Source organism: Dicentrarchus labrax, unplaced genomic scaffold (genome assembly GCF_905237075.1).
Source record: "Dicentrarchus labrax unplaced genomic scaffold, dlabrax2021, whole genome shotgun sequence".
NCBI lineage: Eukaryota > Metazoa > Chordata > Actinopteri > Moronidae > Dicentrarchus > Dicentrarchus labrax.
Window position 1 is genome coordinate 29,544,057 of NW_026136714.1, and position 144,179 is coordinate 29,688,235.

The 144,179-nt window shown below is 40.6% G+C and overlaps 1 protein-coding gene across 2 annotated transcripts; it reads right to left on the minus strand.

The window, feature by feature from the left end:
* Nucleotides 1-13,331: 13,331 nt before the first annotated feature.
* On the minus strand, nucleotides 13,332-110,800 carry arid3c (AT rich interactive domain 3C (BRIGHT-like)). 2 transcript variants are annotated; one of them, XM_051422318.1, is made up of 8 exons: nucleotides 110,418-110,798; nucleotides 109,456-110,085; nucleotides 40,899-40,971; nucleotides 28,233-28,416; nucleotides 26,675-26,919; nucleotides 23,825-24,115; nucleotides 21,862-21,951; nucleotides 13,332-19,809 (listed from the first exon to the last, which is right to left on the minus strand). In XM_051422318.1, the coding sequence occupies exons 1-8, from the start codon at nucleotides 110,454-110,456 to the stop codon at nucleotides 19,640-19,642; spliced, it is 1,722 nt and encodes a 573-aa protein (XP_051278278.1). In that variant the 5' UTR covers nucleotides 110,457-110,798; the 3' UTR covers nucleotides 13,332-19,639. The 2 variants fall into 2 exon arrangements, with proteins under 2 accessions (XP_051278278.1, XP_051278279.1); XM_051422319.1 differs by lacking the exon at nucleotides 21,862-21,951 and having other exon boundaries at nucleotides 110,418-110,800.
* Between the last annotated feature and the right edge of the window lie 33,379 nt (nucleotides 110,801-144,179).

Here is a 144,179-nt window from a genome sequence, read left to right on the forward strand (position 1 = left end):
AGAATCCATATCCCTGTTAGTCTGGATAATTCACAGACTAGAGATAGTCTTGATCATTGTACTGGGGTGGAGGCAGAACTCTCAGACAGATATCTCAAAAGTAAAAACATGCAAGATCAACAACATTAAATTCTTTCCACACCTTTATAGCACCTTTCCTCAAATAGGAAAAACATATTAGTGTGGAGTGTTTGCATATCACTGTTTTGTGAAATTACCGATTAGACTTAGATCTCTATCTGTATTCACCTGCAGGCAGATGTTGGATCTGTGGAATCCAAATCCAAAAAATCATGTTTTTTTGTACTTTATTTTAAACTTTAACAGACTCAGAGAAACATTTTTTTTTTTTGGTTTTCTTTGCTTCAAAATCATGAGCTTTATTACAGGATGGTTTACAAAATTGTCTATGTTTTCCTGTATCTGTAAACTTGCAGCATTTTTAATTGTGGTACCATGTGAGGGTGTTTTTTATTAAAAGTTTTCTTTTTTTATTTAGTTAAAATCTGTTGCTCTTGGAAATAATCCCTTCAGTGGGCCAGTGGATTGAATGTGCTGCAATCAAACATCTGGGCCCTGCTCAAACAGACTTCTCAGAATTTCACTTAAAGGGTTACTTTAGGTCCAGCTGGTCCAGTATTGAGCGAGAGGTCTGCAGCCGTTGTGGCTGCAAAGCAATCCTTATAGGCAACTGTGCACTTTCAATGTTCAGTATGTACACTAAAAGTGCTTGTTTTTTCTACTGGCTCAGATTGTTTTTTGAGTGTCTGACAACAGTATGGAAAGGACCCTACAGAGACCGTAAGAGTAAGATCCATTTTATTTAACCAGAAACAGCACTTATATTGTGTTCAAAGCCACCAGACTGCATTGACAAAAACTGTAATTTTACTGTGTAACATTATACCCTGCTGTTAATGGACGATCCACTCTACCATATCAGAAGAACAAATATAAGGAGAATTTAATAACAAAAACTAAAGATTTAAGTGGAAAAAGTTGTGTAACGTTGTGTTCAAATGTGTGTTTGAAGGTATGTTTCAAGAAAAGAAAATGGCTCATCTCCTCTTCCACAGGAGGGCACTACAACCTCAATCAGAGACAAACCACAGCTTACCTACACTTTTGAAACAGGTCAAATATGAGCAAGATGCTCTCAAAATGTTGTTTTGTGGTATGATATGATCTAGAAATTCAGTGTATTATCATATTAAAATATCAAATATTTTCTATTTTTGTGAATATCCTTCTGAGGAAACTAAAAACAGATTTTTGTTGTGTGTGTGTGTGTGTGTGTGTGTGTGTGTGTGTGTGTGTGTGTGTGTGAGTGTGAGTGTGTGTGAGAGAGAGGTCAAATTCCTCTTGAGACACCAAGATGGCTGTGGCTGTTAACCACCCAAAAAATAACCCATTTGAAGTAAATAACCAGCAACTTAGACGTTTTGAACAAACTTGATTCTCAGATCTATGACTTATCATGAATTCAGCAAGGCCTTGGATCTGAGAGAAATGTAACACTGTAATGTCCCCACAACGACCCCCTGTCAACTGTGGGGAAATGCTGTTTTTAATCTTTGTGAAATGGTTAGGGGCCACAAGGCCAAATTAATCTAATGTACACTCAACATGGCAGGTCATATGACAACCAGAGAGCAGGTGTAGGACAACAGGGGAGGAAATATGGGGGAAATAGAAGTAAAATGGGGGGAAAAGTCAACTTGGGAAATCAGATTCGACTATCAGATATGGACTCGGTGACAGGTGAGGTTAGGTTAAGGTCAGTGCCATCCTCAGGTGTATGTTTGCTGGCTGCCAAATTGCAGGCAATACCAAAAAGACTCAGGTATTAATACATGTAGTTCTAATATGTAGATGATGATTACTATTATGGCCAGCTTAAACTGCTTGTGGTCCTAGGCAGACATTTGTTGTGGGGGTTGCACCAGTAGCTCACCTGGTAGAGCGTCTGTCTTATGTACTAAGGCTGAGTCCTTACCACAGCCCCTTGCTGCATGTCAAAGGCCCCCCAAAAAATGAAAAAAAGAAATTGTGGGCTCCAATTAAAAAAGTCCAGTGCCAAATCATAACAGAAGTTATCTCAGGACACTTTTCAAATAGAGCAGGTCTCGACTGCACTGTTTATGAAATTATTTACAGAGACCAAACAATTTCCACATTCTTTAACAATTCTCATACATTAATTTATTTGTGCTTGCCAGAATGTCAATATTAACGGCCATTGATTTTTGATTAATTGATTGGGTTAGGGTTGGGTTAGGGTTAGGGTTAGGGTTTTTTTTAATGGGCAAATCTTATCTATCTATCTATCTATCTATCTATCTATCTATCTATCTATCTATCTATCTATCTATCTATCTATCTATCTATCTATCTATAGAGCTGCTCCTTGCCTTGTTCTAGCTCTCTCTGTGGCAAACTATTTTAACATTTAATCAGTTGCAGTAATAGCAGTTTTAGATATCAACAGTTGTAATTATGACTAGTAGCAATCTGAAATAAATATATCTGCAGTTCACAATGAATTGTGGAAATGTCTGTTGTTTATATATGTAAATTAATTACAACTAGTCAACTTTGCCATTGATTTCTATTTACGCTCAGTTACAGGTATGTGTGATTCAGTTTTGACTCATCCATAATGTAGTTTTGACCAGTTGCAATTCTAAAAATTGATATCTACAACTCAGTTCTCACTAGTCAAAATGTTCATTATTATCAACAAATCAATTCTCGTTATTGGAAATGTCAGTTATTAAACTCAGCCTCATCCCAATTTTAACAATAATCCTTTAGTCAAGCCCAAATTCTAAAACAGCCCTGTGAAGAAGGGTGAATGCTTATTTTAAATGACAACAATAACAACAACAAAGGGTCTCTCCACAACTGTAATAGGTTCTCAAGAAGACAGAAGTACAGGACATTACACGCATACACAGGCCAGTACAGCAAGCATTTGTTAAGCGTGGTTCTGACTGGCATTAGATGGCAGACAGAGCCAAAATCCCAATTATTGGTGCAATGAAGCTGCAGTTGTTGTTCTGGGAGGTGGCTGGAAGGCTTGTTAAGTGTTCAGCTACTGAAGGGTCTCCTCCTCTGGGAGCTTTCCTCTCACATCTGTCTTGGAGTGTTGTTACCCCATCGGGCTCTGTCCTCAACAAAGCCCCGCTAAATCAACAATTATGATTAAAACCAGTTAGTCAAGTATAGCTTTACTCTCTGTATGTGTTTTTTAATTTCAGGTTTACTGAGGTATGTGCTTACTGGTGTTCTTTACTGTGCTGTAATGAGAATCACAATTGGCTTTATTGCCAAGTAAGTTTTCACAGACACCGAATTTGTTTTGGTACAAACACTCACAATGCGAGATGAACAGTGCCCCGCAAATTACAAAATCAAAGTGGGTGTCAGTGTTCAGTGAGAGGATGAAACAGAACTATCCGTCTGGTCACGAACAGAGACACACCATGACAGTAAATTGTGGGAACAGTGATCAGGTAAACTTGTGTTCTCTCCTCTCCAAGTTTGATCTCAGCAAATAACAGTCAAGTTAAGTTGATGTCCTAGCTTGCAATGAATTTCTCTTGTCATTTTCTATATTTTAATAGTCAGTTGACATGACTTCAACTCAGCACTTGGGGTGGAATCCCTGCTACCATTATAAGCATTGTTCAAGTTGTCTGAATCAATATATTTATTTATTTCCACAAATTGAGAGCACACTTTTCTTATATGTTAATTTCTATATGTTAATACTCAAGTATCTTAAGATTCTATGGAAGATCTTCTATTCAAATGTTTATTTGTACCTCATTCTAGTCTGTATAGGTCTACTTATCACAGATGGAGCAAAATGTTTGATGGGAAGGAGGATTGTAGTTGGAGTATTAGGTGTGAGTGTGTGGTAATGGCAATTGTTTTACCTCTCTCACAGGCCAGGTAGGAGGACCTCACTAGCAGAATTTAGACAATAAAGTCCAAGGTATCTGCAAAAGGTCACAATATACTTGTAATGTACAAAGGAATAATCCAGAAGATGTGCATAAGTGTGGGTTAACACATGTACACATACATATATATACACATGCACACTACTATAGGAACCACGAGCAGCCCTGCAGTCTGGGAGCACAGTGTTCTACCTCATAGGGTACTATGAGCTCTTTAAGATATGTGAAGAGGTTTGTGGATGAGGAGGAGGAGGATTTTAAATTCTATTGTGAATTTAACAAGGAGCCAGTGCAAAGAAGTCAGTTAAATAGTAGTATTTTGAAATCATGTGTTTGAAGACGCCTCAGCCAATCTCATGTTTTAGACTAGGTTTCCATTATCTTTTGGTGTAGCTGCCCTGGGTGAAGTGTTAAACATAAGTCCAAAATCAGATTTATTAGCATGATCCAAAAAGCCAAAAGCAAAGAATCATTTCAAAGGCAACCTGAACATTCATTATCCTCTTGCACTAAAGAGAGTCTTCCAGAAATGTCTGCCTGTCAATTATGATGGCCTCAAATGCAAATGAAATGTATGCTGACTTTGATTAGATAGAAGTCACTTGTTTTTTTACTAGTCTCTGCAGTTTTTAATGGCTCGTGACTATTACAGGCATAGAAGAAATTAGAAATTGCTCTTGAGAAACCATCCTAATGAACAATATTAAAACATAGAATACAACACAGTTTTGTAACAGGTTTAAATGTCTTAAAATTCGAAACTTTCATTAAATCTGCACTGATATAGATTTTTTATATTTACAATATATAATTGAACACATTGTAAATAATCAATAGTCAGTATTCCTTGTAGTCTGTGCAGTGACACCATTGATTACAAGATACACATCCATTAGCACTATGACTTAACACAAGTCCTGAAATACAATATAGGTCTGTGACTCATAACATGTACAGTCTAAGAAAACCTGACAATAATTTTTTGAGCACATATCAGCACTGTATTTAACTTTATTATGTCCTACTTTGCATTACAAATCTTTTGAGGAGCTCTCACCACAACACCTCAACACCAATAAAGAGCTCAGTTCTGTCTGCACCTGCCAGTGTGTCAAACTGGAGTGCAGGATATGGAACATTTGATATGCAAATATGCTAAAAACACACAAAGAGCCTTGATACTGATGACTGTCTCTGCAATGACACTGCTGACAGCCTAACAAACACAGCTGTGGGTCTGCTTTGCCTGACAAATAAATGGAGAAAGAGCTTTGTCATGGTTGCTGCTACTCCACAACACAAGAGACACAATAAGAGCGGACACACAGTCATCTTAATCATTTCTCTGTCTCTCTGTGTGTCCACAGTCTCTTTGCTGGATCTGTCGCTCATTGTAGTGGCCAGAGACCAAACCACATCTAAAACAAACAGGCAGGATAATTTTTCACAACTGTATACACACAAATTTCTTAATCTTTGGCTCATTTTCTCAAAACCCTAAACACAAAACCACTTACACAAAATGCAAAACTCTACAATTCTATATCAAAAGCAAATACTGCATTCAACTAACTGATCTTGTGTTCTCCATAATGACACGTGCCCTCATATGAATAAATTACCCAACCTACCAACACACTGACTACCTTATCAGTAGGTTTATACTTTTTGCATTCTCAAAGTTACACAATACAGTAAAAAAAAAAAAATTATTTTATTAAAATATAAAACTGACCCTTTTTTTCAAAGCTCTAAACACAAAAATACAATGCAAAATGTCAGAAAAAAGAAATCAGTCTGCATCCTGGGTTTTTGGTCTGTCTGCAATACCACATCTAAATCACAAGTGATGTGCTCCCTGACATGTGGGGAAAGGTCTCCTGGAGTGAGGGATCCAGCTGTTGAAAGCCCACACATCCTGATTTCAGCAACTCTGCCTCTGAGCCACAGCCGCCCCTGAGCCGCCACATGTCGAAGTATCCTTGCGCAAGATACTGAACCCCAAATTGCTCCCGATGCTGGGCATCGGTGTGTGAATGTGTATGAATGCGTTAGTTTCTGTTCGATGGGCTTTGCCATCACTGAGTGAATGTGTGTGAAAGGGTGAACGTAGCGCTTTGAGTGGTTGGAAGACTAGAAAGGCGCTAAACAAGTACAGGTCCATTTACCATTTACCATCAACTCCACTGCATGAAGAAGAAGCATGCATGCGAGGGGATGGCAGTCATACACCTTCCATCACCATTCTCTTCAACTGGGTTTGAGAATGTGGAATATGGTTGGATAACAAATAATCAATTGTGGGTGCTTGATGAAGAAGCTGCAGGCAAGACTCATGTTATCCTACAGACAGTATACCGAGGTAAAGTATGTATGTATTGTATGTGAAAACCTACTTGGCAATAAAACGATCCAGGAATGAGAAGGGCAGTGTTGTAGGGACCAAGGTTGGCATGGTGATGGAGGACACCTTGCTTACTAATGATTGCACACATGGTGATATTCCCTCTACACTGTCCAGGGAGGAACTTCACAATGGAACAGTGGCCAATAATGTGCAGTCCCCTTCTTTTGACAGCCTCAGAGCCTCCAGAGGCCAGCAGTGTAAGCTGGACAGCTCTGGAGGTGATTTAGGTGGGTCCCTTCTAGATCTGATTCTAGATCAAGGAAAGGTATGGGACAAGTATCCCAGTCGAGTGCCCAGCAGGACTCCAGCAACAGGGCTGCAAGGCAGGGAGCCACATTTTGGGCTGAAGGACAGGGAGCTGATGACACCCCCCGATGTTTTGGGGCTATCGGTGTAGCCAGCAGGCACGGGTCATTATTTAAAGTTTGATTAGCAAGTTGAGACACAAGAGTCTATGACCTGATTGTTTTACAAGTATAAATGCAGATCAATTTATGAAATGTTAATTTAAAACGAAATAGGTGACAATAGTCAATGCCTCTTTTGCTCTCCACACAGACTCATACATGGGAGGACTGTGAGAGAAGCTGGACAGCTAGTGCACTCCTACTCAAACCGTTACAAGGTTGCATCCATTGTCAGTATTTTCAGAAGGGAAAATGAAAGGGAAAAGATTATTTGTCTTGTTGTTACAGATATACATGTAGTGTTGTATAGACTGAACCCCCACTTTCTTCATACTGTAGCTTTTACTGTGCTAGTGGTTTGAAAGAATGATTTGATATTAAGTTGGGTTTGCCATGTTTTGATAGAGTTGATGAATATAGGGAACGTTTTTTTGCATCTTGAAATGTAGAGATGGTATTTAGTATGAATTGCTGTTGATGTTGAATCATATCTGGATTCTATTCTTGTCAATTGGTTTACAGTTTTTCTCCTTTGCTTTAACATCTTTGTCCATTTAGAAGTCACACTTTCAAAACAGTTCACACACAGGACTGAAACTGAAAGACATTTGCCAAAATGACATATTTTGTTTGCAAAATGCTCTAACACTCACAAAATAGTAAACACTGGGATTATTCAAGTATTTCTGATTCTGATTCTGAACACATTCAATAAAAACAAATATTTTCATCAAAAACCTGGTCAAATGATTAATAATTTCAATCAATCATTACACAGTGGACAACAAAATACAAAATACAGCCATCAATATAAACCAGTTAATTTGCTTTGCCTTAATTTGTACTATATGCCTCTGCCATTTGTTCATGTGTTGAAAAAGTCAAGCAAGCATATCACAGGTTGAATTGTATTCTTTTCTCCAAAGATAATTTTAATAGAGACAACAAACCCTGTTGTACTTTTCACCTGCACTTTTTCACACATTGACATTTTCTAAGAACATTTTCTTCATTCATTTTATGCTTGTGTGGAGGTATTTCTGGGCCAGTGAACTGTTGCTGACAAGACCTACAAGTCCTTAGACTTATATATAGAAATATTTCTAAGCATGGATCAAATAGGCCAAGGCAGTCAGTAACAAACTTTTATGTTTACAGGTCTGGCCCAGCTGTGGTTTAGCCAAAAAGAATGACATGGAAAAATCTGATGCAGTACAATGAAAATCTTTTGTTTCTGAGTATTTCTGCAAAATTATTGGAAAAAATACAGTGCAAAAAGTTGTAGTATGGGTATACTACAACCTTGGGCCCCTGCCATGTGTGCCTTGGCCTATTTGATCAATGCTTAAAAATATTTGATTGATTGAAGTTTCACACAGGTGCATTAGTGGTTCAAGCATTAGCAAGTAATATATACCAACTGTGAATAAATGTTTTCCATTTGTTCAACACAGTTAATCCAACTAAGTTTTGGGTCTTTCTATGAGATCTGTGTTACTTGTATTGTTGATGTTGTTCTTTGTGACAGCTCCATACTTCTGCTTGACCACATCCAGAACATTTTAAAAGGGCTTTGTTAGCCTAGAAAGCAGGAGAATGTTCTCAGTCCACAAGAGGAGCATGTATATCAAGGTCCACTATTACTTTTACTGGACTTCAATAGCATCTCACAGCTGAACTGAAACACACTCTAAACTTTAAATAAAGACTGTGAGATGCAGTTTAAAGCACAAGAATGAGCTAGTAAGTGGATCTTCAGTGAAAGGGTAATATAGCTATAGATATTTGCAATATCAATGTTTTTGCTTTAGAGTTTCCCCCAGCCTCCAGTTATTGTGCTAAGCTCGGATAAGATATCTTTCAGGAGCTGTACATCTGCAGGTGTGTGCAGTAGTTGCTAATTGGTATTGACGGAGCAGCATCCAGTCGTTCAGATCACCAGTGCAAATCCCTCCCTGACAGACAAGGTGATTTTATTCAGCGAGTATTCCACCAGCCAGGTCAAAGGTCACCATCAGAATCAATGGCCACTGAGAGAGCAGACAGGAGAGGCTGCACCTTTGTGTTTCTGATATTGATGGGTTATTACTCAAAAAACGAGAAGCAGTTTATGCCTGACAAAGATGTTCACATATGAGAATGATCTGCATGGTGGAATTAACTGAAGCTGGATGCACAACAAGTTACTACAACAGGAATATTTGTATATAGAGAGACCAAAAATACATTCAGTAAAATTGTTATTGCACTGTTTAGGCTTGACTTTAAATGACTGATTTGATGTCCTGGTACCAAAACAAATTAACACTGATGCATGTTCGTCAGTGTCCATGGCAGTTACAGCCTTCACTGGTTAATTAGGGACCGAGCCAGTGACCGCTGGAGGTCCCTATTGTATTTGCTATGTTTCTTATTAGGGCCCGAGAACAAATCGTGCGAAGGCCCTATTGTATCTGTAAAGGCTATTCTTCTTATTATTTTTCTTTTAGTAACTTTTGAATCGCATATTTGGAGGCTTTCCCATGCTCAAAAGCTCATGAAACGCGGCGCACATGTCAGTAGTGGTGAAATATTTAATATTCTATGCGTCGATTTTGGGTCAGCCACTAGGTGGCGCTACTATGAAGAAAAGTGCGTTTAGGCTAATAACTTATGCAAAGTTTGTTGCACATTCATTCTTGTATTTGAACAAATGTAATCGTTGATTGATTGATCTATTTCAAAATTGGTCAGTACAGTCAAAAAACATTGCTGATTAAAAGTTGTGCTATTTGTGACTGTATGTTGAACGGCGTGTCCGTGGTGTGCCATCAAATTTGGCCACGTTGAATTTTGCAGCCATTTTCGGCGATTTTTTGCGTTGTATTTGAACAAACTCCTCCTAGGGAATTCATCGGATCTACTTCAAAATTGGTCAGTACAGATAGAAAATGTTGCTGATTAAAAGTTGTGCTATTTGTGCATGTACATTAAAGGGCGGGACCGTGGCCGTGGCCGTGGCGTGGCATCAAAATCAGCCATTTAGATTTTTTTTGTCATTTTCTGTGATATTTCGTGTTGTATTTGAATGAACTCCTCCTAGGGAATTCATCGGATCTGCTTCAAAATTGGTCAGTACAGTCAAAGTATGTTGCTGATTAAAAGTTGTGCTATTTGTGCACGTATGTTGAAGGGCGTGTCCGTGGCGTGCCGTCAAAGTTGGCCAGGTTGAATCGAATGTGAAACTGTGATGCCATTTCCGGCATTTGGCAGACTTTCAGCATTTTTTTGTGTTGTATTTCAGTACAGTTAAAAAACATGATCAAAAGTCGTGCTATTTGTGACTATACGTCGAAGCGTGCCTGTGAAGACGTGTCAAATTCCGCCGATTGGCCATAAAACAGATAGTACTCACAACTTCAGTGTACATGGTTCAATCTCAATGAAACTTCACACGTTTGATAAGAGTCCCGCCCTGAACACGTCTACATGACAATATTCAGATATAGTGAGAGCGCCACCTATTGGCAACAGGAAGTAAGCAGTGCGAAATTTTCATGTTGTGGTCCGCACGTGTTACCACGGCACGTGACGCGGCCGCAGCACACCCTGAGTTTCGTGGAGTGCGGTGGCCCGTTCATCACTGCTTGCAGCTTTAATTTATTTTATCTTACAAAAACAAATTCCCTAAAGAAAAAATCCCTTATGAAACACATGTACTGCTAAAGACACTGCATTTTGTAGCCTCAGTCTGTTCACAGTCTTGTTTAGTGTCACAAGAGAAAATGTTTGCCCTCATATGTATATGCATGTAGAGCCAAATAAACTTAGCATCCTTTGTGCATGAATCCCTTTTGGCCAGCCTCACTTGGGGAGATCAGGTAGTATAATACATCATCATATTACATTTCAGTAAGCTCCAACTACATGTCCTCCTGTGTTCTTTCCACATCAAGAGAGAAAGGCTTTGAGAATAGGTTCACGTCCTTTTAATTGTGGTTAAATATTGAAAGTGCTGGTTAAATTCTGATATTGGCAATGTGAACACAACCACATTTTTCAGTTTTTTTCACGGAAATGTCTGTGTTTGAGAATCAAAGGATTTCTTGTGTGTATGAATTTGCAACACATCTTTTCCTTGCATGCTTTTGTCCAATTTGTTCAGATCGCAGAGGTGGGAAGTAAGTACTTCATTAATGTACTTAAGTAGCTTTTTCAGGTATCCAATTCAATTCAGTGTAATTTGTATAGTGCCAATTCATAACAAAGGTTATCTCAGGACACTTTTCAGATAGAGCAGGACCGTACTCCTTATATAAATTATTTACAGAGACCCAACAGTTCCCATCATAAGCAAGCGCTTGGCGACAGTGGCAAGGAAAAACTTCCTTTTAAAAGGCAGAAACCTCGAGCAGACCCTAGCTCTAGGTGGGTGGCTGTGTGCCTTGACTGGTTGGGGTTATTCAGGTGTCTTGAGTATTTATTTTTCTCTAAATATCTGTACTTCCTACTTGCACTTTATAAACAGGCTTACTTAAGTTTTAATGCATTTGCATGACAAAACAAAAATAAAAAAATAAAATGCAGGACAAAACAGACAATAGACAAAGACCCTGTTTAAAGTTTCAATTAGTTATCACAGAAACAGCAAGTAGAAATGTCTTTCAGAGAAGCCAAGAGAATAATTTTTACTTTTATATTTTGAGTACATTTCAGAGCCTATACTTTTTCCCTTTGCTTGAGTAAAGAAGTTGAATCAATCCTCTGGTGCAGAGTGCTTCTCCTGTTACGGATATTCCCATATGGTAATAGTGACAACTAGCATTCACAGTAAGAACTGCATCTACCAGTAGTCAGCAAGACTAATATAATTTTAATTTAAAAAAACTTACAGGCCATATACATTAAGCTGTTGGGCCACACATGGCCCATGGGCTATATTTGGTCACCCCATATAGTGTATGTAATGGGACTGTTAGAAAATAATCTGATTACTTTCTGACACACCAGGATGATCTCACAGAGCAGCCAAAAAGCAGCAGCTCACAGTCAGCTCTCACTGCTGCCTTCCTGCTGAGTCAGTCTTTCTAGATGTAACATGCTGTGCACAGGCTTCATTATGGATGGAGCAACGTTATTCTTTCTATCTGCTCACATCTCCATCCAGCACCTTCACTGCAGATTGATGCTTCACCTTATTTTATAGTAGTGTTATTGATTAGCACTGTGCTTGTCAGTGGTGCATAAAATTAACACTGTGTTATAGGGGCATGGATTTCTGTCAGCCCCTGACAAGATAACCCATTATTGGACGACTGCTCCTAATTTGTTTTTGTTTATTCAGAAGTATAAAGTAACATTCAGCCAGCGCCAATAATAAGTCTTACCTGCAAATCCTTTTCATGCCATCGGTGGCCACTAATCTTTGCTGCTCCTAATTACATCAAGATTCTCAGCCTTAATTAACCAATCTTTACCCAATTTTACCTGCTTAATGCTGCAACTCAACCAAACAGCATTAGTTCAACTGCCTGCGTTTGCTGAATATGAGTTTCCAATTCTCCACTTGTCAGAAAGCAAATGTCTTTAAATCATATGATTTGTGTTTAAGAAATGGAGATCGCTTTATTTTTTTTTACTATCATTTTATTGTCTTTGGCACTGGAATGAGAAAAGAAAAACTTTGCAGCTCTGTGTGCTCAGCCTAAATGAAAAAACAAACAAAAAAAAAACATAAAACAAACAAACAGAAAAATTACACACTATAATATAGCAATACAAATTTGTCTTCTTGTCAAACCATTCTGTCAAAAGGAAATATTCTAAATGCCTTAATTTAGACACATTTCCTCCAAATTCCGCCTTACAGATCTTTATTTTTGAAATGAGAAAAACTTGCAAATAGTTTGAGTTTTATTAGTCCAGGTTTTGAGATATTAGTCCCAATAAAATGGAGGTTAACAAATGTTGGGGATACTTTCTTTTTAAAAGACTGCAGATTTTTCTGATAATTTTAATTGTTTTCTATGTTAATAACATTGACCTTCACAGTATTTGGGTGGAGGCAAAACTCTCAGAGACAGATATCTCCAAACCTGGACAAATAAAACCAAAACTATCTGTTTAAAGAACAGCAATTTGGATATCCTTGTCTCTAATGGACTAAATGTTCATTAGGCCTAAACCCTTTTTTTGTAATTGTCTAAATTTAATCATAGAGGAATTGTACTTTAAATCTTTAACATTTACAGAAAAAGTATAATGTTTTTTGTTTTGGTTATAGGCATGAGGGCTGAGATGGTTAGGGTAAAAACAGTCAGGTTCAGAGCCATCAGAGACAGAGTAGGGGCAGAATATGGGAAGTAACGCTTGCGTAAAACGGTGTCCCTGTGTAAACTCATAGTTAGCTTAATGCTGCCAAAGTCTAACAAAACACCAAAAGAATTAGGATTAGGAGTATGTTGTGAGTAGGGTTGTGCTAAATTGGTGTACTAGCACCTTTTTGGTCCAATTCAGGTACTGACACAGTATTATAATAAAGAGGACAAGAATGGCGCAGAAGCGTTTCACTGAAGTAAAAGCATGATTTTATTTCTAAATACGCTACATGTCAAATGGCAAAACAGGAAAATCTCTTTCACCTTCTTTTTTGTACATTTTTAACCCCTGAGCATCATAATCCAGGATTCCCATAATGCACTGGATCATCTAAGATGAACGAAAGGGAAATAAAACAAACATTTAAAGCTTCAAACACAGCTAATAAAGCGTTTTGTTTTTAAAAACTACCAGCATATCCAAGCTCAAACAGCATAGCATAGCTAAAATACAAAGTAAACAACATGTTATTTGATTATACAAGTCAATTCATTGTTTTTCTGCATGCAGAGCTGTCGCTTTCTCTTTGCCTGTCTGCTCTGCTGTTGGTTATGACCTAAAAATCAGTGTGGTCACATCTTGAAAAAGTCTTTGGTGAAAATAATGCCAGTGATTCCATGCAGGGGTTTCAAAGTCATCTGAAATGTTCAATGACTGGTATTATTCAGCAGTATGTACAGGAGGAGTGGCTGAGGAAGAGGCATTCATGAGGAATAGACTAGAGAGGAGCCAGGTGTTCCTGTCTTATCAGGACAATAAAAAAAGTACACTGTCCTGACTGAGTCCTGATCCAGGGGCATCATACTCCGCTTCACAATCCTGAATTTCCATCTCATGGACATTTCAGAGCATTTTCAGCTCAGATTTGTAAAATGTATTATTGGGAGAATCTTGTTGGCAAAACAATCTCAACAATCTCCTTAGCAACTTTTAAGGTGGAATAATGGAACCATTTATAAATAATAATTAAAAAAAAAACATATTTTACCCTGACAAAGAGATGTTTCTACCATTAAAGCCAATACATATGATAATACATAAAAAAAAAAGCTTTCTTCCTTAATCACTGAAATTTTGTTTGTACTGAATAATGGATTACTTTTTGTTGCTTTACACATGCCCGACATAGTCCTTTTTCCACCATAACAGACTCCTACCACCCAATGAGTTTGTAATTTCAGTGTTTAGAGCCTCTGTTCCAGATCTATGACTGTGATACTCTGATGGTCTTGGATTTTAGTTATTCTTGAATATAGTTCATGATCAAAAATGGTAACTTGGTGACTGGACTCAAGACAGAATCACCCATGGGACACTTCTTATGAGAGTATACTATAGAGTTGTGAAGTGGGAGAGGGAGCTACTTATAGAAGTGTTTACCTGCTCTATTTGGTTTTAATAGTCTGTGTTTTTGTGTTGAGAAACATTGAGTCCTGGACAATTGAATGATTGGTCAGGTTTATGTGATGGCCATCAGTTTCAATTAAATCAACTTTCTTTGTTGACGTTTGGTACCCTGGGTGGGGAGAAGAAGCCAGTCAGAGGTACAAATTCCACAAGGTCTTTTTCCAACTAAACTACTTTGTCATTGTCTGCCAAATTACCCATATAAATATTTCCCCTAATGTCCCTATTTGTGGGGTGCATATATGTCAATGTCTTCCAAAACAAAATTACAAAAAGTCTACGTTTTATGGAACAATAATGGTCATGGTTAAAATAGAACTACTTGATAAAGGTCAGAGTTAGGAAACAATTGATTGTCTGAGAAATACATATTAGCTGCATGACCATGAGGTGTCTGTTTTGGGTCCATGTAAAACAATTATGTGGTTTTAGGCAATTGACAAATGATGATGTTGATAGTTTCCAAAATTAACTTACAAAAGGTTGCTTAAAAGTGTAAATTTGAGTCTTAGATTCATTGCATGTGTAGCTAACATGCACTATCATTGGATGTTTCTTACCGAAAAGTACCTTGGAAGTTGAGTAGTTGACATCTCTTTTTTATGTACAACAAAAAGAGTGTAATGTCCTTAGACTTCTCATCAGAAAAATTATATTTGCACAAACACAATTGATTTTTTTGTACTGTTTACTCAACCAGGAGACTTAAATAGTTCCAACTGAGACTTGGCTAACAAAGTGAAATTAAACTGGACTTTTACTTTTAGAACCCTGGATCCCTAACATTACTTCTCCCACTTTGCAACTCTATTAAGGTCTGTGGAGACACGAGTTCAAGACAACATGAGTAACACCATGTCTGAAACAACGCTCCAGATTTTCCAGATTAGAGAGCTCTGTCTAGTCCATCTCCCTTGAGGAAGTGATTAGTTTCTTGGACCTTTGCTGTATCTACGTGCAGAATTGATGATTGCTAAATAACACATTTCAAGTAATCACGAGAACCACCTTGTGGTTGTGGTTGTCCTCTGCTGCACGATTGTGTTTGTACAATTTCAATATGACCATCTATACATATAGTAACACAATATATTATTAGCTTTATCACCAGTAATCAGCCTGGAGCACTACATTGTCATCAGTCATAGCATTTAAAATCGAGAACTGTGAACAATCTGCATGAAAATTTCCTCACAGTGAAGAAGAAGACGACAACTCCAAAAAACAAACAACAAGTCGGTTCTTAGAGATTTATCAGTAGTGAAGCTCTAAATGTTCATCCACTGGGGAACATGATTGTGCTCAGTAAATAATGTTAACCTGCCTGTTGAAGTGATTGGGTTGCCAGAATAAAGACTGGGAGGAGTTTTTGGTTAAAATGACATTGATAGAACTCTGGCCAGTAGTTGTATGTATTGTAAGTAGTGTAAATATTGACCACACAGATTGACAGACCAAATAGTTGAATACTGGAAATTGCAAACCTATTTTTTTTTCCAGGAATTCTCCCCAAAATCTATTCTCTTTCCTGGAAACAAATACCTGCAGGATGCCAGTATTTTTTGGAATGGGTTCTCATGTTTCTATGTGCATCTTCACTTACTGAAGGCTGGCTTATTTCCTGAAACAAAACCTCCTTCACATGGCCTGCACACACCTGTTGTAGCTAAATACTTTTTTAGCTTTCATTTACGTTTCCAAAATGGCAGATTGGAGCTTAGCTGCGCGGTGAAAGCGCACTGCAAAATTGGTAACAGAGGAGATTCAACAGGAAGAGTTGAGCAGGGAAGTTCATTCTTGACTATAGCCTGCCCGATACTGGATCTTTTTAGGTTAATACTGATATCTATGTTTGAGAAAAATCCAATATAATTGCCTATATTGTTTTTTTTTTTTTAAACACACAACTAAATGTGGTTCTCAAAGTGTGATTAACATATGTAGTGAGTGGGCCACATTGCTGACAGGACAAATTTAAAATCAGTCATTGGCATCTGTTGTTACGAGGTGCTGTCTTCCTCTTTATGTTCATGTTTTCTTGCAGATTGGATTTGTTTTGATAAGCATCCCTACTGTGTCTCACATAAGGCTGTTTTGTTGTGCCGGCACAACACCTAACATAAAAAGCACTTGTTGCTTAATTCTCTAGCATAATCTATTATTTATTCTTTGACTGAAAAGCATTTTGTGTTCACACAAATACATGGATATGAAACACCATTAATATACTGGCAATTGAGATTGTGGACATGCTTTTTGGCACATTTTATAACAAATGAGGTAGATGTGTATCAATAAAATATTCCCTTTGGTATAACCATACAAAATATGAAAAAAGAAAAAAAATCCAGTGATCTGTTGAAGTAAAACATTGATTTTCAAGTGGGTGTACAATACAAATAAATGAAATTTATGAGGTATATCTTGTATTCATGCTTTACTATGACTATATACAAGTAGACTGGTGAGGTATCTGCATTTAAGAAAACTTTAATAAAGGGTTTACAAATAAAATGGTGGCGCTGAATGCACGGTTTGCAGGATCGAATATAAAACATAATAAATAAAATCTGCAATTAAATGCTTTAACAGACTTAATAAAAATCCATAAATCGTCCAATTGGTTACAATTTCCCCTAACAATAAAGAAAATAGTTAATATCTTCATGAAAGCAGAGGGAAAAAAAGAGAAAAATTAAAGAAGCTCTCTGATGTTAGACACAAGTGCATTAAAAAAACAACAACACTATTCACAACATAAACCTACAGTGTGATTTCCTATAGGCTTCATGTCTTTGTATGTCCTGCTGTCATCTCCTGTATTTTTTTTCACCTGCTGCCTATACGCTGAAGTGCTCTATTCTTCCCTTTCACAGTAATTTCTCTAACAATTCAATGCCATGTGAGGACTCTCTTGATTAATTTTTTCCCCAGCCAATATCAAATCAGCTTTTTGCTACTGTTTTATTATGTTAACTACCGCCACTGGTTTCTACATGGTGGTGGTCCTGGCTTTAGTCAATTTCTTTAAAGAACAATGCAATCGCATGTGATGCAGCTCTGACATACTTTTGTAAGTATGTCTGACCGCAACCAGTGGAGCAATGATGTTGATTGCAATATTTACGATCATGAATGAGGAAAGCACTGGACTGGAACAATGCTTATCATTACGTCAGTTGAACCTGTCATTGTCTTTGTACACTCTGGAAGGCAGAGAGAACAAGATTCTTGTCAAGGAAGATATTCTGTGGTCTTGACTAACAAGCTTGTTTATGATAATAATTTATTCTATGATGAAAACAACGTGTTCATGTGATCTCGTATTGCCAGACCCTTCTCCACACTGTGTTTTAGCGCTGCACCACATCTAGAGAAAAGTCTGGCCAAAGCCATTATCATTTTGTTGCAGGAGATAATAATTGTGTCCCAAATTCATATTATAAACTAATCCTTACTGTGTCAAAAAAATGTTTGAATGCTTTTTTTTATGTCCCAAAATGCAATACACAACGTAATTTTGGGGCAAGAAGCCTTGCTGCCATTACATCCCTGTGGCCAACATCATTACTGCATTTAAAAAGTCTCCAGTGGCCCAAAATTCTTCCTCATATACCACCAATATCTGTATACTGTATATATATATATATATATGTAATATTTGTTTTAACAAATATAACATTTCATGTATTTCCTTACCTGAGCCTGGAAAACCTTTTTTTTTTGTTTATTTATGTGTGACATTATCTAAATGTAAAGTTTATGAATTAATGGGTGCAATCTTGGTGTCTGCCAGTTCGTGTCTGGGATAATGTAAAAAAAAACACACACACACACACACACACACACACACACACACACACACACACACACACACACACACAAAAAAAAACCATGGTTCTCTGAAGTGTAAGTAATATATCTATGATGTCTAATTTCCAATGGTGTTCTGAGCTCAGCTTAGTTGACTGTGCACATGTGCATTTCCACATGTTCTTCAATTTCTTTTATACTGTGTGCTATCAACGTTCATTTATAGTTTATAACATTTAGGTTATTAATTGTACAGCTATTTTGGAGTAATTTGATACATTATCATTTTTGGTACTTGACCACTAAAGCACAATAAAAAAATCCCATCTTGCAGAGGGAAACTGCATCCAAAGTTTTAAATGATTACAAACTAATGACACACAGCAAACCTGGGCCAGGGTCTGGGACTCTGGGCTGAATGGGTTGGAGTGATGTGTGGTTAATGTGATCTTGATAACTTACATATATACAGTATTACTATACAATATGGGACTGAGACACACTGTTTGTTACAAGTGAATAGAGCTATGTGTTAACTTTAACCTTGTTTGCTTGGCTCCATTGCTTGTCACTTGTCACAAGTCTCTGATGAGACCATACTGACTCAGCAGTCTGACAGCTTCTATACAATACATGATGATTTCCATCGGATGTGCTTTGTCTGTTTGTATTCCTGCTATAATCTTTAGGTTTGATCATTGGCGCTTAAGATCAGTGTAAATGCTGGATGTGATAAATCAGCATAGATTTGTTTTCTTCTTTGGTATCTGCTGTAAACAGTGAGTTTCTGAGGTCTGTCAGTAATCCTTCAAACATCATCAACAACTGTAATTTCTTGTTTAAGGTTAATTGTTCATGTTTTGATTGATGCACAAGAGGAAGTCTTCATTTGGGTTCATCCAGGTTGCACCTTATGGTGGACAACCACGCTTTTCAAGTGTTCCACACTGAACTGACGCCTTTGAATACATGAAAAACAATGGTAACACACAAAGATTAAATGTCCTCGAAACACATTGCTAATTCAGAGCAGAAGGACCAGGGATAAGGGGGTGGGTAGATCTCTTTGGTAAAGTATTCTGTTTGTAAATACAAATTTGCTGCTTCTCAATCTGTTGTTAGCTGACCAACAATGAATCTGATCAAGTGGATGGAGAGAGAAACCACCTTCAAAAACAACTGCAGTTTATCTGATGATGATGTCTCCAACTGCTTTGTGGTTTTGAGAAGAAAATAGATCCTCTGCCTGATGAGGTGAAAAGAGGAAGTGAGGGTGAAACTCAGGGGGAGGAGTTTCTGTGCCCGTGGACTGAGGAAGAGGAGGAGGATGAGGAGGAACAGGAGGGCTGGAACTGTGTGGGACTCGTCCTTCCTTGAGTCTGACAGTTACTGTGTCTCCCATGGTGTCCTGTCATTGCTGCTATGGCTGACTGACGAGCAAACAGGACTCCTGTGAAACAAGCATCAAGTCAGCCTTAAACTCCACACTGTCCTGGCATCAGTTCTTAAAGGACCATGCCATTGCTTTTTTATGTAATTTACTCTACACTACTGTCCACCATTGTCTTTTTTATACCTTCCATGCAGCCATTATTTTCCACTAAATACAGTGTAATAAGAAAACCTAATGTGTTACCATTGCATGGTAATAAAGTGCAGACTTTATTTTTATTTGAACACACAACCTCCACATATTCAAAAAAGCCCAGGTCCCCCCTCCAATGTTCACCTCAAACAATGACTGATGTTCCCACTCCCTCATAGATCTGACATTGCTTTATCTTACTGCTAGTCTACGCAGGATGCTTTTCAGCCATGTTTTTCAGTTGTCAGCCTCACTTTTAACCAGTACAGCTCTATGGCAAACCCTTTTAACATTTAATAGTGGTAATTGCACCATTATCTAATAATATCAACAACTGCAAACAAATAGAATTTTGAATTAAAGCCATCGACACTCGCTATTAAAAATGTTTATTCTTGATATAAACAATTAATTTCTTACTAGTGGAAATTTTGACTATCTTAATTGTAATCTTAATCTTAACGCTTACCATTGACTTCTATTCAAACATTTAATTATGACATGTTATAATTCCAACTTGATGTATTCATAATGTAATAACAATTACAATTCTAATTAATGATATCTACAACTCTGTTCTCACTGGTCAAAATGTTCATTCTTGATATAACAATGTTCATTGTAGATAATCATAATCTTTTACCATTGACTTAGAAAAACTGATTTGTTGATATGATATGATAATGAAATTGTTGATTTCTGAAATGACAAGGTTACAGTTCCACTGTTATTCTTACTAGTCAAAAATTAAATACTCAAATGTATAGTTAGACCACCCCCCAAGGGACACTGGGATGAATAGGCTGAAAAAACACATTAGACTGCACTGTTTCATGTTTTTACAAACAAAAATGGATTCTGATAGAATAATTAGAAAGAAAGCAAGAACTTTAAACAAGTGGTGGCCTAAATGTAATAGTATCAATTCTGACTACAGCTACAATTTTAGAACGTTTTATATTATAATTCTGTATATTACAACTTGTACTACTGGCTACTCTGTAAATATGATCTATTGCATATTTGTCTGTCCTGGAAAATAGATACCTTCTATTTCTAGTCCTGAGACTTCTCTATTTTTGTTGTATTTTGTGCAGATTGTAAAGGCTGTATAAGTAAAACTTACTTGACTTGACATGACTATGCTAGCTTTGTTTAACAAGCGATCAAAACTTCTGATTCAACTGCTGAAGAGAGTGAATAAACTTAATAAGGAGTATGGTCTGTGCCTGCTGTATTTGAAGTATTCTGAGAACTTATGATTTAGTGCTATATTAAGAAAATTGACCTGAAGTTAATAACTCTGACAAAAAGACATAAAGAAACCAAATAAACCAATAAAAATGTAGTGTTAAAACTAGTAAATACCTTTTGTACCTTTGAATTTAAGACATCTAAATTCTACAGTACCTGTAGTATTATATAGATAATACAAAGACAGTCAAGAGTCATCTAACAGCAGTAACTGGTATATTTCAGCAGACCCAAAAACAGATTGAAGTGAGTTTCAGCTTGTGGCAGGATGAGCTGAATCAAGTCAACACTCTGACTGAATACTGGCTCTCGGAGAAAGAACTCAGATATGATGTGACAGCCACCAGGCTTATACCCTGACATGAATGGCCTATGTTAAAGCAGAGAGGCAGTAATTACCTCAAGACACGAGCTACCTACCTACACACCCACACATACACACACTCTAGGCAGGAACATAAGACAATAAGCCCTATCGACCTCGAATCCACAGGCCCAATTCTGAGATATTTAACTTTTTTAACTCTATTGGACTGCCACTTCATTACGATGGATTTTATAGCGAAGACATCAAATTGCGTAGAGGACTAAGCACCAGGGTGCTGCTATAACTTATTGAATTTCCTGCCTGCAATTACATCAGCAAACGGCCCCTCTATTTACCTGTGTAGACAACTCCATTTATTTCTATTGACATGTTGATGCTGCTAATGCCGCTGGTAGACAGGTTCAATGCGGTCTCTTGTCTATCATCTGTCAAGAGAGGAGGCAGAGAACGAGAGAGAGAAAAACTCAATATGAGCATTTAGAAAGGGAACAGAAAAAGCAAGAGGAGCGTCCTGGTGGAGTATTGGTGATAATTCAGTGAGTGACAGGATAAGGAGACCTTTATTAAAGAGTTCTGGGGAAAAAGAACTGTCAAAAGATGTTACAGCCATTTGTGCGTGGCAGTTATGGATGAATCGTATAGATGCATACAGTTGGAAAACTTGGCTGAATAAATGTGACTGGTTCTTAAATAACAGTAATGTTTTAGGAAAATGGACAAACATTACACACACACACACACACACACACACACACACACACACACACACACACACACACACACAATAATCTCAGTGAGCTGCTGTAATATCAAACCATCTGTAAACACAAATTTATCTGTCTATGTGCATCAAGGTGGAGACAAATAATAGTGTTTGGATGTAATCTTTAAATGACGTGTTTCTGTGTGAGGGCCAGAGCCAGACGACCAGTGTGGGAATTAACCTGAGAAAGATTTTCACTCATTTTTCCATCACATATCAAGTGCAAAGCCTGCTATTATGACTAATATGAGAGAGGCAGTGATGCAGACAGAAATGATATCACACTTGAGCAGATAGGCCCCTTATTCTTCCTTTAGCCTCTATCATTAAGTCATATGTGACGTATGGCATGTCATGAGCTGTGCTGGCTGAGGCCAAAGCCCAGCAATACAGGCATTTTTACTCATGACAAGCTGATTTCTGCCTGTGGTCGAGAATAACTGTTATAACATCTATGGAGCTGATAGTTCTGTCTTTTGGACCACATTGTGAGTCTTTCGCTGTTGTTAAAATAATGCCAGCCTTTCCTATAAGATAAGATCAATAAAGGTACATCTTATCTTACATCCCATGAAAAAAACTAAACCAACAATGTCTTAGTCCATCTCATAATACTTTCTGACTTCCCTGTCTGTAGCACACAGCCCCAACCATTGGTTCCTAATGAAGACATAAATCTTTAAAAACACCTAACAAATAGAAATTAAAAAAAAAAAAAGGTTAATTAATTTCCTAAAACAGCTGGCACCTAAAACCGTGAGCATTTTATTAATTCACATTTGGTGCGCTAGTGAGTATTCGGGGCAGTAGGATGATGTATGTGGGATTGAATCAAAATAAACGACAGTGTGTTAGTTCATGGTAATGGAGGAACATGTCACCCAACACTTGTTAGTTAAATATATTCACTGTTGGTTTGGGTCTTTTCAGGAGATAGATATTAAGAAAAATATTGTATATCATCAGACTGTGTAGGAATAAACTTGGGAGCACTTTATTGCCTGTGAAGTGTATAAAGTGTAAGGAAGGGGACACAGATGGCATTATAGCATGGATTTTTTTCCCCATTTGGATACAGTACATGCAGAGGAATCAATAGACAAAACACTCTTACATGCAAACAGCACCATACTGAGCTTCAAACCTGAAGAATCTCATTCTGTTACTAACTTTTTTTATATATATGATAAATGGACTGCACCTATATAGCACCTTTCTAGTATTCCGACCAGTGCCTAAAATGGGCCGGTACTCGTCAGTACACACCAGATCTTTGTCCAAATGAGCACCCTTACTTCTTATTGAGTACTGCCACCTCTTGCTTGGCTGCACCCACCATTGTGGTCACCTGTATTTTTTCCCAGGGGTATACAATAAAGGTTGTGAAATACTTTTCATGCATAGCCCAAAACCCCCCTAACTGCTAATCAGAAACGGAAACTGATTCACTCACCAATATTACAACTAGAGAACACAGAGAGAACATATTAACTTCACACAGATCAGTGTACTTAAACCTCCTGTGAGTGTCTCACCTCTGTTGTTGAGTTTGATATTAAGGGGCAGCTGGGTGGCCATTGCCAGCAGGTTCTGCTGCAGGGCGTGCTGCACAATCCTCTGCTGCTCCTCTGCCACAAACATCATCTTCTTTTCTGGTGGTTCACTGCTCTCCAGCTTCTCTCTGAGCTGCTCCAAGGCTGCTACCTGGACAGCCGCTGCTGCCTGGGCTGCTACTGCTTGGGCGGCCACAGCTGCTGCGCGATGGCTGCTGGGTAACATTGAGAGGGCCCCTCGGCTGGGCAGGCAGCTGGCCATCATGGGCTCCTCTGGAGAGTAAAGGACTGTTAAGAAGTATATCTAGTATATATCTGTCTCTAAACACAAGTCTGGGCCACAATAACACAACTATACCATGCAGTCTTCTGGAGATGTTACCCGACTTCTCACTTGTTTAATTAGCTCAGAAAACAGTTTCCCAATGACTTTATGGTCTTAATCACTAGTTTCAAGTCTTCTTCCGTACAGCTTGATGTTTAGTAAATTATGGTCCAATTTAGAGTGAGTCTGTCCAGCAGAATGCTCCAAACTCAGATCAAACTGTCAAATAAGACAGTGCTGATCAAATATGAATCAAGATTTACAGGTTAATGGTTTACACTTGGTATAAACACATTGTACTACAAAAATGTGACATGCATTAAGAAAGAGATGTAGGTTTGAAATATTCACAGGACACAGTTTTACATCTTGACAGCTTGTCTTCATTTCAACATGCTTTCTGGTCAGGTGTTTTTTAAAGGCCACTAGTAGTTACTTATACAGTAGTAGATTTTTTCAAAGATGGTTTCTGTCATTTTAGGTAGTTCTTTGGTGTTAATTTTTCTAATTTGTTTGAAATTAAGGGTTTTATGTCATGATTGACAACTGAGCCTTGCTCACGACTGAGTCAGTCAGGCATATGGCTGCGATCACTACTGTGCAGACTCTGAATATCTAAAGATCTAGCCAGGATGCCAATGTGTTTACCATGTGGGGTAAATATGGTTTTGCACGTGTTGATTTATGTAATACTTTCTTTTGGTATTGCTGACTGGGGCCACAGTTGTAGTCCATATAGGGCCCTATAATGACCAACAAAGGCACACAATGGGAGGGTGGACCGTGTTCTAGGCCTACAGAGGGCAAGAGGATTGTTTAAATCAATAATGCTTGGTCTCAAATGCAGTCAAAGTTTTTGTGTGAAGAGAAAACCATATTATCATCACTGTTTTGTTGTTGCCGTTTACATTACTCCTGTCACAAATTCAAAAGATGCACTGCAGAATTATTTCCTGGGTGTATACGTGTTTATGTATATATTTGTATAAATAAGTGTATATATAGTTTTATTGTATTTTATGGTAATCTAATATAAATGTAATTATCTTTTTTTTATGTATGTTTTTTATGAAAGAACTGCAAACATTCAATTGGTTGTACAACCAATGTCCTATACCCTGTTTTATAGTGATAAATACATTTGCAATATTTCCTTGATCCTCATGCTGGGCCCACATAATGCTGGCTGATTTTAAATATATATAATTTCTTAATTGAAATAATGGATCTTATTAAATAATTTAACCAGGTATTAACTGCAATAACAAGACTAAAATAACTTGTGCTTTAGATATGGCTGATATCTCCATGGCACACTACACAGATCAGTCAGTCACTTTTTTTCCCTTGAGGAATAAAAGAGCTCCCATGCTCTTGTGGTGCATTAGTAGAAGTGCTGATATGAGGAAGTCCTCTTGTTTCCTCTTTGGGGGAAATAAACATACTGCCCGCAAGAGTTGCATGAGTATGAATGGATAGAATTGGGGCAGTATTGTGAAATTAATTTCTGACATGCAAACACACTCACTTCTTCTTAAGTTGCTCTGTAATCATGCAACAATTTCTCAAAAAGATGTTGTGATCATGTGCAATCTTTGACAAAGTATTCATATGGAGCAAATTAATAATTCTTTAGAAATCCTAAAGATGTTTAGGATCTGACCTGTTATCTTGTCATCTGGCATACATTCTAAAATATATGCCAGTTTTAATAATAATTGCATGGTAAATTCTTTACAATGCACATTTACACAGCGATATTCCATCAGTACAAAGTCATGTCATATGCATCATTCTTCTGCTTTATTTATTTTTGCAACTGTTGATAGTTAACATACAATGGGTGAAACTTCCTGCAGATGTTTCACATGATTTCAATCTCAAGCATGAAATTGAGTCAGTGTACCACAGAGCTAGATAATAGTAGGATAAATAATGGATGTAGTCTCTGTGATGTCAGTTTCTGAAGAGCCCGTTTAAAGCTCAGTGAGGTAGGCTCCATCCATCACCATCTTCGCTGTGCCTGATTCCAGTGGCTCCCGGAAAAATCCAAAAATGGGCAAAGAGGTGGAATGTGGGTGAACTGAATGAAATGTGGTCAGCCACTGGTAACAGCACCCACCTGTTACTCAAAGAGCCACCCTTTAATTATGCATAACTTTAAGCTAAATTAAAGGGGTGAGTTATAAAACAATTCACCCCCCGTACAGTTGTCATGAACTCTCTGTAGAGATACACCAGGCTGTAAACGTGTTTATTTCTGCAGTAAAGTTGGGTTCACTTTTGGAACCAGCCTTAAGTGGCCATTCGAGGAACCGCAGTTTTTGGCCGGTGTCAACCGGCTCAGGAGCATTTAGGGGTTTAGTGTCTTGTTCAAGGACACTAGCTAAAAAAGCCAGGGATCAAACCAGGAACCTTCCAGTTACGACCGCTCACCTCTTGAGCCATGCATTTTATTGTTTTAATCTGTCATGTCTTAAAATGTTGTGTCTCATATCTTGTGTTACCTTTCTTGATGACAGGCACCTGGGAGATATGACCACTGTTGTGAGTGGGCATAGATAGGTGGGACAGCTGTATCTTTGGAGATGACAGGAGGGTGGGGGTGCCCACGGGAGAGTAATTGAAGATGGCAGAGCCGTAGCTCTGCCGACGGCCTTCCCGCCGGTTGCTGTCGATAGCTGCCTGAAGCTCACCAGGGGAACTCAGTCCCCGCTTTTCACATTCATAGGGGTAGAGGTACTTCATATACCTACAGGGAAGAAGAATAATTCAATGATTAAATCGGCTTTTTGTCACTCTGTCACATGTTGTCAATCAATAAATTTTTGCAGGGCGGGAGTGGGATTGAAGAAACAGTCCCACAAAAAAAAAAATGTAAATGTTTTTTTTTTAAATTAAACGATAGACTTTTGCTAGTAATTCAGTTCAAAGGAAATGGGGGGATAAAAGGACAAAAACTTCCACATAGTGATGTGTTACTCATATTTAAAATGATTTCAGCTGAACACTGAAACTAACTAAGCCTCAAGAAGTCTAAATATCGGAGTATTTGTTAAATTGAGACACATTAGTGCAGCGGGGAAGAGTCTATCCTAGGGCAATGTGTAATAAACAAACCGGCACCGTAGCACTTTAATTGTTCTAGTTTCTTACAGTCTGATTACTTATGTGCTGCATGAACGTGGATCTAGTAACAAGGTAAATACGACGTGACATGTTCTTTGATTAGCCATGTAACCTGGTTTCTCAGTAACCTGGTTATTTAAGTGCAAGCAAACACAATGCTATGGCTGCAGCATGTTAACACCACCAAATCTGACCAGTCTTTTAAGGGGTGTAGGAAAACTTTGTCATTATTACAAAGTCATTATTTTGACATACAGTAAGAAGAAAACACTGAATTTGACAAAAAAGGTAAGCCTGTTAAGTATGTATGACTGTCTGTATTATATATTTATTTATTTATTTATTTTTAAAAGAGAATCGTTTAAAAAGTTACTAAAATATCGGGAAAACACAATATCCACAGGAAGTAATCTACTCAAAATGCACCCAAATCACTTGTTTTACACAAACTTCCTGCAGTTCTTGTGTTCACAATTGGGTTAAATGTACAGTTTATCAATTGTTCTGTACTGTCATTGTGATACAATAAATATAATATGAAATATCAATAAAAAATGTAATATTCTATTTAATTATAACGTAATAATAACAATAAATGGGACTGTGAGGTGAGAAATCATGTACAAAACACTGTCAATCAAACAACACTGAGGCTTCATACTAAATGCCTAGCCATCGACAATTCTATAATGACATGAATCACAGCAAGTATTGGCAGGTAAAGACCACATATATCACTGCTGCACAAAATAAAGGTGACTGTGCTTTTCACTTGTCAAATTTTAACCATAGCAGATTAATTAAAGCAAAAGAGTCTTGACAAACAAGCTAGTTACAATATGAACAAAGAACAATGAACTAAGTATCTCATTCATGGAACACTTGTGGCTGGCCTGGTAAGTGTAAGTGGTGGTTATCAACTGTGCTTGTACTCACTGTGTTCGGAGAGTGAATGCTGCACTGGTAATGGAGGTAGGGAGGTTAAGGCCTTTGGTGATCTCACGCCATATTTTCTTATTGATGACTTCCACTAAGCCGCCTTTTTCTGTGACGAGCTTGTAGAGCATGTAGAGATCCAACACCTGCTTGGCCATGATAGGAATCCGATTCACTGGAGTCCCTGCAGAAAGCAAACACAATATCCACAATCAATTCCATTAACTTTGGTTCCTTGCATCAATAGATTTCTGCACCTTCTTATTAGGCCAATTCAAGCTAGTCAAATGTCTGACAGCTCTGTTAACAACAGGAAATATAACTTTCAAAAAAAGTTTCTAATGTCTTATGTGTGCATCCACAGTAAACTGCTTAATTCATTGTAAACGTTTTATTTGTATGACATGATGAAATAATCTCTTGAGGTGAACTTTGAACATATAAATATGTAATTGCAAACTCTTTTATTTAATTTATTTATGTAAGACAGCATACTTAAAAAGCTGCTGCTAATGCACTGTTGACAAAATATACATGTCAGGCGTGAAATTAAAAAAAAAGTAATTAACGTGGGAATAGAAAAACAACAGAACCAGGGATAAATTACTCCTGACATGTTTAAAACTTCGCAAATACAATCTGTGGAAAATGGGAGGTCATCTTCTATTAATGACTGCCAACCTGCCCCCTTATTAGCAAAATAATGGAGCTCAGATAATAATTTGTATTTGCAATTTAATGCTGAGCAATAAAGAGAGAACAGCCGGCTCTTTGTGAAGATTCTAAAGTGGTTGACCCAGAGATAATTAACCTGCATTTTGCTGATAGAGTTCCATTGTGCCCATTGGATTTACCATAATAGCGATCAATAGCTGCAGAAATATAGTGCAAACAACAGCAGTGGGGCCTCTACAGTGAGGGGGGAGGAGGGCTCTGAAGTATCGTTTGAGGTGGTAAAACCACATCAATTAAGGCTAGTAATTACGGCTTCATTTCGCGGTGCTGGCATGTAAACAAATGAGACACTATTAAAACAAAAGATTGATGTTCACGAGACAATACCAGCAGTAAGTGTGAAGCTGCAGTGCCTCAACATTAGTCTTCGTGGAAGAAAGCGCAGGACAGGCTGATTTATACCCAACAAATTATTTAATTTAATTTTTACGGTATTGAATTCACAGCAAGCATGAAGTTTGTGAGCTGGCCTAAACTAACAGTCAAAGAAAGAAAAGATTCTACTTATCATATTTTGTCATTATGTGGACGAGTAAATGTTGACTGAGTGGACTCACCCAGGGCAGTTTTCACAATTAAAGAATGTAAATGTGTAAACCTGACAAAACATTAAAGATAAAGCAGATTTTTCAAAACTCATTTCTGAACTGACAATGCAGGATCTTTTTCACCTCAAACAACTGAGAAAATTTAGAATGTCTCCAAAGACTCTACAGTCATTCCACAGTGGTGATAATTAAATCTTCATAGCAGGAATAATCACTGCCTGGTATGACAACAGACTCAGAAGTCTCATCCTCCAAACCATTAGTATTGTGAACTCCAAGCTAGGGAACCCACACACTACATTAACCCCCATACTCTCTCCAATATACACTTGATTTGCTTTTAATTTAGTTTTTATTTGAACTCCTTCTTTAACAAATGGTTTTTAAACCACTTATCATACTGCCAGACATGATGTTGTTGTCTTTATATTCTACATTTTGATGTCCACTGCACCTTTTCAGTTTATGGTAAATTGACTGCACTTACATAGTACCTTTCTAGTCATTAACACTACATGTCACTTTTAAATGGTAAATGGACCTGTACTTGTATAGTGCCTTTCTAGTCTTCAGACCACTCAAACTAACACATTCATACACTTTCACACACGGATGCACAGCATCAGGAGCAATTCGGGGCTCAGTATCTTACTCAAGGATACTTCGACATGTGGCGGGAGGAGGCAGGGATCAAACCAACAACCTTCCGATTAGTGGACGACCCGCTCTGCCTCTGTGCCACAGTTCACTGCTGTACCCTTTCATACACTGAAGGCAGAGGAAAGGTGCCAGCTTCTAAGATAAACTTTAATTAAAAACTGTAGGCATGAATTGTGATTAAAACAGATATTGATAGTGTTTGCATGTAAAACTGGGCGCATATATTTTTTATGCAAAAAAAGTGTGATATAATACAAAGCCAGCACTAGAGATCCTCAGCCTCCACCCTCTCCTTATAGCTTTATCTTTATTACCACTGATTATAATGTGTATCTGTGCTGATCTATAAAACTATTATTTTTGTGAAGACACAGTAGCCAACCAAACAAAGATTGAGGTAATAAATAGAAGCCTCTGCCTTTGTCTGACAGAATCTGAGGAGAGACAGGCCTCCTAAAGCAAGATTTATGTGCTTTCAATACTGAGGGTGATGCATTTGTCTCTCTGATTCCCTGAAAGAGATATACGAAATAAAAGACTGAGGATGGAGGCCCTTTGTCAGCACAAACTATCTCATCAGGCCATTTATCATTATGACAATGAGAAATGGTGGACAAGGTGGAAGAGTCTAAGAGTAGTCTTCAGTTAATCTCTCAGCTGCTAAGAGAAGAGGAGTTTGCAATTGGAACAATGTGGATAATCTGAGGCTCTAGTAGTGCAGTAATCATTGTTATGCTTGGCTTCATTGCTGATGCGTTCACTTTGCACCTCCAAGCCGATAATGGGATGAGAATTTCTCCTCCTCATTGACATTGGTCTTTTAACCCATGAAATGAACGATTAATGCAGCATCACAGGGCAAGCCAACTGTTTATCTACTTCTGTTCAACTCCCTAATTGAAGACGCCGAGGAGAGTTGAACACACAGACTGTCAAATATCACCATGATATGATGTTTCAGGGCTTGAACAGGATATTTTGGCACCTGAGCAGAATTCATTTTGCTACCTAAAGTATGGGTCTGGGGATATTGTATATTTTTCATCAAATACAGTTACAGTAGCTCGTCTGTTGGATCAGACCACACAGGCCAGCATCAGGAAGCCTTGACCGCCCATGACCCTGTCACCGGTTCACCGCTTTTCCTTGTTTGGACCACTTTTGATAGGTAGTGACCACTGCAAGAGCTGCAGTTTTGGAGATGCTCTGACCCAGTCATCTAGCCATCACAATTTGGCCCTTGTCAAAGTTGCTCAAATCTTGTACTGTAACTGTATACAGTAAATTCTTCTGTTGTTTTGTATGTAGACCACTGTATGTGCAACTTTGTGTTGGTTGGTATGTACACTGGGTACATTGTTTTTGTGGGAAAAATAAAATACATTTCTTACCGTGTATTTGTGTGTTTTGAGTATAAAAACAATATTCTCAAATATTTTACAACTCACTTATGTATGTACTGTCTGTAGTAAGTGTAACACTGAACAAAAAAAAGGCCTAAGTCATTATGTTGAATGGAGAAGAAGTGTTTTCCATTCATCATAGTGTTTTACATTGAGCACATCAGTGTTCAACTGGTTCTTATAAATGTCTATTCATATGATGGTTTGTGTGTGTCAACGGAAAACAAAATACCATTTTGAGATGAAATAACATTGTTTTGAATGTAAAGTTTCATTTTGCAGGAGAATTGAGGGGTTTTGCCCATTGTGTGTGTGTTTTTTGATTTGTGTGTAGAGTTCTGAGAGATGAGGCATGCTTTCAGAAAATGTGTGTAAACAATCGAGAAAAACTGTAACACATCAACTTTGAGGACAAAATTTACACTTGCTGCCCAATATATCCCATCCCCTGACAGGTGCCATGATAATGAAATAATCAGTGTTATTCACAGAACTTGTCAGTGCTCATAATGTTATGGCTGATCGGTGTATATGGCATGCCCTTTAGGAAATTGAATGAATATATGGAAGGAAACTTAAATATATAGAATGAAACTTGAAAATATGGAATGAAACTTGAATATATGGAATGTAACTTTGAATATATTGAATGACGCTTTGAATATATGGAATGAAACTTGAATGTATGGAATGAAACTTAAATATATAGAGTGAAACTTTGAATATATGCAAAGAAACTATGAATATATGGAATGAAACTCTGAATATATGGAATGAAATGTCAGGTGACCAAGGCACTGCACCATCTTGTGTTTTCGATACCGGCCAAATATTATTCCATAAGGATGTTACTGCAAGAAGTGTGGAACTAAGTGAGCCTGCACGGAATCTATCAGAAGCAGTCCTAACTAATGAAGAGATAATTAACACCTTGGCGAATGCGGGCCAGTATTCACACTGTTACTGTACTGTAGCTGTATGTTCAAACACAATGCATAGGAAGCAGCAAAAGGTTTAATGTGGTTAAATCAGGAAAGTCAGTAAATCGGTCACTGATCTATGAATGAATGTGGGTGATTCTTACAGGATCTGCTGTCGACAACTGTACATATTAATACAATATGAAGCTTTCTGTTTTAGCAAACGTAGTGTCTCATGTTTTATCTGTGAAACACACTTTGCAATGCAAACGCTGTTTGTAACATTAATTACTGGATATAAAACAACTATAATTACATATTGTAAAAAAAATAGCAATGAAAAAAAAGATATAAAAAATCTGGTGGGGCATGTGCGACTTCCAGCTTAAATGGGCATGACTCAACTATCTTGAAGCAACATCATAACAATATTACACATATAAAACACAAGATGGCATGGGTGCATAATGAGCTGCAGGTCTGTGTCTGCTTGACACAGGATGAAGCTATGCTTCTGCTGCATTCACCCACAAAATATGCAGATCATATCTTAAGCCAGTGTTTGGTTTGTCTATTCTGGGTTATTGTAGATATACTTTAGAAGAGGACTGTCTCCCTCTGTAGATAAAAGTGATTTATTCTGAGATAATAAAAAAACGATTCTTATTTTCAGGTGATTATACACTAATGAAAACATAAATATGAATATTATATTCCATTTCTGACAATTCCATTTCTGACACCTAAATGTTACACACTTTAACAAAAGAAACCAAAATTCTCAAATGTTAACTGCAAGCAGCTGTACAGAAACATTGCCTGAATAAAATACAGTCCTATACTGTGGAAACTTCACATATAAAAGAAGATAATTTACTTAGATAAATACTGTATGACAGAAAATTAACACAAACCTCTGCAGTTCCAGAACCTATACCACCATTTGGGTAACACTTTACAATGAGTACACACTATAAAGCATTAGTTAAGCATGAATAAATACTGAATTCATCATTTATAACGCATGAATACACATTAGTGTGTAGTTTATAAACACAGTTAAAAATGTTTTATTTATCATTGATAAGCACATTAGTTATGGATTAGTAAATACTGAATTCATCATTTATAAAGCATGATTCTGCTGTAAATAGTCATTACTATGTGGTTTATAATCACAGTTATAAATGTTTTACTCTCCATTGTACTGTACATTTCTGCATGCACTTGCACATCCACTATTCAGACATGTATTAATGATTAGTGACTGTGTTAGCAGATGTTCTATAAAAACTCACAACAAATTCATTTTCTAATGATGGCCTATAAGCAATGATTAATGCAGGAATTCACAGTTACAAATCACTTACTACTCGTTAATTAAGTATTTTGCACGAGCTCATCTACAGTGAGCACTATCTATGGCTTATTAAGCATTTACAAATGAGATATAAAGGCTGACAATGCCTCGAGACTCACAAAATGTTCAGTTATCTTAACAGACGAAGGAGAGACACAGCACAAAGGGATATAGAACATATTGTATTGATATTTACTGCAACTTCCCAACATATTGTATGAAGACAAACAAGGGTGGTTTATGAAGACATGCTATTGTTGTGATCTTATCTGTTTGGGACGTGTACGTTGAGCTCCCGCTCTCAGCACGTCATCAACGTGATGACGGCGGGAGGCGGGATGTTACGTCATATTTACGTTAACTCTCAGAAGTTTCTGACAGTGCAGCCAAGGGGAGCATGGAGAAGCACATTGGAGTCGGCGGCCGTCAGCGGCACTAGTGGTGAGTATGTGTCTTTGTTTGGTAGCACACATTATGGTTGAAAGCTCCCCGACTAACGTTACTAACATTACTAACGTTACCGACCCGCCTGCGGTGGCTAAGCCGACCTAGTCTAGTCTCGTCTAGCCGGGCGAGGTGAGTGCCTAGCAGCGGCGGGTCGGTAACGTTGGTAACGTTAGTTACGTTAGTAACGTGAGTCGGGGAGCGAGGGCAAACACCTGCAGCTGCTGACAAGCTAACGTTAGCTTTCAACCATAATGTGTGCAACCAAACAAAGACACATACTCACCACTAGTGCCGCTGACGGCCGCCAACTCCAATGTGCTTCTCCATGCTCCCCTTGGCTGCACTGTCAGAAACTTCTGAGAGTTAACGTAAATATGACGTAAATATGACGTAACATCCCGCCTCCCGCTCAACGTACACGTCCCAAACAGATAAGATCACAACAATAGCATGTCTTCATAAACCACCCTTGTTCATCTTCATACAATATGTTTGGAAGTTGCAGTAAATATCAATACAATATGTTCTATATTCCTTTGTGTTGTGTCTCTCATTCGTCTGTTAAGACAACTGAACATTTTGTGAGTCTCGAGGCATTGTCAGCCTTTATATCTCATTTGTAAATGCTTAATAAGCCATAGATAGTGCTCACTTTAGATGAGCGCGTGCAAAATACTTAATTAACGAGTAGTAAGTGCTTTGTAACTGTGAATTCCTGCATTAATAACTGTTTATAGGCCATCATTAGAAAATGAATTTGTTGTGAGTTTTTATAGAACATCTGCTAACACAGTCACTAATCATTAATACATGTCTGAATAGTGGATGTGCAAGTGCATGCTGAAATGTACAGTACAATGGAGAGTAAAACATTTATAACTGTGATTATAAACCACATAGTAATGACTATTTACAGCAGAATCATGCTTTATAAATGATGAATTCAGTATTTACTAATCCATAACTAATGTGCTTATCAATGATGAATAAAACATTTTTAACTATGTTTATAAACTACATACTAATGTGTATTCATGCGTTATAAATGATGAATTCATTATTTATTCATGCTTAACTAATGCTTTATAGTGTGTACTCATTATAAAGTGTTACCACAATTTGTTTTCACTGTGCTCTATCTGTGTGAAGACTCCACTAAAGAACAGAGAAATACATAAAAATAAGGTAAGTCAACTGGAAGGTGAAAGTAGGATGCTGCAGCAAAATAAAGAGGAATATTTAGTGTCACAGCGATCGAAGACTTTTTTAAGGTACCTCTCAAGTAGTCTTTTCTTGTGCCACATAGTATTCTTAAGCAATTAGGTGGGGGACAAAAGTTGACTTATTTGAGGAAAAGTGCTGAGGGTAGTCCTGAGAGATAATAATCAATTAATAACCACAGCCCTGGGGCAACAGTAAATCACACTGGGTATTTATCAACACACAAAAGAAGCCATCACAGCCTTTGTCTGTTCTACTTTTGATGAGATCTCTTGATGAGGATTCAGTGTCTCTGCTTCCAAGACTGAAATACCACCACAAAGGTGTTCTGGCCACCTGCATAATTCAAGCTGTTAAAAGATCCTCTGGCAAGAAAAAAAGTCAGCGAAATACAGTGCTGTAATGACATCACAGAAGGAATGGAAAAGAAATTAAAATAGGACATATGTACTTCTTGTAGGGGAAGTCGAAACTACGCGGCCAATGAGAGCAGCTCAACTCACAGTATGTCATCCCCGCTGGCTACGACAAACTGTCATGGTGACGACCAGGGACGGCTGGTATATATGGGCTAACAGGGCTAAGCCCTCCCTACCTTTTACAGTAAAAATGTATTATTAAAAGCCTTAGAACATATTGTTTTAAATTTTGCTAGAACCTAGAGCAGCAATAGCACCAAAAAGTGACAGAAAAAACCCAGGATATCTGATATATCTTGATGATTGACAGGTGTCGTGACACGCCCCCTTCATATGTTGCCCATTTGGGCTAAATTAAATTAGCCCAAAGGCCAATGTCTTCGACCAATCACAGCATAGTAGCTACAGTACAGTGACTTTCGACCAATCACACTGCAGCAGCCACAGTACAGTGAGGCTAGTTGGTGGTAGAACATTGAGAGCGGGAATTGAGCAACTGTGGCAATGGCGGTTAGCATGAACATGAACAAGGTGGATTATTTACTTTCTAATAAATTTTCTTTAATGTCTTTGGAGGAAAAATTGGAAGTGAAGAGATTGGGGACACATTATCCAAATGATGTGCAAATAACACTAACTTTTGTGTAACGTGATTTCAGCGAACGGACTGGCAAACGGCAAGTATAGCTAGGAATTCATCTTTCTGTTTCCCATTTTCGGAGGAGACACGGCTTGGACACAACAAGGAATTGTGGATTTAAAACATTTATTCGACAAAATTAGGAAACATGAATGCAGCACGAGCCACATTGGAAATGCTGTAAAGCTGTCATTGCTGGGTAAAGTGAACATCGCTTGTCAGCTTGATGAAGGTCACTGCATCGCTGTACAGAGACACAACGAGCTGGTAAAGAAAAACAGGCATTCACTATCACGGATTGTGGACTGTATAACATTTTGAGGAGGACATGAGCTTGCCCTGCGGGGGTCAGACTAATCTCCCACTTCACTCCAGCGGGACGTGTTTCTCGACCTCGTCAATCAGTTCTCTTTTTTAGAAAGTCAATTAGCCCATCACCTATCAAACACACAGGTTGCAAAGTACACATCTAAGACTAGCCAAAATGAGTTGCTTGACTGTATGTTAGCTATTTATGGACAAAAACTGGCGGATGAAATATCACAGGCAACTTTTGTGGCTGTGCTCTCTCTTCTACAAATACTGTTATTTTAGCTTTGGTTTTTAATAATTAATTAAAAAATAGTTTTTGCTGCTGTGTGACGTATTGATGAGTGTAATGCATTTGTTAGCCCAGCCACCCAAAATCACCACCAGCCGTCACTGGTGACGACCATAATGTCAAACTCGAGGCTTCAAAATATTACTCCACAAACAATGGGTGATGTCAGTTGGTTAATAAAAACTTCTTGAATGATGAGACTGCTCTTTGTGTCACTGTTCACTGTTGGATGAACAGCCTACTGGGAGAGAACACACACATCTTCATTATCGGACACATCACCTGATGACCTGCACAACCTCAGCTATATTGAGTTGTTTGTGTTTACTTTATGTGAAGTATAAATGAGGTATATGGTATAAATACAAGTGAAGAATAATCAGAAGCAAGAGGTGCACATTGCAATGGAACGTAGGTTTGATTTTTTTTCCCAGTCAGTCTACGTTGGTGTCTTTTGAACATGACCACAGTGTTTCCCTAACCTAACCAAACCTTCATCACAGCTCACATATGGTTAATTTTTTGTTACGGTCATTGGTAATTGTTTTAGAAAGCACTGACTAATAATGTCATTCTGCTAAACTGGTGAAGGATCAAACCTCTTGCATTACTGGGGCTTGGATTTAGCCAGCCAATACATTAATTAGAAATTAACTAATACATTTAGACATCAATATTAAGGGAGAACTGTATGTTTGACACTTTTCACTAGGCTTTCTGGATTGCAAGCCAGCCTGGCTGGCTTTTCTTTGTCAGTACAGAATGACAGTGATGTTTTATAAGAAACATTGATTAGGATATTTGGAGCAGTCCACTCTCATCACAGTTGTCAAAGGCGAGCAGTGGAGATAGGCTGCTGTTGATCTGCTTTGCACTGACAATGTCTCCCTACACTAAGTCCAAAATCAATCTCTAATTGAACGCTCTAACAACAATCCATACTGTCTCCAAACCCAAGTGACCACCAAACTACATCATTACTTCATCAACATGTACTTTTCTACAGCTGTCACAGCACACAGCTAGACTGTGTTCAAATGGTACGCTAGTTTTCAAGAAATGTATTCTTATGTTCAAAACTTAAACACATCAGTTACATTAAATACAGCGTGCACTTCAGGTGGCAGTATAACATTTTATGTTCAAATACAGGCAAGTAAAGAAAAATATAAACCTAGTACATATTATTAAGGCCCGAGCACTGACCACCAAACTTTGCACAATTCAAACGTTGGAGAAATCGACGTATGCAATTGCACAGGCGCCGTCAAATGGCTAAGACGTGTAAGGCCGACATGTACGAAAACCGGTACGCATGATAAAAAAAGCAGAAAAGCCTCCTGGACCCATACCCCAAACCCAAGAGGAAGTCGGCCATTTTGGATTAAGCGGCCATTTCTGGCTATTTGCACACGTTGTGTTTGAATTAACTCTTCCTAGGGAATTGATCGGATCGACTTCAGATTTGGACACAGCCATTTAAAGACATTCACGATTAAAAGTTGTGCTATTTACAACATTCCGTCAAACGGTGTGCCCGTGGCGTGGCGTCCAATTTCAAGGACTCGCCATGAAAATGGAAGTTGTCATAACTTCAGCGTACAAGATCCGATCTCAGCGAAACTTCACACGTATGATAAAAGTCTCGCCCTGAACACTTCTACACGACAATATTCAGATACACTCATAGCGCCAACTAGTGGCAACAGGAAATATCATATGTTATACTTTTTCTAGCAGGTTGATCAGACCCAGCTGAAATTTGGTCAGAAAATGCAAACCATAATGTTGATGAATGTGGTTAGTTGACATTGAAGGGCGTGTTCGCGGCGTGGCGTCAAATGTGGACGCACATGAATTTGCTGTAACTTGAGTATACACAGTTTGTAAAGTTTTCTGTGAGCAAAATTATTTAATATTTCTATATCAATATTAGAATTATGTATTATTACATTAATGCTGTAGAAGTTAACTTTTATAAAAAAATAACTTTTTGTTATATTTGCTGAAATGTTACTGTGTCGTGACAGTGGTACATGAACAAGGAATTCAAAATAACGAAAACATGGTAGGCTAGCCTTGTGCTTCTAAAATAGAAAGTAATTGTAACTGGTAATGCCAGTTTTATTCTCTGCTGGGCACAGATAACTTCTATCCTTATGATCACACAATGAGTTTTGAAAAAAAAAGGAAAGGGTTACTTTACTTGCTTTTTTCTGGAGCTTCGATCTGCATGCTGAGGAAGGAGCTGGAAGCTCAGTTTGCTCATAGGTCATGGAAACATAATTGAAGTTTCATATGGTTACATCATGACAACTGAGCAAACTATATTTGACATGCTGTGATTTATGTTTATGGTTTTTTTTGTTTGTCTTGTTTTAAGGACTAGAGGAGCAGTTAGCTAATTTAAAGATTTTACTGATTACAGAACTGTATATGGATATGGTCTGATAATTACTGTGGCCGCAAATCACAATGACAAATAGTAAAACACGTCAGCAAATCACAGGAAATGGTTAAAGTGACACTTCAGAGGAAAGGACATCTTGTTTCTCTAAAAACATATTTCCTTGGTTCTTCTCTCCTTGCATGGTTTCCTTGCATCTCTCCATTCATCCCCACATAAATACTCCAGTAAGGAAAACGTAATTACAACCTTTTAAAAAGGTGCACAGTGCATCCATCCAATCAGCAAAGATCCTTGTAGATAGCAAGTATCTACATTTTCAAGTAGAAGTTAATGCCTGTATTGTATTTTCTGCTTTGTAGCATAGTTTGTGTGATTTCTGATTTATTTTTATTTTCTCTTTTGTTAATTTGATTTGCTATTTGTTGTTGTATTTTCCTATTTGCCGTTGTGATTTGTACTTCATGGCCACCAATTGTGTTAATGTTGTAATATTGTATGTAAGTACGTTTGATGCAGGGATTGATTATGAACGTAATGACTAAAGAGTTCGGTCTAGACCTGCTCTATTTGAAAAGTGTCCTGAGATAACTTTATGAATTGGCGCTATACAAATAAAATTGAATTGAATTGAATTTAATTGAATTGACTAATAAAAACACATAATTTTTGTGTCAACACAATCACGTTTATGATTATTATTATTTTTTAAGTGATTTAGGACATATTTCATATAATTTTGTCCATCATATCTATCAGTTGAACATTTTACTCACCAGCTTTATTGCTGGCATATGAGGTGATGTTTTCCATGTATACAATTTATTTGGCAGGCCCATTTGTCCCCACCAAAAAGATTTGTGTTGTATTTCCTTTTGAGCTAAAGCTGAGCCTACAGAATGTATGGTAGCCCCATCTCTTTATCTATGGGCGTATATTTTTACTTTACCAAGTAACATAATGTTTTAAACAGTCAATTGAATGATATAATGTAGCTTCTACATGTGTATTTCAAATACTGAATGAAACCCCCCTAATTCTACCTTCTAATGGGCTTTGAAACTTGTTTTTGTATAAAAATATGTATGAAAGAATTGTATATACCCTGGAAAATTGCACTGTGAAGGATATGTAAGTAAGGTGTTAGTCAAACACCACAAATAAATGTCCAACTTTTGGAGTTCCTGGAGTCCATGGGAACATAATGTAGTAAATTGTGAATCAACAGATAATTACCTCATACTTAAGGTAGAAAAGAGGTTTTGTAAGGGAAGAAGCATATTCTTACCTTAAAAATTGACTTACCCCGTTTCTGCATGAAACTGAAAAGGTCATCAAGAAACTCTTTGCGCTTTTCGTCATCATCAAGTTCATATAACTGAAAAAGAAAGGAAGAAATCAATTAATAGGCTAATGTAAAAAACATTTTAACCAAAGAAAATCAAGAACATTTTTGATCAGCGGTAGGTTGGTGAGGCCTGTGAGTCTCTGAACAGTAAAGTTGCCTAAGACTGTGGCCTACACGGATGAGGACAGTGTATCCTTCTTGGGAATATCGGAGTAACCTTGAGCACAGTGAGTGTGTCAGCAGCTACTGATCAGCAGCACAGAAAATCTGACTTATACCTTCAACACAAAGACACAGTGCCATAATGGTGCTGGAACAATATTAGGAAAATGTGTTTTGCTGATGAATAGCTTTTTCACATCTTGCCACCTTAGAGAAGTATGTCTTTGTCAGTTCTAAACGTATTATGAACTTTTAAAATTCAATCCCCTCAAGGATCTGCACAGACACAGTCACTGAGCACAAATATACAATAATAATAATAATATTAGTAGTAATAATACATTTTGTTTATAGAGCATTTTTCTAGAAACTCAAATACACTTCACATTACGTCAAAACAGGTTATAGAAATCCACTGAAATTTAATTAAAACACTCAACAATGACTCAAACATTAAAAGCAGTTCTGAAGAGGTGGGTTTTCATCAGTGATGAAAGTGGATGGATCAGTACAGTCTTGGATGTGTTTGGGGAGAGAGTTCCCAAGGTACGATGCTTGGTCCTCAGGGGTGGAGACAGGAGGTTGGCGTCAGAAGAGCAGAGGCTTCAGGAAGGAGTGTGGTGATGGAGCAGGTCTGCGAGGTAGGAGGGGGCCTGGTTTGGGAGAAGGACTTTAAATTGGATCTGTTGTTGGACAGGGAGCCAGTGGAGGTTCTCGAGGACAGGGGCGATGTGGTCACAGGAGCAGGTATGGCTGAGCAGGCGCGAAATTATAAAAACATAATTATTATATATAATTATTGAAAAATGGTAAATGTAAAGCCTGAGAATAAAAACCTATAATATCTCAGCAAGATATCTCCTTGTGTCTGTCTTGCATTTGTGTTTTAGTAGTACTACTTTCGTTATTGGCATATCCATTATGCTCCTCATCCCGACCCATTCCCTAGGTCAGCGACAGAGTCAAAGAGGCTTTTAAATGAGCCTCTCCAGACAGATACAGCTGATGGAAATATGTTAGTGGCAATGTTCAATTTCAGTAAGGCCCAGAGCCACGTTAACCGGGCCACTTAATCAATACTAGAAGACAGAGGGATGACCTTTGGAATCAGTGGGGCCCCTTGGATGAGGCCCCAGAGATAATAACTGATCATTTAGAAGTGTATTAGCTGTCACCAATATTAAAGGACCAGTGCTGGTCAGCACTCAGGAGAAAACCATGGGGGGGGGCTGTTCGTTGAAGGAAGGGTTCCGGAGGTGGGAGGTGGTGTGTGTTTGTGCTGTGTGTTGGATGGGTTTGAGTGCATTGTGAGTGCTGCACTGCAGGCGGTCCATGGTGCAGGAAATATCGAAAGGTAAAGGAACAGCAAGCTATTGCAAAAATGTTAAGTGCACAAATGCACAGCAGATGACAATGCCGCAGGATCAATTGTGAGGCTCAAAGAGTGCTAAGGCATATAAGCAGAGACAATCATAAGAGTATGTGCTCACAGAGGCAATAACACACGTTAGCATGCACACAAACACACACCAGCACAAAGAAGTGCGTATTTTTAGGGCCCGAGCACTGACTGGTGCATTATTATCATGCAAGGAATTATTCTTTTTCCAAAGGAATTATGAATTATGAATGCATTTTTTTTTAGGGTCTAAAGGTGCGTGAAAACCAATGAAACTCCACAAATGCATCAGAAATTGTGAAAATATATATGTTATATGGGTCTTGCGCAAAGGTGTGGCCCCCATGATTAGTTTGACCTAGCAGGGATCAGCAACCTTTACTATCAAAAGAGCCATTTTGACCGAAAAAAACAAAACATATAGCCACATTAAAATTGAACAGGGTCCAAGCAGGTTGCAACAAGAAACACTTGAATATACATACAGAATCACCACTTTGCCGACCTGTTCTGTGACCTTCTCAAAATTAAGACAATAACATCACGTGTGAAAGTGGAAAAATATTTGTTTGCATCAGTGTTATGTTGTTTTTGAATTGCTTGTTTGTGTTTGTGACATAAAGCTAGTTTTTAATTGTGAATAAAACCTGAAGGTTTTCGGTGGTGTTAAAAACTGTTAAAAAGAAAAAAAGTCTGTCTAAAAGAATCATAGTGAAATGTGAGAGAGGGCTAGGGCTCAGTAGAACTGTGTTTTTCAGCTTCAATCAACAGATTGGGAGCTCCTGTGTATCTCTACATTAATTTCACTTCAATCTCTGAGTGTTGCCCTTAGCAGGGATCAAACTCAACCTGTGGATCTAACAGGGGACTCACTGGGTTGGAGACACTTTCTATACATCTTCTCACAATGTGAGACTATGATATCACAGACTAGGCTATTTCTGTTTGTTTAAACTTGAAATGGTTACAACAGTCAAAATGTTGGTGAGATATTTTGGTGATGTTTGATCAAACAAAATACAGTACTAATTACAGTAAGACACAATCTCACTGCAGAGTCACCCTCTGACCGATCTGAACGCGTTTAAGAACATGTGATATCTTGTCTTCAAAGAGTTTCTGTGTGGAAGTTGGTAGCATTTGAATTAAGACTTGTGGAGATAGATGTTAGTTGATTTTGCAAATTTGGAAAAATGTAAAGTCACATACTTCTGAATTGATCATTCGAACAAACCTTTGTCACAATTAAGTGAATGTACCGAAAAACATTCAGCTCTGTAGGACATGAGCAAGGGAGGCACCAGGTCAGATTATAACATGTAATGCACACTTAGTTGCCACAATGTTAGATACTGAACTCAAAATTGCCTGAATGCTTAGTTTCCATTCTGGTGAGCAGTTGACATCTTGCGTGGAGGCCACTGCCATCAGTGTATGAATATGGCCCTTTGCTGCGTGTCATTCCCTCTCTCTCTGCCCCCCCTTTCCTGTCTATATTTGGCTATCACTATACAATAAAGGCAATAAAAGGCCAAAAAAATAACTAAACAAAAAACATGCTGTCTGATCAGGCTAAATCAGAACATGGTGCATGTATTCACTCTGACTGGCTTCCTGTACAAAGGTTATAAAGTTATATTTTTCAAAGACTGCAGCGGTCCGTCCTATTTCGTCACTTTTTGATAGACAGGCTGAGGCAGGCTGAAGGACACTGGGTTCAGCTGAACCTGGAGGCTCTTAGGCTGCTCTCAGGCTGTCAGTCACCAGGGTCAGCTGAGGGGAGCCCGCTGACAATGAATTTAGAAATGCCTCCTGGCATCTCTCCGTTACCAAAACTCTCCCTGTAACTTAAAGTCTATAGACACACTGTGATTTAGTTAGTATAGTTGCCATAGTTATTTTAAGGCTTCTGTCTTGTATATTTGAATTTTTATATGACAGTTCAATGCTGATGTCTAAACATTTAAACAAGTTAAATTAAATTAAAATTTAAAAAAAAATTAACATTACCTTTAGTTGCCAACTTTTGGTTGAGAGTAAGATGATTGCAGGAATAAGGTCAGCTGTCAACTATCAACCAAATCTTGTAGTAAAAAGGTTCCAGCTTCTGAATGAATCTTGATCGCTTGGCAATAGGGCCAAGTAGCCAGGAAAAACAGAGAATCCGTTCAAACAGCCAGAGTCTGGGAATAATTACTGTCTGTTGTATTACTTCAGAGCAGAAAGACATGAGTAGTGCCTTTTCTTTTAACCTTGCGAAGAAGAAGAACATTATATACTTTAGTAATCCCCAATGAGGAAATTATTTTTTCACTCGATGTTTACATAGAGTGGAACTAACACCTCTCCAGCTAACATAATTTTTTTAATTTTATTTTATTTTAATGTATGTTTAATGTATGTATGTTTCGTATGCTCCTGGATACTTGAATTTCCCTCGGGATAAATAAAGTATCTATCTATCTATCTATCTATCTATCTATCTATCTATCTATCTATCTATCTATCTATCAAAGCTGTCATCAAAATGCTTAGGAAACATACAAGTAAAGAATAAATGACTGAAGAACTCCTGCAGTTACAGAGCTGGAGAAGAGCCAACACTTCAGTCACACAGTGACCATCGCCATTATAAGCAGCTTTCACATGTCTCAGAGCACACTGCTCGCCTTCATCTGGGCCACTTCAAAGGCCAGCATGGCCTCCAGCCAAAGAAAATCACTGCAGACACCAAATCACCATGCTGCCCCTCCCATCCTTTCATCCTCAGAACCTCCTCCTTCTGATCTATTCTGCTGCTGTGATATCAATAAGCATAATTTGTGTTTAAACACACTAAATATTAAAGTTAATGTTCATTTTGCAAACTTGTTTAATAGTGAAGAATAAACAACTAAATCATAACATGTACTGATAAAATAGAGGCCTTGAGGTGACACTTATTACTAGTATTATGGTTTTCCTAAATAAACGTTAAATGTTTTGATCAAGCTAAAAACAAATAACTAATTACTACCTACACTGTAAAAAAACAAAGAAAGAAAATTACAAAAACATTTCAAAGCAACTGTCTTCATTACATTTTAAGTCAAACTCAAGTTTTGAAATAAACTACAAGGAATTAATAATGATTTACTTTTCTTCTGAGGAAGTTTGTTTGTTTGACCTAGACCTTAAACGTTTAGTGAAGACAGAGTTTCAGTTGTTTTTTGTACAATGTAATACATACAAAATGTCCATACCTCATTTTTGCATTCAGGTATGTTATGTTGCTCTTTAGATACTATAATTTCATTTAAAAAAGTGTGGAGAAAGAATTAAAGCCTGCAAGCAATAAATGCTAACTTATAATTAAAGCTGCAAGCAGCGTTGGGCGGGACCTCGCACTCCACGCAACTCGGGGCGTGCTGCAGCCGCGTCGCGTACCGTCGTAACACGTGCGGACCACAACATGAAAATCTGCTGTTAATCAGTTCAAAATCGGCTTACTTCCTGTTGCCAGTAGGTGGCGCTATCACTATGTCTGAATATTGTCCTGTACACGTGTTCAGGGCGGGACTGTTATCAAGCATTTGAAGTGTGGAGCCGATTGGACAATGTAAACTCAAGTTATAGCGAATTCGTGTTTTGTGGCGGTCCATCAAAATTTCCCGCCACCCCACAGACACGCCCCCTCACCACAGTCAACACATGTCATCAACAATGTGTTTTGCATTTTATAAGTACATTTCAGCTGGATCTGATCATCCTGCGAGGAGTAGAACATGAAAGTATACAACGTGATACTTCCTGTTACCAGTGTGTGGCGCTATCACTATGTCTGAATATTGTCATGTAGACCTGTTCAGGGTGGGACTGTTATCAAACACGTGAAGTTTCATTGAGATTGGATCATGTACGCTGAAGTTATGAGGACGTGTTCAGGGTGGGACTGTACACTGAAGATGAGTACTATCTGTTTGATGGCCAATCGGTGGAATTCGACACGTCGTCACGGGCACACGGTTAAACATACAGTCACAAATAGCACAACTTTTGATAACCAATGTGTGTAGATTGAAGTGATCGAATTTGAAGTCAATCTGATAAAATCTGTAGGAAGAGTTAGTTAAAACAGAAGCCCTTAAATGCCGGAAATAGCATCACAGTTTGACATTTGATTCAACCTGGCCAACTTTGAGGGAACGCCACGGACACGCCCTTTAACATACATGCACAAATATCTCAACTTTTAATCAGCACCATTTTTTGACTGTAATGACTAATTTTGAAGCAGATCTGACAAATTCTCTAGGAGGAGTTCGTTCAAATACAACGCGAAAAATCACAGAAAATGACCAAAAAAATCAAACTGGCTGACTTTGATGCAATGCCACGGACACGCCCTTTAATGTACATGCACAAATAGCACAACTTTTAATCAGCACCATTTCTTGACTGTACTGACCAATTTTGAAGTAGATCCGATAAATTCCCTAGGAGGAGTTCGTTCAAATACAACGCGAAAAGTTCGCCGAAAGTGAAACTTTAAATCAAAATGGCCGACTTCCTGTGGGGTTTCGGGTATGGGTCCAAGAGGCTCTTTTGTACGTCGTGTTGTGCGCTGGGGCTGCTGTTTTTTTATCCTCTCGGGGGCGCTACACACACGACAAACACGATTTTTGGTATGTGAGCTTCAGGCAATACTCGTGCCCTGTGAATTTCATATTCATAACTATTACAGTCTCTGCACAGTGATTTATCATGCTAAAAGAGCACCACCTAGTGGCGTAGTTTTTTGTCCTTTTTAAGTGAGCCTCAGGGAGCCATGGGGAAGCATCGTACCAAGTTTCATCTTTATCACACATACCTATGCAGAGATATAAACGTTTTACTTTTAAAGAGCGCCACCTTGTGGCGGTGGCATCAAATTGTTCAAGACTGTGCACAATGCCTAAGGAAGACATGGGGAACTATGCACCCAAGTTTGGTGACAATCGCACATACCAATGTGGAGAAATACTCCACTTCCTTTTTTGACGAAAAATCTACAGGAAGTCTTAATTTTATAGCACGCTTATTTTTAGAAATTTCAAAAATGTTCAAATTACTTTTTTTACCAGGGCGGTCCCCAGGTGCTAGGTGAAAGATTTTGTGCAAATCAGACAAAGCGTGGAGGAGGAACACAAAAAAGTAGTTCAGACATTTCGCACTGTAAAAATTATAGGCAGAAGTGGGCGGGGCCTATATGGGGAGATTGAGCTCCATTCACCGAACGCGTTTTTTGAATGTGCGACAAACGATGTGGGAGTTATTAAGTATCAAAAAAGTCATCGCTATTTCCTTAATAGTAGCGCCACCTAGTGGCCGACCCATAAGTGATGCATAGAATATCAAATTTTTCACCAGGCCTGACAACTTTGCCAAATAAAATTGAGTTTTCGTATATGTTCAGGGGGGGAAAAACGCAATCAAAGAAAAATAATAATAATAGGTAAGAAATCGAGCAAAAACAATAGGGACCTCCAGCGGTCGCTGGCTCGGTCCCTAATAAATGTGAAAAATATGTGAAAATATGAACATTTGAATGTACAGGCAGGATGAAGTGATAAGGGAAGAGGATTAATGCAGTGTTGCTGCAACATGTATCGCTTAATGATTAACATTTGATGTTTTTTTGGAAGAAATAATCAGCCTTTGGATTATTTGTCAATATAAAAGCTTACAATGTATACTGTGTCTTGAAGGTGGCGCCAGAGGAAAGGTCATGGCCTGATTAGAATAAAAAGGGTTTATCCTCTGAAGTTTCATTGAGATTGAACCATTTACACTGAAGTTATGGGGACGTGTTCAGGGTGGGACTGTTACAGAATATATGAAGTTTAGTGGAGATTGGACATTTATGAGTGCCTCCTGTTTTATGGTGAATTGTCGAAATTCAACACGGGCACGCCGTTTGACATAGAGTCACAAATAGCACAACTTTTCATCTGCAATTTTGAAATTGATCCAATAAATTCCCTAGGAGGTGGAAATTGCAGAAACTGCAAAATTCAAAATATCCGACTTCCATGCCACGCCACAGACGTACAGTCACAAATAGCACAACATTTAATCAGCAATTATTTTTTGACTGTAATGTTCAATTTTGAAGTTGATCCTATATATTCCCTAGGACGAGTTTGTTCAAATACAACGCGAAAATGGCCAAAAATTACAGCAAAATTCAAAATGTCCGACTTCAACGCCATGCCACGAACACGCCCTTCAATGTAGAGGCACAAATAGCACAAATTTTAATCAGCAATATTTTTTAACTGTACTGATCAATTTTAAAGTTGATCGAATTGATTGATTGAAATGTTAACCCAAAAGCTGATTTTCGCCGCATCGCCATGGCAATGCGGTTCTACGAAAATTCTTAAGATTCATAAGATGTCATCATCATCATCATCATCATCATAAAGGGAGTTCTGACATATTTTTAGCTGGATCTGATCAATCTGCTGGAAGAAATACATAAAAGTATAAACATTACATTTTATTTTTACCACTAGGTGGCGCTATTACTATTACTGAATATTATCCCATAGACGTGTTCAGGCGGGACTCTTGTGAAGTTCAAGTGAAGTTTGGAGCTGTATTGACAATCTACACTCAAGTTATAGCAAATTCATGTGTTCTGGTGGTACTTTGATGCCATGCCATGGACACGGCCTTTAACAAAAACTCACCACAATCATGAAATATCATTAACAACATGTTTTGCATTTTCTGACAAAATTTTAGCTGGATCTCATCAACGTGCAGGAGTAGAACATGGAAGTATAAAAAATTACATTTCCTTTCACCACTAGGTGATCTGAAGGCAAAGTACACTGAAGTTATGACAATTTCCTGTTTCATGGCGAAACATCAGAACTTGGCACCATGCCACAGACAGGCACTCTGACGAAAAGTCACTAATAGCACAAGTTTTAATCGTGATTGTGTTTAGAGTCGACTGACTAAATTTAAGGTTGATCCGATAAATTCCCAAGGAGGAGTTTGGTATAATACAATTATCGCCAGAATCGCCAGAAATGGCCGCTAAATCTAAAATGGCTGACTTCCATTTGGGTTTGGGATATGGCTCCCACAGATTTTTTGTACGTCAGGATAAGATCTACACATGTGCCGATTTTTATGCATATCGGTGAAAGGGGCCCCATACAGTTTATGGGCCCCTGAGGGGCCATTTTGCCATGCTCATAGTGGACCCCTAGAAAATACGAAATCTTTTGCCACGACTGACATGTGTGCTGTGTTTCATGAGTTTTATAGCATGTTGCAGTCCCTAAAAATGTGATTAATTTGGCACTATAATAAGTAGTGCTGTCAGTTAAACGCGTTATTAACAGCGTTAACGCAAACCCATTTTAACGGCGTACATTTTTTTTACGCAAGATTTGCATTATTTTTGGCCTAGCACACTTTGTAGGTTTTTTCACATGCTGTTGCAACAACTAGTAACATTAGAAAAACTACAACACCACACCAGAACTAGCTAGACCGGAAACAAAACAACAGGCACGCAGCACACACTTGATTAAGAGTAGACGTTAGATTTTGAGTGGATGGCGAGTGCAAGACGCCGAAATGGATGCCAATAATATTCTGAATGGAAAGTTTACTTTTAAAAAGTTGCCAAATGGTTCCATTGACAAGACCAAAGTGATCTGTGTGTTTTGTCGTTGTGAACTGAGCTATCATCGCAGCACGTCCAGTCTGAAATACCACTTGATGGCCAAGCACACAGCTGATGCGAATTCTCCGCCCCCTCGTCAAAGCCAGGCTATAATGGATGATTTTTCAATAAAAACAACTTTGCACAAAGCTAGCCGATCCACTTTTCCATGTTGATAAGAGCATTAAAATGAGAAAAAATAATGGGACAAAAAGAAATCAAGGGACATTTAGAATAGATAAAAATGTGTGATTAATTGCGATTAATTGCGAGTTAACTATGATATTAATGCGATTAATCGCGAGGAAATATTTTAATCATTTGACAGCACTAATAAAAAGTGCTCGGGCCCTAATAATAATACATTTTATTTATAGAGCGCTTCTCTAGGTACTCAAAGACATAGGTTAAAAAATAGGTAATAGAAACAACACACTAAATATATATACATATATATGTACAACACTCAACAATTAGTCAAACATTAAAAGCAGTTCTGAAGAGGTTGGTTTTGATCAGTGATTTGAAAGTGAATAGATCAATACAGTCTCAGATGTGTTTGGGGAGAGTTGCAGAGGGAGGGGGCAGCTATGGGGAATGTAATGTCGCCCCAGGTACGATGCTCAGTCCTCAGTGGTGGAGACAGGAGGTTGGCGTCGTAAGAGTGGAGGCTTTGGGAAGGAGTCTGCCGGTGGAGCAGATCTGTGAGGTAGGCCTGGTTGTGGAGGGCTTTGTGATTGAAGAGAAGGACTTTAAATTGGATCATTTTTTTGCTCATGGTGTTGGGACAAGGATTTTTAAGGATGGGAGTGACAGCAGCCTGTTTGTGTTTGGGGAACCAGTGCTGAGGGAAGAGGTGACTGGGAAACATTCCTTAACAAGATTGTATGGGATGGCATCCAAGCTGCAAGTGGAGCTTTTTATTCCTACCATGAAGTTGGAGAGCTTCATGGGAGAATCATGGGAGAAACAGGGGAAATCTGAGACGGGCTGAGTAGTAAGGAGAGGTTAGGTGAGTTAGATGGGGAGGTGAAGAGGGCTGGGGAGGTGGTCAGGTTGCTGTAGATTGTATTGATTTCTGTTTGGAAGAATGAGAGGAAAGGGTTACACTTGTCCACTGTGAAGGAACTGGAGGTGTTGTCACAGGGCTTGAGAAATGTGTTTATGGTGGAAAAGAGAGCCTTGAGGTTGGTAGAGCTGGAGTGTGTAAGATGTGAGTAGTAGGTGGATTGGGCAGTGGTGAGAGTGTCTTTGTATTGCTGTAGGTAATCATTGTAGGATTGGAGATGCACTGTTAGACCAGTTTTCTTGCACAGTCTTTCAAGTTTGTCTTTGGGGATGGGTGTGACCATAGTGATTGGCGGGTAGTCAGAGATGTTGAGGTTGAGGCTGGAGAGTTGATGTATTGTGAGACCGGTGGAGCAGACCAGGTCCAGGATGTGGGTGGGGAAGTCAATGTGTTGAGTGAAGCTGAAGCATTGCAGTTCCAGGTTTGGCTTAGGGAGGCGGAAGATAACAGCTGTGAGCAGGGAAGTGAGTAAGTTTGAAGGTGAGGTGTTCAAAAGAATGAGCAGCAGGAATGAAGATGGTGGTTGTTTTAATGTCCTTTCTGTAAATGGCAGCAACACCACCTCTCCACCCCTCCGGACGAGGTTGATCAATGTATGTGAATCCTGTGGGAGTGCTCTGGTTTAGTGAGAAATAGTCAAGGGGTTTGTGCAGGTTTCAGTGAGGCAGAGGGAATCCAATTTATTGTCAGTTATAAACTACTGAGCTTGTTTGAAGAGTGCTAGCACAGAGCTAGTGTTGGCTTATGACTGAAAGCACAAGTTGTCCAGAGGAAGAAGAAGCGATATGCACCCCAGGAATGTCCACGGGATAGTTTACAGCATAACAACGGCAGAAACCAACAACAAATACAACAAAGCCCATCCTTCTCCCAGTACTCCAAAATAGACTGGTTGAAGAAGCCGGAATGCTACCCAGAGCAGAGGTGTTAGACAAGTCAAACAGCCGTCAGACAACTGATGCTTAAAGTTTATAGACCTGTTTTTCTTTTTTGGGTTTGATTAATTTATTCTTTACCAGAAGTTAGAAGTTAAAAAAGTTAATGCTAAATGAGAGGCCTGTGATATTGTAGATGATTCAAATCTTAGCTGATGATAATTCCTAACTTATTAGGATTCAAAAAGCAGCACTGGTAACAAAGTCCAGTTGATGAATCACTCCCGAGATGACATCTGCTACCTGGGCTGGTTGAAGAATATCTCAGGTAGAAAAAGAGTCATTAAAAGCTTATTTATAAGCCAAGTAAACCAACACAAATACAATTTGTATATCATTTGAGGTCATATTTAGATGACCAGTGAGGAACTAATGGTCAAACAATAATCTTGAGAATGAGTATTACTGCTGTATAACTAACTATCCTCTGATTTGCCAGAAATACAGATTTTCTGTACTGAACATTTTATTTAGATCTACAGACTTTTCTGAACAATCTTCCCCATCTTAAGTAGCAATGACTTCATGAGCTTCTTTTATTATAAAATTATCACTATTAGAGAGAAAATTAATCACCAACTGCCATCAACAGTTATTAGTGGCTCTCCAAGTTCAGGGACTTTTACTAATGTAAACTCAGATATATATTTAGACTGTTTTTCTGCAATCGATCTTCATCAGTTAACTTCAATAATTTCTTCATCGAAGCCATCAACCTGTCTATTAGACCCGATCCCAACTAGGCTGCTTAAAGAAGTTGTTCCCTTAATTGGCACTTCTTTACTGGATATGATTAACCTTTCTTTATTATCAGGATATGTATCACAGTCCTTTAAAGCAGCTGTAATTAAACCCCTTCTTAAAAAGCCCACTCTTGACCCAGGGGTTTTAGCCAATTATAGACCGATTTCTAACCTCCCCTTCCTCTCTAAGATTCTGGAGAAAGTAGTCGCCAAACAGTTGTGTGACTTTTTACATAACAATAGTTTATTTGAGGATTTTCAGTCAGGTTTTAGAGTTCATCACAGCACAGAGACAACTCTGCTTAAAGTTAATAATGACCTTTTGATTGCTTCAGACAATGGACTTGTCTCTGTACTTGTATTATTAGATCTTGGAGCTGCATTTGACACCATTGGCCATAATATTCTTTTGCAGAGACTTGAGCATCAAACTGGCATTAAAGCTGGTTTAAGTCATATTTATCAGATCGTTCGCAGTTTGTACATGTTAACGATGAATCTTCAATAAATACTACAGTTAGTCATGGAGTTCCACAAGGTTCTGCACTTGGACCTATACTATTTACTTTATATATGCTCCCTTTAGGCAACATTATTAGGAATCACTCCATTAACTTTCACTGTTATGCAGATGATACGCAGTTATATCTATCGATCAAGCACGATGAAATGAATCAGTTATCTAAATTACAAACATGTCTTAAGGACATAAAATTATGGATGAGCTGCAATTTTCTGATGTTAAACAAAATTCTTGTTCTTGGCCCCAAAAACCTTAGAGACTCACTGTCTAAAGATATGGTTACTCTAGATGGCATTACCTTGGCCTCTAGCACCACTGTCAGGAATCTTGGAGTTATCTTTGATCAGGATTTGTCATTTAACTCCCACATAAAGCAGACCTCCTTTTTTATACCCTAATATAAAAAAAATTAGACACATCCTATCTCAGACAGATGCAGAAAAGCTAATCCATGCATTTGTTACTTCAAGGCTGGATTACTGCAACACTTTATTATCAGGTTGCCCCAATAAGTCCATTAAAACGCTCCAATTAATTCAGAACGCTGCAGCACGAGTACTGACAGGAACTAGAAAAAGAGATCACATCTCTCTTTTACTAGCTTCTCTGCATTGGCTCCCTGTAAAATGTAGAATAGAATTTATAAACCCTCCTCCTCACCTATAAAGCTCTTCATGGTCAGGCCCCTTCATATCTTAAAGAGCTCATAGTACCTTATTACCCCTCTAGAACACTACTTTCTCTGAATGCTGGGCTTCTTGTGGTTCCTATAGTCTCTAAAAGTAGAACAGGAGCCAGAGCCTTCATTTACCAAGCTCCTCTCCTATGGAACCAGCTTCCAGTTGTGGATCGGGAGGCAGACACCCTCACCACATTCAAGAGTAGGCTTAAGACATTCCTCTTTGATAAAGCTTATAGTTAGGGCTGGATCAGGTGAGTCCTGAACCATCCCTTAGGTATGCTGCTATAGGCCTAGACTATTGAGGGATTTCCCATGGTGCAATGAGCTCCTCTCTTCCTCTCTCTTTCTGCACTCATTCATGTCTTATTAATGCATGTTACTAACTTCACTTCTTCCCCGGATTTCTTGTGTTTTCTTGTCTCGCAGGTTCTTATCGATCCTGGTGGAGCCTCCTGCCATGGTCCTGCTAGATTGCCATTGCCAATACTATTGTTGCTGTGCACCTGTCTGTCTGTCTCTCTCACTCTCTCTCTCTCTCTGTCTCTCTCTCTCTCTCTCACCCCAACTGGTCGAGACAGACAACCACCCACCTAGAGCCGAAGGATCTGTCCTAGGCAGTTTTTCCTTGCCCTTGTCGCCAAGTGCTTGCTCATGGTGGTACTGTTGGGTCTCTGTAAATAATGTTTTAAAGAGTTCGGACTAGACCTGCTCTATTTGAAAAGTGTCCTGCGATACCTTCTGTTATGAATTGGCGCTATACAAATAAAATTTAATTGAATTAAATTGAATAATTCCAAAATTGTGTTTCAGTACCAGAAGTGTTGTAAAGTAACTACTTCACATAATTTTAACTCCATGTTTCCCAGTGCAAATAATAAGGAGTACTGTAGGGGACAGTGTGTTTTATTTAACCCTATATCACAGCCTGTCCACAATAGTTCTCTCTCAGTGTCTGCATCCACTACTTCTATGTATATCATCTTTTTGCAACAGTTTTCCAAAGTTACTGCAAAAATTGCAGTAGATAGCGAATTATTTTTTATACAAAACAAAGTAAACACAAAAATTTGAATCGGGTAAACAGAACACCATGGTGTGGATTAATACTCAACTCTGATTGGCAGTAGAGTCCATCAATTCCTGATATAGGACTCCTTCTTGAAATTGTTCACCATTCTAATTATTGTGCTAAAATAAATTGAATGAAAAAAAAGTAATATCTTTTTTACATTCCAATCTGTCACCTGCACCCTCCCCTTACCTCATTTGTGCACTTGCATGGAGGGTAAGTGGAAGCCAATATATTTGTGAGCAGCTGATAACAAGGCCGAGGATGAGGAAAAGAGTCAAATTTCTAATTATGGCTTTGCCTAAAGCAATGGCTGCTACTTTTGTACAGAGGGGTGGGGATGCAGAGTTGAAGCAAACAAAGACCAGTTATACAATCCCTAAAGTTTTGCTTGAATAAAAGTGTCACCCCAAATACTAATGAGTTCTAACATGTCACTGGCCATCGACTGGCTACATCCATCACAGCTGTCTTCCATGTATGTATTCACCAAGTTACTCTCACCAGTGCAAAATTGACAAATATCGATATAGAGTGACATAACAGTCACAGTCATGACAGATCTGTATCTTATTTAGGACCACATATAAATGTGCTCAAATATGAATTGAAAAGATCAGATTCCATGGGTTTTGTGCTGTTCACACTGTCATAAAAAACAGATCTGACTCATATACTGTATGAGCATAAGACTTGGGACACTTTTGCCTGCAGTGTAAACGTAGCTTATGGTTTGTCCTACTTACTGGAATAGTGAAAAATATTTCCATTGCATAAAAACGTATGCATGAAAATATAAATGAATGATCTTGTTTTGTTTTCTTTTGCATGTGACCATGGTGTAAGTGAGATAATGCCCTTTGAGGTGTCCATAATTTTTTTCTTGCATTAAATTTTGCATTACTTGGCCACCACTGCACAATTATAATGGCACATGTATATATATGTACATAAAAAATGGCCCACTTTAAACTATTCTTATTGTTTGCTCTAAGCTGCTTTAACAGTAAAATTTCCCACTGGGACTAATAAAGCGTGTATCTACCATTATGATATCCTGGTGTACAATTTTATAGCTGACTGTATCATGTTACTTATCAGTACTATATACTATACTTGGCAACTAATGACACCACTATGCTAGTTTTACAGTTTAAGTACAACACCAGTTATGTTACTGTATGTGTACTGCAATTGACTGATTGAATTTATTTTATCTATTTTTTAATATAGTATTCTTGGGCTTTCATTGCCTTTAATTGATAGTGACAGCTGAAGATAGACAGGAAAGGGGGGCAGAGAGAAGGGATGACACGCAGCAAAGGGCCGCAGGTCAGATTTGAGCCCTGGGCTGCTGCAGTAAGGACTCAGTCCTTGTACATGGGGCGCCAGCGCTACCAGGTGAGCTATCCGAGAGTCTAAGAGCTCCAAGAGAGAAGGCTGCATGAAAAATGTGCTCCTGAATTCATCTCAAACATGGACCTAAACAGTGGGACATTTTGCAAAAAAAACATCAAATTTTCTTCAAAAAGTACTCAGAAAAGAAGAAAAGGTAAATACTTTATCAGCAAAACAGAAGAAAGAAAATACCATTTTTGGATATATTTTTTAAATGAAAACAACCAGCTGACTGTCAAAAGCTAGCTGGCAGCTGTGTATCAACTGCTGTAAGCTACCACCTGCCACAGTGTAGAACATTTCTAAGGAGGAACCAGACTAAAGAAGATAACAGACTCCATATACATCTGGAAGGAAAGTCTATGCAAGAAATATCCTTACATCTCCAGTGAGGGCATCGGTTCAGGAGGCCGATTGAAGATTTGTAAGGATAAACACATGAACAAGGATGACCCCCTGCTCACCATCACCTACTACACAAAGGGAAAGGTGATGGTCCAGGGGGGCGAAGCAAACTTGAAATCCTTTGAAGAAGTTTTCCCCCTGATCAAAGCTGAGGTGCAATGTTCCGTGTGACAGTGAAGATGATGAGAGCCCAACAGAGAACCCCACCACCTTGTCCATATCTGCCCCTCCCACACCTGCCAGCTCCACAAACCAGCTGAAGGAGAGTATGGCCCTGCTGGAGCTGGACTTTGCGGCATTCAAAGAGCTGACCCAGGCCAGGCTGTCTGCCACCCTAGACAACATTATGCAGCAGCTTCAAGAGGAGCTCCAGCAGCTCGAGAGAGACAACCAGGCCTCGACATCTGAGCTAAGAGGAAGTGTAGAGGCACTAAAACAGGAGAACAGTGTGCTCCGGGCTCAGTTAGCCAAAGTGAAGGAGGATGCTGAGAACAGAGAAAGGAACTTCACCAGGCAAGTCCGACACCTGACAGACCAACTCTCAACAGTCCCCACAAAGACAACTACAGAGACAGAGACACAGACTCTCCCTGCTAGTCTTCCAAACCCCTGCCTTGTCTCTGTCCCACCATCTCTGCCTCACCCTACCAACACCCACACAGCCAGCTCCCAACAGCCAACTCTGTCCATCCCAGCTGCCTTCCACTCAGCCTGAAGAACAAGCCCCACAAGTAGTCCTGCTGGCTGACTCAAACGGGAAATTCCTGGACACCTACAAGCTTTTTCCTTCTAAGAAAGTGCTGTCCAAACGTTGCAGCACCACAGGCCAGGCAATGAAGCTGAGAAGGAGAGCAGGCACACCTTGCTGCCCAGTGTATATTAACATGCCACAACCTGAGGGACAGTGAGTGATTGAGGCACACGCACACACAGACACACACACACACACACACACACACACACACACACACACACACTGTATATAACTAATATAATGTTCATAATGTATATATCTTTGATTTATTGTATTGTATTTGAATACTTTGCTTTGGCAATATTGTTTTTAAAAAAAACGTTCATGCCAATAAAGCCCATTTTGAATTTTGAATTTTGAATTTTGAATTTTGAATATCCGGGCGCCCCATATTGCCTATTTTATATTGTAATTCTGAGTTCTCATTGTAACTAAATTTTTATATTATTATTTTTATCTTATTCTACCTTTTAATTGTTTATTTGCTAGGTTCTCCATTATTCTCTATTTATCTTTTTTCTGTCTTTGTGCTGCTATAACATCCCAATATGAGGGATCAATAAAGGTCTTATCTTAACTTATCATCGTATCTTGTAATTAAGTATCAGTCCACTGTGGTAAGAAGTGTGCTGCTTTTAAAGCAATGAAATGAGCTGATTTCATTGGCTGTCATTTCTATCAGTCTGTACTATACTACTGTCCACGAGGCTACAGTGGCACTGCACACTTCTAGGCAGAAAAATACCAAACTGTCAACACAGCCTGTCCGCCTTAATATATAATTCACAAAAATAGAACTAAATGTTTTATGTCTTTTAGTATTTTGTAATGACCCAATTTCCTTGAGAGAGTCAATCTAATCTAATTTAGCATCAGCCAGAGACACAGTCAAAAAATTAGTCTTCATTTTGACTTGACGGAATATTAAAACAGATAGGATGTTGAATTTTGTATCTCAACAGTTGACACCTGACTTTGTACTTTTCATTTAACATCCACAACTGTTATGTTGTTTTTTTGCAATGTAACACTTCACATTACTGAGAAACAAGATAAAAATGAAGAAGTGGCATTTGAAGAAGTCCTGCAGTGATCGCTTTTTAATGCCACATTACACTAGAATTGATAAGTTAGATACATAAAGAACATGTGGTTACTGCTGACAAGCTGAAACTGTACAAAGCTGTGATCTGAGTGTCAAACCACATTTGAACAGCCCAGTTCAAGTTTCTGTTGGAAAAATTAAAGTATTTAACTTGAACTATGACATTTTATAAATGAATATACACCGATCAGCCATGACATTATGACCACTGATTGGTGAAGTGAATAACACTGATTATGTCATTATCATGACACCTGTGAGTGGGTTCAATTCAATTCAATTCAATTCAATTCAATTTTATTTGTATAGCGCCAATTCATAACAGAAGTTAGCTCAGGACACTTTTCAAATAGAGCAGGTCTAGACCGAACTTCTTATAATATAAATTTATTTATTTATTATTTACAGAGACCCAACAGTACCACCTCCTTCGGCTCTAGGTGGGTGGTCGTCTGTCTTGACCAGTTGGGGTGAGAGAGAGAGAGAGAGAGAGAGAGAGAGAGACAGACAGACGCATGCACAGCAACTACACTACTACTACTACACTAATAGTAGTGACTGATGCTGATGAACATGAAGAAGAAGATGACAACGATGACAACAATGATGGGGGACAATGAGCAGTGACATAAGTAATAAAAGTAACTGTAGTAATAATAATATTAATAATAATATAATATCAGTGATATTAGAATTAGTGGGTGGGATATATCAGGCAGGAAGTGAACATTTTGTCCTCATGGATGTATGATAAATATCAAACAGTGTTAGATAGACATGGTGGAATGTTAATATTTGACCTGGAAACACTGCAGACTCTTGATTGAGCTAATCTTTACCATTTGTCCTCTTATAGTTTGATAATGAGTCACTATCATTAATGTTTCACAACTCTAAACTCACTAAGCTGCCATGAAATGTTGCTTAACAGAATAGTTTTGTAATGGTCCTAAATCTCTACCAAAGGCATCTACTTTCTGCCAGAGGCAGATCCATCATGAGTCACCTTTAAAAACATCTGTTTAAACCCAGGCTTAAACTTTAAATGAATTATGCAATGATTGCAAGACTATGCTCTAAATATGTTCCAGAAACACTGATAGTTACCAGTGTTTCTGGAACATATTTAGAGAACAACTGAGAGAATTTCTGAGGTCCAACACCAATGTAAATGGTAAATGGACTGGACTTTTATAGCCTTTCTAGTCTTTCGACCACTCAACGACCACTGTACACTACATGCCACACTCACCCCATTCACACACATTCATACAAGGTGCCAACTGCTCACCGGAACGGAAACTAAGCATTCACAAACAGTCATACACTCAAGGACACTTCGACATGCCCCCAAAAAATGCCCCATCAAATAATGATTACCTGCACTGTCCTTGTGGCATTGCTGTTTGACCATGCACTAACATGGTCTCGAGTTCAAGACCAATATTTTTTGCATTTTCTCATCTCTCTCATTCATTTCCTGTTATATATGTATAAAACATTAATATAATAATAATGATATTATTATCATTACAATTTTATTTTATCATTTTATATATTTTTCTTAGCATTTTATATTACATCAACATTTTTTATTCTATTTTATACTTCATTTAACAAATTTTATAATAATGACACTAGCTGTAATTACAGACTAACACATCCTGATCCTTAAATACCCCAATCAGCAGCCAGAAGAGAGCACACAGTTTCTGCAGCTTTGGGACCTGTTGATAAAAATGAGTCCAGGGAGCAGACCTGTAATATATTTATTTACAGAGAAAAGGTGATGTAACTAAAAACTGGCATATAGATAACTGTACATCAATGGCAAGCAGGACCTGCTGACTCAAGTGTACAAAGAACAGTAATGTGTGAGAGCCTTACTGTGCTTTCTCAAATCACATGCTGAGAGAAAGCATTCAAATGCAGTACCTCCCCACAGTCAAGAACAGGCACAAAAGTGGCTGAAACAAGCCTCTTTTTGTTATGAAGAAAAAGCAGGCCTTGTTTCTAATTTACCACAAAACTTCCCTCCCATCCATATAAAATCCATATCATTGTCAAAAACAGTTTATTTTTAGAACAAATAAAATGTTTCTTTAAGAACAAACGTAATCTAAAGAAAAAAATCAGATCTAGTTCTTCATTTCACCCCCTGAGGCTTGAATTTTGCTTAGTTTAGAAATCTTAAGGAACAACTTCTCCCCCTCTTTGTTATAGACCTCCTCAATACCAACTATGTATATTTAAGGGAAGAGTTTTGATTGTCTTACATTAAAGTGTAAAATGGTCTGCACCTCTGTGTGTGCGTGTGTCTGTGTTCTCTAAATTAGAAGTTTGTGAAAGAAGGAAAAGTCTCTACATGGAGCCATTAATTGTGTAATGTTTAACTATTGTGAAAGGCTTGATAAAACATTGTTATTTTACTTTTAATTAAACAACAACATACAGTAGATACACACTGGTTTCGCTCTCCTGGCTGGCCGAGGCCATGCTGACCTCTATGATTAACTCTGTCTGATCATATGTCTATTCAGACAATAACTCCAGCATTATTGACACAGACACAGATGTGGGTAAAGTGCTTTAGATTGGTTTAGTATAGCTGCAGTAGGCCTGAGGGTCTGGATGGCTCAACAGGCTAACCATCTGGAGCACTAGAGTAATTTGCCCCATCAGTTCTTCCTCTCTCTTTGCATTGTTAGTTAGTAGTCATTAATTAGTTTTAGGGATGCACAATATGGATTTTTTTCCGCCAATACAATAACTGATAATTAAATGCTTCTCATGGCCGATACCAATAATACATTTTTGTATTTTAAAAAAGAAGTTCATAACCTGTAGTTTTTACAGACTTGATGATGAGAAATGCAAAGGTGAGTGTATATGTGTATGTCTATAAATAACCATATATATTTGTTTGTTTTAATTTTAAAAAAGATTGTGTGTAGCATGAAGGAACTCCAGACTCTTATTTTGTTATACAACCTTGTGTTTTATATACTATGTATAGCTTATATAGCTAGTATACTTTATTTTCCTATTTATTGTGTGTGAATTATTAACTTGGATGGTGAGCTGCTAAATAGTAAATGGTAAATGGACTGTACTTATATAGCGCCTTTCTAGTCTTTCGACCACTAATGCACTGTACACTACATGCCACACTCACCCCATTCACACACATTCATACACTGATGGCAGTGCCAACTGCTCACCAGAACAGAAATTAATCATTCATACACACTCATACACCAATGCACAGCATCAGGAGCAATTTGGGGTTCAGTGTTTTGTTCAAGGACACTTCGATACACACAATACAGGAAGGACATCATAACTTAATTCTAAGTGGACAGGAACAAAATAAAACTCACCAAAACAGTTGGTTTTATATCGTTCCAACAATCACAAACTTTGGTGGAAATAAATCAATAATTTACTGAAGTAGATAATAGAAACAGCAGTTTCAGTCACTCTACTTAGCTGCACACGGAGCAAACTGGCTATGTAAATAAACCACAGAGGCTGCAATAGCAACACAGGCAGAGGGAGTGTGACACCATATCTTTATATATAGAATTGTTTTTGCTGCTTAAATCTCATATATATAATCTTCAACTATTGCTGTTATAATTATTTTGTATATTTTCATGAAGTAGGAATAATTAGTTTAAATTAATTAGCTTATCACAATACAACAAATGTGAATGCCAACTTGTGCTATTGTTCAGATTTGAGAGGCCTGTATGGTGAAGGGGTACTTAGCCATTGATGAAAATACCCTTTGAGACTCTGCTTCACCCTCATAATATCCTTAGCTTTAAGTGATGTCAGTCATATTTTAACCTACTATAGAGGGCTCAATATTGCTCTTTTGACTTTGGAAAATATTTCAGAGCAAGTCTGGGATATATGGGTAGGGTTTTTCAGTGTGTTAAGTGCCTTCATCAGCCAAATAGCTACCTCAAATTAAGTTTCTAATTCTAATCTTGATTCTGCCACCAATGTGGACAAGTCTCTGACATCAACCCCCACCTTCAGAACTACACCTAGACAGCCAGACAAAAGGCCAACACCCAAATCCTCTGCTGCTTCAATGTGTTGCACAAACTTGCCTCACATGCCTGGTTACCCTTCAGTGATGACTCACAGTGCTCTCATTAGGATAATAATCAACTGTAGTCAACATTCTTCCCATCAGATAAGCATTTTATATTGCTTCTACAACTACCGTCTAGTTATAATTTCATTCAATCTCATTCTTACATGACAATGATTCTGCTTTGTTGTCATTACCGACAAGGCTCTTCATATATTAGTTCATACTGTGTTTCAGAATTACACATCACATTTAATTAAATGACCACAAAAACAGGAAACCTTGAGCTTTCAGCTGTCAGGGCTCCTTAGGTTCTAGGGCAGTTGGACATTTTGCCCAGTTGATAATAATCTACCATTGTTTATAACATTTATTTTTGCTATCAAAAAAGACAAAAAAAAACATGTTTATGGCAACCCACATTTGCTGGAAATAAAATTGATTTTCCTTTCAACATACTTTGGTTGGTTTCTTTTCTTATTCAAATGTATTGACAGGAATCAGAACCAGGATTTGATAAGAATCAGAATCAAACAACCGAGTTGGATTTGATATACTACTGTTATAAAGAGTTCGGTCTAGACCTGCTCTATTTGAAAAGTGTCCTGAGATAACTTCTGTTATGAATTGGCGCTATACAAATAAAATTGAATTGAATTGAATTGAATACTCGACAATCCACCAAGAAAATCTGCACCACTCCTGACACCCCCTCTTGCTAACCGCCTAACAAGCAAAAGCATGTTTCTACTGTGTGCCATTCAAGCACACGTTCAAATGGGCAGGAGCCATTCAAGATGAGAGAATAAGACACCTCTCATCCTTATTATAAGAGGAAAGGCAGATAATGAGGCCCTCACTCTTTTTCCAATGACCCAACCCTGAATGGGAAAGCTGAATTCTAAAGTTTTAGCAGGGGTGTTTCTGGGTGTGGACACTCTTTAGAGATGTCTTTAACCTAGATGAGCACCGATTTTTTTCCCACCCTGCCACTTTTCCAGTTTCAGTTTGGTGTTTTCACTAAAAACTAACGTTAGCTGTTCAAGGAGCTGATAAAGATATTGGTATGCTCATTTGGGTTGTCTTCAGTTATTTCTGTCAACTCACAGCGACCAGAAGTGACTGATTTTTTCACCGGGTTTTGTCTCTCTGACTAAATATAGGCTTTTCCAGGCCAGCCTAAGGGTAGGGCGCTCCATCCATCTATTTTTAGGGAAACCAATATTTGAATTTACAGTTGATAATGTGTAATTATTCTCCAGAAAAGAATTTAGATAAATGGGATCTTAAGTAGCTTACATTAACACTGTCCATTAAAAAAACGTGCCATAACTACAGAAGTTAAGAAAAAAGGAATCTGTTCTTTATTAACCATTTTATTTGTTTTTTTAAGAAAAGTTTGATTACTATTTACAGTTCATAGCTTCAGGTGAGCTTTGGCTAATTTTCTATCTGACCAAGTACGATTCATATTTATATTGAAATTAATATAATAATTTACAATTTAATACATAAGAGTAAGTGATTTAAAGGTAGCTTAACCAGTATTTAACAAGTCAAAAAATTGGGTCATATCCAATCCAATATTGAACTACATTATGTTGGTAGGTCTTATTACATAATATACCATATGTTTATTATATTACTATTAACACAAAGACTAACCATCATTTCTTAATCATATATACAGTATATTATTCTGTTGTATGCTGTTATAGTAGATGGATGGACATAATATATAATATACTGGCTTTGCTGCTACTAATCACACCACAATTGTTTGTCACTTCAGTACATGGGTACTGTATGTCTACTGCTTGCCTTGTAATTGGGTTTAATTACTATTGTATAGTTTTTACATTTATTCATTTTTGTATTCATATTTCATATGATATACTTCTTATTATTTATATTTTACTTTACTTTGTGTATCATATTTATGTCCTTGTGCTTCTGCAACACCTCAATTTGCCCTCTGAGAATCAATAAAAGCTTATCTTATCTTATATGGACAGTGGAAAGGAGTTAAGTGTTTTGCAGTGAGCAGTGCATCTGAGATTATTACCATTTTATTTTGGAGGTGGTGAAGAATCAGCATGGCAGCAGTAAGTGGCAAACAGTCAACACCTCAAACTGTAAAGTGGTGAGACTGATATTTCAATGTTGGCTGATGACATATCAGTGAGCAGTTAGAGAAGAACAAGTTAACAAGGTGTGTGTGTGTGTGTGTGTGTGTGTGTGTGTGTGTGTGTGTCTGTCTAAGTGGGTGTGTGTGTGTCTAAACTAAACAGTAATTATCCTAGCCTTTAAGCTAGCATGTGCTAAAAGAAAGCTCATGGAGAGTCCATGGAGCGTTCTTTATAGGGCGGCTGTGGCTCAGTGGAAGAGTGGGTCGTTCCTTGTGGGTTCGATCCCCGGCTCCTGGTGCCACATGTCGAAGTATCCTTGAGCAAGACACTGAACCCCAAATTGCTCCCGATGCCGTGCATTGGTGTGTGAATGTGTATGAATGTTAGTTTCTGTTAGATGTGTGAAAGGGTGAATGTGGCACGTAGTGTAAAAGCGCTTTGGGTGGTCAGAAGACTAGAAAGGTGCTATACCATCCATTCTTTTTGGAGCTATGCTCAGTAAATGTAATGCCATCCTGCTGTTTAAATTTCTTGTGTACAACTGGCTTGACAGTGGCAATGGAGGAAGGGTCAATGGTTCAACTTAACTGGTTTGTAATGAGATATATTTAAATTTTCAATTACCATAAGTCAGTTACACAATAATACACCAGATTTGGTCTGTGCCAAATTAACCAGTAATATGGAATATGCACCACTAAATCACATTATCAACTCATATGATGGAGGAAACACACAAGTACACAGAGCGTCTCGTCCTTCCTGTAGCAAGAGGATGTGGTCTTGCTGTGTGTGTGTGTGTGTTGTCTCATTATCCTCAGCAGTATAGATGGGGAGCTTTGCCAAATCAACAGCTCGTCCCTGTGTGTGTTGGCCTCTTATGGGGCCTGACAAGCCAACTCCAAATGGCTGCCATTCCCATGAGACCTTTGTTTTTATAGGGCAGTCAACAAACAACCCCCTGTGAGAAAAACAGAAGCCCCAGCACTTTCTCTGAACCCACTAGCAGGCGAGCTGATCCGTGCTGATTCCACCACAGCTTCATCAGGGTTGGCTCTCTTTTAATTTAACATTTATGGCATGCTTTGCATACACTAGATGTGTATGTTGTTAGCTAATTTTGCTAGCATTGTACTCACATAGGCTTAGGCTAGCAAGAAAGCAAGAAACTAAATGAAATTGTTTAGTAAAGTTTAGATTATTGTTTAAGTCACTGGTTCCCAACCTGGGTGTCCTGACCCCCATTAGGGTCACCAAAGCTTCATGGGGAGTTGCAAGGCCTTCTTGATTTTAAGGGGTGTATATACACTGAACAAAATTATAAACGCAACACTTTTGTTTTTGCCCCCATTCATCATGAGCTGAACTAAAAGATCTAAGACTTTCTCTATGTACACAAAAGGCCTATTTCTCTCAAATATTGTTCACAAATCTTTCAAAATCTGTGTTAGTGAGCACTTCTCCTTTGCAGAGATAATCCATCCACCTCACATTAAGATGGTGGTCAGACAGCATGGGTATTGTACAGGTGTGCCTTAGGCTGGCCACAATAAAAGGCCACTCGAGAAGTTTCACTGTATTGGGGGGGTCCGGTGGGGTCTGGAAACCAGTCAGTGGTGTGACCACCATTTGCCTCACGCAGTGCAACACATCTCCTTCGCATAGAGTTGATCAGGTTGTTGATTGTGGCCTGTGGAATGTTGGTCCACTCCTCTTCAATGGCTGTGTGAAGTTGCTGGATATTGGCAGGACCTGGAATACCTTTTTTTAGAATTTTTTAGAAGCCTTTATTTGTCATTGCACAGGATACAACGTAATTGCACAGGATACAACGATATTACGTTTAAGCAGCCACTACGGCTGCTGAGGCCGCTGCGATGTGCGATGCCGCCACAGCTGCTAAAGCTGGGGAGCCATGGGGGGTATTCCAGGTGCCTTGCTCAAGGGCATCTTGGGTGGGATTCGAACCTCCAATCCTCGGTCCAACCCCTTAACCACTAGACCACGCCGATCCAGAGCATCCCAAACATGCTCAATGGGTGACATGTCTGGTGAGAATGCTGGCTATTCAAGAACTGGGATGTTTTCAGCTTCCAGGAATTGTGTACAGATCCTTGCAACATGGGGCCGTGCATTATCATGCTGCAACATGAGGTGATGGTCGTGGATGAATGGCACAACAATGGGCCTCAGGATCTCGTCATGGTATCTCTGTGCATTCAAAATGCCATCAATAAAATGCACCTGTGTTCGTTGTCCATAACACACGCCTGCCCATACCATAACCCCACCGCCACCATGGGCCACTCGATCCAACGTTGACATCAGCAAACTCACACTACGATTGTTGCAGCAGCTGTCCAGGTGGCTGGTCTCAGACGATCTTGGAGGTGAAGATGCTGGATGTGGAGGTCCTGGGCTGGTGTGATTACACGTGGTCTGCGGTTGTGAGGCTGGTTGGATGTACTGCCAAATTCTCTGAAACGCCTTTGGAGATGACTTATGGTAGAGAAATGAACATTCAATTCACAGGCAACAGCTCTGATGGACATTCCTGCCGTCAGCATGCCAATTGCACGCTCCCTCAAAACTTGCAACATCTGTGGCATTGTGCTGTGTGATGGAACTGCACACTTTTCGAGTGGCCTTTTATTGTGGCGAGCCTGTGCAATACCCATGCTGTCTGATCAGCATCATGATATGCCACACTTGTGAGGTGGATGGATTATCTCGGCAAAGGAGAAGTGCTCACTAACACAGATTTTGACAGATTTGTGAACAATATTTGAGAGAAACAGGCCTTTTGTGTACATAGAGAAAGTCTTAGATCTTTGAGTTCAGCCCATGATGAATGGGGGCAAAAACAAAAGTGTTGCGTTTATAATTTTGTTCAGTGTATATTTATATGTTTTATTTTACATGACCCTATCGCTGGTTCACCACTTTTCCTTCCTATGACAACTTTTGATAGGTACTGACCACTGCTGACCGGGAACACCCCACAAGAGCTGCAGTTTTGGAGATGCTCTGGCCCAGTCATCTAGCCAAATCTCAAATCCTTGCCCATTTTGTCTGCTTCTAAGACATCAACTTTGAGGACAAAGTGTTCACTTGCTGCCTAATATATCCCACCCACTAACAGGTGCCATGATAACAAGATAATCAGTGTTATTCACTTCACCTGTCAGTGGTCATAATGTTATGGCTGATTCAGTAGGCTTCTATCTCAGCATTTGATGAATTACAAAAAAAAACAAAACACTAAATTTAAAGTTATTTGAAGTTTAGGTAACACTTTATAATGAGTACACACTATAAAGCATTAGTTAAGCATGAATAAATACTGAATTCATCATTTATAACGCATGAATACACATTAGTATGTAGTTTATGAACACAGTTAAAAATGTTTTATTCATCATTGATAAGCACATTAGTTATGGATTAGTAAATACTGAATTCATCATTTATAAAGCATTATTCTGCTGTAAATAGTCATTACTATGTGGTTTATAATCACAGTTATAAATGTTTTACTCCTCTTTGTACTGTACATTTCTGCATGCACTTGCACATCCACTATTCAGACATGTATTAATGATTAGTGACTGTGTTAGCAGATGTTCTATAAAAACTCACAACAAATTCATTTTCTAATGATGGCCTATAAACAGTTATTAATGCAGGAATTCACAGTTACAAAGCACTTACTACTCGTTAATTAAGTATTTTGCACGAGCCCATATAAAGTGAGCACTATCTATGGCTTATTAAGCATTTACAAATGAGATATAAAGGCTGACAATGCCTCGAGACTCACAAAATGTTCAGTTATCTTAACAGATGAAGGAGAGACACAACACAAAGGGATATAGAACATATTGTATTGATATTTATTGCAACTTCCCAACATATTGTATGAAGACGAACAAGGGTGGTTTATGAAGACATGCTATTGTTGTGATCTTATCTGTTTGGGACGTGTACATTGAGCTTGCAATCCCGCTCTCAGCACCTCATCAACGAGATGACGGTGAGAGGCGGGATGTTACGTCATATTTACGTTAACTTTCAGAAGTTTCTGACAGTGCAGCCAAGGGGAGCATGGAAAAGCACATTGGAGTCGGCGGCCGTCAGCGGCACTAGTGGTGAGTATGTGTCTTTGTTTGGTAGCACACATTATGGTTGAAAGCTAACGTTAGCTTGTCAGCAGCTGCAGGTGTTTGCCCTCGCTCCCTGACTAACGTTACTAACGTTACCAACCCGCCCGCGGTGGCTAAGCCGACCTGCCGCCGCTAGGCACTCACCTCGCCCGGCTAGTAACGTTAGTCGGGGAGCGAGAGCAAACACCTGCAGCTGCTGACAAGCTAACGTTAGCTTTCAACCATAATGTGTGCTACCAAACAAAGACACATACACATACACAACTGTTTATAGGCCATCATTAGAAAATGAATTTGTTGTGAGTTTTTATAGAACATCTGCTAACACAGTCACTAATCATTAATACATGTCTGAATAGTGGATGTGCAAGTGCATGCAGAAATGTACAGTACAAAGAGGAGTAAAACATTTATAACTGTGATTATAAACCACATAGTAATGACTATTTACAGCAGAATAATGCTTTATAAATGATGAATTCAGTATTTACTAATCCATAACTAATGTGCTTATCAATGATGAATAAAACATTTTTAACTGTGTTCATAAACTACATACTAATGTGTATTCATGCGTTATAAATGGTGAATTCATTATTTATTCATGCTTAACTAATGCTTAATAGTGTGTACTCATTATAAAGTGTTACCGAAGTTTAGTTTATTATCCAAAAAATAAACTTATCAAAGTCTATGGATTGTCAAGGGTAACCAGGGCACTGTTTCTGAGAAAAACAGGTGATGCTGTTCAGTTTTTGAAAAATGTTAATTTTTCAATGCTTTCAGTACCATGAGTTAAATTCCATCTGCATCCATTGTATTGGGCTGGAAGTTTCTCTTCTGCTCAAAAAACATGACATAAATATTTTCATATATCAAGGTTCTGTCTGGCTTCAGTTGGAAAAAGGGCTAAACAATCTTTATGTGTTTGTGTTTTGTACAGATAGAATTCGTAGTATCTTGGCCATCTGCTTACTCAACTCTGGCCTGAGCTGGCTGGAGTTCTGGCAGGAAATACCAGCTCTGTGTGATGATGTGGCACTTTTAGCCATAAATTTACAATTCCTCCCCCAGTCACCTCACCCTATCCCCCATCCCATTCACATCCACTTACCTTTTCTCCTATAGTATTCCATATTATGCTTCTTTGAATTCTATACACGGCTCTTCTATGAACTATGTGAAGCCGGAATGTTTTTACATGTTTTCATGTTGAGTATGAATGTCTTTTTTTGTTATGCAGGTAAAGTTGTAAATACCTAATGGCTAAACCCAGTGATTTCCTGACATGTAGTTCTTGTTTTGTGTCACTTGATTTATGGTCTTATTTGCATTCATCTACATCATCTCACCAGCAGAAGAGCAGCTGCAAATGGAAATGAAGACAGTGTTCTGGATGAAACTCTTTCAGTCATATAGTGAGATAAATTTGTTCTTTTTGCTAATCAATAGCCATGATTTGAATCAGAATTTCTGATGAAAATCAGATTTGAATTGTCATTTGACAACATGTATGGATCAGTCGACCAGAAATGAACACTATTTCCATCTTGTGTCCCACTCGAGTGCTAAATATCATACCGTATTTTGAGTATGTTATACATTTGAGAACAATGAAAAAAAAACTCTCCAGACTCCAACCTGTGGCTCTTTGCTGTGTGTCGTTCCCTCTCTCTCACCCTTTCCTGTCACTCTTCAGCTGTCAATATAAATTAAAGGCAATAAAAAAATCCATATATTAAAATAAATATTAAAATAGTAATAATAATTAAAGCTGCGATGAATGGGCCCTCGCACTCGGCGCTTGTCGGTGTGTTCTGCGGCCGCGTCACATCCCGGCGTCACACGGCGGACCACAACATGAAAAATTCACGATCAAAATCAGCATGCAGCGGTTACTTCCTGTTGCCAGTAGGTGGCGCTATCACTATATCTGAATATTGTCATGTAGGCATTTTCAGTGCGGGACTTTTATCAAACATGTGAAGTTTCGTTGAGATTGGACCACGTACACTAACGTAATGACAACTTCCTTTTTCATGGCGAATCGTCGAAATTGGACACCTGCCACGGGCACGCCGCTCGACGGAGTGTCGTAAATTACACAGCTTTTAACCATGAATGTATTTAGATTGCGCTGATTAAATATGAAGTCGATCCGTTAAATTCCCTAGGTGGAGTTAGTTCAAATACAACCCCAGTAATGACCGCTATATCCAAAATGGCCAGCTTCCTGTTGGGTTTGCGCTATGGTGGCCATTGGAGTTTTTGTTCAGCTGGTTAAGATCTACGTGTGTGCCGATTTTTATGCATATCGATGAATGGGACCCCCGGGTGGTAGAGTTTATGGGCCCCTGAGGGGCCATTTTGCAGTGCTCATAGTTATAATGATGTAAGGAGTTTGGTCTAGACCTGCTCTATTTCAAAAGTGTCCTGAGATAACTTCTGTTATGAATTGGCGCTATACAAATAAAATAGAACTAGAACTAGAACTAGAACTAGAAAATACGAAATTTTTCACCACGACTGACATGCACCTCTTCATGAGTTTTTCGAGCACAGGAAAGCCTCCAAAAATGCAGTCGAAGGGGCTAAAAATAATAGGTAAGAATAAGAAACATAGCAAAAACAAAAGGGACCTCCCAGCGGTCGCTGGCTCGGTCCTTAAAAAGAAGAATTCCTTCAATGACAATAGGGCCTTCGCACGGTCAGTGCTTGGGCCCTAATAATAAGAAACCTTTCAATTACAATAGGGCCTTCGCACAGTCAGTGCTCGGGCCCTAATAACATGGTCGACTTGGAATTAAATATACACTCCTAGGACTTACAGTTGTCTCAACATACAAAAATGTAATTTCCTTTTTAGCTGAACAGGAAATGTTAAGTCTCACCTTCATGCATCTTACTTCAATTATAATCTAAACCTTATAAGACTGGAGAAAAACGCTTCTGCAGTTTAGGAGAAGAATTTTTTGTTTAATTTAAAAATATTTAGAAGCAAACGGTCCATGCCCACCACACCCTAAAGAGTACGTAAATGACAACAGCCTCATGTGCTTACTCACTAATCTGTTGTTTTAATCTTATGTTGATCCCCTCAGTGATTTCTGAACAACTGAAGTATGAAGGAGCTCTGAAGTAGGTCAAAGGGCGTTGAATAGTGCTTATACCAAACATAAACAAGTGTCGGCTAGCTCATACTAGATTTCACATTACATGGCAGGGCCACATTCTTAAAGTTGTTGATGCAACTTGGGAGCACAGACACATACTCACGTCTGTTATTATTACGTGTGTGAGTGAAAAAATAACACTTATTATTGTTGCTGCATTCCATTTAATCTCACAATTTAGTGGTTACAGTGAACTCAGTCTCTTCACTAATAAGATGTGGATGGGTTATGTGGAGAACCGGACACAGATTTCATTTTTGACAGCAACATTTCAGGAGAATCAACACAATTTTTTTTCTAATCGCACTGATTCACATCTTATGTGTGGATGAGATTTTCTTTTTTGTTTTACATTGGTCATACATTAATACACTTAATTAACAATTTTATCATTATTTATATTTAAATTATTATAAACACTTGACTAACTGCTTCAAGGCAAGGCAAGTCAAGGCAACTTTCTTTGTATTCAATACCATGCCTCCTGATTGGCTGGCTGAGTGTTACATGCAAAAGTGCAAAAATAGTGCAAAAGTACAGGCAAGAAACACAAGAGTTAAAAACGTAAAAGTAAACTAGTGCAGTTTAAATAAACTGAAAATAAACATAAAAGAACACAGAAAACATTCCCACATTTAGATTCACAATTGAATTATACTTTAAACTAATGTAAACAATAAAAATGGAGGGTATTTACAAGCTAAAATGAAAGCATTTTAGTTTTAAGCTTTGACTAAAGTGGTCAGAGTAGGGGCTTCCAGGTCTGTGTTGCATGATTACAAAGGCTGCTTCGCTGTGTTTTGTTCAGACTCTTGGGACAGTCCCACATGTCCTAAGGGTTCTCTGAGATTAATACGGCACAAGAGATGTATTAAGGCTGAGAGCCACACACTGATTTATAGATAAGGAGCATTTTGAAGTCAATCAGATAGCCAGTATAAGGATTTCAGAACAGGTGTAATGTAGTTCTATTTCCTAGTGAGGACCATGGCAGTGGTGTTCTGAATAAGTTGAAGTTGATGAAGAGATTTCTTTTGAAAGTAAAGAAAATATAGGTGTTTTTCTAGATGTTGCTTGGACCCTTTTAGTCCAAGATGAGCACTATTTGCTTTAAGAAAATAAGCCACCAGCTGCTTGTGGTGAACAGTTATGTCTGCTTCATCAAAAGAATCTAAATCAATTTCACATCCTGTGACTTAAAACAGACTGTCTGGTATAAGTAGTAATTAACAGAAAAGCAAGATACAGCTTTGCCTTTTCTTCTTATCCATTATTACTTTGAGTTTGTTAGCAATGGTTCCTTGAAGAAGGCTTCTGTGCACTGACATCCTTCTCACACAATCATATAGGAAACTGCTTGACTCCAACAAAACAAGAGCATTTTTTTCAACTGCTGACTCCCTCACAAATTATATTGGTTTCCCTTTGCTTTTTTCCAACAAGGTCAATATTGATTTTTCATCCCCATGTGAGGAGCGCTGAATAATCTTTTCCACGTCCATTTCATACTATGTTGGGACTTTTGTCAGGAGCCTGAACAGGACTGGAGATAAAACTGGTAAGGCAAACAAACCCATTAAGACTTTTTTTTTTATACATGGGATGATGTCATATGTGCTGGGTGTCTTTTAGAAATGCCATGAATAATATCTCATTGTGTCTTTTCTAGAGCTTTCTGGTTTTATTTCAGACATTATCAATTAGAATCGCCATTTTAGTTACTGTCTTAGTTGTGAGTGAATAGAAGTGACCCACTTATTTCCCCAAGGCCCCCTGCCAAGCTCACCATAAATTAAAGCTCCTCTTGCAGCACAGCTAGCCTTCCTCTGTTTGTACAACATGTTTTCTCAAGCAATCTCAACAGAGGGAAACAAAGACAGGAAGCACAACGGTTTCCTTTTTTCGCACTGAGGAATCCATAAGCACATTAGGAACTATATCTAGTTTGTATTGATTTCAGCTACAATTCAGCTTAATTTTACTGAGTGCTTCCCTGACCATGTGAACAAGAACAATCTTCTTGCTAGATTTCTTTGTCACAATTAAAATGACACGGGAAATGTCTTTTTTTCAGTATTTATCACCCAGTGTCACTTTTCTTTCTTTCGTGCCATTGTCCACCTTTCATCCCTGTCTTTCTAGGCACCCAGTGTGTGTATTGAGGTGTTTGTAACAAGCATGGACAAAGAACCTTGCAAGTCATTTGGACACACTGATGTATAATCTCATCTTCAGTACATAGCACGCATTTGGCTGTCCTTGTTCATTATCATTATCAATCACTTCTGAAAAATAAATTTCAGAGAAAGATTTTAGCTACTTAGGAATGTGAGAAAAACCTGAAAACAGAACCTTGACATATTATCACTTTACGGTGTTGTTATGGCGAATAATTGCTGATTTAAACACCCAACAATTCATTTAGAAGCATCCTTTGCCATAAACAGTGGGTTTATCACAGCTACTTCACTGAAAAAAACTGGAACCTTAAGAGTGGAGTTCATGGTCAATAATGCATTTATAATTTATTAGTATGCTTAGATTAAGAAACACATTCACAACTCAGGAAAGAACTTATCCAGTGTCCATAAAGTAGATGTAGTAATAGATGTACAAAAGTAGAAATAATTTTTAAAAAAGAAATACCATCAGAACAACAATAAATGTATTAAACATTATCTAGATTTATCAATAATTGGCAAACTATTAGCTTCATGACTCCAATGTAATACATGAGAGAAAGAAACTGGGGCTGAAATCTCTGACTCCACACAAGTTGGACACTGGACGCACAAATGGTTCTGTACATTTGACTTTGGCTATCTGCTTGCGCAATAACTGCACATGCAGTTGGACGCTCTGTCCAGATGACGAAAATATATTTTTTTGGCTAAATGGTAGTTATCACTATATTGATGATATTGATACTTATTTGATTACAATGTTGGTAATGGATTCTTTTGTAAATGTGTTTTACAGAAAGAGTCTGACCACTGACCGCTTGGTTAAAATTAGTCATGATTTAATCGTTGTATCCCATTAAATACATTTTGAGGTCACAGTGACCTGTGACGTTTGAGCCAAAAGTTTTACCAAGCCACTGTCCGACCAACTGTGAAATGTGGTCATCAATTTTGAGATATAGACAAAAATGTGTTTTGTCAGGTCACAGTGAGCTTGACCTTTGACTAACAAAATCAGTTCATTCTTGAGTCCAAGTTGACTGCAAAGAGCAATGGTTTGATTGTCACAATCAAACACTGCAGTTTCTACAGGTAAAGTAATGTTGTTGTAATGTAATTGTAATGTTTGATCACCTGTACAAGCAAAAACAAAGCAGCCCTGCTTTTCCACCGCCGCTCATTGTTGCATGACGGTCAGGTTACACATTTATTACATACTGTATTGTGACAGTTAACAATATAATCAGGAAATGTCTCAAACACTTCACATCAACACACAATATGGTCATATATGTTGTTAGCAGTTTGAACCTGCAAAATGTCATGGGACTCAGCTCATAAGAAGTCCTGTATTTGTTACTGTTTATTATAATTTTAACACTTCATGAAAGGTTCTATGTCACTCTCTCACACTGCCCAAACAAATCTGTTAGGAGTTAGTAGCAAGTTAATTCAATTCAATTCAATTTTCTTTGCATAGCACTAATTCATAACAGAAGTTATCTCAGGACACTTTTTTAAATAGAGCAGGTCTAGACTGTACTAGAATGTAATTATTTACAGAGACCCAACAGTTCCCACCATGAGCAAGCACTTGGCGACGGCAAAGTTAGCTAATAGCTACAAATTAACTATTATGTCCATCAGTAAACTCCATAAATTACATGGAGAGTTGAGGCAGAGAAGCCATACATACAAATACATACATACATTAAAAGAAAAAATAAATAACTTTCTTTTTCACTGTAAAAATATTTAATATGACTATGAATTATTAACTCATAAAACCATTATGAATACTTGATTCTGACTGGCTGCTGGGTGTCCATTAATTCCTGATGTAGGACACCTCCTAAGAAATAGATTCAGTGAAGTGGTCTACCTTCACTGAAATAAACTGAATAAAAACAAAATCTGTATATCTCATAAATATGCGGCCATCAGTACACATTACTTATCATTGTGAAAATCTTTATATTAATTTGGGGACGATTAGCTTGACCTGTTGTCTGTATCCACCATTTTTTTGTTTCCGCTTCCAGTTAGTTGGAATGGCTGAAAATAAAAAAATGTACCTGTAGTATCTAATAGATCATTTATGAAAATAAATGTATCTGAAGTGTTTTCCATAAAAAGGGCTTCCCTTCTATTAACATTAATTAATTGAATTCATCCACATTATTTGGTTTTGGATATCTTCTGGGGTACCAGGTGGGTAGTAGTGAAAACTCAATCACACACGCCTTCATTTAAAAAAAGGGAGAGAAATTCACTAATATTTCTCTAAATAGCCATTCAATATGGTGTGAGTTTAATTATTAATTACAATCATATAATGCCAATTTATTTTAATTAAAATGTTATGCAGTATTGTAGAGGTAGATCCTGCACTTTTGTAAATGACTCGTAACCTGACTCTCTGGTCCTGCTTTAAATTTATGGCTTCTCTTGATTAGTGAACTGACTGAGGAAGCTCTCTCAGTAGAGTGTCACCTCACACTTCTCTATCAGCCAGAAGGGGTATTGTCTTTCCATCAGGCTGCAGTGTTGCGAGAGGCGGGCAGGAAACATGACCATCAGCTATTGTTAGGCTGATGTCACCCTGTCACTCACAGTAAATGGGGGACGGGAGGAGGCAGAGGAGGAGTGGTGGCATCTGACATGTCTGTTTGTGCGGGGAGATGATGATTTGTAAGGGGTAGGAGTGGGGAGAGGGGTGGAGTTACTGACCTCCTGAATAAGAGGTTCTGAACTGCCACTGCCACTGCCACTTGATTTACCAGCTTCCTCTATGCCAGCCTGCTGCCTTTGTCTTGCTTAAAGACATTTTAAAGGAAACATTAAATTTTTTTCATTATTCTTTCTGATAGTGGAGGTAGTACTGCAGCAGCAAAATCAACAGTCACAGGTGTTGGTTATGTTTGTATTGTCAGATAAATCTACTAAAATGTATTATATAAATTGGGCAGGATCATTAAATAAAAATAAATTGGGGAGGATCATTTCACATATCTGGCTGGAGATTAAAACCTTCAGTTTTAAATTCAATTTTAAATAAGCTGAACTACTAACAAGTGCTTGCATTTATTGCAATTATTTAAGACATCTCGTGCAATATTGTATACACACTTGCCAAACATTCTGCATATTTTGGTGTCTTATAATATTGGTATCTTGCTATGATTTGGTTTATTGATTATTGAAAATGTGTGGATACAAAAATACACTGATACAAGTCAAAACAGCAACAATACCCCTAACCCTAATAATACTTTTTGGTACCTTATGTTTAGTTTAATAAAAATTTTTTTTAGAAAAATCTAAGTTTACCAATGTTAAATGTTAAATGCTAATCACAATCACAACACGGTACCTGTACAGTATCTGATCAAAGAAAAAGTAACAAAAATGATAAATCTGACCAGACACTCAGTTTTCTATTCTATGCGTGTAGTATGAAGGAACTACAAACTTTCATTTCGTTATGACAAGGCTGTATAATGTATAAATACATTTCCTTGATTCCTAGATATTAGCTTCTGGTACCTGGCAGTTCTCTGACATTTTGGTCAGTACCAAAACCCTGCTGAATAACTGCAACAAATTACAAATACTACAACTACAACAACTGCTGCACATGTAGATGCAGCAGCTTGTAGCTCCTTCAAACATGTAACATTTTTGGCTGGGGCCCTTGAGGGATTGAAACAAGACATATATGATACACTGGGCTCAAAGACTGACTCATTTTCCAGTACACTTCGGTCTGAAATGACTATGTTTAAAGAGGAGCTGAAATCATCCATTGCAGACAACAGTGGACTCACATATACACACCATAAAAGACCTCGAACTGTCCGCTACCACCTGCAGTGACGACTTAGGTGAAATTAATATACTCAAAGCAGAATGTCATGACTTAGAGGTAAGATCAAGACTTAACAATGTGCACCTGGTGGGTCTCCCAGAGGGTCTGGAAGGTCCATGTCCCAGAGAATTCATTTGTACACTTCTACAGGACCTGCTACATCTGGATGAGGCACCTCTTCTTGACCGTGTCCACAGGTCACTTCGAAAGAGGCCCAATGAAGGGGCCCCCCCATGACATATCATCATCAGAGTTCACTATCTCCACATCAGAGACCAGATTCTGCGTCGAGCGTGGATGCTAAGCGTCGCCTGCACACCTGCCTAGATTGAATTGAAACGAATAGTAGAGGCCAAATTTGGCCTCTACTATTCGTTTCAATTCAATTCAATTTTACTTCTATAGCGCCAATTCATAACAGAACACTACAACACACTATCCGGCTGAGCTGAGGATCACTCTGCCAGGTGGAGCTCTCCGTAGATTTACGGATCATGCTCTCGTAATCGACTTCATTAACAGAGACTTTTTTTTTTTTTTTAACTTTGTTTATTGAGCTTTTTTCACAACAGAACAAAGACATACAGAAACACACAGAATTCCCACCCCAAAAAGTAAATAAATAAATAATAATAATTAAAAAAAAAATCTAAGACATTGCATGTTAAATTTGTTGTAGAAGAGGACATATATATACACATGATGACAGAGAGAGAATCTTACAAAAAAAAAAACACATTAGAAAGTACAGTACATACAGAGTAAAATCCAAGCGGGTTGTCACCTAAATAAAGTGAAGTCAGCAGTTGTCCTAATTAGATTGTTTCATGCAGCTCTCAAAAAAGGTTACCAAATCTCATAAAATTTGCCAGATGAACCTCTAAGTGTATCTTTTATTTTTTCCAATTTCATGTAAAATAAAGTACTCCTGATCCATAGTGTGTGGGATGGAGGGATGGCATCTTTCCATTTCAGAAGAATCAGGCGACGGGCAAGCAGCGTACAGAGAGACAGAAAGTCACACTGAGAGTTGTTCAAACAGAAGGTACTCCAAAAAGGGCTATGACGGGACAGGGGGCTATAGACACCTCTAGGACCTCCGAGAGTGTTTTAAACATCAACGTCCAGTAAGTCGTCAGCTCCAAAATGTGTGTAAATATGAGGATGGGGTCATTTTACAACGATTGCACGATGGATCTATGTCTGGGAATCTCTCTGATAACTTCTCTTTGATCCAGTGAGCCCGATGCAGTATTTTATACTGTAGTAGCCTGTGCCTAGCACAGATAGAGGAGGTGTGGACTCTTTTTAATATTGCATCCCAAGTTTCATCATGTATGATCTCACCTATATCCTGTTCCCATCTATGTCTAATAGTGGCAAGGGACAGGGTTTTTTGGGATGAAAGTGCACTATATAGGTTAGATATTATACATTTAAACAACTGGACAGGCGCCAATAGAGAGTCAATATCAGAGCTTTGGGGAATTTCGGGAAAGTTAGGCAGCTGTTTACACATGAAATCACGCAACTGTAAGTATCGAAAGAAGTGTGTACGTGGGATAAGAAATTTTGTGTGCAATTGCTGAAAAGAGGCAAAGAAGCCATCTATAAAAAGGTCATGATGTGTGTGCAGTCCCCTGTTTTGCCACTGCAGAAACACACTGTCCTGAAGGGAGGGAGGAAACATGTGATTTGCATGGATTGGGGATTTCAATGAGAAACTATGCAATCCATAGTGCCGGCGGACCTGCTTCCATATTTTAAGTGCTGTTCTGACCAAAATATTTCTTGTATACGGGGCGGTGTCTGAGGCTAGAGGTGCATAGATTAATGCTGACAATGTGGACGGGGCACAGGATCTAGCTTCAAGAGTGCACCATGAGGGGGCGTCGGCACCTGGATCCTCATATGGAGAATACGTCGAATATAAGCAGCCCAAAAATACAACTGAAAATTGGGCAGAGCCGTACCACCTAGCACCTTTGGACGTTGTAGATAGGCTCTGCTCAGTCGTGAACTTTTATGATTCCAGATGAAGCTGGATATAAGTGTGTCTAGGCATTTAAAGAATGACATGGGGATATACGCTGGGAGACATTGAAAAAGGAGAAGGCAACACATTCATTTTTATAGCATTTATTCTACCAGCAAGTGACAGATGTAGAGGCATCCAACGTTTAAGATTCTGCTCTACCTTAGCTACTAGTGGGTTGAAATTTTCCTTGAAGAGTCTGCCTATACTGTTTGTAATTTGCACCCCTAAATATGTAAACTGATCATGAGTAACCTTAAAGGGAAGTGTGTGAAAAGAATAAGTGCAGGCTAGGGAATTGATAGGAAACACCTCACTTTTCTGAAGGTTTATTTTATACCCTGAGATTTTACAGAAATTCTCAAGGAAGGACTCTGGGCATAGAGATGTCCGGGTGCGAGACATACAGTATCATATCATCCGCATAGGGCGAGATTCTTTGCTCTAGCCGCTCTCTGAATAGGCCAATCATTGTAGTGTCCTGCCTTATTGCCATTGCTAAAGGCTCTATTGCCAATGCAAAAAGTAACGGTGATGGGGGCAGCCTTGCCTTGTTCCACTAATACATAAAACAAATACCCCCACTCCAGCCTATCGAAGGCTTTTTCCGCATCCATGGACATAATAAGCTCTGGGGTGGTAGGATCTGAATCATGATAAATTATATTTAAGAGTCGCCTGATATTGAAAAACGAAAATCTATTTTTTATAAATCCTGTTTGGTTAGGGGAAATTATCTGGGGTAAAAACCTCTCTAATCCAGTGCTAACACCTTGGCTAAAATCTTGACATCTATATTCAGTAGTGAGATTGGACAGTAAGATTCACAATGGTTAGGATTCTTTTTCAAGATTAAGGATATAGATGCCTCTCTTAATGATTGGATAGTACACCTAACTCAAGGGATCCATTATACATGTTCAGCATGTGAGGGATTAGGTGGGTGGAAAATTTCTTAAAGAACTCAGATGGGAACCCATCCAGCCCTGGACTCCTGCCACTCTGAAGTGTTTTCATTGCCACATTCAGTTCTTCAGCAGTAATAGGATTCTCTAATATGTTCTTGGACTCTTCACTCATAGTGGGCATGTTCAGATTTTGAAAAAAACTGTCAAATTTGGGACAAGAATCATGCTCAGAAGAATAAACAATCTTTGTGATAAGTTGTGAGGCAGCTGCTTGTTTAAGTTGATGGGCAGGAATCTTACTGGCTTTGTCGCCAAATTCATAATATGTGATGCGATCTGGGAAAACCCGTCGGATGTCGCGCTGGCACGTTTCCAGGAAATAGTAAAAATAGGTCGATTGTCATTTATTTGGCAAAATTGGGTTTTCATTAAATTATTATTATATAACATCTTGTCTATAATTCCTGAAAATATCTAAGTGAAATTCGCTAGTTTTATACATTAAAAATGAATTTATATTGGCCAAGCTGTCTGAAAGATCAACCTACATTTGAAACCGCGAACGGCGGAGGTGCATAAAAATCTCCCATAACGTGCTTTGCCTAGGCTATAAACACTACAAAGACGGTTCACCAATCAAAGCCCTAAACCACATGAATGAAGTCATATCATATCAATGCACATTTTCCCGCCAGATATACGTTGTAACAAAGTGATATGTTTGATGAACCATTGTTAACGTTACGTGAGGATGTGAGAGTCTACGGAGATGGCGGAGCGCAAGAGAAAAGAGTCTGAGGTAGCTGCTCACTTAAATGAAGCTGCACGTCTCAATTTGGTAAATCCTGGCGATGCCAATGCCCTGAACGACGTGATCATGGATTATTTCACATCCAGAGATCCAAAAGATGATGAAGGATTGGATTATAATGAATTTACCGAAGAAGAGGAGTCCGATGAAGGTAAGCTAGCTATGCTATTCTTAATGTAAGATACAAGGTGCACTTGCTATTTTAAATGACCAATGTGTAAGACTTGTTATGAAAACCTACAAGGATAACGTTACGATTAAAACATCCAGAGACCGCACCAGTAATAAAACAACAATAAAACAACAACAATTTACTAAATTTTAAAATGCCATCCCCCCTCAGGTAACTTATCTCCTTGTGTAATGATAACCGTGATGTAGGTTAGCCTAGTGCTATTCCTGACAGGCTAGAAAGTTCCCTGGAATATTTCGTTCGTTCTGAGTAACTTTATCCATTAACATTTTCCCGTTATACATTTCTTTTGAACGGCGACACGAAGGCTTAAAACTTCAAATTAAAGCCACAAACTATGGCTGTTTATGCATGTAAGTTCAGCTGACATGTGAGTTTAAAACGGAGACTTAACGTTAATGTTAATGTTCGAAATGCAGACTAGCATTAACGTCAGGTTAATAGACTCGGTGAAGTTCATGATCAGTGACCCTCGTTAGGGTATCTGCCTCGCTGAAGCTCACACAGACTGAGCAGTAATGTTGGGCACAAACACACTCCCTCCTCTCTGTCACAGCACTGCAAACAGACACACACTAGGTTGCGCCCCCTCCTCCCTCCTCCCTCCTTCACCTGTAGTTCTACATGCTGGAAAAATGGAGCGAGATCAACAGCCCAAGAGGAAAGGTGGAGCAGAGAGTGAGAGGCTTAAAAAGCTAAAAGCACTGACCACAGATCAGCGAAGTGCTGTAAAATAACTGACATGTTTGGCACAACTATGGCCTATCCAGCACCACTATCTTAATGAGGAGGTTAGTTCCACTTTGTGGAAGCTGATGGGCTAAAACTGACTTAATAAAACAAATGTAAGTGCAAATTTTAGAATATGGTTAACTAACATAGGCACAACATAATAATTTATATTAATATTGAAATCCTTGTATTACATTATTTCATTTAACCTTCATTTAACCAGGTAAAATCCCACTGAGATTAAGAACATATTTGTTGTTATATGAACATAGCTAATGCATATAAAAATTGTCATTAGTGAACAGAAACATTTATTTTGTAGGGGAAAGAAACAGAAAAAGCTGTGTGTGGGCACATGTGGAGCCTTTGCTCTATTATTTTACACTCTTACATCAGTAGGCGCCAAACCTAACTCACTCTTGGTGTTTTGCATTAATCCGGTGGTGGTGGCCTGAATTATTGTCCCAGTCCGCCCCTGTTCATGATTGCTCCATGCTAGTGACAGTCAAGGCTGTAGTAGATTGCATTACAGATGGTGAAGATGGTTTCTTCAGTCTGTGACATATTTTGCAATTTAAACGTAAGACATATAAATCTTACTTTGAGAGAGAGATGTTGGATTGAGCCAGATCCAATTGCTTCTTGTCAGCGTGCTGTGCAAGCCTGCACGTAACATGTTAATTTTTTTTAATAGTAGGCTACACCTTAACATATTGTTAACGTTTTGGTCGCACCCTGTCAAACAACATAATCTAATCATGATGATGATGATGATTATGATGATGATTTTGAGTAATAATAGTAGTACTACTATAGTAGTAGCCTATGTCTTATAGGCATAGACATATTGCAATGGTGAAATACTTGTGTGATGGATTGTTAATGTTGATTATTAGTAATAATGTAGTTCAGCCTTTTTTATATAATACATATGTCTTACAGTTATTCATTCTTCCTCATTTCAGATGATGACCATCCCATATCCATCATTGAAGATGTAGCAGAGATACTACCACCAGTTCCACTTCAAGAGGATAATGGTGATGATGTGCAAGAGTTTGTATGTGCATGCAAATACAACAATGGTCATCCATGTTCAACACGTTTTTTACAAGAGGAGCTGCAGATGATTCGCTACTGTTTCCTGGAAATGACAAGGGAAGAGCTAGATATCGCCATTCTAGCTAAACTCTCGTGTGGAATGCATCTTTCTCAGCTAACATCCCGCACCCATAAAAAAGAACAGACAGTTCGGAAGTCCCAAAGAACTGATTTCTTTCACCATGGGGAGAAAATATGCAGGGATACGTTTAAATATCTCCATGCCATTGGTCAGGTCAAGCTAGATGCTCTTATTAAGCATTATAAAGAGCATGGTGTTACTCCTCGAATGCATGGCAACAAAAAGCGTCAGCCTCCTAATGCACTGAAGAAAGAGGACAATATGTATGTTGCACATTTCATTGTAAACTATGCTGAAACTCATGGCATGCATCTTCCAGGGAGGGTACCAGGCTTTTGGAGGAGTGATTTGAAACTTCTTCCAACTAACTGTACGAAGGTGAAGGTGTACTCTGATTACTGTGTGGCAGTTGCTGCAGCAAATCAGCGTGTGGTTTCTGTAGTTACGTTTCGTCGTATCTGGCGGGAAGTGGTGCCATTTGTTGTCACAATGCGGCCAGCAACTGACTTGTGTTGGACATGTCAAAAATATCAAAAACGCATTCGTGAGGCTGCCAATAAGGCTGATTCAGAGAAGGAAGAGCTGCATCGTCTGGCCACTGAACATCTGGAGAAAGCTAGAGTAGAGCGTACACACTATCAGCAACTTTGTAAGGATTCAAAAGCAAACTTGCCTGCTGGGTTAGAGTTAGGTCCACACAGTCCTTGTAGTTATGAGGGAATGGTACATTATAGCATGGACTTTGCACAACAGATTTACTACCCCAATGATCCCCTCCAACCAGGGCCGATGTATTTCAAAACTCCACGTAAGTGTGGAGTTTTTGGTGTAGCATGTGAGGCCTTGCCAAAGCAGGTTACTTTCTTGTTGGATGAATCCATACAGACTGGTAAAGGTAGCAACTGTGTTATTAGCCTTTTACACTCATATCTTGAGAATTATGGACTGGGTGAAATGCACATGCACCTTCATGCAGATAACTGTGCGGGACAAAACAAGAACTCCTTTGTGATGTGGTATCTATTTTGGCGTGTCTTGACAGGTCGTCATGTGTCAATCAAAATGAGTTTCCTTCTTGCTGGGCACACAAAGTTTTCCTGTGACTGGTGCTTTGGGCTCTTTAAAAGACATTTTAGGAGGAATAAGGTTGACTGCTTGGATGACATTGCCCAAGTGGTTCAAAACTCAAGTCCATCTGGAGTCAATGTACCATGTCTTTGTGGTAGAGAGGATGGCACTGTTCTTGTACCTATGTATGACTGGAGCACATTCTTGGGTACATACTTCAGAAAATTACCCACCATTAAAGGCTTTCATCATTTATTGTTCTGTCAGGGCTCCACAATAGTAAGAATGAAAAAATTCCTTAATAGTGAGGAAGTTTCCCAAGACTTAGGGAGAAATGGTGTCGACTTTGATGCACTTGACCCAAGTGCTTTGCCTGATCAACTCCTCCCAAAGGGGCTTGATGCTAAAAGGCAACAGTATCTTTACAATGAGATAAGGGAATTTGTGACAAAAGACAAGCAGGACTTGGTTTGCCCCCTCCCTCAGGCTGTAAACATGAATGAGGATTAATTCAGTGATTCTGGGGACAGTCATTGTATAATAGTCTTGAATACAAGGGTTGTATCTATAGTTAGTGTTGTTACTCAACTTTTCCATTTGAATTTACAATAAGTCATGATATACTGCATATTTCTATATTTTCTGTATATATATATACTGCATATTTCAGAAATTTTCTGCATAGTTATACTGCATATTTTTTTATATTTTTCTGGATATTTATACTGCATGAGTTGATGATATTCTGAATAATAGCAGAACAATAATTACATTGAATATTGTTACTCAACTTTTCCATTTGAATTTACAATAAGTCATGATATACTGCATATTTTTATATTTTCTGTATATATATATATATATATATATATACTGCATATTTCTGATATTTTCTGTATTTATACTGCATATTCGTTATATTTTCTGCATATTTATACTGCATGATTTGATAATATACTGCATAATAACAGAATACTGACATTGTCTAATACATGTGTAATGTGCAGTAACTTAAAAAAAAGAAGAGAAAAAGTTACGTAAAACAAATTCAATTCATTGAATGTTGAATGAATAAATACATTCTTGATTTTCATCTAATTCATGAGTGTTGTGTGTTTGCTTGGTGCCAAAGTAACAATTTTGTATCTTTTCCAACATATACAGTGACTAAAATAAGTCTGTGCCATAATAGAGTAATTTTTTAACATGTGATATTTGATTGTTAAAATGTTCTATTTAGAATGTCTATCTTTAAACCTGTTTTTCTCAAAATTCCGTTTCATAAAACCATGTTAATAAGCTGACTTCAGATAATAATAACATTTGTTACAGACATGCTATGAAAAAAAGGAAAACATATTTGAAAAGAGCTTGAAAGCAGCTTTAAGGTGGTATCAGAATCTTAAGTTGGTAAAATTTCACCATGTGATGGGTTTTCCCAGATCGCATCACATATGTATGTCGGGATCTCCAGAGCATATTCTCTGCTACACTGGTTGATAAGGTGTCAAATTTATTTTTCTCAAGCAGAAGCTTCTTCAATAAGTCGGGTGAGGGGGAGCCTGTGTATGCCAGTTCTAATTGTGAAATTCGGGCAGACAATTTTTGATTAGCTTGCTTTTTATTATAAGATATATGTGAAATTATCTGGCCTCTCAGGTACGCTTTTAGTGACTCCCACAGAGTTGTACAAGAGATGTCCGGAGAGGAATTAACCTCGACAAAAAATCCTATTTGGTCAGCTACAAAGAGCACAAATTCCTCCTGGGACAATGTAATGGAACTAAGTCTCCAGTGAGGTCTAGGAGTGTTGTGCGCAAACCTAAAAGTGGCTGTAAAGGGGGATTGGTCTGATATGACTATGGCATTGTATAAACACGCTCTGGCTGAAGAGAGTAAACGATTATCTACTAAAAAATAATCGATCTGGGAAAATGTCTGATGTACCTGGGTGAAAAAGGAGTAAGTCCGAGCAGTGGGGTTCATGCTTCGCCATAGATCTGAAACAGCATAGTCTTTAAGAAAGGAATTAATCACTTGGGCAGATTTAGATTGTTTAGAGGGGTTAGTTGAAGACCTGTCCAATACTGGATCGAGGCAACAGTTGAAATCACCACCTAAAATTAAAAAGTGGGACTCTAAATTGGGTAAACTATATAGCAAATTAGAAAAAAAATTATCATTCTACCAATTAGGTGCATATAGGCTAGCTAGTATCACAGGTGTATTAACAATACAATAGGGCCATAATTGCTACAGGTAATTATGTAGCGGCCCTGAGGGTCTGCAATGATGTCTGAAGGGGCGAACTGCAGAGATTTATGGATCAAAATAGCTGTGCCTCTTGACCTGCTATTGAAGAGAGAATGATATGATTGTGCTACCCAGCGTCTGCGTATCTTCGTGTGATCTGACTTTTTTAGATGTGTTTCCTGCAGATAAGCAACTTTTGCTCCCAAGCTATCAAGGTGAGAGAGAACCTTATTCAGCTTGGTGGGTTTCCCCAGCCCACAGACATTCCAACTGGCAAATGTTAATGATGTTCCATGGGGCTTTGTAACCTACTATAGTAATACCATAAAATAGAGCTGTTGTATAGTATGTCTTGGTGTCTGCACGTAGTTTGACTCCCGTCTGAATACTTTGCGAATTCATCTCAAGAGATGTACTTTGCAATATATCAAAGAAAAACAAAGGAAAAATAAACAAAGTCAACAAACAGAGAAAAAGACAAAAAACACCCACCCTTACACCTCCCCAACTTAGGTGCATACAAGATCCCATCAGACTTTCTATTAACATAACACTCAAAAGAGTCGCAAGCTAGGGTCTGTTCTACACATTATCTGCTAATCTGTCAAAATTGCCAAGAAAAGAATGTATATACACAAATAAAGGAAACCTGTTTTGCTCTCTTATTACTGAAGTCACAAATTCAGCATCCATAGATTGTAAACAACATAACTCTGCATGCATATAATTCAACATTACAGTGCACAGTCAAACATCGTGTGCACAGGCACCAGGTGATATACAGTAGTAGTCCCGTCCTGGTAATTTTGTCAATCACACAGTGCCACACGGAGAAACATACCTGTCTGTCTGTCTGCTGTCAACATATCTAACGGCAGTTGTACAGGTTCATAGCCTAACAGTCCTTAAAAAAGTAATGTCCAAAGGAGACGGCCAGCACAAAACATCTGTGATGCATGGCTTGTTGTAATTAGTGGATGTACTTCTTACCCCGGTAGTTATCTGTGAGCTCCGTCCAGCAGCGGGGCTTCGCTCAGGTTTAGGACATCTTTCAAAAGTTGAGACACAAACTGCGTAGGCTGACCATTCTCCAGCCCTTCCTCAACACCAGTAAGCCGCAAATTGTTCCGTCTGGAACGGCCTTCCAGGTCTTTTTTTTTTTTGCCTGCAGCTCCCTCACACCACCTTGAAGTTGGGACACAGTGGCGCGGAGCTCAGTAGTGCAGTCGCCAGTATAGTCGGCAGCTTTCTCCAGCTCCTTCAGTTGGGTATCATGTGATGCTAACGAGGCCTGCAGGCTAGTGACCGCCGCCGACAGCTCGCTCCTTACCGAGTCAATATCCAGTTTGATATGATCCCACAGAGTCTGAATGGCCGCCCCAATCTTTGCACAAACAGAATCCTGGAGCGAGTTGATTGAGTCAGAGAGCCTCCTCGGTGTTAGCGTATTGCTGCTAGTCGAGGCCTCGGGGGTAGCCGAGCTAGTCGCAGCGGCCGGCGCCATGCCTGACTGAGTGCTACGTTGTTGTTTCGCCCACTGGTTTCGAGTATTTGAAGCCGCCATTGTAGTCTCAAAACAGTTTCAACTTGTTGTTCGACGTTTGAATTACTTTAAGACATATGAGTTAGGTCTTGGCACTTGTTTTGACAGAGTTATATTAAGTTTTAAAAATCGACCTTGTAGGAGCTTGCAAGAGACGTGTCTCCATTCTAGCTTGCGCAACAGCGCCCCCCTTATTAACAGAGACCTGAGGAAGTCTGCTTCTCCACGCCCAGAGTGAGGGGATCAGCGATACAGTCACTTCAAAGAACATATTATTTCACTGTCATGATTAAGTGATACTGCATCCTTTTTGATTTACTTACTAATTAACATTCCCAATGCCATGCAAAAAGTCAGTTCTCACTTAGCCACTTATTTCATTTGTATATCCCCTGTCTTTATTAGTAGACTTTTGCAGTAGATGATTGCATTACATTTTGGTATACTGTGCCTTTTTTCTTTTTTCTTTTTTTTCACTCATTACATATGCGGCTTGGAAATTGCCACCTTCTTGGCCTGTAATGGAGCCTTTGTTAGCCACTAGGTCTTCTATGTTTTTTTGTAATGGGGGGGACACCTGCATCTTGTTTGGGAAGATGCTTCAGTGGGTGGGAAAATGTTCATCAGTTCATTTGTTTATCTGTTCTTATCTGTTTGTTTTTAGGTTCACTACAACCAGTCTTCTAATGCTCAAAGTGCCACACTCCTTTCATCCTCCTTTCTCTCTGTGTTCCCAAGTATGATTCAGCAGACTAGTCCAATGGGGCAGCCAGCTGGGAACACGCTCAGAATCTGCAGTTGGAACTGTAAAGGTTTGAACCATCCAATAAAGCGCAGCAAGGTACTCCACCATCTCTGTCACTTAGGCGCCCAGATTGCATTTCTTCAGGAGACTCATTTAAAAGTCTCTGACCATTCTCGACTTAGGAGGGGCTGGGTTGGTCAACTTTATCATTCCACCTTTCATAGCAAAGCCAGAGGTGCCGCCATTCCGAGACCCTTAATGGTAGATATGCTATTGTCACAGGACACATTCATAGTGCCAAGTTGATTCTCGCTAATATATATGCACCAAATTGGGATGATGCAAACTTTTTTCATAATCTAGTTGCTAGAATCCCTGATATGTCTTCACATCTGCTTGTGCTCGGGGGTGATTTTAATTGCTGGTTGGGCTCATAAGATCGGTCTTCCACCAAACCTACTACTCCTTCATCAATCTTCCAATAATAATTAGAAACTTTCTTCAAGAATTCTCAGTCATCCATTCCTGGCGCTTCTTTAACCCCATAGGTAGGGAATATTCGTACTTCTCACCTGTTCACCATACTTACACCTGCATTATTCTTAGACAATAGACTTATACCCTTAGTTCGCTCATGTTCTTATAACTCCATCGTCATATCCGACCATGCCCCCTTGACCTTAGATCTCGCAGTAGGTGGAGAGCTCAATTGCCTGGCTCCATGGTGCTTTACCACGCGTTTTCTGTCCGCTGACAAATTTGTATCTTTTCTGAATGCTCAGATCGATCTTTTTATAGCAACAAATGAAACACCTAATGTCTCACCATCTCTTCTCTGGGAGACTTTTAAGGTCTATATTACTGGACAAATTATATCATATGCGAGCTATGAGAGGAAACAATGAAAAAAGAAAGAAAAATGAAAGTGTTCGACAGAGTGGAGTGGGGCTATCTTTTCCATACTCTAGGGAAGTTTGGCCTTGGTAAGAAAATTATTGCATGGATTAGCCTGTTGTATTTAATATCAATTTTTTATTTTTTTTTATTCATATTTTATTTGTATAGCACCAATTCATAACAGAAGTTATCTCAGGACACTTTTCAAATAGAGCAGGTCTAGACCGAACTCTTTATAACATTTACAGAGACCCAACAGTACAGTATTCATCTCCACTTGTGTTAGTCTGAATCAATAACGATCACTCAAACTATTTCCCCCTTTTTAGAGGCTCTAGACAGGGATGCCCACTGTCCCCTTTGCTCTTTGCTGTCGCTATTGAGCCCCTCGCTCAAATTCTAACATTACCGGGGTGACTAGGGGCAGCCTTGAGCAGAGAGTATCACTTTCTGGGGATGATTTGCGTCTTTATATTTCCAGGCCTAATACTTCTATTCCAACTGCACTCTCCCTCCTTAACTCATTTGGTTCAATCTCCGATTACAAGCTAAATTTTGATAAGAGCAAACTATTCCCGGTAAATGCTGCCGCTCACAAATACCCGCTTCAAATAATCCTGTTCAAGGTAGTCCACAACTAATTTACATATCTAGGGGTCCAAGTGAAAAAAACATAAAAAAATCTTTTCAAGTATAATTTCACTCCTCTCTGTACTAGAACACGGGAAGACTTTGAGAGGTCGTCACTATTTCCTTTATCTGTGGCTGGCCGAATAAACTAAGTAAAGATGAATATTTACGGAAATTTTCTTTCTTATTTCAATGTATCCAAATCTTTATTCCAAAATCGTTCTTCAGGAAACTTGAAGGGGCTATTTTGGCATTTATCTGGAACAACAGGACCCAGAGAATCGGTAATATATTTCTTCAGAGGCCAAAAGTGCTGGGGGGAATGGCCATACCTAATTTGAACTATTACTATCGGGCAACCAACCTCCAATACTCCACTACTGGCTGGGTGCTGACAGTTCACACATGCCCCAGCGTGGTTGAGATTGGAGGCTGCCTCTTGTTCGCCATGCTCACTAGCAGCTCTGGATTACACTTCTAATGGTTCAGTCTGCACAGAATACTGTTAAAATATCCTAGTTAAGACTACTCTCAACATGTGGAACCAGTTTAGACGCCATTTTGGGCTCAACTCCTTTCAATGCAGTTCCCCATAAGTAAAAATCACACTTTCAAGCCCTCGCTGGGAGATGGAGTATTCACCCTATGGTCTAATCATGGCATAATGATTATTAATCATTTACATAGTGAGGGCATCTTTGCCTCATTCCCCCAGATTATGGCTAAATATAAGATTCCCAAGAGTCATTTTTTCAGATTTTTACAAATCCGTAGCTTTGTAAAGAATATTAGCTCCCATTATCCCTCCCAACCAGCAACCCCAGCTATTGATATGTTGCTATTACCACCCCCGATATCAAAAAGGTGCCATCTCACATGGCTATGAAAAAATCCTCTCTCTCAGGAGTAGCCAACTTTCAGCTATCAAAGCACAATGGGAAGAGGACAGGTTAAAGAACTTAACCAGGACCTCTGGGAGCATTTTCTTCTTGAAGTACACTCTTCATCCCTGTGTGCCAAACATGGCCTGATCCAGTGTAAGTTAATACACTTAGTGGACAAAGCTCAGGCTTTCTAAAATATATCCTGACATTGATCCTGTTTGTGACAGGTGTAAACTAGCTCCAGCCTCTCTTATTCGTTTGTTTGGTCGTGCCCGCTAAATTCTTTAAGATCTGACAATCTTTTTTTAACCACATAGAAACATTACAGTTCCACAATGTACCTCAGTGAAGCTGATTGCCCTTTTTCTAACTTTATAACATTGAACTCGGCACCAAAGGCTGATTCCACTGTCATTAGGGACCGAGCCAGTGTCAAACACTGTGAGGTCCCTCTTGTATCTCTAGGAATTATTATTTGCTCCTTCGAAGACTGCATATTTGGCGGCCGCAACATGCTTGACAGCTCATAGAAATTTGCACAAAATTCAAATGTATCCGAAATTCGAGTATGCAATTGTCCCCGTGCACGGGCGCTGCCAAATGTCGGAGCCCTGCCCCACGGAATCAGCCCCCAAGACGCATATGGCCGACATGTATGAAAATTGGTACGCATGTGTATCCTGATGAAAGAAGCAGAAAAGCCTCTCGGACCCATAACCCAAACCCAACAGGAAGTCGGCCATTTTGAATTGCGTGGTCATTTTCGGTGATTTGCACACGTTGTATTTGAACAAACTCCTCCTAGGGAATTTATCGGATCAACTTCAAATTTAATCAGCGCAATCTAAAGACATTCATGATTAAAATTTGTGCTAATTACAACATTCAGTTGAACTGCTTGCCCGTGGTGTGGCCTCCAATTTTTGATGATTCACCATGAAAAAGGAAGTTGTGATAACTTCAGTGTACATGATGTGATCTCAACGAAACTTCACATTTGATTAGAGTCCCGCCCTGAACACGTCTATGTGATAATATTCAGTAATAGTGAGAGCGCCACCTAGTGGCAACTAAGGCTGAGCAATTTTATCGATTCTGCGATACACATCGATATTTTGTTTCCCTAGAAAATACAGATTTCAGCCGCGAGTATTGATACATTAAGTCCCATTCAAATCCCCTGTGTTCCGCCTGGCACTCTGCTCGCTGCCCATTTCCCCCCTAGTGTCGCTGTAGAGCATCTCTAGCAAGTTACCCATCTAGATATTCCTTTACACAGACGCCGACGTCTTACTCTTCCTGTTTACGCAGTCAGAGTGAGGAGATTCAAGAGAATGGCGGTGAATATAAATCCAGCACCTTCATACTTAAAAGCAGATGTGTGGGAGCACTTCAGGTTTAAAAAGAAGAAGGAAAGCGACGATTTAGATAAAAGTCTGGCAGTGTGCAAGCTGTGTCACACAAATGTGAAATACCACCAACCTACGAGCCCACCTAAAACGTCACCACCCGGACAAGGTAATGCTAACTGAGGAACCCAAGAAGCTGCGTGACCCAAAACAAACCATGCTGGATAGCAATGGCGGTTGTTCCCACAAGTTCCCATCTACTTCACCAAGGTCGCAGAAGATTACAGAGTAAATGGTAAATGGTAAATGGACCTGTACTTGTATAGCGCCTTTCTAGTCTTCTGACCACTCAAAGCGCTTTTACACTACATGCCACATTCACCCTTTCACATACATTCACTCAGTGATGGTAAAGTCCATCGAACAGAAACTAACATTCATACACACTCACACACCGATGCACGGCATCAGGAGCAATTTCGGGTTCAGTTGGGGTTCAGTATCTTGCTCAAGGATACTTCGACATGTGGTACCAGGAGCCAGGGATCGAAGCCTCAACCTTACGATAAAGGAACGACCCGCTCTGCCTCTCAGCCACAGCGTCCATTGCCTATTTTATTTGTCAGGATTTGAGACCTTATTCGGTGGTGGAAAACGCAGGCTTTAGAAGCATGGTGAACGCGATGGAGCCCCGCTATCCTATTCCAACCCGCGAACACCTCACCAAGGTTTGCGTTCCCAGGCTGTACGCTCAGACAAAGGCACATGTCAAAGCCTCTTCATGTCAAATGCTATGCTCACACCCTTAATCTGGCTGCACAACGTGCCCTCAAAATCTCGCACGGCTGTTGGGAAGAGTGAGACGCATTATGAATTTCTTCAGACGAAGCACCACAGCCAACCACATGCTGCAGAGGCTTCTACGAGGCTTCTACGAGGCTTCACACTGTCAGTCGTCGCACCCCTCCAAAACACACTGATCAACGGACTAAACTGATCAAAGGCGAATCTGCAGTCATAAAAGAGATTAAGGCTGCCATGGCTGGGGATCTTCAGAAGAGGTACCTCGACCTCAAGGCAACTCTCTATGCATGTTCAGCTATGGATCCAAGATTCAGAAGTCTTTCCTGACTGAGAACGAAAGACAGGAAGTTTATGATGGACCGATTGCAGAGGCTGCAAGACTGAGCATGCAGCCATCAGAGGTAAGGTAATGATGGTACTGCTAGGTTTAATCCTTGGCCTTGTATCCTATCCGCCGTCTCCTGGCGAGAGTAAGCATAGGCCTAAATAATACATTGTACAAACTTTAAAAGGCAAATCCTACAACGTGTACAGTTTAAAATGGATAAATATTAAATAGCTCAAAAGCATAAACATTATAATGTTAACAGGTTTAAAGGCATAGATATTAAATATATCTGCTAGCACTGATGATGAGGGGATTGCATCCAAAGAACAGGCTGTAGATGATAGAGAGCGATACAAGGAAGGAGAGAGCAGTCTAGGTCAGTATTACCCATTGTTATCCAGTGAAGCGCACTGTGTTGTCTGAACCTCTGTGTAGGAATTATGGAATGTGTTTAACTAGGGCTGTAACGGTTCTGAAACCGAGACCGAAATTGCGACACAAAAGTCCACGGTCTCGTGTCACGGATCCGAGAGACAGAACCGCGACACACTCGCTCCCTGGACTGTTGAGCTCTCGTTAAGACAGTGTAACTGCGGCGGTGGCGGCGGCCCGTGGGGTGGTAGCGGTGTAGGCCTATATCATATTTGTATAGATAGTAGGTTATTCTAGGTCATTTTCCACCTTTTTTTAGTGTTTATTTTAATCTGCTCCCTTTCTTTCTCTTCTCCCCACACTCACACACAGCACACACACCTAACCTGGACCTCTGGTCACTCACGGCAAACACGCCCGCTTGCTCCGCCTCTTTCTGTCTCTCTCCCCCTGTGTGTGTCTCTGCTGACTTTCTCCATCAGCAGTACGTTTCATAAACTCACCCGTGATTCAGTTTTCAAGTGCGCCGCATGTGGGTCCAAACCGAAACTAACGTTAGTGAGTGACATCTGCAGTGTTGCATTCACTGACACGCCATAATGTAAGATTTCTGCCGTATCTGCTCAATGTAATATCAGATAACATCTCTCTCTCTCTGTTTCTCTGCAAAATGGGGAAACGGTAAAACCGCGGTATGAACCAAACCGTGGCTCAAAAATTGAGGTCTGAACCGAACTGTGGATTTGGTGAATCGTTACACCCCTATGCTCAACTATAAATAATGTGTTTTTGTTTTTATTGTTTATTTATTTGAAGGTCAGCATCCTCCACCCAGGAATCCAAGGCCGTCTTGTCCACTGGCTGCCCTTCTTGGTGAACGATACGGTGTTGGTGCAGCACGACCCAAGACAAATACCCAAGAGGACGAGGCCAAAGAACAGATGACCCGCTACAAGGAGGCAGATCTCCTGGAAATGAAAGAAGATCCACTGGTCTGGTTGAAGGAGCACCAGTATGAGTATCCACTCTTGTCACACCTTGCTAAAAGGTACCTCTGCGTCCCTGGCACTAGTTTCTCCCCGGAGAGGGTCTTCTCCACAGCCGGACATATCATCACTGCTCAGAGAAGTGCACTTCTCCCAGAGCTGAAGAGAATGTAGATCACTTGGTCTGGAGTTATGTGGAGAGGAGACTTTCTGTTTAGTGTGCGCTTGTAGGTCAGGGCCTACAGGCCTTAAGCTAATCTGCTAAAATGGGTACAATTTTAAGTTGGCTTAAATGTTGCTCCTATGGACTTGAATTATTGGCTCCCATGGTTTATTTTTACTTTCCTGGTGGCTAGACTGGCTACCTCACATACTTGTAGGCCTACAGGCCTTAAACTACTCGGCTAAGACGGGTACATTTTAAGTTAAATGTTTAAATGTTGTTCTTAGTGACTTGAATTATTGGCTGTTTTGGAGAAGCCATGGTACTATGTTTACTTACCTGGTGGCTAGACTGGCTACCTCATATGTTCAGTGTCAAGCTAAAAAAGCTGTCAAAGAATCTGTTCAGAACAGGCCACTTGCTGCACTTTTTAACTCTCCATTGTTCATTGTAATACTGCACTTTATTTACTTTTCAAAGGCTTGTAAGCTACAGTTTGCACAATAAATTAAACTAATTTACTCACCACATCTTTGATTCATTTTGTCCAGCATTTGCAAGCTGTAGACTCTCTGTCCAGTCAGAGCCATATATTGTGTAATTGATGCTTTCAGTTTCCAGTTCAATTAATTCAATCCAAGTCAATGGAACACTCACCAAAATCACACTGTCTCTTTAAAATCTTTTAGAATATGATCTAAGTGTATCGAATCGTATCAAATCGCATCGAATCGCATCGAATCGTATCGAATCTTATCGTGTCGAATCTTATCGTAAGATACTTATCGTATCGGCTGAATATCATGATATATATCATATTGGAGCTGAATATCGTGTATCGTATCGTATCGTGAGATTAGTGTATCGCTACAGCCCTAGTGGGAACAGGAAATATCACGTTTTATACTTTCATGTTCTACTCCTAGCAGGATGATCAGATCCAGCTGAAATCTACTTATAAAATGCAAAACACATTGTGCACCTGTCTGTCTGTGTGCACCTGTCTGTCTGTATGCACCTGTCTGTCTGTCTGTTTCTCGCTCTCTCTCTCTCTGTCTCTCTCTCTCTCTCTCTCACCCCAACTGGTCGAGACAGACGACCACCCACCTAGAGCCGGAGGATCTGTCCTAGGTTTCTGTCTTTTAATAGGCAGTTTTTCCTTGCCCTTGTCGCCAAGTGCTTGCTCATGGTGGTACTGTTGGGTCTCTGTAATTAATGTTTTAAAGAGTTCGGTCTAGACCTGCTCTATTTGAAAAGTGTCCTGAGATAACTTCTGTTATGAATTGGCGCTATACAAATAAAATTGAATTGAACTGAATTGAATTGAATTGTTGATGATATGTGATGACTGTGGTGAGTGGGCGTGTCTGTGGCGTGGCGGGAAATTTTGATGTACTGTCACAAAACACGAATTTGCTAAAACTTGTGTGTACATTGTCCATTCGGCTTCAAACTTCACTTCACCACCATGTGGTCGAACAAAGAGATTTTCCAGGGGCCTTGTTGGAACCATAAAACCTGTTTCAGGGGCCTTGTTAGCCTGTTTGGGGGTGACTGAAAGTCATAAAATGTAGAGCCCGCGAAATCTCAGACCCCTCAGTGGGGGGGGCCTAGGTGTGGTCTAAGAGCCATAAAACGCCCAAACCCCGGCCTGTCATTGGTCAGATTCGTGCAGACCCCAGAACTGTCATCCCAGGTATAAAAGCCCAAGAGACTCTCTCCTCCTTGTTTCTCACTGAGATCAACGTCCGTTAAGGTACGACTCTTATAGCACTAGAGAGCATTCTCTTTATCCTTTAAAACCCCCTTTTTATTTTTCTAAAAGTGTGCCATCCGTCTTCAAACTTGCTGGACGAGCCAGACTGTTACACCTTTTCCCTCCTTTTTTTAACGATCGTCAATTAATCCGGGATCCCGCAGAGACAGCATGCAGCCGCTGTTCTCTCTTTAACTACCTGCAGAAGGACGAAGTCTTTCCGTCAGAAGAAACACCGCTCGCTGATCGCTGCATCTTCACATAAGTCGACTTTGCTGATCCTGTACGCTGCCAGACGAGGGACCAGGCGCTGTTAGTCTGGGACCAGACCACGGCCTCTCCTATTCAGCTCGAGGACCAAGCTGAATCAGCATCCATTCAACGCAATGTAAGGGCATTTAATTCAAACGTCTGGGCAGAGACAGTTTAGTTGTGTTATTATTACTATAATAAGTATTATTTGTGTAATCATTACCGTTATAACTTGTACCTGTATCCTCACATTACTGTATAACTGTGAAATGGACCGCTGAGTCCTTATAGTTATATATATATATATTGTATTGGATTTTGACATTAAAGTGTTGCGCCGCCGACACAGCTGTTTTACTGAGATTACTGATGGGACAAGCAAAAAAGCCTCTTGGACCCATAACCCAAATCCAACAGGAAGTCTGCCATTTTTAATTTTTTTGCGATTTTTTTTTGCCTTGTATTTGAACGAACTCCTCCTAGGGAATTTATCGGATCTACTTCAAAATTGGTCAGTACAGTCAAAAACTGTTGCTGATTAAAAGCTGTGTTATTTGTGACTGTATGATGAAGTGCCTGTCTGTGGCTTTCTGTCAAAGTTGGCCATTTCGAGTTCTGGGTCATTTTCGGTGAATTTTCGCCTAGTATTTGAACGAACTCCTCCTAGGGAATTTATCAGATCTGCATCAAAATTGGTCAGTACAATTAAAAACTGTGGCTGATTAAAAGTTGTGCTATTTGCGACTGTACGTTGAAGGGTGTGTCTGTGGCATACCGTCAAAGTTGGCCATTTTGAATCGAATGTCAAACTGTGATGCCATTTCCGGCATTTCAGGGCTTCAATTTTAACTAACTCCTCTTACAGATTTTATCGGACTGACTTCAAATTTGATCACTGCAATCTAGACACATTGGTGTTCAAACATTAATCAAATATTTTCTGTGCGTCAAACGGCGTGTCCGTGGCATGGTGCTGAAGCGGCAACGTAGAGCGGTCTCCCTCAGCTTCTGGTGATGAGGGCTTGGGAGTGGGGTGACGTGGCGTGGTGCTGCTGCGGCAGGGGACCGCCGTGCAGGCCCCGACGTAGGTTGACGGTGACGTCCCGTCCAATGCTGCTTGCAGCTTTAATTCTTATTTTTATTATGCACCTATGACTTCCTTGTTGACTGGACTGTGGCACTAATATAGTCATCCCTGTTACATAATAAGTGATAAAGACCATGTTCTGTTCTCTGTATGTATTTGTTTTATACAATTATATTTTTGTGTAAGTGCATTGAATATATGTGTGTTTTTAGGTTTGTGTGTGTGTGTGTGTGTGTGTGTGTGTGTGTGTGTGTGGATGTATGTATGTATATGTATCCATGCACATACTCGGACTCGTCTTACTTATTTGCTTCATTGCCCCCCTTTTTTTGGTCCTATACACAAATTACAAATGCACTGAAAATTTTTGTTTTTGAAAAAAAATGGTAATAGAAAGAGTAAAAAAAAAAAAAAAAAAAAAAAAACTTATCTTTTTTGTTTTGTTATCATTTCAGCTGCAACCCCAGTGGAATGCACACCAGACAACAAGTCAGGATGTAGTAGGTACGATGTGATGACATAACACTGATGCTGTGAAATTACTACTATTGACATAATCCTCTCCCAGGGGCACTCTAATGGGGATATGTGTGCAGTCAGTTGCACCAATCACCTTCTGGATTCCAATGGAAATAAATTGTTCTGTATATATGCCTAGCGTATGCATATTCAAAAGTGTGTTGAGATTACTTATGATTGCATAAAAAACGTCTTTATAACGATTAAATGGGCAGGGAAAATAACAGATGCATTCTGGCCCTAAATGCAGGCACACTGAATTCCCTCAGATGAGAAAGCTAGAGGATTCTGATGGTCTAAAAAAAGGTTCGCCCTCTGCAGTGAGCCTCTTTCCTCTACAACATTGTGGGTAGAGGAGAGGTTATTTAAAGTGTAAAATCGAGGTAACCACAACACAGAACGTAAATTGCCATGATAACATACCTCTGCCTCATTAACATCAAGCACTGGAGAGGCGGACTGTGTTCTGAGCCAACACAGTGCAGAACGAGAAGAGAGGCAGACTGCGTTTACATGGATGATTAGTGCATAAATGCAGTCAAAGTGGATGGAAACCGTATCTTTTCTTCTTCTTCTTTTCGTCTTTTACGTGATGATGAAACCATATCATTATCATCACTATCTTGTTGCTGCTGTTTATATTCCCCCAGACGCAAATTTTAGAAAAACACTACAGAATATGTATATTAATAATTGTGAAAACATGAATAACACTGATTATCTGGTTATCATGGCACCTGTAAGTGGGTGGGGTATATGAGGCAGCAAGTGAACATAACATTTTGGGCAAGCGTAAGGATTTGAGCGACTTTGACAAGGGTCAAATTGTAATGGCTAGCTCTTGTGGTGTTTCTGGTCTGCAGTGGTCAATACCTATCAAAAGTGGTCCAAGGAAGGAGACAAATTGAGAGTTGACTTGAGGTCTTCTTGACTGATGATTTGAATCATCAACTTTTAGGGGGCTGCCGTAGTTTTGATGATGTATATTAAGCATATGGCCATACTAGGTTTGTAGCTAACAAAATGATCATTATTAAATTCATGAAGGGTTCAAAAAGCAAGTGCAGTGTAGTAGATACTCATTTAACTTACAATCTGGATAGTAAACTAGATTTCTAGATTCAACAAAGAGTTATATCAAACTGCCATATCTGAATGTGGAAGCTACTTCACAGGAAATGTAAGGAAATAATTACTATTGTTAAGCCCTATTATTGTGGTAACACTGACAAGACAGAAGTGAACACCTCAATGGACATACAAGAATGAACTGGGCAGCAACAACAGATCATCCTTAGTGTACCACAGAGACCTTGAAACACAAGCCCAGACTTTTATGGCAGCAATCTGCTAGCTTGGCGTTTGACTATCAGGATTACTTAGCTCAAAGAAGTTACCACGTGGCACATGCAAATCTCCAGACATTGACTTTACAGCTTTTGATTACATATATTGGGTGAGAAAAATTCTGAATGGACATTATAGTGAATGCAAATAAGGCTGAAGGTCATGTATATTGAAGAATCAATTAATTACTATATAACTATAATTGATAAATTTTCTGACAATTACTATCATCCAAATTATGTTATTATGCAGTGCAAGCTGATTAGTGAAATCAATGCATTACCATACAACACATAGCTCTGCCCATAGGAACTTTTTCAGCGACACAGGAACTTTGGGCGTTTTGGGACCACATTAACCTTGACCAAACAAACAGAGGTCCAAATTTAGTTCCTGGACCATAGATACTGGCCCCAATAAAATCCCTGCTCTAGGGGCAGGACTTTTCGTACTGTTTTTGTTGTATCTTTGATAGTTCTTCAGAAAACAGTTGAAACACAAACATAATTGAGTGGTTTTTAGTTCCCTGTTAGTTTCTTGAAATCTATTGTCTTAAGGGCATACTATGCAGTTTTCCAGTTTTGTCAAACAGCTACCCCTAGAGTACTTGTATTTAACGTTAACTGTCGTAAATAACACTCACCAGAGCAGTCTCTATATACGGCTCTGTGTCTCTGCACCCACAGCCTGATCCCCTCCCCCCTGTATACCGGTACATGTTCAGTAGGATGGAAGCATCGGACATCGAACAGGCAAAGATAGACTCCGAAGATGTCTACTGACCAGGTAACGTCTGAGTGAATGCCTGCTAGTGTCGTCCATTGAGGCTGCTTCTTATGTCGCTGATGTATGTGTAAAGCAATTTGTGATTCTCGCGAGAGTTTGTTTACCATCAAAATGACTTTGAAGCTGCTATGTTAAGGTAAACATCTTGCATAGTGTGCCTTTAAGGACATAAAATCCTGGATGAGCTGCAATTTTCTGATGTTAAACTCTTGTACTTGGCCCCAAAAACCTTAGAGACTCACTGTCTAAAGATATAGCTACTCTAGATGGCATTACCTTGGCCTTTAGCACCACTGTCAGGAATCTTGGAGTTATCTTTGATCAGGACATGTCATTTAATTCCCACATAAAGCAAACCTTCAGGACTGCCTTCTTTCATTTACGTAATATTACAAAAATTGTACACTCTGTCTGTCTCTGTCTCTCTCTCTCTCTCTCTCTCTCTCTCACTCTCACTCACCCCAACTTGTCAAGGCAGACGACCACCCACCTAGAGCCGAAGCATCTGTCCTAGGTTTCTGCCTCTTAACAGACAGTTTTTCCTTGCCCCCGTCGCCAAGTGCTTGCTCATGGTGGTACTGTTGGGTCTTTGTAAATGTTATAAGGAGTTCGGTCTAGACCTGCTCCATTTGAAAAGTGTCCTGAGATAACTTCTGTTATGAATTGGCGCTACACAAATAAAATTGAATTGAATTGAATTGAATTGAATTATTGTCCTGGGACTATTTGGTCAGGGATATTAACATTATTGACAACAACAAAATGCAAAAATGTTCATTGTGGGAAAACCTCAACCAGGCAGTTAATATGTTTATTCAGACTTTCATAGCGTACAAATAATGAATGGAATCCAATAACTGTGTGACGAAACACAATTAAAAAATCTTAAACCTGAAACTTGGAAAATGGTCAGCATTAATATACATGATTTTTGGATAACTCATACTAAATATATCACAGCATTTCCCCAGCAATATTAATTGTATTTGATTGTTTAAATTAAAATACAATGTTGACAGATGAAGAAAATGGTTTTAGTTTTTATCATATGACAGTTGAAATCATCATTGTATTTGACAGCCTCACTTTTTTCACAATTTTATAAATCACTAATTTCATGACTCTCAGTTTCACTTCACAAGCTCTTCATCACATTTATTTTTTCCCTTGAATATTTTGACACCGTTCCTTCATAGAGAGTCTTCTCCATTCCCAATAATTCAACCCGTAAGGGCCTCTCAGTGCCCGTGACTAACAATGTGAATCACTGCACTGTACAAATATCTAAAAACTGATATACAAATGCAGTCAGTTAAAGATAACATATTGCCATGGCAATTCTGAGGGGGCCCCCAACAATGGAAAACTTGAAAAAGCAAGTCAGAGACGTGGCAGTGAGGCAATGTTTGCCCAGCAGTCAGATCTCGTAAACAGAGAGGCGGGCTTTTGCAAACAGCTGCAGAAATTCCAGACTGCTGCGATTAAAAAGTAACACCCACCCACAGTGAGGGTGGGAGGGTGTTTGAACAAGCTAACCATTCTTCTGTTTTAATGAAAAGAGAAAAGCCATTTGCGGTACTCGATTCATTTATCTCATGCCAACTAGGCTGACACAATCACACACAATTCAGATCCTTCTTTCCCTCTTCTTCTGTTTTCCCTTTACAGCCCTCTTACTCATCTTACTCTCCAGTCCATGTGGCAGCCCACCATATAACTGTAATGGCATACAGTGAAAGAATCCAGGAATGTCATTAAAGCATTTCCAGTGACGGAGCACATTTTAAAGTGAGCTACAGCTGTTAGATGAATATGTGGAGCCAAAGATCCTGGCAGGAGGCTGGGGCCCTTGCACTCTGCCTGAAAAAATAAAAATCTAGCTCCAAGCCATATGGGTAATTTTAAGTAATAGGTTTTATGGGAACATCATGGGATTCGACTGAGTTTCCAGATCCCTGACAAGATTATACAAAAGTTAAGGTGTAAAAGCATGTGTCTCTTTCAAAGCAGGTCTCCCTGGCTGGATTTATGGTCACATTAAAGTGGGTGGGGGTGGGGGGTGAGGGGAGGGGCTCGATTGGAAGGCTGATTGTTTTTCAAGACAAGCCCTAAAACAAATGGCTGAAAAACACTGAATAAAGATCAACGAACCATACCAGTGGTTTTAGCCCTCTTACTACATTTCACTGTGTACTATACAATACAGTTAGTTAACAGTGTATAATATGAAACTTCAGTAGCAAAATCTTGAAACTTGCTTAATGCAGACTTGAATGACTGGAAAATAACATCTGCTTGGAACTACCTTGTATTAATCACCCAGGCTCTCAGATGCTGTCAGATAAAGATGAATGGCAAAAACTGTCCATGAATGAGTTCTGTTCGATCACTGTGTGAATATGTGTGAAAGCGCCTTAAGTGGTAGGAAGACTAGAAAGACGCTATACAAAAGTACCATTTACCATAACTGTTATTTCTTCACATTCTGTTGTTATTTTTTGGTAAATGGACCTGTACTTGTATAGCGCCTTTCTAGTCTTCCGACCACTCAAAGCACTTTTACACTACGTGCCACATTCACCCTTTCACACACATTCACTCAGTGATGGCAAAGTCCATCGAACAGAAACTAACATTCATACACACTCACACACCATTAATTTATTACTAATGTCAAGGTGTCCGCAGCCAGCTGATGCCAGTAACAGTAGTGTATTAACTGCCCATTTTGTTGTTTTGTATTTTGTGTTGATCTCATCTCTTTCATCTTCGTTTTTGCTTGTTAATGTTGCAAGAAATTGTAAAGGCTTTGACTGTAGCTGCATTGCTATGGTTATTCATTTTAGTCCTCGTCCTCCTCCTCCACTTTTCTATAGTTGTTGGAAAAACAAACTGGAAGAGGTACAATCCTCAAAAACGAGTGGCTCCCAAACACAAAGCCACACACTGACATGTTCATTACATGGCATTAGTCACTCATTATTATTCATGTCATTTCTAATGCTCCAGAATCACCTTTGCTGTATGTCTCTGAAAATCTGAGCAAGCAATAATGTCTTATGTGCAGACTTCAATAATGTCGAGGCAGACAACCACCCACCTAGAGCCGAAGGGTCTGTCCTAGGTTTCTTAAAAGGCAGTTTTTCCTTGCCCCCGTCGCCAAGTGCTTGCTCATGGTGGTACTGTTGGGTCTCTGTAAATAATGTTATAAGGAGTCCGGTCTAGACCTGCTCTATTTGAAAAGTGTCCTGAGATAACTTCTGTTATGAATTGGCGCTATTCAAATAAAATTGAATTGAATTGAATTGCATTGAATATCTTAATAGCAAGTAATTTAGTCTCGTATTTATATTTCAGTACAAAGAAAGAGATCGCCCAAATAGTATAGTCTCAAATACCAAGCTTCACCAAGCATGACACAGCCAAACATACTGACAATGAACTATCAGTTGACTTTGACTTAAAAGACAAACCAGGCTTATATATCCTAGGATTGTCTATCACACGGGCGGCTGTGGCTCAGAGGCAGAGCAGGTCGTGCCACATGTCGAAGTATCCTTGAGCAAGATACTGAACCCCGAATTGCTAGTGTGTATGAATGTTAGTTTCTGTTCGATGGACTTTGCCATCACTGAGTGAATGTGTGTGAAAGGGTGAATGTGGCACGTAGTGTAAAAGCGCTTTGAGTGGTCGGAAGACTAGAAAGGCGCTATACAAGTACAGGTCCATTTACCATTACCATTTACACAAACGTCTCACATTGCAGTGCAATTTTATTCTCACTGGAACAAGCTGTCTCAATTTTAAATACATATTTAAAAAAAAAAAAAACCAATTTTTGCAATTTTCACTTTTTTCCACAATTTCATCACAAAAAAAATACACAAGAATATTGCAATATGCATCCAGTTTTTAAAAAAGCTGCCATAAAATCAATCACTCTAGACCACAACAATCACCCCAAAAAGGCCAGCAAAATCCTGGAGGGATGGTTCAGTGTTTTGTCCTGTATGTGTTTCGTCCACCGTATGAGCTGGATCAAGATGCTGACTAAAACATTTTCGAACATTGCCTGGAAAAGTCTTTCTAATTTACTTAACATTATTTAACATTCTTTCATATTTCAGTGGATCAATCAAGTGGCAACTTCTGTGGCTGGCAAAACAAGCCAAAGAGAAAGTACAGAAACAGCAGTTCCTCTAACAGTAATTTTCCTGTTCATGACGACTGTATGTGGGTTAAGTTTTATATAATCCACTCATTTAAATTAAATATATTAACTACATTCAAGTCTTTAAGTTATGCATTACTGAGAGAATGGCCCTTTTGAGTGAAAGGTGGCTGTCATCCCAGGCGGCTGTTTTCAGTAGCCACTTTTGGATTAGCCAGGAGCCAGCCGAATTAGGACTGCCAGGATGGCAGCAGCCAGAAAATGTTTTTAAGCATAACATTGTTTTTGATATTTTCAAGTATTTTTCCTTCCTTGCAGACAGTGTTTTCTGTTGCAGTCCACTTTCAAAACAATTTGCAGGGACTTGAAACCACAGTGAGTAGCTCACCACAGTAGTGATAAACTGATTAACTGGTCAGCCAATTTATCAGGATGATTATCTGGCTAATAAACAAAAAATGTCTTTAGACACATCTGCAGGCAGTCTTGTCAGTGTGGCTGCTGTGGAATGATGTTAGCGCTCCACTTTGTGAGTTTTGGGAAGGTGGTGAAAAAGTTTGTTTCGAGCCCTCTAGTATAACTCTCATATATCCTGCTGTAAACATATGCATGCATTTCCTATAGACTAGAATAGAATTACTTATGAGTTTTCTTTGTTTTGATATCGGCATTATAAATGGTCCATCTGCAGCCCTGCTCTGTAATTATCGGCATTGGCATCAGCCATTGAAAAACGGTCAACCACTACACCACAGTGAACATCATCAGTTATGTGATAAAGTAGTCCAGTTTACTATCATGTCTGTTTGTGCAAAGGCTCACATATGCATGCCAACATCGTATTAATAATAATAGTGTGTGTGTGTGTGTGTGTGTGTGTGTGTGTGTGTGTGTGTGCGTGTGTGCATGTGTGTGGCCTATCAGAGAGGAAGCATCGGCAAGTCAAGTGTGTAACAGCACGCAATTCTGTTTCTATTTCATAATAGTTTGGCACTGAGCCCACTCCCAGCTACACAAACACACCCACATACACACACCCACACCCACACACACACACACACACACTTTCAGGCAGGGAGATCCCAGTATTTTTGGCTATGAGCCAGGCTGGAATACCACCAGGTCCAGTTTCCTGCATTTACTGAGCTGCTGCCAAAACTACACGCAACAGATCCTCTCTCTCTCTTTCTTTCTCTCTCTGTCTCTCTGCCTCAGGTCTTTTTGTTGTCTACACTCAGCACCTTTTTTCTTTCACAGCCAGGAATTTTTTTTTCTGTTTTACAATCTCATCCCTTTAGATTCTGCTGTATCTTTTCTTCCGCTGGGTCAATAAAAGCTAAAATAAGTTTTACTAGCTGCCTGTCTTTGCACTAAATGTTTGGGTCAGGCTTATTTTTCAAATTCCATTTAAGAATGAAAAATGCAATACAAGTGTTATTGAAATTCAATTTTTAGTTAATACATACAGTTTATATATATTTGTGTTTTGCCAGCATTGACTCCAGTGTTGTTCTTTAGGTCTACAGAAGGGATTTAGATGCTACTGTAGACATTGGCTGGTCCCCCTACTTTCAGATCAGATTAAAACATCTTCACCTCAGTAGGACTTTTTTTATATTTAGCCCACATCTTGTTCCTATTTCCAAAGATGCATTTACTGCTTTCAAATGTGGTTTTGTTTTGCAGCTTTGAGCATGCTTAGTATGCTGGCTCCACTCTGTCTGCCCAGCAGCATTATGCATCCTTTTATTGTCCCATGACCATTACACTGAATGATTACATACAAATGACCCCCACAATAACTGCACATCCTGAGGAATCTTTGAAGTGTATAGCCTGATTTGCAGTGAGCATTCATGACCACAGCAAACATGGTGTAATGAAAATAAAATAATTCAGCAAAAAGTAAAGGCTTTATGATGACAATAACACCCGTATAGATTTTAAATCCATCTGCTGAAGCTTTTGCGTTGTTCATAAGGATTCATAAAGCAACCCCTCAAATGACTATGAAGCAGATACACATAACATAACAATAATGACAAGAAAAATGTAAAATACACTGAATCAAACAACAGAATTGTAAGGCGAGCATTCTCTCCAGAGGCTAATCTCACCATCCTCCACACTCCTCTCTGAATTGAAGCTATTGGTTTCAGCTCCTATTTAAATTGCATTTCCATGCATTGAGTAGCTTTAATGTGCAACGCTAATGCAGTCACTAATGTACACATCACATTTAGGGAAGTCTGTAAATGATCCATCATAAATAAAAGATGACATGGAGCATCCACAATGAATCAGAGAGTATAGATCTGCCCATCGCAGGCTGGAAATATACAAACTGTATATCAATCAAATAATTAACCACCAAAAAAACAATGGAGCTGTTTAGTGTTCAATACAATGAAATATTTACATATCAATGACATTTAATGACATTACCAATAAAGGAACCTTAATAAAGGGTTCATGATGGCTTTATTCATGGTTAACAAACATGTATCACTATATATGCACGGATATTGCAATATAAAATTACCATGTTCCATGATAGGAAAAAACATAAAACTCTTTAAATAATCCTGCCTATCATCATGTATCTGTCAAAAATATTTTTTAAATGGCAACTTAAAAGTTATGCTTATTAATTAACTGATCTATAAAACATGAGTAAATTACTTATTATCCATTAATAAAGCTAGTTACATCGTATATCCCTTTATAAATGATGCCATGTTAAAGCCTCATTCTAACTTGTCTAGTAGAAACTGATTTTTTACTTTTTACAGCAGCAACTTCATTAAATCCCCTCTGGCACAAAAGACAAAAGACTAACCTTTGTGAACAGGATCTTCATAAACGTGTTTTTTCCTTCAGAATGTGCAAATCATCGATATCAAGTGATGTTATCAAGCATGTATTATGATCGTAGATGGCACAAAAGGAAAATGTTTTCAATGACATTAAAGAAGATATTTAGTTTTGTAGGACTACTAATAGCTAACTGAACTACTGTTAAGTTAAATTAAGTCTTTAAAGTTAATTATATTCAGGGATGAAAATAGCTTGATTGTATTATGGAGCCCAGAAAGTTGCTTTGCAGAGTTGGGAATTGTTCAGTAAGTCAGTGTTGTCTTACCTGTTTGAACTGCTCCTCGTAGGTCCACTCATGGTGCTGGGACTGGGGATGCGACGATGGAGACTGTGTGCGGCAGGCCGGGTCGAAGGCCGCCGGGACTCTGGCCATGAGATGCATCGGGGCGCTCTGCGGAAGCATGCAGGCACCCTGGAATGAAGACTGTCGGTGTTGGTAGTGGCTCAATCTGATATCGTCTTCGTCCTCTTCTTCATTCATCTCATGCTCATGCATAACATCTCCCTCCTCGCCCCGCTCCTTATCGTTGCTGCCCGGTCCGTCCTCGTCGGCTCTCCGGACCTCCGTGTGTGGGAGCGTCACTCCAGAGGACGAGTTGGAAACTCCGGCGGCCAGTGCGCCTCGCATCGCTGCCTGGTAGTGGCGGAAAGCAAGAGCTTGTTGGTGTATCTGGGACTCCACCATGGAGCGGAGGTCTTTTTCTGTCTCCGCCTGCCGGAGCTTCTCCTCCAGGGCTAGCCGCGCTGCCTGTTGCCGCTGCAGGTTCTCCATGACCGCCTCGAGCTTCATGCCGCCGCTGCCGGGTTGGTGGGACTGGGCGCCGGGGAACGGGCTGTGCGAAGAGGCGGAGGGAGCCTGGAGCGGAAGGCTGCTGGCAGACGAGAGAGAGCCTTGCTGCGAGGGTACGAGAGGATGGTCGTGGCAATGATTATCACCGGCACTTTATAAGATTAAAACACAAGCTCTACCAATTACACTCATAACACACACTAAGACAGTTTTGGTCTCTGACTTTTAGAGTCAACCCATAAAGACGATAACTTGTTAAACATTTCACATTAAGCTCCTGTAAGCGAACATGAAAAACGTGCACCAAGTTGCTAAAATACTGTTGCACTATTCAAATAGGCCTACTGAGTTTATAAATGCACCTTAAAAGTAAGATAAACTGTAAATTAGTTAGCCTACGTTTAATAATCCAAAATAAATAAAGCCCGGACGCTTACCAAAGCAGATTTAGTTGCTATACTTGTGTTATCAACCATGCTTCTCTCCGTCAGATGCGCCGAAATATCAACCGGATCAAAAGTCTTCTTTCAGTCCTGGCAACGTTCCGCATTCAGATATGTAGGTGTCGGTAGCTGCTGAATAAATAGTCCTTGAAATGTGTTTGGTGTTGAACAGTGGGACCCCGAGCTGCTCTTGGCAACAAGTGGCAACTATAGTGAGAATGACCTCTGGAGGCAGAGATCAGCCCCCCTGCCCTTGCAAACAACGTGTCAATACTGACAAATACAGTATGAAGGCCAACAGGGAGACACTCAACCGTCTGCCTACAGTAGACTCTACAAGCTGCTCATACAATGCAATTAAGTTGATGAGACTTCACTCCGAGTTAGGTTATATTGCTTATTATTAAAAAATGAATGTTCTTCAATAATTACATAATTTTTCTTTGCATTGTTTGAATGTAGTTGCCATAAACCATTTTTTTATTTACTTATTTGCCTCTGTAAAGCTACACCATAATTAGATAATAGGCAGGATTATTGATAGAGTTGTATCTATTTTCCCATCATGGTATATAAACAACCTTTTTGTTTATTTTTATTTATATGAGATTTTTATATTCGTATATCATTTTTTATTTCATTGCTTTTCTGTTTCTGTGTATTCTTATGAAGTTTAAACTGAACTGTTGATATACAAGAGTGCTCAGGGTGCAGACTGATTCCTTTGATTTACTGTATTACCATCTCTTTTTCCTTATTGGTGGAGAAGCACTCTATCATTAACAAACCCTGTGACAGCCATTATCTGACTTCCTACAAATCAAGGTACTTTATCACATTAATTGTAAAAATCATATAAAAATCGAATATTGCCATGAAGCAGTGAATTGATTATATTGATACACCCAGAGATATTAACAGGAGAGATATAAAAAGCTATATAAAACTTTATAGAAAAAAAGTTGTATTGTCATATAGGTAATCCCTACTGGGGCCTTTCACAGGTGTGTTTTCCACTTGTATGTTCGTTAGGACTATCTTAACCACAGAGGGCACAGAAACGTGACCCATTGCATCTCATGTATGCTTACACAAGGAGAGAAAAAGGACACCTGTCCTCCACTGATAGTTACCCAGCCACTGTTGCTGGCAGCTCTTTAACACAGAGGTGTCACCTACTACAACCACCTTTACTGCTGACATGTCCATCCTAAACCATCTAATACAGTGGCTGTCCAGCTGCTCTGCTTCTTAAAATGAGAGGCAGGTATTGTCACAATAAAAACTAAAATAGATTTAGAAAAAAAAGGTGTATGGCCATTCTAAATTTTTCTCACACAATAGATATTTAAGCTTCATTAAATGTTGGCGGCATGTGGCCTTTTTAAAATTTTTAATTCAACCTAGTTAGGAATTTCCCTCCTTCTCCCCCTCTCTTTTTCTTTCCCTTTCCATCTTTTTCAAACTGTCAGTCATGTTGTCCCCGTAGTAAATCAGAATCAGAATCAGGTTTATTGCCAAGTAAGTTTACACATATGAGGAATTTGCCTTGGTGCATTGGTGCATAGGAATCACAATCGAGCTAAAAAAATATAAATAAAGATAAAAAGATAGAATATGTACAAAATAGCTGGATAATTAAATAAATGCATAGCCTAAAGAGCTATACAGAAATTAAAATAAAAATTGACTGAGAAGTCTGCAAGTTAGCAGTGTGACATATAATGCTAAAAGTAAAAGTGGAACAAGTGGAGCTGCTTTGCATCAAATTAGGAGTTTTTCAAAGTTTTCCTGCAGTTGGGGACTTGTTCGACTGTGCAAACACAACCTCCCTCTTTAGTTCGTCCAACCATCTTCTTGAAAAGGTTGGAGTTGTGATCTTTGCACATATCAGAAAAGTGCTCATATCCAAGTCTTGAATAAGGTTTTAAAGAAAGCGTTTTTCTCCTGTATACATCTATGTGAATTTAAAGAATGCTCCTACAACCCAAATAATATCGGCATATCCTATATCTTTATCATTACAGACATAGACCCTTTCTCAGTTTGGAAGGCATATTGTCCCGTCAACTTTTGCAGGTGCATACTAGTACCTTATGGATCAGCTATGACCCTTTGAGAGTGCATCACCAGCAGTTGTACCGAACATAAATGGACCTCAGCCTACCCTGTTTTCTGTCAGTGAAAAGCAAAGAAGTTACAGTTAAGCTAAATCATATATTCACTTAACAAAATGCTATCTTAAGTGAAGAGCTATTACACTATGTACATGTCTGCACTGCAGTGTAGACATCATTTCTTTGAACCCTGCAATTTACCAAAGTCACCCTACAATTAAGGCTTACTTGTGATGTCAGATATATAATTTGGCGGAACTAATTATCAACTAGGGTCAGCACTGGTTTGATAATCTAGTCGAAACAACAACAACAAAAACAACAGAAACCCTCTTAAGAAGAGAGAAGAATTGCTTCTTCTGGGATCCGAAAGCCATTTGAGCTTCATTTTAAACATACAGTAGTTTTACCTGTATGTATCTGTCAGTTAGTTCTCTTCTTTGAGTATATAAACAAATATTTGTCTTTCAGTTCTTTACTTCAGTTAGTTCTGTACTCTTTCAGTCTCAGAAAAAACCCTCCATTATTAGTACAAAATTAAATGTGATATTTTCCAATCTGTATGTGCCTCAAGTAAAGTTAACTAAAATAACATCAACTAGATGTTGGTGTGATTCACTACCTCTAGGTATGACTTGTAGAGAGAGGTTTGGAGGAGGGGCTGCCGTCTCAGCCAGTTGCTAAGTTTATAAGTTTACCTCCTTGGTGGAGGAAATAATAATGAAGCCCTCAGCCATAAGCAAAACTTTTTGATTTTTTCAATTCTGATTTGGGCCACTTTCCTATGTCATATTCCAAATCAAATTCAGGTCAGATTTTTGCAGTGTAACTAACGTCAGTCTAAATCAGTCAGTCATATCAGAATTCATGTGACTACTTAAGTTGGTTTAGGGCAGGAATGGTTTATAAAGTTAATTTCTTTATAAACATATTACTTTAAAGTTTCTAGTAGCTGTAGACTGTAAGCAGGACTGAAGGCTTAAGAGGGCTGACAGTCTGCTGTAGAACAGCGCTGCTTAGTGGCACATCAGAAGACTCCCAAGCTGTCACTACAGATTTACGTACTGCCTGCTGGGTGTAACACACATACACAGACCTAAAGGTGAGACCCAAATTAGTTTTTTGTATCTTTCCCTTTGCTCTCTGTCCCTCTTTTCCTCACTTTCTATTTAACACTTTGACTATTCAAGTGCAGTCCAGTTACCATTTACTTTATTACAGTTCTGGTGAAGGATTTAAGGTGAAGGAGTCCTGTACTGTTCTTTTTGAAGCAGGCATGTTCTCCAATTTCCATTTTCTGCTTTGATTTGAATAAAAGAGAGTAAATCCTATAATGTAAAGAGCCAGTGTGTAACATTTAGGAGGATCTATTGGTAGAAATGGAATATAATATTGATAAGTATGTTTTCATTAGTGTATAATCAAATAAATAAAGAAAATAAGAATAGCTATATTTCTGTACTCTTAGAATGAGCCGTTTTTATTTACAGATGTCTTCTTTTTCAACTTCCACTGTGTCCTCCATGTTTCTACAGTAACCTAGAAGGGACAAACCAAACACTTTCACTAGACAGTTAGTGTGTTTTGTGGCCACCATGGTTTCTTCTTCACACTTGGAAGGGGAGTGTGAAGAAAGGGAGTTGCTATCTGCAATTACACCACTAGATCCCACTAAATCCGACACACTGGACCTTTAGGAAGGGGAGGACAGATATTGTTACCTTAGTAACAGATCCTTGTTCTATGGGCACCCATTTTGTGTTCACATCTACTCTTATACACAAGACCAAAAGTTGAGCTGCTCATTAGTAACACCTGAAGTTAGGCAAAAATAAGTCACCTTTCTCTTTGTGAGAACAGACAACACGAGTTTCACTCTGGGCCTTTTTATTTTGCCATATAAATTTGGAAACAAGCCTGTCCAGGAGTTTGAATTTAGATAATGGAACAGTTATAGGAAGGCAGCAAAAGAGTTAAACGGGATCAACTTGCTTGGTCCCTTAGAACCACTAATTAATGATGAGCTCTTGTTGCTCTTTTTAATTATCGTGAGACATTAATAAGCGCTTTATGATGCAACTTCATTTGTGTCTCACAGCTTAGTTTATTTTATTATTCATTGTGGCATGGTTTGTGTATGTATGGTTTATCTGCTTAAATGGCTATATTATGTCTGTTATAGCATTGGCTATATATGAAATATTGTCATATTGTCTATGCAGTGTTGTGTATTCTATTTTATTCTCTCAGTAGTTTTCAGACAGCTTTTTACTCACATGAACTTGTTCTTTCCTAATCTCCATGGCTATCCATGTTTCTAATCTCTTCATAAAGTTTGGAGCTGTTGGTGATTTGAGGAGTGGTGGCTCTTGAGACAAATTCTCAGCAGGATGAAAGGTTATTGACCGGTTATGCCTTGAGCCATGGGGAGGACTAACCCTCCATCCTGTCAATGATTAACCTCCAGGGATTGTCGACCAAATCGCCATGTGCAATCAATTGCTTGCAGCTGTCACACACTGACCATTTCCACTAATGATGACAAGCTAATTAGCAACTATTCCATAATTTATTTAGGCTTTTCTAATTCTAAGAAGTATAATGACTCTGTCCTGTGGTTCAAAAGGTATCATCCAGGATCCTGTTTTTCTTACCTGTCATTTTGCTATTGTTTTTACTCCTCTCTCCTTATTCCAGCAAACAGGACAGCTAAATTTGTCCAAGATTTACAACAAAAGTAATATTAGTATTTCAAATGAATCCTTCTGTCAGATATAGATGTAAATAGTAAACATTATAGATGACCACAGTTTATTTCCTATTGTGTAGTGACATCTTCTGGCCAAAAGGCATATAAGCCTACTGAAGCTGGCTACCAGGTCAGTGTGTCAATGGGTACGCATTGCAAATCTGTGGCCATGGATAGCAAAATCATGGGCATGGTTTACAAATCCATAGGCACAGATGGCCTGCTAAGAGTTTAAGTGGTTTACTAGTTTGTTAACAGGACTGAGTTTTCAGTTCAGTCAGACTGTACTGACACAAAACAGCTTCTTTTGCTTAAAAAACACAGATTCAGTGGTTTTAGCAATGTTTTTTTAACTGGATTGAGTTTTCAACAGAGTGAGACTGTTTTGGCACAAAACAGCTTTTTTCTTTTTTTTTTAAAGTGGTTTTATGTCTAGATTTTTAACTGGATAGAGTTTTCAATTCAGTCAGACAGTGATTTCACAAAAAAAGCTTATTTTGGTCAAAACACAGTTTGATTGGTTTGAAATAAAAAAATTTAACTGGACTGAGATTTCAACAGAGAAACAGTTAATTGATTAGTTTCATCAGGCTTGATCGATAGATATAACTGCGTATCATCTGCATAACAGTGAAAGTTAATGGAGTGATTCCTAATAATATTGCCTAAAGGGAGCATATATAAAGTAAATAGTATTGGTCCAAGTACAGAACCTTGTGGAACTCCATGACTAACTGTAGTATTTATTGAAGATTCATCGTTAACATGTACAAACTGCGAACGATCTGATAAGTATGACTTAAACCAGCTTAGTGTGGTTCCTTTAATGCCAATTTGATGCTCAAGTCTCTGTAAAAGAATATTATGGTCAATGGTGTCAAATGCAGCACTAAGATCCAATAATACAAGTACAGAGACAAGTCCATTGTCTGAATCAATCAAAAGGTCATTATTAACTTTAACCAAAGCTGTCTCTGTGCTGTGATGAACTCTAGACTTTTGCTATGTAAAAAGTCACACAACTCTTTGGCGACTACTTTCTCTAGAATCTTAGAGAGGAAGGGGAGGTTAGAAATCGGTCTATAATTGGCTAAAACCCCTGGGTCAAGAGTGGGCTTTTTAAGAAGGGGTTTAATTACAGCTACTTTAAAGGACTGTGGTACACATCCTGATAATAAAGAAAGATTAATCATATCCAGTAAAGAAGTGCCAATTTAGGGTACGACTTCTTTAAGCAGCCTAGTTGGGATCGGGTCTAACAGACAGGTTGATGGCTTCGATGTAGAAATTATTGAAGTTAACTGATGAAGATCAATAGCAGAAAAACAGTCTAAATATATATCTGAGTTTACATTAGTTAAAGTTCCTGAACTTGGAGAGCCACTGATAGCTGTTGATGGTAGTTGGTGATTATTTTTCACTCTAATAGTAATAATTTTATTATAAAAGAAGCTCATGAAGTCATTGCTACTTAGGTTTATGGGGATATGTGGCTCAATAGAGCTGTGACTCTCTGTCAGCCTGGCTACAGTGCTGAAGAGGAACCTAGGGTTGTTCTTATTTTCTTCTATAAGTGCTGAATAATAGGCTCCTCTGGCATTATGGAGGGCCTTTCTATAGGTTTTAAGATTATCATGCCAAATTGAGCAATATTCTGATCATTTGGAAGAGCGCCATTTCCTTTCAGATTTCCTAGCTTTTTGCTTTAATTGGCAGGTTTGGTGGTTATACCACGGTGATAGTCTCCTATATTTTAATAAGTTCCTTTTTATAGGAGCGATATAATCTAATGTTGATTGTAGTGAGCCTGCAGCACTATCAACAAGATTATCAATTTCGTAGGGACTAAAGTTATTATAGGACTCTGTTAAATTCAGACATGGCATTGAATTAAACACTGATGGAATCTTCTCCCTAAATTTAGCTACAGCACTGTCAGATAGACATCTGCTGTAGGAAGTTTTGCCTAATGGCTTATAATCTAATAGTATGAATTCAAAAGTTATTAAATAATGGTCAGATAGTAAAGGATTATGTGGGAAGACTATTAAATGTTCAATATCAATGCCATATGATAGAACAAGGTCAAGAGTGTGATTAAAACAATGAGTTGGTTTATTTACACTCTGACAGAAGCAAATTGAGTCTATTAATTATATAAATGCGTTACTAAGACATTACACTAAGTCATTTTCAACATCCACATGAATATTAAAATCACCTACAATAATTACTTTATCTGATTTAAGGACTAAACTTGATAAAAACTCTGAGAATTCAGATATATAATCAGAGTACGGTACACTATAACAAACAGAACTGGCTGCAGTGTTTTCCAGGATGGGTGAGGAAGACTAAGAACAAGACTTTCAAATTAATTATAATTTAGTTTAGGTTTCGGGTCCATTAAAACGCTCTAATCATATATGGCTGCTACTCAGGGCCGTTTCTAGCTGTTTGGGGGCCCTATGTGAGATACTATTTGGGGGCCCGTATAACTCTTATATTACTCATATATTCTGTGACCATGCAGCAGTCTGTTACATTTTAAGAGGAAAGCAGGCTAGGGTACATTAATAAATGCAACAGATACAGTATGTTCTTGAAAAATGTTTAATGTAAGCTTTGAGGTGGCATAACAAGGTGGCATAACATAAAAAAAGCTCTAACCCACCATTCCAAAACAGTAAAAAATAAATGATTAAACTTACTTAAATAAATAAGTATATAATGGACCAGCATCCATGTTATTGCACAATCAATAAAAAAAAAATTAAAAACTAGTTATGTAGTGATAAACTGTAGTTTAGTTGTAGTAGGCACATATAACTGTACTGGTCAGGAGCAGTTGCTGATGGTCCTGCTGCTTGCTGGTCAGAAGCTGATGAAGGTCTCCCAGGCTCTTCTTGAACTGGACCTCCGAAGTATTTCAAAATTGCTCCTGCAAAGACAAAGCTCCTTAGGTTACCAAGCAATCAGAAGCAAATATTCATATCATATAACTGCAGCTGTGTTGCACTATGCAAAAAATTCTTAATCTGTTATTATATTAAACATTACAATATACAGTGTCCCTTTTTAAGCATCTACCAGTTTTTTCTGTGTTTATCTCCACATTATACTAGTTAATTAATACAAATTAAGGTAAATGAGTGATGAGCACCATATGATATAAAGGGAATATGTTTGCATATATCTTGCAGTGCATTACAAAGTGGACAACTAGCAGTCCTATGCAGTACAGGACACTTTAAATGTACAGGTTTGTTCAGATTAGTAAACTACATTGTCACAATATATATTCTAATAAATTTGGCTAGGGGAATTCAACTAAGTCAGCAGATTTGTCCAGTAACCAAACCACAGTAAATAAAAATACAATAGAGAAAAGAATTGGAAAATATTTTATAGCACAGTGATCATTTAAAATTCATAGTGCTATATGAATAATCCACTGCTATACTACTACTACTACTACTACTACTAAAAGTAACAATAATCAGTCTGATAATAATTGGTTTTATTTATAAAATAGTAGCACATGTCTATGCTTGAGACACATTTATTTGAGCCTTTTTGTAAAGCAAACTCTGGATAAAGCTGACTTTATTTACATACAAACAAACAATCATAGCCCTTAGCTGAGGTAGCTCACATTTATCTTTTTGTTTCATGACGTGCTGTTTCATGACGTGCTGACGTGCTACGGTAAGCGTACTGACTCATTTCCGGTTCACTTCCTGCTCTGTGTACACTGTTTGGTGCTGTAGCTCTGTCAGTGAACGCTAAATATAAATTAGTTTTACTCGTTACAGCGGTTATTTACCCGCTTAACATTTAAACGTAGACTAGTTCTACCTAAACACTCAGAGTTTCTCCTTCTTTTAGCGACTTTTCACTACTTTCAAAGTTTTTTTCATACAAGCTAGTTTCATTAGCATTAGCAGTTAGCTATGGCTTCTCCCTCTCCCTCTCCTCTGTCCTGCTCAGTGTGTCAGATGTTCAGTTATTCCTCTGCCTCCTTTAATGATAATGGTACCTGTATTAAATGTAGTTTATTTACTGCGCTGGAGGCGAGGCTTAGTAAGTTAGAGGAACGGCACCGCACCACGGAGATATCTTTAGCCGCTATAGTTAGCCAGCCCCCAGTAGCCGGTGCGGTCCGACCGAAGGTAGCTTCTGTTAGCTCTGTAGATCCCCCGGTCGTTCCCGAGCAGCCGGGAAGACAGGGAGGCTGGGTGACTGAGCGAAGGAAGACTAAAACGGCGAAGCCCACAGGTCACCACCAACCCATTCACGTTTCTAATACATTTTCCCCACTCAGCGACACACCCGCTGAGGAACCAACTCTGGTTATTGGCAGCTCCATAGTCAGAAACGTGAAGTTGGCGAAGCCAGCGGCCATAGTTAAATGTATCCCTGGGGCCAGAGCGGGCGACATTGATTCAAATTTAAAACTGCTGGCTAAAGATAAACGTAAATACAGTAAGATTGTTATCCACGTCGGCGGTAATGACACCCGTTTACGCCAATCGGAGGTCACTAAGATTAATGTGGAGTCGGTGTGTAATTATGCTAAGACAATGTCGGACTCCGTAGTTTTCTCTGGACCCCTGCCCAATGTGACCAGTGATGACATGTATAGCCGCATGTCGTCATTGGTTTGGTGTCCAGCAAACGATGTGGGCTTCATTGATAACTGGAAGCCTTTTTGGGGAAAACCTGGTCTGATTAGGAGAGACGGCATCCATCCCACTTTGGATGGAGCGGCTCTCTTATCTAGAAATATGGCGAAGTTTATCTCTAAAACCTGACAGTCCAGAGTTAGGACCAGGAAGCAGAGCTGCTGTCTTACACACTTCTCTGGCTTACTTTAGAACAGTCACCCACCCAAAACCCCATAGAGACTGTGTCTGTCCCCCGACCACCTAAATTATTTAAAGAAATAAAAACAAGAGGAGTTCAACATAAAAATCTAATAAAAATTAAAACCAACTCCTCAGTAGCACTAAATAAGAGAATGAAATGTGGGCTGTTAAATATCAGGTCACTGTCCTCTAAAGCTGTTTTAGTGAATGAATTAATATCAGATTATGATATTGATTTACTTTGTCTTACTGAGACCTGGTTGTCCCAGGAGGAGTATGTTAGCCTAAATGAATCCACTCCCCCAGTCATATTAATACTCACATTCCTCGAGGCACTGGCCGAGGAGGTGGAGTGGCAGCCATATATGATTTGAGCGTTTTAATGGACCCTAGACCTAAACTAAATTATAATTAATTTGAAAGCCTTGTTCTTAGTCTTTCTCACCCAAACTGGAAAACATTGCAGCCAGTTCTATTTGTTATAGTGTACCGCGCTCCTGGACCGTACTCTGATTTTATATCTGAATTCTCAGAGTTTCTATCAAGTTTAGTCCTTAAATCAGATAAAGTAATTATTGTAGGTGATTTTAATATTCATGTGGATGTTGACAATGACAGCCTTAGTAATGCATTTATATCATTAATAGACTCAATTGGCTTCTGTGAGAGTGTAAATAAACCAACTCATTGTTTTAATCACACTCTTGACCTTGTTTTATCATATGGCATTGATATTGAACATTTAATAGTCTTCCCACATAATCCTTTCCTATCTGACCATTATTTAATAACTTTTGAATTCATATTATTAGATTATAAGCCATTAGGCAAAACTTCCTACAGCAGATGTCTATCTGACAGTGCTGTAGCTAAATGCCAGAGGAGCCTATTACTCAGCACTAATAGAAGAAAATAAGAATAACCCTAGGTTCCTCTTCAGCACTGTAGCCAGGCTGACAAAGAGTCACAGCTCTATTGAGCCACATATCCCCATAAACTTAAGTAGCAATGACTTCATGAGCTTCTTCTATAATAAAATTATTACTATTAGAGAAAAAATTAATCACCAACTGCCATCAACAGTTATCAGTGGCTCTCTAAGTTCAGGGACTTCTGTCAATGTAAACTTAGATATATATTTAGACTGTTTTTCTGCTATCGATCTTCATCAGTTAACTTCAATAATTTCTTCATCAAAGCCATCAACCTGTCTATTAGACCCGATCCCAACTAGGCTGCTTAAAGAAGTTGTTCCCTTAATTGGCACTTCTTTACTGGATATGATTAATCTTTCTTTATTATCAGGATATGTACCACAGTCCTTTAAAGTAGCTGTAATTAAACCCCTTCTTAAAAAGTCCACTCTTGACCCAGGGGTTTTAGCCAACTATAGACCGATTTCTAACCTCCCCTTCCTCTCTAAGATTCTGGAGAAAGTAGTCGCCAAAGAGTTGTGTGAATTTCTACATAACAATAGTTTATTTGAGGATTTTCAGTCAGGATTTAGAGTTCATCATAGCACAGAGACTGCTCTGGTTAAAGTTAATAATGACCTTCTGACCGCTTCTGACAATGGACTTGTCTCTGTACTTATATTATCAGATCTTAGTGCTGCATTTGACACCATTGACCATAATATTCTTTTACAGAGACTTGAGCATCAAATTGGCATTAAAGGAACCACACTAAGCTGGTTTAAGTCATACTTATCAGATCGTTCGCAGTTTGTACATGTTAACGATGAATCTTCAATAAACACTACAGTTAGTCATGGAGTTCCACAAGGTTCTGTACTTGGACCAATACTATTTACTTTATATATGCTCCCTTTAGGCAACATTATTAGGAATCACTCCATTAACTTTCACTGTTATGCAGATGATACGCAGTTATATCTATCAATCTAGCCCAATGAAATTAATCAATTATCTAAATTACAAACATATCTTAAGGACATAAAATCCTGGATGACCTGCAATTTTCTGATGTTAAACTCAGAAAAAAACGAAATTCTTGTTCGTGGCCCCAAAAACCTTAGACAGTGAGTCTGTCTAAAGATATAGTTACTCTAGATGGCATTAACTTGGCCTCTAGCACCACTGTCAGGAATCTTGGAGTTATCTTTGATCAGGATTTGTCATTTAACTCCCACATAAAGCAGACCTCTAGGACTGCCTTCTTTCATTTACGTAATATTAGAAAAATTAGACACATCCTATCACAGACAGATGCAGAAAAACTAATCCATGCATTTGTTACTTCAAGGCTGGATTACTGCAACTCTTTATTATCAGGTTGCCCCAATAAGTCCATTAAAACGCTCCAATTAATTCAGAACGCTGCCGCACGAGTACTGACAGGATCTAGAAAAAGAGATCACATCTCTCCTGTACTAGCTTCTCTGCATTGGCTCCCTGTAAAATGTAGAATAGAATTTAAAATCCTCCTCCTCACCTATAAAGCTCTTCATGGTCAGGCTCCTTCATATCTTAAAGAGCTCATAGTACCCTATTACCCCTCTAGAACACTACGTTCTCTGAATGCTGGGCTACTTGTGGTTCCTATAGTCTCTAAAAGTAGAACAGGAGCCAGAGCCTTCAGTTACCAAGCTCCTCTCTTATGGAACCAGCTTTTTGGTGGTTCGGGAGGCAGACACCCTCACCACATTCAAGAGTAGGCTTAAGACATTCCTCTTTGATAAAGCTTATAGTTAGGGCTGGATCAGGTGAGTCCTGAACCATCCCTTAGTTATGCTGCTATAGGCCTAGACTATCGGGGGATTTCCCATGGTGCACTGAGCTCCTCCCTTCCTCTCTCTTTCTGCACTCATTCATGTCCCATTAATGCATGTTACTAACTTCACTTCTTCCCCGGAGTTCTTGTGCTTTCTCGTCTCGCAGGTTCTTGTCGATCCTGGTGGAGCCTCCTGCCATGGTCCTGCTAGATTGCCATTGCTAATACTGTTGTTGCTGTGCACCTGTCTGTCTGTCTCTCGCTCTCTCTCTCTCTCTCTCTCTCTCTCTCTCTCTCTCTCACCCCAACTGGTCGAGACAGACGACCACCCACCTAGAGCCGGAGGATCTGTCCTAGGTTTCTGCCTTTTAACAGGCAGTTTTTCCTTGCCCTTGTCGCCAAGTGCTTGCTCATGGTGGTACTGTTGGGTCTCTGTAATTAATGTTTTAAAGAGTTCGGTCTAGACCTGCTCTATTTGAAAAGTGTCCTGAGATAACTTCTGTTATGAATTGGCGATATACAAATAAAATTGAATTGAATTGAATTGAATTTATCTGAGGCTAGCTGAGCTAGCCAGCATGACAAAAGTAGCAAACTAACTTGTTCAAAAGTTGGCATTATGTATCCCCCTCCACCCCACATCAAATGCCTTACCTTTATCCTGTGATCGTTTTTCTTCATCGGTTTTCTTCTTTTTGCGTTTCTCTGCACCAGACGCATAAGTACGTTTCGATGAGCGTCTACCATTATTATTATTCTCCTCACTTCAGTGGAAGGTGGGCGGCTGTCAATCATCCCCTCAGACCTGTCGGCAGACGTCACTTACCACGTGACAGCACAGCTCAAAGGTGATTTTGACCTGATAACCCTACGAACACTTACATGCTTTGCAAATAAATCCATAATGAATGCGTGCAATAAATGCAAATAGACATGTAAGACAGGTACTTTTAATTCTCCAAAATATAATAAAATATGAGGCTGAACTTGCAGTTTGGGGGCCCCCTGGTGGCTGCGGGGCCCTGTGCAGCCGCATAGTCCGCCTATAGCAAGAAACAGCTCTGCTGCCTCGGCCGGTGCCTCGAGGAATGTGAGTATTATTATGACTGGGAGTGGATTCATTAAGGCTAACATACTCTTCGTGGGACAACCAGGTCTCAGTAAGACAAAGTAAATCAATATAATAATCTGATATTAATTTATTCACTCGAACAGCGTTAAAGGACAGAGACCTGATATATAACAGTCCACATTTCATTCTCTTATTTTGTGCTACTGAGGAGTTGTTTTTAATTTTTATTAGGTTTTTATGTTCAACTCCTCTTGTTTTTATTTCTTTAAATAATTTAGGTGGTTGGGGGACAGACACAGTCTCTATGGGGTTTTGGGTGGGTGACTGTTCTAATGGAAGCGTAGAGTGTAAGACAGCAGCTGTGCTTCCTGGTCCTAACTCTGGGGTGTCAGGTTTTAGAAATAAACTTCGCCGTATTTCTAGATAAGAGAGCCGCTCCATCCGAAGTGTACGGTGGCCCAGAGGTGTCATGCCGAATACAAAAGCCACAACAGAAGTGAGCCACAACGGAAGTGAACGGTAACAGATTTTTATTTTTTATTTGTTTTTTTAAAAACTTTATTTGTTAACAGTAACGTACGGAGCCCCTAAATTTCTCCAAATTATAGAATATAATAATTATTAAATATAATATATTTGCGGAGAAACAGCGTATTCACTTTTTAAAATATAGGTATTAAGAACAGTAAGCTATAATTCGAACCTACATTTAAAATAAAATATCCAATCCAATCCAACTTTATTTGTTAAGCACTTTAAAACAACCAAAGTTGACCAAAGTGCTGTACAGGAGAATACATAAGACATCATAAATAAAAGACATAACAGCTCACATGAGGCGCAAAATAACATATAATACAACAATAAAATGAAAAGACATAAAACATGAGTAAAAATAATAACCATGCAATAAAAAGCAATAAAAAAAGTAAAAATAACAAATACAAAAAATAAATCAAGTAAATAAAGTCGACATCTTACTAGGTGTCAAAGGCCACAGAGAAGAGATGGGTTTTAAGACTGGTTTTAAAAACAGACAGAGAAGAGGCCTGTTTAATGTGCAGAAAGCTTGATTTGACAACAGCCTTGATCTGACTGTCAAACTTAAGCTCAGGGTCCACTTTAACCCCTAGTTTTGTGATGCTAGGTTTAATATACTGGGCCAAGGAACCCAGGATCTACAGTGATGGTTTTTGGTGGCACCACAGGGACCCCTGTGGTGCCACCAAAAACCATCACTTCTGTCTTTTTATCATTGAAATTTTAAAAGTTCAGAGTCATCCAGGCCTTTATGTCGTCGAGGCACTTAAGTAGCAGTCTGACAGTATTCATTTTTCTTTTTAAGAGGCACATAAATCTGACTGTCGTCTGCATAACAGTGGAATGAAAAGCCGTGCTTCCTAAGTATGGAACCAAGTGGGAGCAAATAGTGAGAGAAAAGGAGAGGGCCAAGAACTGAGCCCTGTGGGACCCCACATGAGAGAGGAGCAGAGGAGGATACAGAGTCACCTAGGCTGACACAGAAAGTTTGATCAGCCAAGTACGACCTGAACCACTCCAGTGCTATGCCCCTGATGCCCACCCACTGCTTCAAACGTGAGATCAGTATTTCATGATCCACTGTGTCAAATGCAGCAGTTAAAGGATAACACAGTCCTATGTACTCCTATGTTTTAATAATTTCCTTTTTATAGGAGCGATAGAGTCTAATGTTGATCGTAGTGAGCCTGTAGCACTATCGACAAGATTATCAATTTCAGAGGGACTAAAGTCGTTATAGGATTCTGTTAAATTCAGACATGGCATTGAATTAAACACTGAAGGAATCTCCTCCTTAAATTTAGCTACAGCACTGTCAGATAGACATCTGCTGTAGGAAGTTTTGCCTAATGGCTTATAATCTAACAACATGAATTCAAAAGTTATTAAATAATGGTCAGATAGGAAAGGATTATGTGGGAAGACTATTAAATGTTCAATATCAATGCCATATGATAAAACAAGGTCAAGAGTGTGATTAAAACAATGAGTTGGTTTATTTACACTCTGACAGAAGCCAATTGAGTCTATTAATGATATAAATGCGTTACTAAGGCTGTCATTGTTAACATCCACATGAATATTAAAATCACCTACAATAATTACTTTATCTGATTTAAGGACTAAACTTGATAGAAACTCTGAGAATTCAGATATAAAATCAGAGTACGGTCCAGGAGCGCGGTACACTATAACAAATAGAACTGGCTGCAATGTTTTCCAGTTTGGGTGAGAAAGACTAAGAACAACAGGTTTAGGGTCCATTAAAATGCTCGAATCATATATGGCTGCCACTCCACCTGGAATGTGAGTATTAATATGACTGGGGGGGTGGATTCATTTAGGCTAACATACTCCTCGTGGGACAACCAGGTCTCAGTAAGACAAAGTAAATCAATATCATAATCTGATATTAATTCATTCACTAAAACAGCTTTAGAGGACAGAGACCTGATATTTAACAGCCCACATTTCATTCTTTTATTTAGTGCTACTGAGGAGTTAGTTTTAATTTTTATTAGATTTTTATGTTGAACTCCTCTTGTTTTTATTTCTTTAAATAATTTAGGTGGTCGGGGGACAGACACAGTCTCTATGGGGTTTTGGGTGGGTGACTGTACTAGTGGAAGAGCAGAGAAGTGTGTAAGACAGCAGCTCTGCTTCCTGGTCCTAACTCTGGACTGTCAGGTTTTAGAAATAAACTTCGCCATATTGCTGGATAAGAGAGCCGCTCCATCCAAAGTGGGATGGATGCCGTCTCTCCTAATCAGACCAGGTTTTCCCCAAAAAGGCTTCCAGTTATCAGTGAAGCCCACATCGTTTGCTGGACACCACCTCGACAGCCAGCGGTGGAATGACGACATGCGGCTATACATGTCATCACTGGTCACATTGGGCAGGGGTCCAGAGAAAACTACGGAGTCCGACATTGTCTTAGCATAATTACACACCGACTCCACATTAATCTTAGTGACCTCCGATTGGCGTAAACGGGTGTCATTACCGCCGACGTGGATAACAATCTTACTGTATTTACGTTTATCTTTAGCCAGCAGTTTTAAATTTGATTCAATGTCGCTCGCTCTGGCCCCAGGGATACATTTAACTATGGCCGCTGGCTTCGCTAATTTCACGTTTCTGACTACGGAGCTGCCAATAACCAGAGTTGGTTCCTCAGCGGGTGTATCGCTGAGTGGGGAAAATGTATTGGAAACATGAATGGGTTGGTGGTGACCTGTGGGCTTCGCCGTTTTAGTCTTCCTTCGCTCAGTCACCCAGCCTCCCTGTCTTCCCGGCTGCTCAGGAACTACCGGGGGATCTACAGATCTAACAGAAGCTACCTTCGGGCGGCCCGCACCAGCTACTGGGGGCTGGCTAACTATAGCGGCTAAAGATATCTCCGTGGTGCGGTGCCGTTCCTCTAACTCACTAAGCCTCGCCTCCAGCGCAGTAAATGAACTACATTTAATACAGGTACCATTATCATTAAAGGAGGCAGAGGAATAACTGAACATCTGACACACTGAGCAGGACAGAGGAGAGGGAGAAGCCATAGCTAACTGCTAATGCTAATGAAACTAGCGTGTATGAAAAACTTTGAAATTAGTGAAAAGTCGCTAAAAGGTGTGCTTAGGTAGAACTAGTCTACGTTTAAATGTTAAGCGGGAAAATAACCGCTGTAACGAGTAAAACAAATTTATATTTAGCGTTCACTGACACAGCTACAGCACCAAACAGTGTACACAGAGCAGCCAATAAGGAGGCGTGTCACTCTCAGGCAGCCAATCAGGGGGCGTGTAACTCTCAGGCAGGTAATCAGGAGGCCTTTGACAGTCAGCCAGCCAATCATGAGCCGTGTAAATCTCAGCCAGCCAATAAGTAGGCGTGTCACACTAATGCAGCTAATCAGGAGGCATGTAACAGTCAACCAGCCAATCAGAGGGTGTGTAACACTCAGTCAGCCAATCAGGAGGTGTGTAACACTCAGGCAGCCAATCAGGAACCCTTTAAAACGTAGCCAGGTAATAAAGAGGCGTGTCACACTCAGGCAGCAAATCAGGAGGCGTGTCACACTCAGGCAGCAAATCAGAAGGCGTGTAACATTCAGTCAGCCAATCAGGAGGCGTGTCACACTCAGCCAGCCAATCAGGAGGTATGTAACACGGAACCAACACATCAGGAGGCGTGTAAAACTCAGCCAGCCAATCAAGAGCAGTGTAACACTCAGCCAGCCAATAAGGAGGCATGTAACACTCAGCCAGCCAATCAGGAGTCATGTCACATTCAGAAACCCAATCAGGAACACTTTTACAATTAGCCAGGCAATAAAGAGGCGTGTAAACTCAGGCAGCTAATCAGGGGGCGTGTAACACTCAGCCAGCCAATCAGGAGGCGTGTAACACTCTGCTAGCAAATCTGGAGGCGTGTAACACTCAGCCAGCCTATCAGGAGGCGTGTAACACTCAGCCAGCCAATCAGGAGGCCTGTAACACTCAGCCAGCCAATAAGGACGCGTGTCACACTCAGCCAGACAATCAGGAGCCGTGTAACACTCAGGCAGCCAATCAGGAGGCCTTTGACATTCAGCCAGGCAATAAGGAGGCGTGTAACACTCTGGTAGCCAATCTGGAGGCGTGTAGCACTCAGCCAGCCAATCAGGAGGCGTGTCACAGTCAGCCAGCTAATCAGGGGGCGTGTTACACTCAGCTAGCCGATCAGGAGGCATGTAAAACTCAGCCAGCAAATCAGTGGGCGTGTAACACTCAGCCAGCCAATCAGGAGGCGTGTAACACTCTGCTAGCCAATCTGGAGACGTGTAACACTCAGCCAGCAAATCAGGAGACGTGTCACACTCAGGAAGCAAATTAGGAGGCATGTAACACTCAGCTAGCCAATCAGGAGGCGTGTAACACTCAAACAGCCAATCAGGGGGCGTGTAACACTCAGCAGGCCTAACAGGAGGCGTGTAACACTCAGCCAGCCAATCAGGAGGCCTGTAACACTCAGCCAGCCACTAAGGAGGCGTGTCACACTCAGCCAGCCAATCAGGAGCCGTGTAACACTCAGGCAGCCAATCAGGAGGCCTTTGACATTCAGCCAGCCAATCAGGAGACGTTTAACACTCATCCAGCCAATCAGGAGGCCTGTAACACTCAGCCAGCCAATAAGGAGGTGTGTCACACTCAGGCAGCCAATAAGGAGGCGTGTCACATTCAGGCAGCCAATTAGGAGGGGTGTTACAGTCAGGTAGCCAATCACGAAGCCTTTGACACTCAGCCAGCGAATCAGAACGTGTGTAACACTCAGCCAGCCAATCAGGAGGCGTGTATCACTCAGCTAGCCAATCAGGAGGCATGTAAATCTCAGCCAGCAAATCAGGGGGCGTGTAACACTCAGCCAGCCAATCAGGAGGCGTGTAACACTCTGCTAGCCAATCTGGAGGCGTGTAACACTCAGACAGCCAATCAGGGGGCGTTTAACACTCAGCCAGCCTATCAGGAGGCATGTAACACTCAGCCAGCCAATAAGGAGGCCTGTAACACTCAGCCAGCAAATCAGGGGGCGTGTAACACTCAGCCAGCCAATCAGAAGGCATGTAACACTCAGGCAGCCAATAAGGAGGCATGTCAGACTCAGCCAGCCAATCAGGAGGCGTGTAACACTCAGACAGCCAATCAGGGGGCGTGTAACACTCAGCCAGCCTTTCAGGAGGCGTGTAACACTCAGCCAGCCAATCAGGAGGCCTGTAACACTCAGCCAGCCAATAAGGAGGCGTGTCACACTCAGCCAGCCAATCAGGAGCCGTGTAACACTCAGGCAGCCAATCAGGAGGCCTTTGACATTCAGCCAGCCAATCAGGAGACGTTTAACACTCATCCAGCCAATCAGGAGGCCTGTAACACTCAGCCAGCAAATAAGGAGGTGTGTCACACTCAGGCAGCCAATAAAGAGGCGTGTCACATTCAGGCAGCCAATTAGGAGGGGTGTTACAGTCAGGTAGCCAATCACTAAGCCTTTGACACTCAGCCAGCGAATCAGAACGTGTGTTACACTCAGCCAGCCAATCAGGAGGCGTGTATCACTCAGCTAGCCAATCAGGAGGCATGTAAATCTCAGCCAGCAAATCAAGGGGGGGTGTAACACTCAGCCAGCCAATCAGGAGGCGTGTAACACTCTGCTAGCCAATCTGGAGGCGTGTAACACTCAGACAGCCAATCAGGGGGCGTTTAACACTCAGCCAGCCTATCTGGAGGCGTGTAACACTCAGCCAGCAAATCCGGAGGCGTGTCACAGTCAGCCTGCTAATCAGGGGGCGTGTAACACTCAGCTAGCCGATCAGGAGGCATGTAAAACTCAGCCAGCAAATCAGGGGGCGTGTAACACTCAGCCAGCCAATCTGGAGGCGTGTAACACTCAGCCAGCCAATCAGAAGGCGTGTAACACTCAGGAAGCAAATTAGTAGGCGTGTAACACTCAGCTAGCCAATCAGGAGGCGTGTAACACTCAGCCAGCCAATCAGGAGGCCTGTAACACTCAGCCAGCCAATAAGGAGGCGTGTCACATTCAGGCACTCAATTAGGAGTGGTGTAACAGTCAGGTAGCCAATCAGGAAGCCTTTGACACTCAGCCAGTGAATCAGAACGTGTGTAACACTCAGCCAGCCAATCAGGAGGCGTGTAACACTCAGCTACCAATCAGGAGGCGTGTTACACTCAGTTAGCCAATCAGGAAGCGTGTAACACTCGGAAAGCCAATCAGGGGGCGTTTAACACTCAGCTACATATCAGGAGGCTTGTAACACTCAGCCAGCCAATCAGGAGGCCTGTAAGACTCTGCCAGCCTATCAGGAGGCCTGTAACACTCAGCCAGCCTATCAGGAGGCATGTAACACTCAGCCAGCCAATAAGGAGGCCTGTAACACTCAGCCAGCAAATCAGGGGGCGTGTAACACTCAGCCAGCCAATCAGAAGGCATGTAACACTCAGGCAGCCAATAAGGAGGCATGTCAGACTCAGCCAGCCAATCAGGAGGCGTGTAACACTCAGACAGCCAATCAGGGGGCGTGTAACACTCAGCCAGCCTTTCAGGAGGCGTGTAACACTCAGCCAGCCAATAAGGAGGCGTGTCACACTCAGCCAGCCAATCAGGAGCCGTGTAACACTCAGGCAGCCAATCAGGAGGCCTTTGACATTCAGCCAGCCAATCAGGAGACGTTTAACACTCATCCAGCCAATCAGGAGGCCTGTAACACTCAGCCAGCAAATAAGGAGGTGTGTCACACTCAGGCAGCCAATAAAGAGGCGTGTCACATTCAGGCAGCCAATTAGGAGGGGTGTTACAGTCAGGTAGCCAATCACGAAGCCTTTGACACTCAGCCAGCGAATCAGAACGTGTGTAACACTCAGCCAGCCAATCAGGAGGCGTGTATCACTCAGCTAGCCAATCAGGAGGCATGTAAATCTCAGCCAGCAAATCAAGGGGGGGTGTAACACTCAGCCAGCCAATCAGGAGGCGTGTAACACTCTGCTAGCCAATCTGGAGGCGTGTAACACTCAGACAGCCAATCAGGGGGCGTTTAACACTCAGCCAGCCTATCAGGAGGCATGTAACACTCAGCCAGCCAATAAGGAGGCCTGTAACACTCAGCCAGCAAATCAGGGGGCGTGTAACACTCTGCTAGCCAATCTGGAGGCGTGTAACACTCAGACAGCCAATCAGGGGGCGTTTAACACTCAGCCAGCCTATCTGGAGGCGTGTAACACTCAGCCAGCAAATCCGGAGGCGTGTCACAGTCAGCCTGCTAATCAGGGGGCGTGTAACACTCAGCTAGCTGATCAGGAGGCATGTAAAACTCAGCCAGCAAATCAGGGGGCGTGTAACACTCAGCCAGCCAATCTGGAGGCGTGTAACACTCAGCCAGCCAATCAGAAGGCGTGTAACACTCAGCTACCAATCAGGAGGCGTGTTACACTCAGCTAGCCAATCAGGAAGCGTGTAACACTCGGAAAGCCAATCAGGGGGCGTTTAACACTCAGCTACATATCAGGAGGCTTGTAACACTCAGCCAGCCAATCAGGAGGCCTGTAACACTCTGCCAGCCTATCAGGAGGCCTGTAACACTCAGCCAGCCAATCAGGAGGCCTGTAACACTCAGCCAGCCAATAAGAATGCGTGTCACACTCAGGCAGCCAATAAGGAGGTGTGTCACATTCAGGCAGCCAATAAGGAGGGGTGTCACACTCAGGCAGCCAATAAGGAGGCGTGTCACATTCAGGCAGCCAATCAGGAGACGTTTAACACTCAGCCAGCCAATCAGGAGGCCTGTAACACTCAGCCAGCCAATAAGGAGGCGTATCACACTCAGCCAGTTAATAAGGAGGCGTGTAACACTCAGCCAGCCAATCAGGAGGCCTGTAACACTCTGGGAGCCAATTAGGAGGCTTGAAACACACAGATTGGCCAATCAGAAGGCTTGTAAAACTCAGCCAGCCAATCAGGAGGCGTTTAACACTCTGCTAGCCAATCAGGAGGCGTGTAAACTCAGGCAGCTAATCAGGGGGCGTGTAACACTCAGTCAGCCAATCAGGAGGCCTGTAACACTCAGCCAGCCAATAAGGACGCGTGTCACACTCAGCCAGACAATCAGGAGCCGTGTAACACTCAGGCAGCCAATCAGGAGGCCTTTGACATTTAGCCAGCCAATAAGGAGGCGTGTAACACTCTGGTAGCCAATCTGGAGGCGTGTAGCACTCAGCCAGCCAATCAGGAGGCGTGTCACAGTCAGCCAGCTAATCAGGGGGCGTGTTACACTCAGCCATTTAATAAGGAGGCGTGTAACACTCAGCCAGCCAATCAGGAGGCCTGTAACACTCTGGGAGCCAATTAGGAGGCTTGAAACACACAGATTGGCCAATCAGAAGGCTTGTAAAACTCAGCCAGCCAATCAGGAGGCGTTTAACACTCTGCTAGCCAATCAGGAGGCGTGTAAACTCAGGCAGCTAATCAGGGGGCGTGTAACACTCAGCCAGCCAATCAGGAGGCCTGTAACACTCAGCCAGCCAATAAGGATGCGTGTCACACTCAGCCAGACAATCAGGAGCCGTGTAACACTCAGGCAGCCAATCAGGAGGCCTTTGACATTTAGCCAGCCAATAAGGAGGCGTGTAACACTCTGGTAGCCAATCTGGAGGCGTGTAACACTCAGCCAGCAAATCAGAAGGCTTGTAACTCTGAGGAAGCAAATTAGGAGGCATGTAACACTCAGCTAGCCAATCAGGAGGCGTGTAACACTCAAACAGCCAATCAGGGGGCGTGTAACACTCAGCCAGCCTATCAGGAGGCGTGTAACACTCAGCCAGCCAATCAGGAGGCCTGTAACACTCTGCCAGCCAATCAGGAGGCGTGTAACACTCGGAAAGCCAATCAGGGGGCGTTTAACACTCAGCCGGCCAATCAGGGGGTGTGTAACACTCAGCCAGCCAATCAGGAGGCCTGTAAAACCCAGCCAGCCAATGAGGACGCCTGTAACACTCTGCCAGCCAATAACGAGGCGTTTCACACTCAGCCAGCCAATCAGGGGGCGTGTAACACTCAGGCAGCCAATCAGGAGGCCTTTGACATTCAGCCAGCCAATCAGGAGACGTTTAACACTCAGCCAGCCAATCAGGAGGCATGTAACACTCAGCGAGCCAATAAGGAGGCCTATCACACTCAGAAAGCCAATCAGGGGGCGTGTAACACTCAGCTAGCCAATCAGAAGGCGTGTAACACTCAGCCAGCCAATCAGGAGGCATGTAACACTCAGCCAGCCAATAAGGAGGCATGTCACACTCAGCCAGCCAATCAGGAGGCGTGTCACACTCAGGAAGCAAATTAGGAGGCATGTAACACTCAGCTAGCCAATCAGGAGGCCTGTAACACTCAGCCAGCCAATAAGGAGGCGTGTCACACTCAGCCAGCCAATCAGGAGCTTTGTAACACTCAGCCAGCCAATCAGGAGACGTTTAACACTCAGCCAGCCAATCAGTAGGCCTTTAACACTCAGCCAGCCAATAAGGAGGCGTGTCACACTCAGGCAGCCAATAAGGAGGGGTGTAACAGTCAGGTAGCCAATCAGGAAGCCTGTAACACTCAGCCAGCATATAAGGAGGTGTGTAACACTCAGCCAGCCAATCAAGAGGCATCTAACACTCAGCGAGCCAATAAGGAGGCCTATCACACTCAGAAAACCAATCAGGGGGCGTGTAACACTCAGCCAGCCAATCAGAACACGTGTAACACTCAGCCAGCCAATCAGGAGGCATGTAACACTCAGCCAGCCAATAAGGAGGCATGTCACACTCAGCCAGCCAATCAGGAGGCGTGTAACACTCAGACAGCCAATCAGGGGGCATGTAACACTCAGCCAGCCAATCAGGAGGCCTGTAACACTCAGCCAGCCAATAAGGAGGCGTGTCACACTCAGGCAGCCAATAAGGAGGCGTGTCACATTCAGGCAGCCAATTAGGAGGGGTGTAACAGTCAGGTAGCCAATCAGGAAGCCTTTGACACTCAGCAAGCAAATCAGAACGTGTGTAACACTCAGCCAGCCAATCAGGAGGCATGTAACACTCAGCCAGCCAATAAGGAGGCATGTCACACTCAGCCAGCCAATCCGGAGGCGTGTCACACCCAGAAAGCAAATTAGGAGGCATGTAACACTCAGCTAGCCAATCAGGAGGCCTGTAACACTCAGCCAGCCAATAAGGAGGCGTGTCACACTCAGCCAGCCAATCAGGAGCTGTGTAACACTCAGCCAGCCAATCAGGAGACGTTTAACACTCAGCCAGCCAATCAGTAGGTCTTTCACACTCAGCCAGCCAATAAGGAGGCGTGTCACACTCAGGCAGCCAATTAGGAGGGGTGTAACAGTCAGGTAGCCAATCAGGAAGCCTGTAACACTCAGCCAGCATATAAGGAGGTGTGTAACACTCAGCCAGCCAATCAAGAGGCATCTAACACTCAGCGAGCCAATAAGGAGGCCTATCACACGCAGAAAGCCAATCAGGGGGCGTGTACCACTCAGCCAGCCAATCAGAACGCGTGTAACACTCAGCCAGCCAATCAGGAGGCATGTAACACTCAGCCAGCCAATAAGGAGGCATGTCACACTCAGCCAGCCAATCAGGAGGCGTTTAACACTCAGACAGCCAATCAGGGGGTGTGTAACAATCAGCCAGCCAATCAGGAGGCGTGTAACACTCAGCCAGCCAATCAGGAGGCCTGTAACACTCTGCCAGCCAATAAGGAGGCGTGTCACACTCAGGCAGCCAATAAGGAGGCGTGTCACATTCAGGCAGCCAATTAGGAGGGGTGTCACACTCAGGCAGCCAATCATGAGGCCTTTGACATTCAGCCAGCCAATCAGGAGGCGTTTAACACTCAGCCAGCCAATCAGGAGGCATTTAACACTCAGCGAGCCAATCAGGAGGCCTATCACACTCAGAAAGCCAATCATGGGGCGTGTAACACTCAGCCAGCCAATCAGAAGGCGTGTCACACTCAGCCAGCAAATCAGGAGGCATGTCACACTCAGGCAGCCAATCAGGAGGCCTTTGACATTCAGCCAGCCAATCAGGAGACGTTTAACACTCAGCCAGCCAATCAGGAGGCCTGTAACACTCACCCAGCCAATAAGGAGGCGTGTCACACTCAGGCAGCAAATAAGGAGGCGTGTCACATTCAGGCAGCCAATCAGGAGACCTTTAACACTCAGCCAGCCAATCAGGAGGCCTGTAACACTCAGCCAGCCAATAAGGAGGCGTGTCACACTCAGGCAGCCAATAAGGAGGCGTGTCACATTCAGGCAGCCAATTAGGAGGGGTGTAACAGTCAGGTAGCCAATCAGTAAGCCTTTGACACTCAGCAAGCAAATCAGAACGTGTGTCACACTCAGCCAGCCAATCAGGAGGTGTGTAACACTCAGGTAGCCAATCATGAGGCCTTTGACATTCAGCCAGCCAATCAGGAGGCGTTTAACACTCAGCAAGCCAATCAAGAGGCATGTAACACTCAGCAAGCCAATAAGGAGGCCTATCACACTCAGAAAGCCAATCAGGGGGCGTGTAACACTCAGCCAGCCAATCAGGAGGCCTGTAACACTCAGCCAGCCAATAAGGAGGCGTGTCACACTCAGCCAGCCAATCAGGAGCCGTGTAACACTCAGGCAGCCAATCAGGAGGCCTTTGACATTCAGCCAGCCAATCAGGAGAAGTTTAACACTCAGCCAGCCAATCAGGAGGCCTGTAACACTCAGCCAGCCAATAAGGAGGCGTGTCACACTCAGGCAGCCAATAAGGAGGCATGCCACATTCAGGCAGCCAATCAGGAGCTTTAACACTCAGCCAGCCAATCAGGAGGCCTGTAAAACCCACCCACCCAAAAAAGGGGGGGGAAAGGCGTGTCACATTCAGGCAGCCAATCAGGAGGGTGTAACTAGAGAAAAGCGCAATCAGGGTGTAACACTCAGCCAGCCAATCAGGAGGCGTGTAACACTCAGCCAGCCAATCAGGAGGCCTGTAACACCTGCCAGCCAATAAGGAGGCGTGTCACACTCAGGCAGCCAATAAGGAGGCGTGTCACATTCAGGCAGCCAATTAGGAGGGGTGTCACACTCAGGCAGCCAATCATGAGGCCTTTGACATTCAGCCAGCCAATCAGGGGGGGTTTAAAATTACAGCCAATCAGGAGGCATTTAACACACAGCGAGCCAATCAGAGGCCTATCAACTCAGAAGGCCAATCATGGGGGTGTAACACTCAGCCAGCCAATCAGAAGGCGTGTCACACTCAGCCAGCCAATCAGGAGGCATTTAACACTCAGCGAGCCAATCAGGAGGCCTATCATACTCAGAAGGCCAATCATGGGGGGGTAAAACACAGCCAGCCAATAAGGAGGTGTGTACACTCAGCCAGCCAATCAGGAGCCGTGTAACACTCAGGCAGCCAATCAGGAGGCCTTTGACATTTAGCCAGCCAATCAGGAGACGTTTAACACTCAGCCAGCCAATCAGGAGGCCTGTAACACTCAGCCAGCCAATAAGGAGGAAAAAGGAGGCCTGTAACACTCAGCCAGCCAATAAGGAGGAGCGTGTCACATTCAGGCAGCCAATTAGGAGGGGTGTAACAGTCAGGTAGCCAATCAGTAAGCCTTTGACACTCAGAAGCAAATCAGAACGTGTGTCACACTCAGCCAGCCAAGCAGGAGGTGTGTAACACTCAGGCAGCCAATCATGAGGCCTTTGACATTCAGCCAGCCAATCAGGAGGCGTGTAACACTCGGAAAGCCAATCAGGGGGCGTTTAACACTCAGACAGCCAATCAGGTGGTGTGTAATAATCAGCCAGCCAATCAGGAGGCGTGTAACACTCAGCCAGCCAATCAGGAGGCCTGTAACACTCAGCCAGCCAATAAGGAGGCGTGTCACACTCAGGCAGCCAATAAGGAGGCGTGTCACATTCAGGCAGCCAATTAGGAGGGGTGTCACACTCAGGCAGCCAATCATGAGGCCTTTGACATTCAGCCAGCCAATCAGGAGGCGTTTAACACTCAGCCAGCCAATCAGGAGGCATGTAACACTCAGCGAGCCAATCAGGAGGCCTATCACACTCAGAAAGCCAATCAGGGGGCGTGTAACACTCACCCAGCCAATAAGGAGGCGTGTCACACTCAGGCAGCAAATAAGGAGGCGTGTCACATTCAGGCAGCCAATCAGGAGACCTTTAACACTCAGCCAGCCAATCATGAGGCCTGTAACACTCAGCCAGCCAATAAGGAGGCGTGTCACACTCAGGCAGCCAATAAGGAGGCGTGTCACATTCAGGCAGCCAATTAGGAGGGGTGTAACAGTCAGGTAGCCAATCAGTAAGCCTTTGACACTCAGCAAGCAAATCAGAACGTGTGTCACACTCAGCCAGCCTATCAGGAGGTGTGTAACACTCAGGCAGCCAATCATGAGGCCTTTGACATTCAGCCAGCCAATCAGGAGGCGTGTAACACTCGGAAAGCCAATCAGGGGGCGTTTAACACTCAGACAGCCAATCAGGGGGTGTGTAATAATCAGCCAGCCAATCAGGAGGCGTGTAACACTCAGCCAGCCAATCAGGAGGCCTGTAACACTCTGCCAGCCAATAAGGAGGCGTGTCACACTCAGGCAGCCAATAAGGAGGCGTGTCACATTCAGGCAGCCAATTAGGAGGGGTGTCACACTCAGGCAGCCAATCATGAGGCCTTTGACATTCAGCCAGCCAATCAGGAGGCGTTTAACACTCAGCCAGCCAATCAGGAGGCATGTAACACTCAGCGAGCCAATCAGGAGGCCTATCACACTCAGAAAGCCAATCAGGGGGCGTGTGACACTCAGCCAGCCAATCAGAATGCGTCTCACACTCAGCCAGCCAATCAGGAGGCGGGTAACACTTAGGCAGCCAATCAGGAGGCTTGTAACACACAGCCAGCCAATCAGAAGGCGTGTAACACTCAGCCAGCCAATCAGGAGGCGTGCAACACTCAGCCAGCCAATCAGGAGGCGTGTTCCACTCAGCCAGCTAATAAGGAGACGTGTCACACTCAGGGAGCCAATTGGGAGGCTTGTAACACACAGCCAGCCAATCAGAAGGCTTGTAAAACTCTGCCAGCCAATCAGGAGGCGTGTAACACTCTGCTAACCAATCAGGAGGCGTGTAAAACTCAGGCAGCTAATCAGGGGGCGTGTAACACTCAGCCAGCCAGTCTGGAGGCGTGTAACACTCAGCCAGCCAATCAGGAGGCGTGTCACAGTCAGCCAGCTAATCAGGGGGCGTATAACACTCAGCTAGCCGATCAGGAGGCATGTAAAACTCAGCCAGCAAATCAGGGGGCGTGTAACACTCAGCCAGCCAATCAGGAGGCGTGTAACACTCTTCTAGCCAATCTGGAGGCGTGTAACACTCAGCCAGCAAATCAGGAGGCGTGTCACACTCAGGAAGCAAATGAGGCATGTCACACTCAGCCAGCCAATCAAGAGGCGTGTAACACTCAGACAGTCAATCAGGGGGCATGTAACACTCAGCCAGCCTTTCAGGAGGCGTGTAACACTCACCCAGCCAATCAGGAGGCCTGTAACACTCAGCCAGGCAATAAGGAGGCGTGTCACACTCAGCCAGCCAATCAGGAGCCGTGTAACACTCAGGCAGCCAATCAGGAGGCCTTTGACATTCAGCCAGCCAATCAGGAGGCGTTTAACACTCAGCCAGCCAATCAGGAGGCATGTAACACTCAGCGAGCCAATCAGGAGGCCTATCACACTCAGAAAGCCAATCAGGGGGCGTGTGACACTCAGCCAGCCAATCAGAATGCGTGTCACACTCAGCCAGCCAATCAGGAGGCGGGTAACACTTAGGCAGCCAATCAGGAGGCTTGTAACACACAGCCAGCCAATCAGAAGGCGTGTAACACTCAGCCAGCCAATCAGGAGGCGTGTAACACTCAGACAGCCAATCAGGGGGCATGTAACACTCAGCCAGCCTTTCAGGAGGCGTGTAACACTCAGCCAGCCAATCAGGAGGCCTGTAACACTCAGCCAGCCAATAAGGAGGCGTGTCACACTCAGCCAGCCAATCAGGAGCCGTGTAACACTCAGGCAGCCAATCAGGAGGCCTTTGACATTCAGCCAGCCAATCAGAAGACGTTTAACACGCAGCCAGCCAATCAGGAGGCCTGTAACAATCAGCCAGCCAATAAGGAGGCGTATCACACTCAGGCAGCCAATAAGCAGGCGTGTCACATTCAGGCAGCCAATCAGGAGAACTTTAATACTCAGCCAGCCAATCAGGAGGCCTGTAACACTCAGCCAGCCAATAAGGAGGCGTGTCACACTCAAGCAGCCAATAAGAAGGCGTGTCACATTCAGGCAGCCAATTAGGAGGGGTGTAAAGGTCAGGTAGCCAATCAGGAAGCCTTTGACACTCAGCAAGCAAATCAGGGGGCGTGTAACACTCAGCCAGCCAATCAGGAGGCGTGTAACACTCTTCTAGCCAATCTGGAGGCGTGTAACACTCAGCCGGCAAATCAGGAGGCGTGTCACACTCAGGAAGCAAATAAGGAGGCATGTCACACTCAGCCAGCCAATTAGGAGGCGTGTAACACTCAGACAGCCAATCAGGGGGCATGTAACACTCAGCCAGCCTTTCAGGAGGCGTGTAACACTCAGCCAGCCAATAAGGAGGCGTGTCACACTCAGGCAGCCAATAAGGAGGCGTGTCACATTCAGGCAGCCAATTAGGAGGGGTGTAAAAGTCAGGTAGCCAATCAGGAGGCCTGTAACACTCAGCCAGCCAATAAGGAGGCGTGTCACACTCAGCCAGCCAATCAGGAGCCGTGTAACACTCAGGCAGCCAATCAGGAGGCCTTTGACATTCAGCCAGCCAATCAGGAGACGTTTAACACGTAGCCAGCCAATCAGGAGGCCTGTAACACTCAGCCAGCCAATAAGGAGGCGTGTCACACTCAGGCAGCCAATAAGGAGGCGTGTCACATTCAGGCAGCCAATCAGGAGACGTTTAACACTCAGCGAGCCAATCAGGAGGCCTTTAACACTCAGCCAGCCAATAAGGAGGCGTGTCACACTCAAGCAGCCAATAAGAAGGCGTGTCACATTCAGGCAGCCAATTAGGAGGGGTGTAACAGTCAGGTAGCCAATCAGGAAGCCTTTGACACTCAGCAAGCAAATCAGAACGTGTGTAACACTCAGCCAGCCAATCAGGAGGCGTGTAACACTCAGCTACCAATCAGGAGGCGTGTTACACTCAGCAAGCCAATCAGGAGGCGTGTAACACTCGGAAAGCCAATCAGGGGGCGTTTAACACTCATACAGCCAATCAGGGGGTGTGTAACAATCAGCCAGCCAATCAGGAGGCGTGTAACACTCAGCCAGCCAATCATGAGGCCTGTAACACTCTGCCAGCCAATAAGGAGGCGTGTCACACTCAGGCAGCCAATAAGGAGGCGTGTCACATTCAGGCAGCCAATTAGGAGGGGTGTCACACTCAGGCAGCCAATCATGAGGCCTTTGACATTCAGCCAGCCAATCAGGAGGCATGTAACACTCAGCCGGCAAATCAGGAGGCGTGTCACACTCAGGAAGCAAATAAGGAGGCATGTCACACTCAGCCAGCCAATCAGGAGGCGTGTAACACTCAGACAGCCAATCAGGGGGGCATGTAACACTCAGCCAGCCTTTCAGGAGGCGTGTAACACTCAGCCAGCCAATCAGGAGGCCTGTAACACTCAGCCAGCCAATAAGGAGGCGTGTCACACTCAGCCAGCCAATCAGGAGCCGTGTAACACTCAGGCAGCCAATCAGGAGGCCTTTGACATTCAGCCAGCCAATCAGGAGACGTTTAACACGCAGCCAGCCAATCAGGAGGCTTGTAACACTCAGCCAGCCAATCAGGAGGCCTGTAACACTCAGCCAGCCAATAAGGAGGCGTGTCACACTCAAGCAGCCAATAAGAAGGCGTGTCACATTCAGGCAGCCAATTAGGAGGGGTGTAACAGTCAGGTAGCCAATCAGGAAGCCTTTGACACTCAGCAAGCAAATCAGAACGTGTGTAACACTCAGCCAGCCAATCAGGAGGCGTGTAACACTCAGCTACCAATCAGGAGGCGTGTAACACTCAGCAAGCCAATCAGGAGGCGTGTAACACTCGGAAAGCCAATCAGGGGGCGTTTAACACTCAGACAGCCAATCAGGGGGTGTGTAACAATCAGCCAGCCAATCAGGAGGCGTGTAACACTCAGCCAGCCAATCATGAGGTCTGTAACACTCTGCCAGCCAATAAGGAGGCGTGTCACACTCAGGCAGCCAATAAGGAGGCGTGTCACATTCAGGCAGCCAATTAGGAGGGGTGTCACACTCAGACAGCCAATCATGAGGCCTTTGACATTCAGCCAGCCAATCAGGAGGCATGTAACACTCAGCGAGCCAATCAGGAGGCCTATCACACTCAGAAAGCCAATCAGGGGGCGTGTAACACTCAGCCAGCCAATCAGAAGGCGTGTCACACTCAACCAGCAAATAAGGAGGCGTGTCACACTCAGGCAGCCAATCAGGAGGCCTTTGTCATTCAGCCAGCCAATCAGGAGACGTTTAACACTCAGCCAGCCAATCAGGAGGCCTGTAACACTCAGCCAGCCAATAAGGAGGCGTGTCACACTCAGGCAGCAAATAAGGAGGCGTGTCACATTCAGGCAGCCAATCAGGAGACGTTTAACACTCAGCCAGCCAATCAGGAGGCCTGTAACACTCAGCCAGCCAATAAGGAGGCGTGTCACACTCAGGCAGCCAATAAGGAGGCGTGTCACATTCAGGCAGCCAATTAGGAGGGGTGTAAAAGTCAGGTAGCCAATCAGGAGGCCTGTAACACTCAGCCAGCCAATAAGGAGGCGTGTCACACTCAGCCAGCCAATCAGGAGCCGTGTAACACTCAGGCAGCCAATCAGGAGGCCTTTGACATTCAGCCAGCCAATCAGGAGACGTTTAACACGCAGCCAGCCAATCAGGAGGCCTGTAACACTCAGCCAGCCAATAAGGAGGCGTGTCACACTCAGGCAGCCAATAAGGAGGCGTGTCACATTCAGGCAGCCAATCAGGAGACGTTTAACACTCAGCCAGCCAATCAGGAGGCCTGTAACACTCATCCAGCCAATAAGGAGGCGTGTCACACTCAAGCAGCCAATAAGAAGGCGTGTCACATTCAGGTTGCTAATTAGGAGGGGTGTAACAGTCAGGTAGCCAATCAGGAAGCCTTTGACACTCAGCAAGCAAATCAGAACGTGTGTAACACTCAGCCAGCCAATCAGGAGGCGTGTAACACTCAGCTACCAATCAGGAGGCGTGTTACACTCAGCAAGCCAATAAGGAGGCGTGTCACACTCAGGCAGCCAATAAGGAGGCGTGTCACATTCAGGTAGCCAATTAGGAGGGGTGTCACACTCAGGCAGCCAATCATGAGGCCTTTGACATTCAGCCAGCCAATCAGGAGGCATGTAACACTCAGCGAGCCAATCAGGAGGCCTATCACACTCAGAAAGCCAATCAGGGGGCGTGTAACACTCAGCCAGCCAATCAGAAGGTGTGTCACACTCAGCCAGCAAATAAGGAGGCGTGTCACACTCAGGCAGCAAATAAGGAGGCGTGTCACATTCAGGCAGCCAATCAGGAGACGTTTAACACTCAGCCAGCCAATCAGGAGGCCTGTAACACTCAGCCAGCCAATAAGGAGGCGTGTCACATTCAGGCAGCCAATTAGGAGGCGTGCAACAGTCAGGTAGCCAATCAGGAAGCGTGTTCCACTCAGCCAGCTAATCAGGGGGCGTGAAATACTCAGGAAGCCAATAAGGAGGCGTGTAACACTCAGCCATCCAATAAGGGGACGTGTCACACTCAGGGAGCCAATTGGGAGGCTTGTAACACACAGCCAGCCAATCAAAAGGCTTGTAAAACTCTGCCAGCCAATCAGGCGGCGTGTAACACTCTGCTAGCCAATCAGGAGGCGTGTAAGACTCAGGCAGCAAATCAGGGGGCGTGTAACACTCAGCCAGCCAATCTGGAGGCGTGTAACACTCAGCCAGCCAATCAGGAGGCGTGTCACAGTCAGCCAGCTAATCAGGGGGCGTGTAACACTCAGCTAGCCGATCAGGAGGCATGTAAAACTCAGCCAGCAAATCAGGGGGCGTGTAACACTCAGCCAGCCAATCAGGAGGCGTGTAACACTCTTCTAGCCAATCTGGAGGCGTGTAACACTCAGCCAGCAAATCAGAAGGTGTGTAACACTCAGGAAGCAAATTAGGAGGCATGTAACACTCAGCTAGCCAATCAGGAAGCGTGTAACACTCAGACAGCCAATCAGGGGGCGTGTAACACTCAGCCAGCCTATCAGGAGGCGTGTAACACTCAGCCAGCCAATCAGGAGTCCTGTAACACTCAGCCAGCCAATAAGGAGGCGTGTCACACTCAGCCAGCCAATCAGGAGGCCTGTAACCCTCAGCCAGCCAATAAGGAGGCGTGTCACACTCAGCCAGCCAATCAGGAGCCGTGTAACACTCAGGCAGCCAATCAGGAGGGCTTTGACATTCAGCCAGCCAATCAGGAGATGTTTAA

Coding starts and splice junctions, on each gene's coding strand:
- arid3c (XM_051422318.1), bottom strand. CDS start 110,456: ATGGTTGATAACACAAGTATAGCAACTAAATCTGCTTTG. Junction 110,086..110,417: donor TAGCAACTAAATCTGCTTTG/GTAAGCGTCCGG, acceptor GTACCCTCGCAG/CAAGGCTCTCTCTCGTCTGC. Junction 28,417..40,898: donor CAGTTTCATGCAGAAACGGG/GTAAGTCAATTT, acceptor TGCTTTCTGCAG/GGACTCCAGTGAATCGGATT.